The sequence below is a fragment of the Carcharhinus amblyrhynchos genome, chromosome 3 (assembly GCF_965287045.1).
Source record: "Carcharhinus amblyrhynchos chromosome 3, sCarAmb.v2.hapA, whole genome shotgun sequence".
Taxonomy (NCBI): Eukaryota; Metazoa; Chordata; class Chondrichthyes; order Carcharhiniformes; family Carcharhinidae; genus Carcharhinus; species Carcharhinus amblyrhynchos.
The window spans coordinates 73,146,511-73,261,757 of record NC_137326.1 but is presented as its reverse complement, the minus strand read 5'-3'; the positions used below and the strand labels follow the sequence as shown (position 1 = coordinate 73,261,757).

The following is a 115,247-nucleotide window of genomic DNA, read 5'->3' as shown; positions in this document are numbered from 1 at the left end:
CAGGTAAGGATGGCAGATTTCCTTCCCTAGTAAACCAGATGGATTTTTACCGCAAACAGTAATAGTTTCATAGTCAGGAATACTAACATTAGTGCTGAAAACCTCTAACCTCATCCTTGGCTGGGATTCTTTGATGCCTCTGAAGTGACTGAAGTTTTGGCTCCAGTCTCTGCAGCGGCCCTGGAGAATTTTCCATTTTCACTGGCAGTGAAGGCAGGATGAATAAGATTGGAGAATCCCACCCTAGATTTCTATTCCAGATTTAATTAAAAGAATTAACATTCTAACCATTGCTGTGGGATTTGAACCTATGACTTTGTAGCATTAGCTAGACTTCTGGATTACCATTACTGCTCTGGTTTAGTCCGGTGATATTACCACTTCTCCAGCATCAGCTCATGTGAGACATCACAATCAAGACCAGTCCCACCCTCACCCACAGGCGCTTTCTACTGGGTGAGCTTCTTCTCCACAGTAACACGAGATGGCCAAGTGCAGCACACTAGTTTCCACATGAGATGAGATCAGCCAGCCATCCAGATAAGAGAGTTAATCTACAAATGAATATTCATGAGAAAATGTGACTGGGAAAGTACAGGAGTTGCATCCCATTTTTATCGCAGGAATATCACACACAAGTGGCAAGCCTCTCAATGGAATTCCCCTTCTCAGGATTCGCCTTCTCAGAAGAAAGGTTGATACAGTGAGGCTATCGTAAGTAATGAAGGTAAGGAATAGGTCAATTAATCTTGCACTCAGTGATCTCATTGGTGTCCTTTTCACTTAATTGTTTGAGATTTTGAACTCCCCGATGGGCCAATGGTCGGAGAGGATGAAAATCAGCTAAATTACCCATATCTTCAGGGCCAACCAATTGGGCCTCATTGTGGTGCCCTTCGTAGACAAGTAACTTGCATACACTCTCTTTTTCGGCTCACCCGTGTCAAATGCCAGGTGGTTGAGTTACCAGAGAGCTGTCCAGGATAAGTAAGGGAAGGAGGATATGGTAAAAAAGCAAAAAATCACACATGTTGGCTGAAATTTTCCAGCCATTTCTGCCAATGAGTTCTTTTGGTCCTACCTATAGCGACTCTTCGCCACAGATTTTCTAACAGTGAAGGATGCGAACAACACAAAACATTACTGAGAGCAGTGGGACTGGAAGATCCTGCCGCTGACCAATGATGGGCCTTGTCCACTGCCTCAAAACACGCTATCAGAAGGAAGTGTCGGTGGGGGGTGGAATGCTGCTGGATAATCTCACCCATTATCTCCAAGTGAAATTACTCTGAATGTGATTATTGGCTATCAGGGTACTCAAATAGACTGGGATGATGAGATCCTTCATAGGACACAATAGTCCCTGTGATCCTGGGGTCTGCGAAACAGTTGCGAATGAACGTTGGTTGGAATACATCAGGAAAGCTTGGAATGTGAGGCTGGATTAATACAATAGGACTCTTGCTGGGTAGTCTTGGCAAATCATATTTCCACTGGACTTTCCCTGAGGAGATTAGAGTAGAATTTATGAATGAGTAGACTAATCAAAGACAGGGGAAAGAGTGGTCTGAATGGCACTGATTTTCCAAGAGGGAATAGAGTGATGGAACTCTTGCACCAAGGGGTTCCTCCATTCCCCATCTCTAATGGTTTAAAATGATGTGTAGTTTACATAAGTTATGATCATATGGAGTCTAATTTAGTGTCAAGGGTGACAAAGAACATAAGAACATAAGAATTAAGAGCAGGAGTAGGCCATCTGGCCCCTCCAGCCTGTTCCGCCATTCAATAAAATCATAGCAGTTCTTTTTGTGGACTCAGTTCCACTTATCCGATCGCTCACCATGACTCTTAATTCCTTTACTGTTCAAAAGTTTATCTATCCTTGCCTTAAAAACATTCAATGATGTAGCCTCAACTGCTTCACTGGGCAGGGAATTCCACAGATACACAACTCTCTGTGTGAAGAAGTTCCTCCTCAACTCAGTCCTAAATCTGCTTTCCCTTATTTTGAGGCTATGCCCCCTAGTTCTAGTTTCACCTGCCAGTGAAAACAACTTCCCTGGTTCCGTCTTACCTATTCCCTTCATAATTGTATATGTATTGTATAATTGTATAATTGTATAAGACCTCCCCTCATTCTTCTGAATTCCAATGAATATAGCCCCAGTCTACTCAGTCTTTCCTCATAAGCCTGCCCTATCAACTATGGAATCAACCTAGTGAATCTCCTCTGTATCCCCTCCAGTGCCAGTATATCCTTTCCCAAGTAAGGAGACCAAAACTGTACACAGTACTCCAGGTGTGGCCTCACCAGCATCTTATCCGGCTACAATATAATCTCGCTGTTTTTAAACTCCATCCCTGTAGCAATAAAGGACAAAATTCCATTTGCCTTCTTAATTACCTGCTGCACCTGCAAACCAAGTCCTTGAGATTCCTGCGCAAGGACACCCAGGTCCCTCTGCACAGCAACATGCTGCAATTTCTTACCATTTAAATAATAACCCATTTTGCTATTATTCCTACCAAAATGATGACCTCACATTAACCAACATCATACTCCATCTGCCAGACCCTTGCCAACTCATTTAGACTATCTATATCCCTTTGCAGACTTTCAGCATCCTCTGCACACTTTGCCACCCATCTTAGTGTCATCTGTGAATCTTGACACACTTGTCTTGGTCCCCAACTCCATATCATCTATGTAAATTGTAAACAATTGCGATCCCAACACTGATCCCTGAGGCACACCACTAGGCACTGATCGCCAACCAGAAAAACACCCAGTTACCCCCATTCTCTGCTTTCCGTTAGTTAACCAATCTTCTGTCCGTGCTAGTACATTACCCGTAACACTGTGCACCTTTATCTTATGTGGCAGTCTTTGGTGCGGCACCTTATCAAATGCCTTCTGGAAATCCAGATAAACCATATCCGCTGTTCCCCATTGTCCACTGCATATGTAATGTTCTCAAAGAATTCCACCAAATTAGTCAAACATGACCTGCCCTTCATGAACTCATGCTGCATCTTACCAATGGGACAATTTATACCCAGATGTCTTGCTATTTGTTCCTTGATGATAGATTCAAGCATTCTCCCTACTACAGAAGGTAAGCTAACCGGCCTATAGTTACCTGCCTTTTGTCTACCTCCTTTTTTAAACAGTGTCACATTTGCTGTTTTCCAATCTGCGGGAACCACCCCAGAGTCCAGCAAATTTTGGTAAATGACCACTAATGTATTTGCTATTTCACCCACCATCTCTTTTAGTACCCTGGGACGCATTCCCTCAGGACCAGGAGACTTGTCTTCCTTTAGCCCCCATTAACTTGCCCAACCGTACCTCTTCCGTGATAATGATAGTTTCTAGGTTCTCACCTGCCATAGCCATCCTGTCATCAATTTTTGGCATGTTATTTGTGTCTTTCACTATGAAGACCGACACAAAATACCTATTCAATGCCTCAGCCATTTTCTCATTTCTAGTTATTACATCCCCCTTCTCACCCTCTAAAGGACCAATGTTTACTTCCGCCATTCTTTTATATTTTATATAATTGTAGAAACTTTTGCTATCTGTTTTTAAACTCTGAGCGAATTCACTCTCATAATCCATCTTACCTTTCTTTACAGCTTTATTCATGGCTTTCTGCTGACCTTTAAAAAATTCCCAATCCTCTAGGTTCCCAGTAATCATTGCCATTTTGTATGCATTTTCTTTCAATTTGATACTCTCCTCTACTCCCTTAAATATCCATGTCTGATTATCTCTTTTTCTACAGTCCTTCCTTAAGAATGGTATGATCAGGACAGGAAAGTGGGATTACAATACATAGGAGTTTGTTTGTTGACACAGACATGGTGGGCCTAAGGACCTTTTCTGTGCTGTAAAAAATGTCTCTATGACAGGCTTGTGCATGCCAACACAGTGAGTGTTGGGAGGCTATTTTTATGTGAGTGGCCCGGTTCTATTCATAACCAACATACACGTACACATGTTCCATTAGGAGGTTTTGGACGGCAATCAAAAGGCTCTACTTATTTTCCTCTCCTGCAGTGCTGGACCTTAAGTCTATTTTCACATTTCTTATTGTTGCTTTTGATGAATTTGATCTTTCTCTATGCCCTAGTCATGACTGTAACACTACATTCTGCACTCTCTCCTTTTCCCTCTCTATGTACGGTATACTTTGTCAGTATAGCACGCAAAAAAACAATACTTATCACGGCATACGAACAGATGTGACGCGAATAAATCAAATCAAATCAAGTCAGCTACCTCAGCACAGATTGGGAATTGAACCTGTAATGTTCTGGTGTTTATTGCCCAAATTCACACAAGGTAGTGCACCAGGCTTTGGAGGGGCATCACAAATTACTTTCTCAAATCCCATTTTTAACTCATATCCCCAAAATATTATGAGCTACAACTCAGTTGGTGGCATTCTCACTTTTCAGTTAGGAAACTGTGGGTTCAAGCAATTCTGAGACTTGAGCACATAATTTAGGGTGATGTGAGAGTAGGATGCTGTTTCTTTCTCAATGTGATGTTAACCACAGTATGTCCTCTCTTTCAATGATATTATAGATCCCAAGGTACCTTTTCATAGAGGAGCAGAGGAGTTCTTTTCAGTGTCCTGGCAAATATTAGTCCCTCATTCAACTTCACTAAAGATTATCTGGCCATCATTGCATTGCTTATTTTTGTTGGAGTTTGCTGTGTGAAAATTGAGTGCCACATTTCCTGCATTGCAACAGAGAATACACTCCAATTAAGTATTTCGTTGGCTGTAAAGCAATTTGGGGCAGTCTGAGATCATGAAAGGTGCTATACAAATGCAAGTCTATCCAGAACAGCTTTTCAATAAAGCCATTTTTCCCACTCGCCAACCTTGCTGGAGTTGGCACACACTTCCTTTCTGGAAAATAAAAATAACTATCACCATTAATCAATACTTGCACTTCACGACATGACACAGATCTAACTGTGATTCAATTGTCAGCAGTCTCTGAGGGCAATGATCATGGCAGATTATAAACATTGAATAAGCAGAGATCAGGTAACAGGCATTAAATCACATTTGCTACGAAAATAAACACAGAAAATGTTGAAAATCCTCAGCAATTTAGAGGCCTTCTGGAGGTGAAAAGCAAAGTTAATGGAAAACATTAATTGTGTTTCTCTCTCCAGAGATGCCCAACCTGCTGAATGTTCCCAGCATTTTCTGCTTTTATTCCAGATATCTAACATCTGTAGTATTTTGCTCTTGCTTCAGCAGTTACTCTCTGTTTTGGAAAATTTGTGTTCACATAGACCGGGGTTCAATTTGGGCCTTGGGTCACTGTGTCTTGGGGAGTTTGCACATTCTCCCAGTGCCTGTGTGGGTTTCTTCTGGGTACTCTGGCTTCCTCCCACAGTCCAAAAATGTGCAGGTTAGGCTGATTGACCATGCCCAATTGCCCCATAGTGTCAGAGGGTAAGGGATAAGGGCCTGGATGAGATTGTTATCAGTCAGGCTCGATGAATGATCTTGGAATATTTCGTGACATTAAGGGCATTATCTATACCATTTTATAAACTTGAAATTATCCTAGGTCAAATAGAGTACAGAAAAATGGACAATGAATCTTTACCCAATTCTGTGCCATTAACCACCATCCTGGGTCAAAGCTCTGCCCCGATAATCAACATCAGAAAGCTCCCCACCACTCTCCCAGAATGAAATATGGATTTTGGCATTTGTGATAACCCTCTACGAGGTCCATGGAGAATTACTAATTGATCTTCCCGTGCAGATCGTTGAGTTTGAATTCCCCTGGTAACAGGCAGTGACCCGTCCAGCTTGAATTCATTACCTGAGTCTTTTATAAGGCAGGCCGAAGACTTGACCTGCTGAGCTATAATCCCAGGTGGGTACTAGTATGTGTACACCATAGTAGTGGTTTTACTTTGCATTCTGTGATAAATTATGTTCCTTTCCTGTCATTACAGCACTTTGTGGATTCCCTGGGCTTTGCCTATTTTGTAACAATTAGTATGCAGGTAAAGTGATTTGCAAGTACTTGGAAATGTCCTTAAAATGTATTCTGTGTTCTTGTCAGACTCTGGAGTGTGGATTTATGGTGTGACCCTTTAGGTGTTTCCTGGATAGAACTGTAAGGATAAAGAAAATCTTTCCTGTTTGGACCCAATTAAAGACCAGAGTCAAACACTGAAAAGAGGACTGTTTCAATAACCATGCAGACTCCTAACTTAACCCACCCCATTGTAATTTTGGTCAAGGAACCCCTGAAAAATCTGATTATTGCCTGAATTTTTTTATTCTGGTTATTGACAGCCCAGGATGTTTCTATTTAATGTATTGATCCCATTTTTATACAATAATTGTCTGGTATATTGTTTGATGTGAGCCTAATATTTGTCACCACATTCTGCTATCACTCCAGTTAGCCAGTAGCTAAAATTTGAAAAGGGACATGTCACAAAGTTTGGCTGAAGGCAATTTGAAAGACAAATGTGTTCACAGCCAGATCAGGCAACCAGTGAGAGAGTTGAGAAATAACAGTAGTGGAGAAAAGGTTGCAAGAATTCAGAGTAGAACCGTATTAGCTAGTAAACAAGCGTTCAATTCCTGATAATTGCAGAGTAAGGGCTACTAAGAGGGAAACAACACAGGAAGGAGAAAAGTGCAGTGTTGGAAGGTAATAGAAATGAATCCAACATCCCAGAGGAAGATGTGATTCTGAATGTTGCACAGACTCATGAGGGCGAGAGATAATTCCCTGTCACCTTTGTCAAAGTTACTATAGCTGAATAAATTAGACCCATAATAATATCTAATGGAGTTGTGTTCAAGGTCATTAGCTCATCAGACAAGGTATATTGGTCTTGGAGGAGGAGTGACATGGGTTCACCAGAATGACATTGGAGCTAAAGGATCAAACTTTGGAGATCAGGTTGCAGGTGCCTATCTTGTGTACCCTTGAGTATAAGAGTACTGACTGAGGTATTTTAAACTTTTGAAAGGGCTCGAGAATAGCTGCAAAGAAACTGTTTTCTCTGATGGCAGAAGCAAGAATGAGGTGGCATCATCCTAAAACTAAAGATTAGCCTATTGGACACAGAAATCAGGAAGCACGTTGTTAACAGAAAATCTAGAATTTCTGCCCCAAAAGACTGAATTGATTTTAACCTGAATTGAGACTAAATGGATTTTTGTTGGGCAAAGAGGTCAGGGGACATGGAACCAATGCAAGAAAATGCAGTTAAAGTGCAGATATCTGGAATGACAGGTTCATGGAGCTGGATGACCAATTCCTCTTCCTAATTGGGTAATTACAACACCCAACAAATGGTGGATTTGAGTCAGAGGAAGTAAAATGTCACAAATGTCAAACATAACCTCGACACCCCTCCACTTATGATTTTAATGGAGACAGGACAAGAAACCGGTGACCAAACCATTCTGGAGGCAGAATAGTCATTGGAATATTTTAATAGGTTGCACGCCTCCATTTTTACATGGTTTGTATTTTATACACAGTTGTTTCTGTTTCCCCGACTGTGGGAAATGCAGTAGATTGAAGGAGACAAGCAAGGCTAGATCCATACAAAAGTGTATTCCTAGCACTGCTTGGAAAGGAGGAGCATTAATCCTTTAGGCTCAACAAGTTTAATTTGTTCCCCTTGTTGACTCACCCTACAGCAATCATTGAAACCTCCAACCTCACCCCATGCATGTCCTCCCAATCACCAGGAAACTTTCCTGCTCCCATGAGGCTAGTGCCATAACCTTCCTCATCTGATAGACTGTCAATAAAACTTACTGCCAGGTAAAGAACAGGGAAAGAATTCTCACTCGCCCTGAGCTAAAAACCTAACACCATTCAGGGAAACCCCAATTCTGGGATTCTTAGCTCCTTCTATACACCTTGCCATGGTAAGTATTGGGACAATGTCTCTCCTTTTCACCACTAAACTAAATTTACTTGCTAACTTTCTGTCAGTTTTGCAAGTTGAGAGTTTGCAGTCGGTGGAATCCAACTGAACTAATGCACTGACACTGTATTTTTAATTGTACTACTTAATTACATCAAGAACAATAATATCCAGGACTTAAGTGGAGCCCAGTGAGCTACTTTGATAAACTTGAAACACTTATGTAAGCTTAGCTGTTTATGCCATTAATTAATTATCTTAATTGATTTCTACTCTCCATAATTGGCAAGAATGGAGTGGGCAAGTAACTAAATAGAGTGATTCCATTTCGCGGTCAATTTTCACTCATTTCTGATTTTAACACCACTGGTTTTTTTTTCGCACCGATGATGTATCCACTGGAACTGAATAGACCCTTCATGAATAAATGACTATTAGGACCTGACTTGTGACCTCAATTGAACATGGACCATGTCTTAAGCTGGGACTGGGAAACTTAGAAACCCTGCAGTACAGAGAGAGGCCATTTGGCCCATTGAGTCTGCACCGACCACAATCCCACCCAGGCCCTACCCCCACATCCCCACATATTTACCCACTAATCCCTCTAACTACGCATCTCAGGACACTAAGGGATAATTTTATCATGGCCAATCAACCTAACCTACACATTATGGGAGAAAACCGGAGCACCCAGAGGAAACCCGTGCAGACATGAGGAGAATGTGCAAACTTCACACAGACAGTGACCCATGCCAGGAATCAAGGCCAGGTCCCTGGAGCTGTGAAGCAGCAGTGCTAGCTACTGTGCCTCCCCTGCTCCAAGCTCACCCTCCCCTCTAAGAAGCTGTCATGCCTATCAATAAAATTTATTGCTAGGTAAAGAACCTGGGGAATATATTCTCACTCGCCCTGAGCTAAATTCCATTCAGGAAAAAACCCTTATTTCTGGGATCCTTAGCTCCCCCTATGCACCCCACCATGGTAAGTTAAACAACCCCTGCTAAGCCAGTCTTCCCACAGTGTAGCTGGTTCCTTCCAGATGCACAAACAGCCAGTCTCCTGCTTGCACTTACTCAAACTCCAGCAACCCACAACCTACTTGAGAGTTTAAGGCAGTGTCAGATAAAACCTGTACTGTCCAAGGGTAGAAGATTAAAGATGGCAGGTGATCAATATACACCGACGCAAGAGTCGGCATCGAACACGCAGCCACCGACTCTTGAACGCCTATTGTCACTTAACACTTACTTGAGCATTGATTGGCAGTGAGCAGGGTTTCTATCCACCCGTGGAAGGAAGTTCTGCCCAATGCTGATGGTCAATCAGGTTGCCCAACATCTCTTCAACCTGGCACGGCACAACACTGCAGTGAGCGGAAGCGATACTGCGGTGCTCTGCTTGCAACCAAGTCCCTGGGCCTTTGGCCAAGATAAATTGTGGGACTCTCAGGGCGAAAAGTAGGGAATGCCTAGGTGGGGTGTTGGGTGGGGGGGGGGAGGTTGGTTGGAATATGGGGCAATTATGGCCAGAGTAGAGGGTTTCCCAGAGTTCCAAGGTCCTGAGGTGGGGGAGGAGGTGAGGGAGAGGCGATGGCATCCAAACCCTTCCCATCTGAGATGGGGAATAGCATAAATATCAGTTTTTCACCCTTCTCACACCCTCTCTTCAGCCTAAAAATTAAGTCTCGGCAGGATAAGTTCCTTAAGTAGCCACTGCTTGCCCATGCATGAAATTGTGTCTGGAGGTTGGGCAGCTGGTTCCTAGGAGGAGTCCTGTCCACTCAATTTTATGGTACCCCGTTTCAGAACCCACCTTAGGAGGTGTGTAAAATTCTGCCTTAAGTGTTTGACATTAACACATGTTTAATTGTGTTGTCCCAAATACATTTAAGAAATAACTTGCTCTTACAAGATGTTTTGCACAACCACATGATGCTGGAACCCTTTGCAACCAACGAAATACTTTTTGAGTATAGTCACTGTTGTAATGTGGTACATGTCGCCACAAAACCTTTCATCATGAACTCACTGAAAGAAAAATCTGATATTTCCTGGATAATTGTTTTTGTGGTGTCAGTCGCAGGATGGATGCTGGTCAGAATGCCATAGAAACTCTCCCACTCTTCAAAATGGTGTCTGGGGAACTTTTATGTCCAGAAGGTTTGTGTTTTTTTTTGTGGGCAGCACAGTGGCACCGTGGTTCACATTTGCTACCTCACAAAGCCAGGGACCAGGATTCAATTCCAGCCTTGGGTGCCTGTGGGGAACTTGCACGTCCTCCTTGTGTCTGTGTGGGTTTCCTCCGGGTGCTCCAGTTTTCTCCCACAGTCCAAAGCTGTTCAGGTTAGGTGGATTGGCCATGCCAAATTGCCCCTTAGTGTCCCAAGACGTGTTGGTTAGGGGGATTAGTGGGGTAAATAAATGGGATTAAGGGGATTTTTTTAAAGTAAAGTTAAAGTTTATTTATTTATCACAAGTAGATCTACATTAACACTGCAATGAAGCCACTGTGATAATCCACTGGTCACCACATTCCAGCACCTCTTTGGGTACACCAAGGGAGAATTAGCATGCATCTAACCAGCACGTTGTTTGGTCTGTAGGAGGAAACTGGAGCATCCAGAGGAAACCCACGCAAACCTGGGGAGAAGGTGCAGACTCCACACAGACAGTGACCCAAGCCGGGAATTGAACCCAGGTCCCTGGTGCTTTGAGGCAACAAGGCTAACCACACTGTGACTGTGTTGCCGGGGTGGTAGGGCATCTTACCCAGACCCACCCAATCAGAGTCAGTACAGACTCAATGAGCCAAATAGCCCCACTTCACTGTAGGCTTTCTACGATTCTATGAAGGAAATAAAACTGGCACTTGAATAGCACCCCCTCAATCCTGCACCAAGGCATCGCCCAAGATTATGTGCCCATATTTCTGCTGTCCAATTTGGACCCACAACTACTGACTTAGAGGCAAGACTGCTGGTGCAATATAATAGCACAGTCATTCAAGGAATGCAAGTTTATTGTTTTATGGTCTGACTCCCTCTGTGATAACTTTAGAAAAGAGATGAACTCATTCACTTAGCTGTTCATATCAGTCCTAATAGGGCTATTGCAATCTTAACCGGATGCGACAAAACACTTTGGCAAACTAAAATTCAGGTGTATAGTACTTCATTAATCAGGGAGGGTGGAGAGTCAGACTGCACCTTGAAAGGGAATAAAGATGAAGGCCTTGTCTGGTGTCTGTTAATAAATATTTCCAACATGGACAACTTGAATCCTTTGAATGCAAAACTAAAATCACAGGCCTTGTATGCTGTGATGCTGTGCCAATACCAACTATACTGAAGTTGCCTACACTCAGTCCACACTGAACCTATATAAACAGCAGGTCAAGGTCATGTTTTCCTGATTTGACTTCTTACAGTGGTTCCACAGAACATGACTAAATATTTGGTCAATTTTGTGAATGTTTCTGTCTGCCCAGAGCACAAGTGAATCCCTGGTTAGCGCTCACCACCTGAATACAATTAAACACCCAATTCAATTAACACGTCACTCTAGGCGGAGTTTTTTTGGATTTTTTTCCGGGTTTAGTCTCTGACGGGAGGCCAACTGCCTTCTCGGTGTTTTCAGCCGTGTTTTTAAACATTTGGAGAAAAACGAATTGGAAGAGGTGGGTCCCACAATGTCACACTGGGGGGGATAGGTGAACTCTAACTGGGACCACCCCGCCAGCAACCTCAATACCTTTTTAAAGGGCTTTCCTATCAAAAAAATAAATAAAGGCATTCTCTCCCTTCTCTATGGGTTTGAACCATATGTCACCCACTCCCTCCAGGGAACCACACACCACATAACGAATACAGGGAACACCCGCATCCACCCCTCCATGGGAGCCCCACTTCATGGACACAGGATCCCAGAAAATCACAACCCCCAACAGAAACTCCCAAAACCAGCAGTGCCACCTGGCATTAGCCTGTGGCATTGCCCCATGGCAGTGCCTGGCTACTGGCAGTACTAGGGCAGTGCCAGGGTCCTGTCAGGGTAATGCCTGGGCATGACCTTCTTCCCCCTCTGCTTATCTGTAGTTCTGTCTGTTCACCAGGTCTCTGTTTGTCAAAACCTATTGTTCACCTAACCAGTGTGACATCATCCCAGTTTTTTGGGGCAGCACTGTATAGATTTCCCTATGTGGGAGGTGGATGGGGCGGAGTGGGGGGGGGGAGCGGGGTGTGGGGGATGATACAGTGGGGAGGCCAGCCAAGTGGATGTTAATATATGCTAATGGGATCCTGATCTTTCATGGTCGGAACCCATTATGCCATTGATGTGGAGATGGGGTACAATCTCAACTGGAAGTACCTCTAGTGTAAAACCTATTTTGGGACATCAGTGGATCCTCTGCCCCCTCTAAGTCTTCCTGCCCACTGAAAATGGGAGTGGAAAATCCAACTCCCATTGCCCACAGGCGCTGCCATATGCTAGTGTTACCCAAACATTTCCAGTCATGGCACCTCTAGAGACCTCCCAGAAATGTCGGGAACCCCAAACATTCTCATTATGTCAGCGTTCTTTTTTTGCCATGAAGTATATATGAACATAGAAATCAAATGTCTTTTCTAGTTATGTATCGCACACATTCTCTCAAAAACACACACACTCACTTCTCTCCTTCACACACACACACCTCTCTCCCTCGCATACACTCACTTCTCTCTCTCGCTGTCAAATACACACACATTGACCTCTCTCCCTCACACACACACTCACGTCTCTTGCTCAGACATACACACACACTCACCTCTCTCCCTCACACACACACACTCACGTCTCTCTCTTGCTCGCACACTCACATCCCTCTCTCATATATATACACTCAGCTGTCTCCCTCTCATACACTCTCACTTCTCTCCTTCTCTCTCCTTCACACATACACACACATTCACATCTCTCCCTTGCACATACTCACTTTTCTCCCTCTCTCTCACATATGTACACACTCACCACTCTCCCTCACACACATGCACATCTCTCACACACATTCCCACCTCCCTCCTTCTTACACAACATTGAAGAAGGAGTTGCATTTCTTTGGCACATTTCACAACCTCAACAAAGATTGTGAGGGACATTTCTGGCAAAGGAGTTCAGAATTTGATAAGTCCATTACGACACTCACCAATTTTTACAGATTCATCATAGAAAGCATCCTTTCCAGATATATCACAGCTTGGTATGGCTCCTGCTCTGACTAAGACAGCAAAAAGCTATGAAGGATTATGAACGAAGCCCAGTCCATCACTCAAACCAGTCTCCCATCCATTGACTCTGTCTACAGTCCCCGCTGCCTCAGGAAAGCAGCCAGCATAATCAAGAACTCCATGAACCCCAGACATACCTCTCTTCCATCTTCTTTTGTCAGGAAAAAGATGCAAAATTCTGAGCTCACATACCAACCAGCTCAAGAACAGCTTCTTCCCTGCTGCCATCAGACTTTTGAATGGACCTACCTGGTTTAAACTGATCTTTCTCCACACCCTAGCTGTGACTGTAACACTAAAAGCTACACTCTCTCATTTCCTTCTCCCCTATGTACTTAATGAATGGTATGTTTTGTCTATATAGCACAAGAAACAAAACTTTTCACTGTATCCAATACATGTGACAATAAATCAAATCAAATCAAATCAAGATATTAAGATGCTGATTGTTGTCTCCATCCTGTTCCAAGTTATAAGTGTTAACTCTTAAATTAACGTGCGCAGGTTAGAATAATTGGTCATCTAAAGGGTCCAAAGATGTGTGGGTTAGGAAGGTTAGCCATGGTAAATGTGTAGGGTTGCACAGATAGGGCGTAGGGGAGGGCCCCTTTCGGAGATCCAGTGCACACTCCATGGGTCAAATAACCTCCTCCTGCACTGTTGGGATTCTATAGTTCTACAATTCTATCATTTAAGTGTAGTAAATTTAAACTGATCTCGATTAACTATTTTTAACTAAAGATTTGCATGAGGTATATAAGGAGGGCACAAATACACGATGCTTTCTGACTCAAAACTGCAATGTAAATTATTTATTGGCTCTTAAACTTCCAATATCCAAGGATCTTTTGAATCATAACTCAGCAAAGTATAGACCTCCATGCAATAATGTTTGTTTAATTATAGATTCCAATAGGGCACACATCAAAGAACATTAATGTATGCACTACATGCATTGGCTGGGCCATTCATAGAATCCCTACAATGCGAAAGCAGGCCATTTAGCCCAATAATCCTATCCAGGCCTTATCCCAGAAGCCCACCATATTTAGCCCACTGGTCCTACTGACACTAAGAGGCAGTTTAGCAAGAGCAATCCCCTAAATCTGTACATTTTTGGAGTGAGGGAAGAAACCAGAGCACCCAGAGAAAAGCCAGGCTGACAAAAGGAGAACGTAACAAACTCCATGCAAGCGGTGGAGGCCAGAACTGAACCCGGGTTCCTGGCTCTGTGAGGCGGCAGTACTAACCACAGTACCACTGTGCTGATCATTGAAAATAAGACAGTCAGATGTACTTTCTATAAACAATTCCTGAACATCTGGACACTGACTGCTGATACTTAATAACTAGGAATGTAAACATGGATATGACTTTGATCTATCTTGATTGATAGTTCTATAACCAGAGCCACTCAGGCTTGCGCAAATGCAGTAAAGTCCACCATCTTCCTTCACTTAGAGATGAGCAGCAAGGAACAACTCAATAAAACTGATTGCATGTGTCATACTTCATTAGATTCAGTTAAAAAATTAAAGGATTCTCAGCATTCTGAAATGCCGCGTCTTTTGATTTCAAAAAATGATTCAAAGCATTTAATAAAACAGAATTCTTAAAATTCTTTTAATTTTTTTCTTCCATATAATGTTACATTTTGCAATAAACAATGTTTTTGTTTAACCTGAAATAAATGATGTATCAGCATGATACTTTTTACTGATTGGAGAAAGGTGGAGCATACATTCACCAATCCTGTGCTCCAAGATGGAGATATGCCTGAGAGCAAGGGTATGATTTTACAGATGTAAATCAATGGATGTTTCCTTTAAAAAATACTTCCTCTAAGGTTGGCATATTAATCCTTACATTTTTATAAGTTGCAATTTAAGATCAGAAAAATTACTCAAAAGAGCAACACACCGCACCTTCAATAATTGTCTTGTTACTATGAGCACAAAGGAACAGTATTGAGATGAAGCTTGAATCGAACAAGTATCCCATAAATATTGAGCACAAGCCATTGTTTATGTGGCAGGAAAAATCGGAATAATCCTTTGTCAATTTTTATTTTACCCGACGAGTCTGACTGGCGCTCTCAGACAACTGGACTTCAAATGTTGATCTTAATGTCAAATAGCTGGCTCATTATTGGCTAATAAATGTGAAAAAAATTGCTGATATATGACAGGGTTGTTTTACTGTGAAGGATTACTACTTTTATCTGTCCGCATCCTGTAGTGCTTACTGGCTGTTTTTTAGCCTTTATGCGTAAAATATATTTCTTTACAAGCTAATTTACTGGAAAGTGCTAGTGGGTCTCCAGTTTAACTTTGTCAAATTTTCTTGTGTTTGTAGACTTTGTACTTTTTTTTTATCTGAAATGTATCTATACAGAAAAGCACAGAACTCACAACAGAAAACAGAGCCTTCAGCCTGGCCAGTCTAAGTCAGTGCGTATCTATTCTGAGAGTAAGCAGTTCCAACACATTTACCTCCACTGTCCTATGTCCCTTCTACTCCTTTCCTTTATCCTTATGTCCAGTCTATCTTTTAATATTGATTTTCTGCCTAAATCATTAACTCTGGAAGTGATGAAGGGTCATCCTGACTCGAAACGTTGGCTCTATTCCCTCTCCACAGATAGTCAGACTTGCTGAGATTTTCCAGCATTTTCTGTTTTTGTCGAAGTGAATTCCACAGGCTCATAACTCACTCTTTGAAGTTATCCTGCCTCTGTTCCACATCTCACACTTAATCTTGTTGTTCATCCCTCAACTACAACAACAACCTTTATTTATATAGCATGTTTGCATATTATGTTATGTAGCAGGGAGTAAAACATGCCAAGGCACCTCACAGGGGCATCAACAAATTTTACTGCCTTGCTCACCCCAGAATTGGGGTGGGGGATTCCCCTGGAACAGCATTCTAGTTGGCCTCGGACAGGATCTTATGAGCCTCATGAGGGCGAGGTGCTAAAATTCCGGCCACAAGGTCTGGTAACCAAAAATTTGGTAAAAGAGGTAGGTTTTAAGGAGTTTCTTAAAGAAGAAGAGAAAAGTAGAGAGACAGAAGGGTTTAGGAGGAAATTCCAAAGTTTAGGGTCTTTGCAGGCGAAGCCATGACTGACAATGGTGGTGCAATTAGAGTTAAGAATGCTCAAGCAATCAGAATTGGAAGTGTTCCAATATCTTGGAGGGTTGTAAAGCCGTGAGAAGTTAGAGGTAAGGTGGGATGTGGAGAAATTCAAAGACAAGAGGACTGGAATTTTCCAGCCCCTCCCTGCCCACCCCTCTGTTTCTGTGGGTTCCCCACCACGGAAATCTCCACTCACGTCATCAGGACTGGAAAATCCACATGAAGGACTGGAATATTCAGCCAAGGACTTTAAAATTGAACTGTTTCTTAACCAGATGCCAATTGCAGGTCAGCGAGCATAGCGTTTTGAATGACTGCGACTTCATAGCTGGAAGCAGTGCGCTTTTGTCTTTCCTTTCAACATTTTTCATTAAATGTTGAGTCTTCGAGCTAATTTTTCTTTTCCATTTTGTGCAGCTTAGCCAGTTTCAGTAAGTCCCTTGTCAGGCCTCATTTGGAGTACTGTGCGCAGTTCTGGTCGCCTCACTATAGGAAGGACGTAGAAGCTATTGAAAGGGTACAGAGGAGATTTACAAGGATGTTGCCTGGACTGGGAGGCATGCCTTATGAAGTTAGGTTGAGGGAGCTGGGACTCTTTTCCCTGGAGAGACGAAGGTTGAGAGGCGACCTGATAGAAGTTTATAAAATGTTGAGAGGAATAGATAGGGTGGATTCTCAGAGGCTATTTCCCCGGGTTGAAATGGTCACTACGAGAGGACACAAATTTAAGGTGCGGGGAGGCAAGTACAGAAGTGATGTTAGGGGTAAGTTTTTCACTCAGAGGGTGGTGAGTGAATGGAATAGGCTGCCGTCAGTGGTGGTGGAGGCGAACTCGCTGGGGTCTTTTAAAAGACTTCTGGATGAGTATATGGGATTTAATGGGATTGGGGGTTATAGATAGGTCTATAGATTGGTAGGTGTTGATGTGATCGGCGCAACTCGTGGGCCGAAGGGCCTGTTTGTGCAGTAGTGTTCTATGTTCTATGTTCTATGTTCTAAGTCGATAGGGAAAATATCTTTCTCCTCCGCTGTGTTTACTTCTGTGGCTTGACTTGCTGCATCCTTGTCAACATTTCAGTGTGTTTGGTGCAATATTTGTGTGCATATATATTTAACAACATAGAAAGTGAATGAAGAAACTTGCATTTACATAGCACCTTTCTGAATCGCAGGACATCCCAGAGCACTTTAAGCACAATGAGATGCTTTTGAACAGTAGTTACTATTGCACTATAAGCAAGTACAGTAACCCATTTCAGCACAGCAAGTTTCTACCGTGAAATGATCAGATAGTCTGTTTTATTGATGTTGATTGGGGTATAAAAGGTGTCCAATACCCATGATTTTCTTTGTGGAATCTCTGTGAGGGCAGAGAGGGGCTTAGCTTAACATCTCACATGACAGTGCTGCACTGCACTGAAGTGATAAACCTTTTTTGCATTTTACTGACAAGCATCCTGTTGCACTAAAGGGATGTTACAGATGTGTCCAGGTTCCTTCTCCCTTGTGGGCCTGACTTGTTCAGCTCCCAAACTTGATGTACAGTAGACTACAGTGTGATGGCCAAGAAGAGCTGGAGGCACAGGCCCCTCCTGCCTCACTCTTCAGGCAGGGAATCCACAGTAACTCATTGCAACCATGCTCAGCTTTATCTTCATTCTGCCAAAGAAAGATTTGGTTATCTTTGTGTCCAGCTTAATTTTTATTATCAGTCTTTGGTCTGAAATATATTCTCTCGGGTCTAAACTATATTTTCTTGTCAAAGGAGACATCCTCTTGGATCAATCTCTCCTTCAACACATCACACAAACATACTGAGTGGAACCAGTCCCCAAGGGAACTATTGTCTGGCTGTGCTGATGTTAGACTGACGTAACCACTTCCTGGCAGTAATTATTTTCAGCAATGTCGATCAATACTTTGAAAGAAATGAATTTACTTTCTTAAAATGTACAGTGAAGACACTGTGCAGTACAACACTGTCAAAATAAGATATTAAACCACACAGATAGATGTGAAAGATCCTGCAAAGAAAATCAGGGGTTCTGGCCAACTTTTATTTCTCAGCCAACATCAATAAAACAGATTATCTGGACACTGTCACAGTGGGAACTTGCTGCACTGCAATGAGTTACTGCACTTGCTTACAATACAATAGTAACAGTTCCTAGAAAATAAATGTTTTGAAGTTTGAAGATTGAGGTTTAAAGGACCCCAACTCTTCCTGTTATTCAATTTAAAGACCAGCTGAGGTCTCTCATTAAATGGATCATAACCCCAAGGAGTAAGCTGAGTGAGGCCTCATTGGGCAGAACACCCAGAACTTTATCATGGTTCTGTGGCATGAAGCTTCACCACATTGCACCCATCAATGTCCATTCATTGTCGATAGTGGACACAGGTCAGGTCTTGGTGAATTACCAACCAGCAGCCCAATCAGAGTGCTGGAACGTGAACCTTAAATGCTTTATATTAGCACCTAAACCTGTAACCGCCATAACCAACAGGTTTACTTCCATTTAAAAATGAGAGCAGGAGCATTCACATGAAGTAATTTTTTGTGGTGTTTCCTATATTAAAATAGTGACTATACTTCAAAAGTGCTTAATTGACTATAAAGTGCTTTGGGGCATCCAAAGGTTGTGAAAGATGTTACATAAATGCAAGTTCTTTTTTCTTCTACTCCTTAGTTTATCTGTCAATTAAGATGTATGCATCAGATATTTGATTGATTTAAATGTGGACCCCAGTGGGTGATAACTGTTGCATTTGCCAGCATAGACATCTTGAATTAGGGGGCAGAGGGATCCAGAAGGAGACTCCCTTCTTTTCTTGTGTGCCAAATCAGCTCATATATAAGGCTTATGTCATATCCTATTAACTGTCTCATTCCATTACTATAATTAAAGCATGGTTCAGGAAGATATTTTTAGAAAAATTTCTAGGAAGTATGTAGCGGATTTGAACTAATAGCATATATCATGGAGACACAGATATAATGTGTTAACAACATATGCAAATCATATCTGTGTCTTTACAAAATGTAACATTATCAATTACAAATGCTGTACTATATAGTGTCAGGACAAAAACCAGGCTTTAAGTTCATCCTTATCCTACTTCACTTCCCTCTTCTACATAGAAGCATTGAATCTACCATGCCAAAGGAGGCCATTTGGCCCTTCGAGCTGCACTGGCAACAATCCTACCCAGGTCTCGTCCTGTTCCCGTAACCCCACATAATTACCCTTCAAATCCCCCGACGTCAAGGGGCAATTTAACATGACTAATCAACCTAACTCACACATATTTGGACTGTGGGAGGAAATCAGAGCACCCATGCAGACACGGGGAGAATGTGCAAACTCCATACAGTCACCCGAGGCCAGAATTGAACCTGGGTCCCTGGCACTGTGAGGCAGCAGTGCTCACCACAGTGCCATCATGCAGCCCCACTTCTCTCCTCATAGATAATTGGCAAATTCTGCACTATTATCATCTGGGTGGGGGGGAACACATGGGTCACCCATTGCCAGAAACTAAACTGGATCAGCCACATCAATGACATTGGTACTATTGCAGGTCAAAGGTGGGGTATTATGTGGTGAGTGACTCACCTCTTGACTCTGCAGAGTTTACCTGCCAATTAAAAGGTTAGGGCTGTGATGGAATGCTTTCCATTTGCCTTCATCTCCAGCAACATTCAGGAGGATTGGCACTATGCAGGACAAGGCAGTCCTCTTAATCAGCACCTCATTTATCACCTTAAACATCTGCTCCCTTTGCCACACTGGCACATAGTTCCCAAGGTTTGTGCCAACATCAATAACTCACAAAAACGTATTTGGCAGTGCCTCCAAAACCCTAGAAAGGCAAGGGCATCAAGTGCTTGAAAACATCATCACCTCAAGGTTTGCATCTAAGGTTTACACTATTTCCACTTGGACATTAAAGGTAGTCCCTTCATTGTTGTTGGGTCAAAATCCTGGAACTTCTTTCCTAATTATCCCTACACTTCAAGGACCTCAGGAGTTCAAGAATCACTCCCTTCTCAAGGACAATTCGGAATTGGCAATGAATGCTGCTTATGAATTTACAGATACTGTTAAAGCTGCTAAAATGGCTATTACAAATCTTGTGTCCTTTGGCATTTGATTACAGACAGTATCCACTCCAGTAAATCCCTAAGTAAATAAAGACATAGGTTAGGATTCCTCACAGTTATCCATGGAATTCGCACATATCTTTGTTTAAGGATGGGTTCATACTGTCCCGGTGTTTAATGATGCACAAAATGAAAGATTGAAAGTCAATTTGCGGTAGATGGAAATGAATGTGCAGTTATCAACCCCCACTCCTCCTCCTCTTCCCCCCCACCCCCCCCCCACCTCTCCCCACCCCCACCTCTCCCCCCCCCCCACCTCCCCCCTCCCCCCCCCCCCCCACCCCCCCACCCCCCCACCTCCCAATTGAATCACAGTATCTTTCTTACCCTAGACTGGGTCAGCCTCAGATGCGTTAACTCATTCTTTGTGTAGGCATGCATGACACCAAGCGTGTCATATTTCATTGGTCACAGTGTCTGCGTGATTTGTTAACCAAGTTAAAAAGAGGTAGAGAGATGGTGGTAAAGTGCACTAGTAATACAAAAGCCCAGGCCAATGTTCTGGAGACAGGGGTTCAAATCCCACCATGGCAGCTGGTGGAATTTAAATTCACATAATTAATAATTCTGGAATTTCAGGCTGGAATGGTGAGTATGAAACTATCGTTGATTGCCATTAAAAACACATTTGGTTCACGAATGCCTTTGGGGGGAGGAAATCTGCCATCCTTACCTTGTCTGGCATACCTGTGACCCCAGACTCACAGCAATGTGGCTGACTGTTAATGGCCTCTGAACTGGTTTAAAGAGCCACTCAATTATACCATCTGCAATAGAAAAGTAAAAAAAGAATGAAACCAGATGAATCACCAATGTCGACCTGGGTGTAATAATGGCATAGTCATTCCTGCCAAACTCTGCAAAGTCCTCCTTAACAATATGTGGGGCTTTATGCTAAAATTAGGAGAGCTGTCTCATAGACTAGTCAAGAACCATAGTCATATTCACTGAATTATACCTCACAGCCAATGTCCCGGTTGCTACCATCACCATCCCTCGGATATGTCCTGTTGCAAGAATGGATTTTTTTTTAAATATTTTGGGGGAGCATTGTGTTATACTGTAGAGAAATCTATGTGTGAATATATGTGTGTATAAATGATTTAAATTAAACTGGAAGAAGGTTGATGGAGACAGCCTATCTGGGAGAATTGAGAGATGGAAGCAATAGAGGTGTTAAATGCAATCATTTGTAATGAAGCTAAGGTTAAGTGGATTTATAAGCAAATTAGAATGTTTAGAAATTTACATTAGGAGATGGATATGGACTTGTTTCTTCAGCTGTTAAAATTCAAGGACAGAAAGGCATTTCCAGCTTTCAATGGTTTCATAAGTAAACAAAAGGTTATTGCATTTTGTTTGACCCAAAAGGGAAGTCCATAGTTAAATGTGAACAATGTTATATTTTAGAAAAGCTATGTTCAAAGAGATGCTGAGAATGATTAAATCAATGCTAAAATGGAAAAAGGACATTTAATAAGAGATGTTGATCTGAATTGGGGTTGACATTGCGGAGGACGATCTCCTGGGAACAGCTTCATGCTAGAAGACGATGTGCGGTTTGAATCAGCTATTTGGTCAAAACCCAGAAAAACCTTGGGTTTCAGAAAGCAGTCTTGTTTCTGAAGTTTCTTGGATTTCCACAGCAGAGTAGAAGTGAATGACACCAGTTTTGCCTTGGGTAATATTAGAGGATTTTTATAGTTAAACATCTGTAAGGGAGTATTGCCTGGAAGGTTTTTACTCATGGGTCAGACCAAATAGGGTTCTTTGGGGGATGTTTTGGAAGACCTTTTTAACTGTGTAACTGTAATCTTGTATGCTTGTGTTTTCTTTTCTTCTTTTAAACAAAAATTCTAACATTTTAAATCCCAAAAGTAGCCCTGGAATTTTATGCTGCTGAGATCAGAAGGTTTATCCTCATTTTCAGAATACAGAAATAAGGGTAATGATCTGTAAATCAGGCTTCCCACTGGGACTTGGTTTGTTCAGAGATTGACATCTGCTATGGTCATAACACTATCCCACCAACAGACATGGCAGTGCAGCAGTATATAGTCAGGAGCAAGTTTCCTTGGCAGTTGTCACCATTGACTCTGAACCTCATGGAGTCTCATGATATCAAACATGGGCACGAACATTTCCTGTTGATTTCTACCCATTGATCCCCTATCTCCCTGATCTTCACCTTAGCTGATGAATCAGTACTACACATCTAGCCATGAATGGTAGTGGACAATTAAACACCTCAAACACCGACCAGAGAAGAAGGCTCCATAAATATCTTCATCATATCTCCACACAGCAGAGCAAAAGACAAAGTCAAAGTATTTGCAACCATTTGCATTGAATAAACTGGGATTGTTCTTTCTGGAAAGATGGAGGCTGAGGGTCCTGATAGAAGTTTCTAAAATTATGAGGGGCACAGATAAGGTGAACAATTGGAAGCTGTTTCCCAGGACAGAAAAAACAATTACAAGGGGGAACAAGTTCAAGGTAAGAGGGGGGAAAGATTCAGTGAGTGCACTCACCTGATGAAGGAGCAGTGCTCTGAAAGCTCATTCTACCAAATAAACCTTTTGGACTTTAACCTGGCATTGTGAGACTTCTTATTGTTCTTTGTTCCTTTTGTTCGATCTTCAGACAGAAGTGCCAAGTGGATGATCCATCTCATCTTCCTCCTGAGGTCCCCAGCATTCTATCAGATATCTTCAGCCAAATGTGAAAGCAAGAAACATTTGAAGGCACTGGATACTGTTGCAAGGTGATGGATGTAGTTAAATAGCTCTCACTAAGGTGTTACATTGTTAATACAACTCCATCTCATTCATTCAAACATGCTGAGTACAAACATTGAGGCTATCTTGGAAGCCTTAGAATGATTCTGTATCTTGTTCTCAGTGCTGTCAGAGAAGGCTCTGACTCTGTGGGTAAAAATTGTTGAGCTTTATTATTGGGATTAGTATATTCACAGCATTCCTGAAAACGTGGGATAGCTAGGATGTTGGAAAGCTGCATCCATGAGATAGCCTGTTTTCTGGAACAGATGTATTCCTTAGATTTCTGTTTTCCCAGGATTCTTTGATAGCAATATTACCAAACATCAATATTTTAGGAATAGTGGAAATTCATGGAAAAAAAATATCTGGAGAGCTATAATCCTAGGATAACTGTAATTCTCTTCTTGCTATAATCTCAGAATAGCTGGATCCCTTGGGATACCAGTATTTGCTGGATAGCTAAGGATAGCTGTATTTGAGGGCAGTGGGATTCCAGGTTCATAAGATTACTGCGATAGATGTAATTCTGGAATGATGAGATTCCCATGATAGCTAATCCTGTGATAGCCATAATCAGAGGACAGCAAGATTCTCTGGTTAGTTGCAATCTCAAGTAAACTGTAGTCCAGGGAAAGATTTAATCCCAGGATAACTGTAATTCTGGGATAGTTGTTATCCCCAAATCACTGTAATCCTGGAAGAACTTTAATCCCAAGAAAATGTTAATCCCAAGAAAACTGCAATCCCAAAATAGCTGTAATCCTGTGATAGCTTTAATGCCAGAAAACTGTAATCCTAAAATAACTTTAATCCCAGGATAACTGCAAAGTTGGGATAGCTGTAATCTTCGAATAACTGTAATCCTGATTAACTGCAATTCAAAAATTACTGTAATCCCAGGATAACTGTAATAACAGATTAACTGTTATACTGGGATAATTAATTCTGGTTTAGATATAATCTCAGGATTATTGTAATCTTGACAAAACTGTAATCCCAGTACAGTTGTAATCCTGAGATAGTTGTAATCCTGGGTTAATCATAATCCTCAGTTACCTATAATCTTGAGATAACTGTAATCCCAGAATAGCTGTATTCCTGGAATATCTGTAATCATGGGACAACTGTAATATTGGGCTAGTGGTAATCCTGGGTTAACTGTATCCTTGGGATAACTGTAACCTTAGAATAACTTTAATCTCAGGATGACTGTAATCCCAGTGTAGCTGTGATCCCATGATAACTGTCCCAGGATGAGTATAATTTCAGTATAGTAGTAACCTAGGAATCCAGGGTAGCTCTAAATCCAGGATAACTGTCCCTGGATAAGTGTAATCTAAGGATAGCTGTGATCATAGGATAACTTCCCTGGCATGAGTATAATCCTGGGAAAGCTTTAATCATGAGATAATTGTCCCAGGATTGCTGTACCCCTGAGATAGCTGTAATCCCACAATAACTGTCATGAGATGAAAGTAATCCTGGGATAGCTGTAATCCAGCAATAACTGTCCTGGGATAAGTGTAATTCCAGGAAAGGTGTAACCAAGAATCTCCAAAAGCTGTAACACAGGATTACTGTCCCAGGATAGCTGTAATTATTGGATGGCTGTAATGCAAGGATTATTGCCCTGGCATACTCTCTCAGAAAGGTTGAAATCCCAGGATACTGCAATCCCAGGATAATTTCCTTGAATAGTTCTAACCCTGGGATAGCTGTAACCCCAGAATAACTGTAATACCAGGATAACTGTCGTGGAATGTCTGTAATCCTAGGATAACTCTAATCCTGGGATATCTGTCCTTGGATGGCTGTAATCTAGGGCTGAGTTATCCTAGGATTACAGACATTCCACGACAGTTATCCTGGGGTTACAGCTATCCCAGGATTAGAACTATTCAAGGATATCTGTCCTTGGATGGGATTCCTGGGATATCTGTCCTTGGATGGCTGTAATCCAGGGCTATCTGTAATCCCTGTATAACCATCCCAGTATAGCTGTAATCCCAGGATAAATTTCCTGGGATTGCTGTAATTCTGGGAAAATTCTCCTGGAATGACTGTAATCCTAGGCTAGCTGTACTCCCAGAATAACTACCAGGGATGGTTGTAATCCAAGAATTACTATTCCAGGATACTGTCCCAGAAGGGCTAAAAATCCAGTACATTGCAATCCCAGGATAATTGTCCTCTGATGAGTGTAATCCCAGGATATCTGTAATTCCAAGATAACTGTCCCAGATTAGTGTAATTCCAGGAAAGCTGTAATTACAAAATAGGTGTAACCAGGGATAATTGTCCCAGCATAGCTGTGTTCCTGAGCCAACTGTCCCAGGATGACTGTAATCCTGGGATATTTGTAATCCTGGGATAACAGCCCTGGGCTAGCTTTAATCCTGGGGTAATTGACCCACTATAACTGTAATCCCATGATAAGTATTCTGGGATGGCTGTCATTCTGGACTAGCAGTAATCCTTGATAATTGTTTTGGGTGTAATTCTGGGATAGGGAGGAAGGTTGCACAGTGATTAGCATTGCTGCCTCACAGCTCCAGGGTCCGGGGTTTGATTCCCGGCTTGGGTCACTGTCTGTGTGGTGTTTGTACATTCTCCCAGTGCCTGCATGGGTTTCCTCCGGGTGCTCCGATTTCCTCCCACAGTCCAAAAGACATGCTAGTTAGGTGAATTCGTCATGCTGAATTCTGCCTCAGTGTACCCGAACAGTCGACTAGGGATTTCCACAGTAACCTCACTGCGGTGTTAATGTAAGCCTATTTGTGATGCTAATAAATAAACTTTAAACAGTACTCTGGAGCTAGCTCTAGTCGAGGGAAAGCTGAACTCTGGGGATAGCTGTAACCCTGGGATAACTGTAATCCCGGGATAGATGTCATTCTGGGATGGCTGTACTCCCGGGATAACTGCAACCCCCAGATAGCTGTAATCCCAGGATAGATGTCCCTTTGGGATGGCTGTACTCCTGGGATAGCTGTAATCCTGGGATAGATGTCACTCTGGGATGGCTGTACTCCCGGGATAGCTGAATTCCTGGGATAGATGTCACTCTGGGATGGCTGTACTCCCAGGATAGCTGTAATCCTGGGATTGATGTCACTCTGGGATAGCTGTACTCCCGGGATAGCTGTAATCCTGGGATAGAAGTCACTCTGGGATGGCTGTAATCCTGGGATAGCTGTAATCCTGGGATTGATGTCACTCTGGGATGGCTGTAATCCTGGGATTGATGTCACTCTGGGATGGCTGTACTCCCGGGATAGCTGTAATCCTGGGATTGATGTCACTCTGGGATAGCTGTAATCCTGGGATTGATGTCACTCTGGGATGGCTGTACTCCCGGGATAGCTGTAATCCTGGGATAGATGTCACTCTGGGATGGCTGTAATCCCGGGATAGCTGTAATCCTGGGATAGATGTCACTCTGGGATGGCTGTAATCCTGGGATTGATGTCACTCTGGGATGGCTGTACTCCCGGGATAGCTGTAATCCTGGGATTGATGTTACTCTGGGATGGCTGTACTCCCAGGATAGCTGTAATCCCGGGATAGCTGTAATCCTGGGATTGATGTCACTCTGGGATGGCTGTACTCCCGGGATGGCTGTAATTCCGGCACAGCTGTAATCCTGGGATTGATGTCACTCTGGGATGGCTGTAATCCCGGGATAGCTGTAATCCTGGGATTGATGTCACTCTGGGATGGCTGTAATTCCAGGATAGCTGTAATCCTGGGATTGATGTCACTCTGGGATGGCTGTAATCCCGGGATAGCTGTAATTCTGGGATAGATGTCACTCTGGGATGGCTGTAATCCCGGGATAGCTGTAATCCTGGGATTGATGTCACTCTGGGATGGCTGTAATCCCGGGATAGCTGTAATCCTGGGATTGATGTCACTCTGGGATGGCTGTAATCCCGGGATAGCTGTAATCCTGGGATTGATGTCACTTTGGGATGGCTGTAATCCCGGGATAGCTGTAATCCTGGGATAGATGTCGCTCTGGGATGGCTGTAATCCCGGGATAGCTGTAATCCCGGGATAGCTGTAATCCTGGGATAGATGTCACTTTGGGATGGCTGTGCTGGATAGCAGGTTTCTCGCTTGCTGCGCTCTGTATCGATTCGGTTGCCCCGGTAACGTTGCAATTGTTTGCTTTCAATCTCCGGGAGACAGGCGGCTCCGGGTTCTCCGGCCCCGCTGCCGCCGCTGCAGCAGCAGCATGCTTTCCCCGGGACCCCCCAGCTCCCGGAATCAGACCCCCAATGCTTCAAACCAACTCCTGGGACCGCTGGAGCCGCAGGAAGTCATCAGGATGACAGCTAAACCCAGCGGCTTGGATCTCAAAGTTCCGCTTGAAGTGGGAGTTCAGGACTGGCTGAATGGCTGGAAATACGAGGGGGAGTTTGAAGAAAACCTCAAGCACGGCCAGGGGGTCTTCCAGTGGGAGAATGGAGAGGTAAGCGACCACAACCGACAGCAAAATGGGACTGCAGTTAGATTGACAAAAAGTTCCATTTACCAGACCTATTTCCATCTATCGACCTCTCAAATCAAAATTTCAACATTGACGTTTCTGTCTCAATTACTTACTCCTGAAAATGAATGCCACAATTTTAAACACTCGCTGTGCTCTCTGTTCTCAAGCTACACCGTTAAATTTTTATGGTCAACAGTTTCCTTGACTACTGTAAACATACAAGTCTGGCCCATCCCTTTATAAATCTGTGCCGTTCAATTGAGAAGGGGCATCAGGTACAGCCAGGTCTACAAATTAAATAGTTGCTATTGAGTAGAAGCATAGAATCTCTATATTACTGAAGGAGGCCATTCAGACCATTGAGTCTGTGCCACCTTTCCACCTCTGTCTAGCATTCACAGTATTTTGCTTTGATTTGGCATAGTGGCACATTAGTTAGTACTGTGCCTTACAGCGCCAGGGATCCAGGTTTAATTCCAGCCTCAGGTGACTGGGTGGAGTTTGCAGGTCCTCCCTGTGGCTGCATGTGTTTCACCCAGATGTTCCAGTTTCCTTCCACTCTCCAAAGATGTGTGGGTTAGGGGGATTGGCCATGCTAAATTGACCCTTAGTGTGCCAAGATGTGTACATTAGTTGGGTTATGTGTGGGGTTACGGGGATAGAGAGAGGCGGGGCGGGATGGGCCCAGGTGAATTGCTTCTTCAGCAAGTCGGTGCAGACTTGATAAGCTTACTAGCTCCAAAAGCTAGAATTGTGAAACAAGATCAGGACATGCTGGAGTGTGGAAGGTATGGTTAATGTTTCAGATGAATGACTTGCTGAAAAAGCATCCCCCCCTCCCCGTCACCCCACTGTATCACCGTAACCCAATATTGAAGTTTTGATTTGAGAGGCCAATAGATGGAAACAGGATTGGTAAATTGAGCTATTTGTCAGTCTGTGAATCTAATGACCATTCCAGAGACCTGAAATTCTAATGCTCTGTAGATGCTGACAGACCAACTGAGTGTTTCAAGTACTTCTTGTTTTTATTGCGAAAATGTTTATAGATGTGTAGCACCAGCAACCCCAGCAGGGAACAAGGTGGTGTTTTTGAATCAGGAATGAGCCTAAATATTTTCAATATTCATTCTTTTGCTTTTCAAGCTAGCTCTACCACCTATAAGTTACATTCTCAAAAAGCTCCAACAGATTGTTCAACATCATTTCCCTTTCATAAATCTATGTTGACTTTGTCCAATAACACCATTACTTTCTAAGTTTCCTGTTAGCATGCTCTTTATTATAGATTCTAGTATTTTCTCTACAACTGATGTCAGGCTAACAGGTCTGCAGTTCCTCATCTCTCTTCCTCCTTTCTTAAATAGTGGGATTACATTTTCCACTTTCCAAATTGCAAGAACCATGTCAGGATCTACAGAGTTTTGCAAGGTGCATCCACTATCTCTACAGCCACCTCTTTCAGCATTCTGTAATGTACATATTCAGATCCAGCAATTTTATCTACTTTAAATCCTATTAATTTCTCTAGTGTTTCTTTTTCACTAATCTTAATATCTTGCAGCTCCTCATTTATACTCCATTATTTTTAGTTTTTTAGCATTTTCTTCTGCGAAGACAGATGCAATGGGTGGGATTACCTGCACACCCCCATGGCGTCTTTCGACGCAGCCCGCCATTGGCTGGTGGCGTGATCTTCTGATCTCACTGTCAATGAGGTTTCCCATTCTATGCACGCCCCCCCACCCCTACCCTCACCGCCTCTGGGAAACCCGTAGCTCCACTGTCGACAGGAACAGACTGAAAATTCTGGCCAAAGTATTTGCTTAGCTTCTGTGCCATTTCCTTATTTGATGTTCAGGGTTAGTCAGTAAAAGTAATTTCCCAGTTTTGGAGCCACAAACCTATCCACTGGGAACACTCAGTGCAAATTGTTTTCCAGTCCAATTTGTATGAGTGGGAATTCTGCTGTGTGGCAGTTTCTGCATTTGCAGTGTGGAAATTGGAATGAAGATTGAATACATGAAGATCAGGAAAACATACTTAATAAGTGCAACTTTTTGTTATTGCATCTCTTATCCTTTTGTGCTCTTTCATCATCTAAGCAGTTCAAGGATTGACTTCTTTCTTGTGTCGCACTGCCCCATCGTGACCATTTGCATCTTATTATTGCAGTATTACGTAGGGCAGTTCTTCAAAGATCATCGCCATGGAAATGGGACCTATGTCTGGCCAGATGGCAGCAAGTTCACAGGAATGTTTTACTTGGATCGAAAAGATGGATATGGGACCTTGGAAATGAAGGATGGCTCGATATTCCAGGTATTCAAAAAGCTTAACCTATGCAGAGGAAAGAGTGTTAAATATCTTTCTTGAAGGTGAGGTTTTCTTTTCACTCATTATCTAAATGCAGCCATTTGCAGGCAAGGCCAGCAAATCACCCATTGCCCTTGAAAGCAGCCTTCCATCTTGAACAGCTGCAATTCACGTAGTGTAGGCTATGTTGGAACTTCTGAGATTTTGATCTTGTGACAGTGAAGGGACAGCAGTATAGTTCCAAGTCAGGATGGTGAGAGAATTGGAGGGAAACTTGCAGATGGTGGCATTCCCATGCATCTGATACTTTTTCCTTTCTAGGTGGCAGAGGTCAGGTGTTTGGAAAGTGCTGCGTAAGAAGCCTTGGCATATTGCTGAAATGCAACCTGTGGATAGCACACAGGCAGTTATGTTACACTTGTGATGAATGGAATGAACGTTCTGGTGGTCAAAGTAAATTGTGTAGGCAGGAAAGAATTCCCAAATTGGCATTGTTAGCAGAGAACTAGTGCACCAATATGCATTGGGGATTGGTAGGCACGCTGACCACTATTTCCAATCTGGGGCAAAATCACAGATTAGCTAATAGCATGAATTTGAAGAACAGAGTATTCTTCAAATTCATGCCATTTCTCCCACAGTCCCACAATATATTGGGCCTGATTTTACCACCACATTATCAAGTTTTCGTGCCCGAAAACAGACACAAAGTTGGGTGTGAGGCGAGTATCGTGATCAGTGTCCGTCTCCACACCAGTTCCCCCTTTACCAAGGCCCAAAAATGGACATGATCAGGACTGTGCCCGAAACAGGCACGATGGTCATTTAAATGCATTTGAATGCATTTAAATTGAATTAATAGGCTGCACGCCCAACTTTACCAGCATTTACCACTGAGTTTGCCAATCCAGATCAACGCAAAACAGACATGCTCCATAAAAGTCCGATTTGGGTGCTCCATCAGTGAAGGTTAGTGAGGAGGTAAGTGCATAGCTCTTACGGCGCTCTGCTGATATGGGTGCCCTTTCGTTGCAGTCATTTTCTTTCCTGGGTTGGTGGCGGCTCTGAGAGTGTGTGGGGTGGGGGTAAGGGGCTGATGTTCTGCAGGGTTTGCAACGCCTGATTTGCAGCACACTCCTGGGTCTCAGCACTGACCTCGGGTCTTGTGGTGCTGCTGGGTCCTAGCGCACTCAGCTCACTTCCAGCTGAAACTTGTGCACAAAGCCCTTGCAAATTGCACTGCTACAGACTCTCAACTTTTCAAGGAGCTGTGACTGTGGGGAGCATGTGACTGGGGGAATTGGAGGGTCTGTGACTGTGGGGAGTATGTGACTGGGGGAATTGGAGGGTCTGTGACTGTGGGGAGTATGTGTCTGGGGGAATTGGAGGGTCTGTGACTGTGGGGAGTATGTGTCTGGGGGAATGGGGGGTCTGTGACTGTGGGGAGTATGTGACTGGGGGAATTGGAGGGTCTGTGACTGTGGGGAGTATGTGACTGGGGGAATGGGGGGTCTGTGACTGTGGGGAGTATGTGTCTGGGGGAATTGGAGGGTCTGTGACTGTGGGGAGTATGAGTCTGGGGGAATTGGAGGGTCTGTGACTGTGGGGAGTATGCGTCTGGGGGAATTGGAGGGTCTGTGACTGTGGGGAGTATGTGTCTGGGGGAATGGGGGGTGCTGTGAATGTGGGAAGCATGTGACAGGGGGAATTGGAAGGAATGGACAGTGACTGTTACCCCCCACAGAGTAACAAGGAGGCTTTTGCAATGCAGCTAATTGATCTTGCTGTTCTTTTGGTTGCTACTGGAACTGAGGAGGAGGAGCTGGAGGAAGAATTGTGGCACAGGAGGCCTGGGTCTTACTACTACCAGGGCCGGAGGGAGATGACCACCAGAGACAGGGAGTGGCTGCCATTCACTGGGGGGATGAGGGCGTAGGAGAAGGAGGGAGCAGACACCTCCACGGCAGTTTTGTGCACGAGTGTCATTTGAACAGATGTCAGACACCGTGTGCCGCCGACGTCTCCGTCTTTGAAAGGGGACAACACCTATGCAACCTGTTGCAGGACCTGGCACCTAGAGGCAGGGGGAGACACCCACTCTCGGTGGCTGTCAAATTGATGGCTGCTTTGAACTTTCATACACTGGCTTCTTCCAGATCCCTAGTGGAGATGTCTGTGGCATCTCCCAGTCTGCTATGCGTACCTGTGTTAAGCAGGTCACAGAAGCCCTGTATACCCGGGCTGGGCAGTACATCAAATTTAACCTGGACCAGACCCATCAGGAAGCCCGGGTGTAGGGTTCACAGATATTGCGGTGATGCCTAACGTACAGGGGGTCATCGACTGCACCCATGTCACCCTCAAGGCCCCCCTACAGAATTCGCGAAGATTCATCAGCAGAAAGGGGGGGTTCCACTCCCCGAATGTTCAAATAGTGCGTGTGACCACAATATGAACATTATGCAAGTCTGCGCAAGACATCCAGGGAGTGTCCACGACAGCTTCATTTTCAGGAGCTTGGACATCCTGGAGGCATTTGAGGAGAAGCCCAGACTGCGGGGCTGGCTCATGGATAATATGGGTTACCCGCTTCGGACATGCTAATGACGCCAGTGCAGGTGCCTGTGATTGAGATGGAGACCCACTACAATGAGGCCCATGTAGTCACCCACGCAATAATGGAGAGGTGCACTGGGCTCCTCAAGATGTGATTCCGGTGCCTGGACCGATCTGGCAGGGCCCTCCAACACAGCCCTGTGATCTCTTCCCACATCATGGTCGTGAGCTGGGCCTCGCATAATCTGGCACAGCAAGAGAGGTGACATATTGGAGGAGGAGGGCGTGGAAGCTGACCAGCCAGGCGTCGCTGGGGAGGATGACCAGCAGGAGGAGGAGGAAGAATAGAAAGAGCACGCCGAGGAACGCCACCCAGGTGCTGGAGGGCTGGCAGATCAAACGAAGAATGTGAGCGCAGCAAGGGAGGCCCTGGTACCCAGGCAGTTCAATTGCTAAGGGCTTGTGTCTGTGGGTTCCATCCACTACCACCCCCTCCCCCAAAATTCCTTCCCTCTCCTGCATCATTATCACAGAGTGGTGTGCCTGTGTTTGCAATTTTTTTGGCAGGGAGGGTGATGACAACTCGCCAAGCTCCATTATGATGATACAAACTAGTCTGACTCCTACCTGAGCTCCACATGCACGCTGGCACCTGGGCCCACGTAGTGAGTACGGGATCTGAAAACCCCATACAGGGCCTTGGGTGGGTGGGGATCACTCGTGGGTTCTGGGGAACAGTGACTTCCTTTTCTGAGTGACACAGCATTGAGGACTTCTCCAACCGACATCAACATGAAGCATCCCTCCGGCAATCATCAATGGAAGAGGATTCCTATTCGAGACAAATTTGAGACAAATTAGTCGCAGGTGGGTGGTGAAAAAGCTTTCAATTGCAATATAGGTGTTTAAATAAGATGTTCTAACATAAAAAACTTGTGAACAGAAAACTTCAAGGTGTTTAAATATCTTTTTAACTAGTGCAGCCCTTCACCTGTGCCATCTCATTGCAACTAACCAGACATGCCCTACTCTACACCTCAGTGATTTCCCGGAATGTACATAGGAGGTGGAGGGGCCAGCTGCCTATCTTGCCCCGTGGCCTGTTACGTGTGTGGCGGGCACCCTCTGGAAGTCCTGGATCTTGATGGCCTTGGCCTGCTTGCAGATGTTTGGGATGTTTCCATGACACCCTCTTCATCCCGCTGCCCTGGTGTCAGGAAGGGGTCAGTCAGAAGGTGGAGGTAGAGCCACAGCCACAGTATACTGGCTGGAAGGCCCCGGGCGTGTGCTCAAGCCTTCCTCCTCCCTTGGGGTTCCTGTGGGCCCCTGGGTCACTCCATGGAATGGCAGTGCTTCTGTAGTGAGCTCCAGAAGCTCCGACATCACCTTGCACTGTCAATCCTGCATCCTACCCAGGATGGTTGCACCCTCTGCAATGGCCACTTGACTTGTAGGCCACCTCTCAAGGCCGCAGCAAGTATCCTCTGAGACTGGGCCAACACTCTGCAACCCCTCAGCTGTGGCCCTCAAACTCTGTTCTCATCCCATTCACTTGGCTGTAAAGATGTTCCTTAAAGGTCACTATCGTATCTGCGTCTGCGACCTCCCCCGGCGGTGAGTTCCAGGCATCCACTACTCTCTCTGCACAAATAAACATGCTTCATACATCTCCTTTAAACCTTGCCTCTTGCAACTTAAACTCGTGGCCTCAAGAAGTTGCCTCAAAGTGAGTGGGGAATGACAGATGCTCACCTCTTGATGGGAGTCCGACCATGCTGTCACTGACAGCCCGCATCTCGCCTTCTCTTGAGAGCTCCAACGCCCGCTCCTCAAAGTGGGTGAGGACCGAGTGGCTCACCACCCCGTCTGTATTTTCTCACGGGTGTTATGGTCGCTCTTCTCCTGTGGAGATAGAAGGAACCATGGAAGAAATGGTTACGTGACTCCTGCAGAATATCAGGTGGTGGCCCTAAGAGGATAAGCACAATGGGGCTCTTGGTGGTGCGGGGGGTGGGGGGAGAAGATAGGAAGGAGCTGTTTGGGCATTTTGGGGGTCAGGGGGCTGGAAGCATGCAGGATGCTGGGGATGGGAGGATCTGGGGGAAGATGCAGGATGGGGTTCAGCACTCAGCCTTGCTGCATGGATGAGGTCATTGATATTTTTCCTGCACTGCTTCCCCAGTTTGGGGCAGGGGAGTTGGGGGGGGGGGGGGGGGGGGGGGCGTGCCCTGGCACTGACCGAGGCAGCGACTGCCCCCCAGGCTGCATTTCCATCAGAACCCTTGGGGGGAGAGGGTGTCGCACCTCACCTCTGCTGCATCCAGTAGCCTCAGTATTTATCAAATAAATCGGTCGGACTTAAACCTGGTGTTGTCAGACTTTTTACTCCAGTAGCCTCCCCAGGTCACCCTCAGAAAATCGAGGGGCTGGCCGTTGCACATTGTGTGCAGCAATGCCTGCCTGCCTGTCCGTTCTTGAGTTTTTAAAGGAGTTGCCCCTTGTTAGAGCAGATCAGCTGCAGACAGTTTGTCAGAGCATTCCAGCAAGTTCCGTGTAGTTTGTTTGTTAGCATTGAGGGGAAGGCAAGTGAGCACAGTGTGCTGATGGGGAGGAGAGGGGGGTTGGGTGGAGGGCTGTGGATCAATGCCTCAGTGACTGGGTACTCTGCCTGAGATCAGTGGGAGGGGTGGGGGGTGGTCTGCTGCCACTCTACCTGGGATTGGTGGGGAGAAGGGGGAGGGCCTGCAATCAGTTTGGTTAGGGGGGGATAAGGGGATCAGTAATGTTGTGGGCGGTGGGGCAATGTCTATGGGGGTCAGGGGGAGGCATTATCTGGGCCAGGAAGGGTGTGGCAAGAGAGCATTATTCTATCGTTTTTTTCTGTGCACGCGCAGTTGGAGGCGCCGATTGGAGCTGCAGGGCTTCGGGCGTGTTAAGCCCCACCCACAGGCTTCTGCAGTGCGCTTCAGAATTGCTGATATTTTGCAGGCAGAGCGCATGCGGGGGTGCCTCAGAACAGGTCTAAAAGTCAGATCTGAAACACTCCCAGTTTCAAGTCCGCCCAACACTTAAAATCAAAATGGTAAAATCGGACCCAATGTGTCTGTTTCTGTCCGGGATTCAGCATGTTGTTGTTGAGGGCTGTTCAGCTTTAAGAGCAATAAAGGGAGATAAAGGATAAAGAAATCAACATGGAAGGGCTAGATTGAGATAAGGCAAACTAAGAGAAGCTAAGGAAGAGATAGAGACATGAAGATAAATGGATCTATAATATGTAAATTAATTGCAAAAGAGAATAGTGCAAAGGTCTGGCAGCTAATATGATTCATATATATAAAAAGGGCAATGGAACAGGTCAAGAGAACTATAGATCAGTCAACTTAATGCAGAAAAGATAATGGAATCCTTGCTCGCTGATTTCATAGGAGAACATGTCTAAGGCAAAAATGTAATAAAGAGTAATCAGTCACTTCTCAAAAGTGACAATCATGCTTGTCCAACTTTTTTGAATTTTTTGAAGAAATAGCAGGAACATCATAAAATTTAATAGAAACTCAGAGCAGGAGTAGGCTATTCAGCTCTTCAGGCTTTCCCCACCAGCCAATAAGATCATGACTGATCTGATTGTGAACTCAGCCCCATTTTCTTTCCTGCTTACTCCCCCAACCCTTGCCTCTTTTTGTGGATCATCGGTCTGTCTAACTCAAACTTGAATATATTTCATGACCCAGAGCACACTCCCAGTAAGGGAAGAGAATTCCAAAGGCTAAAAATCCTCCTTGTCTTAAGTGGGAGACTAACTATTTTAAACTGTGCCTCCCTAGTTCCAGATTCCCCCTTAAGTGAACCATCCTCTCAGTATTTACCCTGTCAAGTTCTCTCAGAAACTTGTATGTTTTAACAAGATCACCTCTCATTTTTCTAAATGCCAATGAGTGTAGGCCCTAAACTCATTGAGTCCTGCTCAACCTTTTTTCATGAAGCCAACACCCTCATCCTAGGAATCAGCTAATGAATCTTCTATGAACTGCTTTCAATTCAAATATATCCATCCTTATCAGCACGTGAGGTGTGATCTCACCAATAAATGTAGCAAGACTTCCCTACCTTTATGCTCCATCTATCTTACAAAAGAGGCAAGAGTAGACATGAGTAAGGCAGTGGATATGATATACTTAGGCTTTCAGAAGACCTTTGATAGCACCACATAGTGAATTGATGACTAAGGTCAAAGTATGGGGAGTCGGGGAAAGAAACCCAGCTGCAGAAGAGAAACTTGGGCCAGAATTTTACTGGCCTGCGCCAGCGAGGGGCCGAACATGGAAATGTCCGTTGACCTCGGGTGGGATTTTACAGTTTTGGGACGAAGAGGCTTTAAAATCCTGCCCTTGGGTTAAATGCCATTAATCAGATCTGGTGGAAGATAGGACATGGCATTCCATAGTGCTGGGACCCCTGTTGTTCAGCATTTACATTTACAATAATTTGGATTCTATAATCATAGTATGAAATCAAAATTTGTGAAGGCAGCTGCAAAAAAACCCCACGTGTTGGAAGCAGAATGCGGTTAATGTATATTTAAAATACTTTCACTTGTTAACTAGGTTGGCAGTGAGTTAGATAGCAGCCTTGATGCTTTGAAGTCAGATTTTGCTCAGGCTGATGAAAAGTAATTCTCACCTAGCATTGTTGAGGTATCCTTGACTGCATTATTGTAAGATTTTACCCTTAGGGCTCAATCGAGTTCCTATTGAGTAAGGATCAACAACACAAAACTGCCCTCACTTATTCACATTCATGTTAAAAATAAAAGACATCCTACACCCATAGAATAAGTGCCAACTGAATATTAAACAACATTAAACCTTTGCCAATTCAGGTACCAAAGCATATGTTATGTCACAGGATTTGTAATCCAGATGCCGGGATTAATGATCTGGAGGACAAAGTTCACAACCCATCATGCAATGGTAAAATTTAAATTCAATTAATTAAACCAGGTTAAAATTCCGATGCCCACAAAAATACCAGATTGTTGTAAAAATCCATATGCTTTACCGATGCCCTTTGGGAAGGAAATTTTTACATAATAGCGGAAGAATGTTCTTGGCACATTTTTCTTCTTTTAATCCATAGCAGGCAGTATGAGGCTTATATTGTGCAACTTGTTTGAATGTCCCTGTGTGGGATGGTGGGAAGACAACACCAGTGGATCATCTTAGGGTGACTACCAAAAAACATAGATCTCAAGCCACTAAAGCCTGGGCACCCCTGGTGTGGAGTACTGGTCTCCTGACTTAAGGAAGGAACATTGGAACCAGTTCATAGAAGGTTTATTAGGGGAATACCTAGAATGGGTGGATTGTCTTATGAGGAAAAATTGGACAGCTAGACTGATATTTGCTCGAGTTTAGAATGGTAAGAGGTGACTTGATTGAAACATATCCTAAGGGGTTTTAACAGGGTAGATACGAAGATGACGTTTCCTCTTGTGGGAGAATCTAGAACTAGGTGTCACTGTTTTAAAATAAATTTAAGGCAGAGATGGGAGTATTCTTCTCTCAGCGGGCACTGAGTCTTTGAAGTTCTCACTCAAAAGACGGTGGAAGCAGAGACTTTGATTATTTTTAAGGCAATACTAGAGAGATTAGCAAGGGGGTGAAAGGTTGTTGGGAGTAGATGGGAGGTTACAATCAGATCAGCCGTGAACTTATTGAATGGCAGAGAAGGGTCAAGGTACCGAGTGGCCTAGGCCTGCTCTTAATTCATATGTTAGGAGGGTTGTAAGGAATTTAGGATAAATTTCCATACTCAGCATGGTGAGAATGTGAAACTCATTGGCTGGAATTTTACCGCACACCCACTCTGGAATCAGGGCGGGTGAGGATCGCAGAATGGCATTCTCCATTGGCCTCAGGAGAGATCTTATGGGTCTTGGGTGGACGTGCTGGTAAAAATTAGGCAATTGTCATGTGGAATAAGCTGAGGCGAATAGTATAGATTTGTTCAAAGGGAAGCTAGGTAAGCATATGGGGGAAGAAGGAATTGAAGTAGTTCCCATAAGCCATCCCTCTTCCTACCATTATTTCCATGTGTGGTCCCTTGGAGGCCTCATCGTCCCTCAGCTATACATTCCCTGGGTCAATTTGGAACTGATGCATTGTTATATACTGTTCGGTTCAGTTGGCTGGATAGCTGGTTTGTGATGCAGAGCAATGGCAACAGCGCGGGTTCAATTCCTGTACAGGCTGAGGTTATTTATGAAGACCCCATCTTCTCAATCTTCCCCTCACCTGAAGTGTGGTGACCCTCAGGTTAAAATCACCACCAATCAGCGCTCTTCGTCAATGGGGGAGGCAGCGAATGGTCATTTGGGATTCTGGTAACTTTCCCTTTTACTGTTCCATCACTAATCTTCCTGTGCAGTAGTATAGTCATCAAGAGTCTAATGGAGGATGAGCTGTAGGTCACATGTACCCCACATAACCTGGCGATCCAGCAGTGTTTTTCTAATACCCTGTTCATTACTTGTTTCTTCAATTTGATTATTATGGGGGATGACAGGGCTGTCTCTCACAGTCTGGTACATTCTAAATTGGAACTCTGAGGTGAGTAATTTGAGATATATTCAAACTAATGGAAACGTGGCTTAAAATTTACACTGATAGGGTTTGGCAGTGATTATATTAGGTAATGAATCCCATTAGACAAGTTGTGAAATTGAAATCAATAGATCTGGTCACCATCGCCCCAACTACTGGCTAAGTAAATACATAGTGGCATACGAATTGTTCGTTGTGGTTATTGGCCCACTCTTGTCTTCAACTGAGTTGCATGATCCAGCAGGATAATCCGGGTGCTACATTTGGCAAAGGTGTCCCAGGATTAGGGAAGTGGACAGTTACTATCCAGAGGACCCTCTTTGCACCAAGCTCCCAGAAAAGTCAGGAATGGGGAACAGCAGCAGCTGCATGGATGTTCCCAGCCAAAATTATGAAGCACTTTGCGACCTAATGAGATATATGATCATGCTGTAGCCTCTGATCTCCTGGTTTGATGAAATTTCTTTTATAACAAATGAAAATGCGTTACCCTGGACCATTCCGCCTCAAATTGCATTTCTATAATCTGGAGTTTTTCTTTTTCTTCTTCGTTTAGGGACTTTATAAAGCCGATGAGCGTTTTGGCCCTGGAGTGTTGACCTACCCCAGTGGCCGCCAAGATGTGGGCCTGTGGTACCGGAATCACCTCATCAGGCTCTGTTCCAAAATTCCAGGAGCCTTCACAGTGAAGCATCACCCACTTTATCATTCTGACATCAAAGAGCTTGACATCCCAGTCAAAACCTACAAGGAGAAGTACTTCTGGAGAAATGATCCTGAAGACGACCCCTTCTTCTACCCTTACAAAAAGCTCCTCTTTGATGACAAGTACACTCTGCCTGCCGAGATTGCGACTTACTCCACGGATGCTGACCATTTGCCTCTTACTCGGTCTTACACGAGAGACGGTGACAGACATTTCTTTCAAGAAGAAGAAGAACTGGAAGATGAGGACAAAACAGATAAAGTCATCATCACAAACCAAACTCCTTTGATGGTTAAAATGCAGCTGCACATCCATAGGCATAGGTATACCACTCTAGATTATTCTGGAATGTTAGCCAAGTACTAGTCGTATATGATGTACATACTTTGTCCATGTGCTCCTTGATCGTGCAAGTTCTATCTCCTTTCCTCCAGGCAACAGGAGGACGGGAAAAGTCCTCCTCCCAGGCCTCTTCACTGTAGCATGAATGGAGAAGAGACTAGGAACTGAGTTGCCTTAGCAACTATCCCCTCCCTTAAACAGCCTCAAAAAAAATCAAGAGATGGGAGTAGTTGGGGAAATTGAGGCTGGCCCGGGCATGTTTGGGGGGCTAGTGATCAGTACAAAGGAGGGCAGCAGGGTGGGGCTCGTAAGGCCAGCGGGACTGGCCAGCACTTGAGCTGGCCAGCAGTTGGGAGGTTGGCAGACAGGGCCCACTGCACATGTGCTGACCTTGGCGATAACAGATCTGCACTCGTGCAGTGGCCCATTCAGTGCTATGTTGCCAGCCTCTCCAGCGGCAATAGGCCCTGACCCTTCCTTTCACCAGAGTGTGGCAGTTTCGTTTTGAAACTCCAGCTGAAAAAGCAGTGGGATTTACTCCAGTTTTTACGTGAATTCGACACTCAGAATTTTTGGGGGAGAATTGCCCCCATCTTCTCTATGCTTACCCTTTCATAATCTATGAGACCTCTGTTAGGTTACCTGTCAGGTCTTTCTCTCCAGAGAAAAGAGACCCCGCCTGTTCAATTTCCCCTGATTTGCAGAACCTCCCAGTTTTGGCACCATCCCAGTAGCACTCTCTCCCCTAATTCCATAATACTTCTATAACGTTGAGAACTTTGCACAGTATTCCAAGTGTTGTAGCACCAGATAAGTTTACCATGAGGGGCTGAGTTTTCACTTTGGGGTTGGAAAACAGGAATGCTTACTCTGCCTGTGAGGGGAAACAGTCACTCATTGAAATTTTTGCCAGGGTACCGGGAAGGCAAAGAACAGCTGGGACCTTATTCTTAACTCTCCATTTTACTAGTGTTCCATTTTAAAATGTATAAGACCAATTCAGACCAGTATTGTTATTTCCCCATTTTATTGGTTTTTTTCTTCTGGGAACCTTTTGATTGGCACAGAGACTGATTCCCTGCCCAGGCTGGCAGATGGGTTCCCAAAGCTGGAGGGCCAATCAGAGGCATTGAATGGTAAGTAACTGAGTGGGTAGTTCGGCATGAAGGTGACCTCTCAACAACTTTTTAAAATTAAATTCAAAATGGAGAAAGCAGCCAGTCCACAGCAGTTTGGTGGGGGCAAGTGGGGGGAAAAGGTAACCCCTCTACAGAGATAGGCTACACCTGCACATCTTGCCTCCCAATGGCCCTCCTTAACTTGCTTTCAACAAGGCTCTCAATGAGCCCGTTTGGCTAGCTGCCGTGTCCTGTCAGCCCGGAATTAACCTCAGACAAAATGGGTCAGGAAACTAGCATGTCAACCTGTTTTGATACTTCCGAGCCCTGTCCACCTACCCCTCTTCCGAATCTGAGCCGGTCCACAATATCTCTGTTTTCAAATTCTATGCCCTGAGCAATAAATCCCACCTTTGCTTTTGGTGGCGTTGTTAACTTGCATTGTTGCAATGGGTTGATTTGTTAGGCAGTGCCTGGTGCACGCAGAGACACAGGGCACACGGAGAATTGGAGCACATAGTGTACATGTGGCTGCTAATAGTTGGCAGTGGGATGGGAGTGGGGGGAAGAGAGGGTTGGGGGTGGGTGGGGTTAGTTGTTGCAGAAAAGGAACAGTAGTTAAGAGGAGCCCAACAGCAAAATGCCCTTTCTTGCAGAGACTGGAAAGGGGGAAGATGGCACAGAGGGGGCAATGTTTGGGGGAATGGAATAAGAAAGGCATGACATTGGAGGATGGAGTGGAACATGTAGTTAACATCAGAGCAATTTGTGAGATGAGGATGTTACGAGGAATGAATGGAATATGATGGATATAGAATGAAAGGGTTGGTCTGGGAAGGATAGCATAGGAATTTAAAGCAGCAACGGTTGCAATAAAGATACCAATATCACTGCAAATATTTTGTAGGTCTCTTGTAGTAATAAACTGAAAACAAAATATTTTGGATGTAGGAAAGGAAAACAGAAAATGATAGAATTAGTCAGCAGAAAACCAGCAAAGACAACAGGATGAATTTTCCAATTATGTCCACCTCGGGAATTCTAGCGGGCAGGACAGACAGTTCGATGGATCGTTGAAAGGTCCATTGATCCCTGACAGGAATTTCTGTTCTAGGGGTGGGGAGGACAGGAAATTCCCACCAATGCTTCAGAGTGATTATTGATGATTGATCCGCAGTGTTAACTTTGTTTCTCTCTCCACCAGTGCTGTTTGAACTGCTGACTATTTCCAGAAATTTCTGTAAAATATTGAAGATGGTGGGGGGTGGGGTGGGGGTGGGGTAGAAACTTAGGGTAGCAGTGAAGGGGTTTTGGATTGCCTTTGGAGCACTTCCAGGGGCCTCCATGTTCTGTCTCTGTACCGGGGAACCCGATGATATAATGCCCTGTCCCACTCCCCAGTGACACCATGCCCCACCCACACCCCTCAGTGACGTGGTTTCTTTACCTTCCTCAGCCTTAGTCTGGAGGTTGAGAGTTGTCCCACTGTTCCCCTTTACAGCCATTGACTAACTTCACCTTCTCGGTCCTGATGCAAAATCGATGATCTCACTATTGCCTCAGGCTGCCTGCCTGAATGTCAAAAGCTGCTGTTTACAAACAGAGAAAAGTTCACAAACTTCAGAGCAGACAATCATGTCTGAAGTGCTCTCAAAGCACCACCACCTCTTAACTGGGTCTCATAGTCTTTTCCTGTTTTAAGTGGACTCCACCAGTCAGATCCCAATGTTGTTCTCCATTGTCAGCTGATAGGGTCTTTTGAATTTTGTGAGCCCAGACTCTGATGCTTCCACAGCCACCTCTCAGTTTGGGACCCTCCCATTGACTGGGCCCTACGCTGTAGCACTGTCTGTTTCATTGTAAGTCTATCTCTGCTTTGGAGCATTTGAAGGTGGTTGATCACATGATGTAACGTCCAATTAGAAACACATCCAATCAGAGTTGACAACCCCAAATTTGATGCACACTCCATTAACACAGTGCCAAATTCACTTTCCTGTAGGCACTTTCAGGCAAAGCAAACGTGGAATGTGGCAGCTGTAATAGAAGGAAATCGAGAGGACTTCGGTCCGAAAGGACCTATTGAATGCAGTTCCGAAGAACTGATCATTGCAGCCGGAGAAGGGGACCGTGAGAGAGTGCACAAGATTCTCAAAACTAACTTAGTGAGTGCCGATGTTGCTGATATCGATGGCCATGCATCACTGATTGGTGCCTCAGTAAGTACCACTCCTGTGTGCGTATAAGGAACTTTCATAACAAGTGGCATTGTTACCAAACTGTCAGAAATGACCCAACACACTGAAAAATCTTCCCACTCTGCTGGGGGCTTCTGATCTCAATTAGAGTCAGCGTTCCTTCTTTGCCCTTGTTGGTGAATTGGTACTGACTCAGCACTGGGAGTGTTTTGCTGTGGGCTATATAGCATCCCACCTCCATAACAGTAAGAAGTCTCATAACACCAGGTTAAAATCCAACAAGTTTATTTGGTAGCATGAGTTTTCGGAGCGCTGCTGCTTCATCAGGTGAATGGGACAGTGGGTCAGACACTGTCCTTTTACACACTGGAACTGGACGGGATAGTGGATCCTACATTGCCATCCACAGACACTGCTGTGGAGCTCCACCACAGTGGAGAGTGGTGCGGGGCTGGGGGTATCAGGTGGCCCATGCAAGGAGGGGGGTGGAGTTGGTCCAAGTGGGTTGTTTGGGGGGTGGGGGAAGGATCAGCTGCAGAGGGCAACCATAGCATGGTGGGTGATTAGCCATGGAGGCCAGCAGTAGCTGGGGGAGGCAATGACAGACAGATCTCTGTGTTCAATCTGCCGGCTTTCAGTGAGTTTAGGCTTCGATCCACTCCCCCTGTTGATGGGAAACTCTTGCACTTGTACTTTTTTTCACAGAGTGAGGTAAGATTTGATTTTTTAGTTCCCCAGCAATACAGCACAATTCTATCCCATTTTCATGCATTTATCATTTCTTTGGTAAAATGCTCCCAAAGGATTACAAAGCTGTGGTGAAGAAGGACACATGAAGCTTGCCTGTTGGAAGAAAAAGCAAACTAAGATTAAAAATGATAAGAAGAGCAAACCAAAACAGCATGTAAACAGAATTTAAAAAATGGGTCGAGAAACATGTAATGACTCATAAAAACATAAGAAATAGGAGCAGGAGTAGGCCATCTAGCCCTTCGAGCCTGCCCCGCCATTCAATAAGATCATGGCTGATCTGTCGTGTCTCAGTTCCACATTCCCACCCTCTCCCCATAACCCTTAATCCCCTTGCCTATCAAAAACCCATCAACCCGCGTCTTAAATATATTTAACGAGGCAGCCTCTACCACTTCAATGGGCAGAGAATTCCAGAGATTCACCACCCTTTGAGTGAAGAAGTTCCTCCTCAACTCTGTTCTAAACCGCCCCCCCTTTATCTTGAGGCTGTGCCCTCCAGTCCTACTGTCCTTTCTGAGCGGGAAGAGCCTCTCCATCTCTATCCTATCCATCCCATTCATCATCTTATATGTCTCAATGAGATCTCCCCTCATTCTTCTAAACTCTAACAAGTACAAGCCTAGTTTATTCAGCCTCTCCTCATAGTTCAACCCCCTCAACTCTGGCATCAGCCTAGTAAACCTCCTCTGCACTCCCTCCAAGGCCAAAATATCCTTGCGTAAGTGCGGCAACCAAAACTGCACACAGTACTCCAGCTGCGGCCTCACCAGTGCCCTGTACAGCTGCAGCAAGACCTCCCTACTTTTATATTCAATCCCCCTCACTATGAAGGCCAGCATCCCATTTGCCTTCCTGACCACCTGCTGCACCGTCGCATGCTGCAGTTTTTTGCCATGTAAGTAATAGTCCTTCCTACCATTATTCCTACCAAAGTGGACAACCTTACATTTGCCAACATTAAATTCCATTTGCCAGTTCCTGGCCCATTCGCCCAGCCTATCTAGATCCTTCTGCAGACTCTCCACACCCTCCGCACAATTTGCTGTTCCACCAATCTTGGTGTCATCAGCAAATTTCGACACCATACACTCGGTTCCCTCCTCCAGATCATCTATATAAATGGTAAATAGCTGAGGCCCCAGCACTGACCCCTGGGGCACTCCACTAGTCACCAACCGCCAATCCGAATGGCACCCATTGACCCCCACTCTCTGCCTCCTATTTGACAGCCAATCCTCTATCCACGCTAACACCCTACCCCCAACTCCATGACCCCTGACCTTCTGTAATAACCTCTTGTGAGGCTCCTTATCAAACACCTTCTGAAAATCAAGAAAGACCACATCCACTGGCTCTCCTCTACCCACCACCCTAGACACATCCTCATAGAACTCCAATAAATTTGTCAGACAAGACTTCCCCTTAACGAAACCGTGCTGCGTCTGCTCTATCAAACAGTTCTCCTCAAGATGCCTCGCTATTTTCTCCTTGATCACGGATTCTAACATTTTACCTACAACAGACATTAAACTAACCGGCCTCAGTCTGTGGAGGAATTATCACTGAATGTGCTGTCCATTGCTGGTACTTTGCATAGGTACTGGGCCACTCCACTGCTGATGGGTCACCAGTAAGGATGGAAGTTGACACTGCGGGATCAGTCTCACTGGTGCCAGGAAAATTTCAGACACATTCCCTTGAAGCTTTCATGGATAATGCTGAAGACATACACAGGTGAAATGATTCCACTGAAGGGCCACTTTGAAGTAGCTGTGCAACTCAATAGGCAAACAGCAGATTTGCCTCTACACATAGTAAAGGGCAACTATCCAGCATTGGTGGGTCATACAGAGCTGGAGAGATTCAGCTGAACTGGGCTGAAGTCAACTTGATGACCAATGTGAATCAGGCCTCACACATATTCTAAAGAAGCACACTGTTGTGTTTGATGGAGAGGATGAAAGACATCACAGTTAAATTGAAGATAATAAAAGGAAGGCAAACAAAATATTTGAAGGCAAGGTGAGTACTCTATGCTATCCGGCTGACTTGGAATGACTTATGAAGCATCAGGGAACAAAGTTTGCTGATCAAACATCTTAACAAATTCCTGCAAGTATATAAGAATACCGCATATACCACAACCAAGACCCCTCCTGCATTATTAATGATGAAGAGACGGCTATGACTGGCATTTGATCTTTTGAAACCTCTGAAAGCTAAAGAGACCATACAACAGCAACAATAAGGACAGGTGGAATGGCAGGGAAGCAAATCAAAGTATTCCACCTAGGACAAGGAATTTTGGCTAGGAATTACTCACAGGAGAGAAGTGGGTTCCTGCCAAGATCCTTGCAAAGACTGGATCCATCTCTTATATTGTCCAAACCAGAGGTGACATTATCTAGAGGAGACATGCAGACCAGATGTGGCTGGAAGAAATGATCCTGGAAGGAATTGGAACTTCCTGAGAATACAGATTCAACCGTACAAAGTCCTGCCACCCTGACACTAACAAACACTGTTGAGGGAAACAACACCTCACCTTCAGATCAAATACAAAGTCAACCTGAAGTGGCTACGTCAACGCCAGTCAAATCAATTATTGATAATGTTCGTGCAAAGACAAAAACACCAGAGATTACAACCAATGCGAAGATGTCAGAAATTTGCTGTAAGCCATTCCAAGAGTAACCCCCAGACCATCTGACTTATTGATTATTGTTCATGTTGCACTTGTTTTGAATTTTTTGGGGACATTCAGTTTAAGAGGGAGGAAACGTTCTGTATTTCTATTGATTCTTATTGACCACACAGATGACTGCTGTGTTAATATATTCGTGTATTCACCAAGGGTGACATTACAGGTCACTTGCGCGGGGAAACTGAAGAGGAAGCAATCATTTAAGTGAACACAACACTGTAAATAAAGCTCCGTTATTTGTAACCCTCCATGCTTTCTAGTGTCAATTCTTCAAGACACAACAATAGACAGACTGGTAAAATTGGCAAACACTTATCAGGTGACATTTTTGGAAGGAAGAATGAAGAGAGACCAAGTGAATAAATGGTCCCATTTTAAATGTTGTTGACTGACCGTGAGAGCTGGGAGTGCAGGGACACAAACTCTTGAAGATGGCAGGTCAAGTTGAGACAGCTCTTAAAAAAGTATGTGGAATTTTTTGCTTTATTAATGGACCCTCGAATATAAAAATAAGGACATTATGTTACTTGTTCCTAAACCACAGGTTAGGACTCAGCTGGAGTATTGTGTTTAATGTTGAGTAACAGGTCACCCATTTCAGGCAGAGATGAGGAATAATTTCTTTTTTAAAAGGGAAGTGAATCTCTGAAATTTTTTACCACAGAGAACTGTTTAGTCTGAGCTGACAAGGACTCCAGTACACCAGATGATGGAACAATCCAGAGGCTAAAATTACAGAATTGCACAGATATAATTTCAGATTCAATTATAAGTAATTAATATATACCAATCAGAGTTGTACATTTGTATAGGACTTATCTATGCCCAGTCACAGCCATTGATTCAGATTACATCATGCATAGGATATAATTGTTAAGAACCAATTGCAATATGAGCACATTTACTTAATTATGATAACCAATCAGTGTAAATGTTTGAATATGCTAGTTGATCTAATCTGTCACCAGCTACAAGTTGTCCTTAACATCCCAACTTGTGTCTATTGTAGATATCAGTTATCTCTATCATGTTCAAGTGTCTGAGTTGATGAATTCTCTCAGATTATGAGGCTTCAATCAATAAATGACCCCATACTCTGATGTTGCCTAAGTGATCTGTAGATCACTTAGTTGCCAGAACAGGGTCCTCATTGTTTTATAGTCTGTCAGACTTCGCATCTAGTGTATATTTCTCTACTAGACTGCATTGTTTAACCCTTTCACTGAGTATGATTATTTGTATAGTTACTTATCCCCTTCATTGAGAGACCAGAGAAGCTAAAATTGTTGTCGTCAGAATAGTGATGTTTAAAAAGATATTTCACAGAGGTGTTCAAGATCATGAAGGGTTTTGATCAAGTAAATAAGGAAAAACTGTTTCTCATCACAGAATGGTCAGTACCCAAAGGATGCCGATTTAATGTGAATGGCAAAAGAACCAGTGGCGCCATGAGGAAATATATTTTCACATGGCAGGTGAGTTGAGATCTGGAATGCACTGAAAGGGCAGTGGAAGCAGATTCAACAGCAATTTTTAGAAGAGAATTGGAAAAAATATTTGAAGGGAACAAAAAAAAGACAGGATCTCAGGGAACAAGCAAGGCAGTTGTCTCGCAAAGAGCCAGTATACACCTAATTGGTCAAATGGCCTCTTTCTATTCTATACATTCTTTGATGGTGTGATTGCATGTTGGTCTGACTTTTGTCATCTCACACAGCTTCATCTGAGCAATTTCTTACAGGTTGCTTGCAACAGATTTATCGTCAACATGCTGCTAGATAGTGGAGCAAATGTGAACAAGCTGAACAATGAGGGTGTCTCTGCACTCAACTGCGTCATGACACTTTACTATCCCACTGGCTCCTTTCTACACAGAGATATCTACAGAATTGCAAACAAGAAAGAGGTTTGTTTCACTTGAAGCTAACACCAACTGGTGAGAATTTTCCCTACGTCCATTTTCTTTATTTCACAGGACAACCAGATTCTGCTTCACTTCATTGATAAAGTTATTCAGAATGAGCATGACCCAGAATGCAGTGAGAATGTGGCGATCAAGGCAGTGGTGGAGTAAGTAGTTCAAATGTGTTTAAGGGGCAAGGAGACAAGCAATTTTTTTTATTTGTTCGTGGGATGTGGGTGTCATTAGCTGGGCCAGCATTTATTCTCCAGCCCTAATTGCCCTTGAGGGGGCACATTGCATTGGATCTAGAGTCACATCTATGCTAGACCAGCTAAGGACAGCAGATCTCCTTTCTGAAAGCAACATTAATGAACCAGATGATATTTTACAATGGTTTTATTATTAGACTTCTAATTCCTGATTTTTACTGAATTCAAATATCACCATCTGCCTTGATGGGATTTGAATCCAGGTCCCCAGAATATTACCCTGGGTCTTTGGATTATTAGTCCAGTGACAATTCCACTACGCCATCTTGTTCCCTTAAATGAGGGAATAGATAATTACAATGGTAGAATTAGATGAGAAAGGATGGAAAGCAAGGGGAGGGGGCAACCTTACTCTTATTTTTTATTTATTCTTTCCTGGGATTTGGGCATCTGTGGCAAGGCCAGCATTTGTTGCCCTTGAATTGAACAGCTTGCTATACTATTTTAGAGGGTGATTAAGAAACAAACACACTGCTGTGGATCTGGAGGCCAGACTAGGTAAAGCTGACAGATTTCCTTAGTGAACCAAATGGATTTATAATGGCAACTGTTTCATGGTCACCATTTTGGAAACTAGCTTTTAATTCCAGATTTATTCATTAAATTTAAAAATCCACCGACTGCTATTCTGGGGTTTGAATCCATGCTCCTAGAACATTAGCCTGGGCCTCGGGATTACTAGCCCAGTGACATTAACACCACCCCACCATCCCCCACTTGTGAGATAGAAGAGATTGTGAAGGTAGAAGGCAGGAGGGGTTCAAAGTGGGCTGTGAGAAAAAGAATTCATGTGAGGGCACTGTCATTTCCAATGATTCCAGCACTGCCACAGATTGCGGCTTCAGTCATAGCCACACAAAAATAAACACCACCTTCACCAGCAGGGCAAGAACATAGAGCCATACCTCCCACTGCCAAATCAGTGCTGTTGCCACTGGTTGTCCTTCACATTGTCCTGCACAAGAGACAGAAGTATATTAGTGAGTCTGGTATGATTTGTTTATGTGGCGCACCTGTCTTGGTTAAAGAGCTGAGAGTCTGTGTGAACTGTGGTTTTGTTTCCCTCAGTCATGGGATGTGGGCATCGCTGGCATTTATTGCCCATCCCTAATTGCCCTTGACAAGGCGGTGTTGAGCTGCCTCCTTGAACTGCTGCAGTCCATGTGGTGTAGGTACACCCACAGTGTTGTTAGGGAGGAAATTCCAGGATGTTGACCCAGTGAAAGTGAAAGAACAGCAACATATTTCCAAGCCAGGATGGTGAGTGACTCAGAGAGGAACCTCCAGGTCGTGATGTTCCCAGGTGCCTGCTGCCCTTATCCTTCTGGATGGTAATGGATGTGGGTATGGAAGGTGCTGCCTAGGAACCCTGGTGAGTTCTTGTAGATGGTACACACGGCTGCCATTGTTTATCGATGGTGGATGGAATGCCGAACAAGCGGGCTGCTTTATCTTGGACAATGTCAAGCTTTGTGAGTATTTTTGCAGCTGCTGTCATCCAGGAAAGTGAGGAGTATTCTATTACGCTCCTGTAGATGGTAGACTGGCTTTGGGGAGTCAGGAGGTGAGTTACTCACCACATGTGCGTGTGAAGCTTGCAACAGTGCTAGGTGTGTGAGAATGAGGTGAAGAATAGTGATAAGTATATTGAGCAATATATGAAGCTGGTGGCACAGGTGAAGAGAGATCTAAAGGCATTTGAAGGTGCGTTCACTGACCTTGACAACTTTTGTGAGGTCATTGAACTTCCTGCAGACCCAATCTGGCATTTATTGGGCCATCAATCTGGTGCAGTGTGTCTGGAGACTGCCCTGGACCATGTGAGTGGGTGACTCTCCTCCTCTGCATCTTCTCCACTAAGGCATCTAGTGCAATGTAGGAGTAGCTTGGAGCCCACCACGTGATGTGCCATCATTCAATATTCTTTTTGCTCATTGGCTGCTCTGCAATCAGTTCCGGCACTTGATACAGCCACAATGCAAAAGATACAATGAAAAGATACTAGCCAGCATTTAAATTGTTCTAGACTCTCATGGTTATCTACCTCTTAAGTAAGAAGTCTCACAACACCAGGTTAAAGTCCAACAGATTTGTTTGGTAGCAAAAGCCACTAGTTTTCTGAGCGATGCCCCTTTGTCAGATAAGTGGAAGTTCTGTTCACAAACAGGGCATGTAAAGACACAAACTCAATTTATAAAATAATGATTGGAATGCAAGTCTTTACAGGTAATCAAGTCTTTAGGTTCAAACAATGTAAGTGGAGAGAGCGTTAAACACAGGTTAAAGTACCTCCTATGTACCTCCTACTCAGGCACTCAGTCACTCAACAGTATTGTCAGGACTGGCCATACATAGTAATCATTTAAATGAGGTGGCAGCACATTGTCTTGGAAGGCAGTATGTGTGCACAGCAATCCCCGCACCCATCTTTGGGCCTCGGTGGAGTTTGCAGCCTTTACCCTTAGTTAGACCAGCCTTTTTTTGACAGCACTACATTGCATTCAGTACAAATAAAAACCATTGGGACAGAGCTTGAATCGTAAACTTTGACACCCAGATTTTGAAGTGTGTTGCAACATGCTCATGCTCTCTTTGGTTAGCTTATGTTGCCATATGTGTCAGTCGAACTAATCTTTAAGATGTAGGAGCAGAAGTAGGCCATTTGGCCCATCAAGGCTGCTCCACCAATGAGATATTGACTGATTTGAAATGATAATCCTCAACTCCACTTCTCCCCCTTATCCCCATAACTCTTGATTCTCTGACTGAGTAAATGTTCCTCAACCGGAATACAGGGAATTCTGATGCTGGGCTAAGTTTACTGCACCTTGACGCCCCCTGCGCTATTCTAATAGGTTTGGGTGGCACGGTAGCACAGTGGTTAGCACTGCTGCTTCACAGCTCCAGGGACGTGGGTTTGATTCCCGGCTTGGGCCAGTCAGTGTGGAGTTTGCACACTCTTCTCGTGTCTGCATGGGTTTCCTCCGGGTGCTCTGGTTTCCTCCCACAATCCAAAGATGTGCAGGTTAGGTTGATTGGCCATGCTAAATTGCCCCTTAGTGTCCTGAGATGCCTAGATTAGAGGGGTGAGTGGGTAAAATATGTAGGGATATGGGGATAGAGCCTGGGTAGGATTGTGGTTGGTGCAGACTCAATGGACCAAATGGCCTCTTCCTGTGCTGTAGGGTTTCTATGATTCTATGTTTGAATCAGTCTGAGCAATGAATTGAATAAGCTGCTTTCTGCGCTATGTATGCCAACCTGGGACTGAAAATGGCAAATCACTAAATGTAACCTCATATTTTACTTCCAACTTGACCACACTCTTTCTCCAAGGCCCAAAACAGAAGTGTCTCCATTTAACCTGTTTGGATACTTTGCGCTGAGGTATTTCCACTGCAGAGTTTCTGATTGTACCACATGCCCTATGGTGAGTTCATGTTGAATTCCTTTCCCTCCAGGCACCAATGAAGAAGGGGATTCAGTTGGGATCAGATGAGGAGCTGACCACCCAGGTGAAGATGGCCAAACGAATCTCAGTTTACAGCCACAAGATCCGATTGGGCAGCATAAGCTCCCAGAAGATTGCGCCTGTTTCACTGTTGCCGGGAAGCTCAAGTGAGCTAAAGCAGGCGGGGGAGCAGGTGGAGGAGCAGGTGGAGGAGGAGGAGACTCTGGATTTGGAGGACTTTCTGGAGCAGGAAGACGCTGAGTTGGGAGGTGATGATTTGGAGGGCGTACTGTCTCCATCAGCAGGGCCTCCCTCAGTAGCTCACTTTGAATCGTTACAGAGCTTGCATCACTATCAATTCGATGTCACTGACCGACATTTGGAGCGTGCAGCTCAAGTCTTAAGTAAGAACCATCACTTTAGGAGGTTGACTGAGAAAGACATGATTTCACCTGATTTCAAGCACAATGAGAGACTATGGAGAATAGCAGCGATGAAATCTCAGTAGGTGCAACGAGACCATTTCTCTCACTTGTATTGCTGGGGGCCTCGTAATAATGGCAAACAGTTGAACACAACCCACACACATTACCCGCCAACCTGCTCGACCCTGCTCACTGTAAACTGATGACCATGCAAGCTACTTTCCCTCATTCTCTATTCTCCACTCCCCTCCCCCTCACCCTCCACCCACCACCCACCCAACCTCCATTTTCTCATCATCTAGTGAGAGCATTAACTTGAGCTAATTTCAGTCCAAATTCATGGCGGGCGACTCCTGAGCACTTTACTTGTGTGCCTCGTAATGAGTGGCGACCATGGAGAATGACATCAACCACACACCGAATGCCGTCACCTGACCACTATCTGCAGTGCAACCCCAAGACTGCTGGGTCCTGAGGCCCACTGGAGTACCATTATGGTTAATAAGTTAACTCAACATTGGGATCGAATGTGCAGCTTCCCTGCATAGGCCTTGCAGTCAGATTCCTACTCTTCCTCCAATACTAAATACAATGTGCAGGATCCTCTGGCCTCCCCTCAGCATTCTTCCTGGCAGTGGGATTTTTGGCTCCTGCTGTTGTCACAGTAGGAATTCCCATTGAAGCCACCTCATGCTGTTCAGAAACGCATGGCAGAGGGTGCGCTGCCAGTAGGACCAGAAAATACCGCCGGTGCGAATGGCCAGAGAATACTGGGCAGCTTCAAAGCTCAGTTATCCCCAAGTTCTCCCCTGTCTCTTTATTAATTGCATTCACCTCGCTGTAGTCAAATTAACTCTCCTTTGCCCCACTACCTGTCCAGTGTAACTCCATACAGTTTGTTCCAATGCTCCTGCTTGATTCAAAACTATTAATAAAAACAGGAAATGTTGGAAAAGCTCAACATCTATAGAGAGAGAAACAGAGTTAATGGACTGTAGTTTCTGAGCTCCTGAGTACTGGATTTTTTTGAGGGGGGGGAGGTGCGGGGGGGGGCGGGGGGAGGCAGGAGGGGAGTGGGTATCCCTCTCAAAACTCCATGGGTAATGGTTTGAACAACAATTCAGAGCCATGGTGGCATCGAGTGCCACTCCAAGGAAGGCACAGCCCAACGCTTTGCGTCTGTCTGACCCTTCTTAGAGTGGACTCAAAACAACTCTGCTTCTCACTTCACACAGTGGTGCTGGGCTGGCATTTCCTGTTCTATTTCAGATTTCCAGCATCTCCAGTATTTTCCTCTGAAAAATTCCTAATCCTTGATTCATCATGGGCTAAATTAATGCGTAATTCTTTGATTTCCATGTGTGTTGCTATTCCCAGGCACAGGAGGAGAAGAGAGATCATTACCTTGCTTCTCCGCAGAGGGGCAGATCCCAACATTTCCACAAAACCAATCCCGCCGCTCTTTTTCGCCATATTGACAGGGGACCTCAACGCAGTCGATTTCCTACTGGGGAACAAAGCCGACCCAAACATTCGACTTAAATCACAGGTAATGCACCTAACTGTACCAGCAACACAAAAAGGCAAAAGAAAAACACCATTGACATGACTGGATGCTGTGACGTATTAACCATACACAGGCAACAGTATGACTTGGACTTAGGCTCTGTGTTGTGATGCAGTCTTGAAACTCAACAAAAACTTACATTTAGACCAGTGCTTCCCCATATTTTTCCTACTGTGGCCCCATACTGAATGGTTCTCAGAATGTGAGATTTCAATTAGAGGATTGACTGGATAGACTGTTCTCCTTGGAAAGAAGGTTAAGAGGAGATTTGGTCTGCATTTGGCCCCCCAATGCAGAGCAGATGACCTACAGTTGTCAACACCTAAAATCTACAGTGAATGCAGGACGCTAAACCAGAAGAGGGATAATTGAATCACTGTTTCATCTGGAAGGAGTGTTTGGGCCCCTGGACGGTAGGAAGGGTGGAGGTAAAAGGGCAGCTTTAGCATCCCAGACATGTGCATTGCAAGGTGCTGGGAGAAGGAGGGCATTCAGCAGGCTATTGAAAGTGGAGCAGGATATCATGGAATGGTTGGTACTTTTGAAGTATAGTCATTGTTGTGTTTCAGAAAATCTTCCACACAGGAAGGCTCCAAAATATCAGCGAAATAAGGGCCAGGAACTTTTTTAACTAGGGCACTGGCACTGGAGAAATCATTCTGCTCTTCTTTGAATAATACTGTAGGAATTTTTAGATCCAGTGAGTGTATTGCCTTGATTGAAGGTCTCTTCTGACAGTGCAGCAGGTTGAGATTGTGTGTTTTAGGCTCTGACATGGGAACTTAAATGAATGACTTTCTAATTCAGAGGAAAGCATGAGCAACAGAGGAGAGAGAAGTGGCAAGGGTAGGGGCTTATGGTCCCTGGGTTGACCCCAGCAGACAAGTGAACAACTTTAGTTGAGGAGAGTGCGACCCAATCGTGTCTAATGCGACAATGGATGGCTCATCCACGTGTGTTTCCTCAGAGGATCATGAAGTACGCGTGACAAGTAATAAATCAAACCAAAAATCGTTGGAATCCTCTAGCCCAAAGGGTCACTCAGCAGCTAGGTATATTCCAGACTGAGATCAGTAGATCGTGGACTCTCTCTGCTCCAAAGGAAATGGGGATCTAATGGGAAAGTGAAGTTGGGGTTAAAGGTCAGTTATGATCTGAATGAATGGCAGAACTAGCCCGAGGGGTCAGAAGATAAGAAATAGAGGCAGGAGTTTGCCATTCAGCCCATCAAGCTTATTCTGTCACCAGGACGAATGACAGGGATGGTAGACAACAAATATTTGCTGGGGCCAGTGGCAGAAATGAGGGAATGACTGAGCAAACCCATGGAGCAATGGAAAGCCAATAACTAGGTCATGGGGAATTGCAAGGACTGTTGGAAATGGCTTGAAGGGGAATTTTTTTCCCAAAGTGAAACTGAGCAAGTGGGATTGGAATGGGATAGGGTGCGGGAGGGATACAGCAGCTTAAATAGAGATAGCTTCATTAGTCGTCACAGGAAATGATATGCCCAAGATTGAACCAGAGGTGCTTGTTTAGAGGGAGAGATTTTGGAGGTATGCGAGAGGATGGGCGGTTTAAGGGGAGTTTGGACGAGGATCGACTTTTCTGGGGCTGCAGAAACATGAGGGAGGAATGTGGGCGTAACTGGTTTGAAATGGTTGTGGTGAGCTGGCAACCCCCAGGATGTTGTCAGTGGGAATCAAAACCTATGCCTCACCATACTGCACCGTCCCCTTATTACCTTTCCCCAATCTCCTTCGATACTGTTCTTTGTCAGTCCTATTGAGTGTTAGAGTCCTAGTCCAAGGTTGGTATGGTTTTGTTGAACATAAAGTTGAAGCACAAGATCAGCCATGATCATACTGATGATCGTTGTTAATAAGGGTGGTTAGGGGTTCAGGAGAAAAGGGAGGAGAGTGGGGATGAGGAAAATATCGGCCATGATTGAATGGAGGAGCAGTCTCGATGGGCCGAGTGGCCTAATTCTGCTCCTATATCTTATGGTACTGAATGATGAAGCAGGCTCGGTGGGCTGAGTGGTCTATTCCTGCACCCATATCTTATGTTCTGATGTTCTTACCCCCACTTCATTGCTCTGTCTTGTTGAATTCATACTTCACCCTGTTTCCCAATCTGAACCATGATGAACAGAAATGTTAGATTCATTTCTCACTATCTCCAAGTAAGGATGAAGACTTAGCTTTCTTTCTAAGAGCAGAGAACTTCTACTGGGTGGTTTCTGCCACCCAGTTGGCTCCTCAAGGAGGCAATGGCAGCACTTTTGCAAAGTGCCAATGGCCTTCCCTAGGGGTCCTCGTACCCCCCACTCCCCTCACCCCTGCATGCCACTGTGTCCTCCCATTTCCCGTAATCCCGCATGCTACCGTGCCCGTCCCACCCACTCCCCGCAAACCTACAGAACCAACCTACAGAATCCATAAGATTCCAAGGCATAGGAGCAGAAGTAGCTCATTGGACCAATCAAGACTGCCCTGCTATTTAACAAAATCACGACTGTTGTGATGTGATAATCCTCAGTTACACTTTCCCAATTTATCCACACAACCCGATTCCCAAACTGATTAGAAATCTGTCAATCTCAGCCTTGAATACTTAACAACCCAACCTCTGCAGCCCCCTGTGGTAAAGAATTCCATGGATTCTCTACCCTCTGAGAGAAGAAATTCCTCCTCACCTCTATCTTAAATGAGACTTGGAGATGATGCCCTCTTATCCTAGACGCTCCCACACAACCTCTCAGCACCTGCTCTGGCAAGCCCCCCGAGTATCCTAAGGGTGGGATTTTCCACACCCCATCCCCCCATGGGGCAATGGAGGTAACTCCTCCATTGGCTCGCGGTATCTTCGAATCCACCACAGTCAACTCGTCTTCTCATTGTTTGTACCCCCCACCACTGGTGAACCTGCAGCATGCTGGACGTTGCTGTCGGCAGGATTAGAATACCCTGCTGGCTGGAAAGGCTGGCACGTTTCAATGTTTATGTCTGAACAAGGTCGCCCCTCATTCTTCTAAACTCCAATGATCCAGATCCAATCCATTCAACCTGTCATCAGAAGAAAATCCCTCCACACCAGGGATCAACTGAGTGAATCTTCTGTGGACTGCCTCTAATGCCAATATATCATGCCTTGCAATATTCCAGATGTGGTCTAACTAGCGCCTTGTATAAATTTAGCAAGACGTCCCAATTTTTATAGAAACCATAGAAACCCTACAGTACAGAAAGAGGCCATTTGGCCCATCAAGTCCACACTGACCACAATCCCATCCAGGCCCTACCCCCTTATCCCTATATATTTTACCCACTCATCCCTCTAACCTATACATCTCAGACACTAAGGGGCAATTTTAGCATGACCAATCAACCTAACCCGCACATCTTCGGACTATGGGAGGAAACCGGAGCACCCGGAGCTAACCCACTCATTCCCTTTGAAATAAAGGCCACCCTTCCACTTGCCTTCCCTATTACCTGCCGAACCTGCACGCTAGCTTTTAGTGATTTCTGCACAAGGACTCCCAAATCCCTCTGTGCTGCAGTTTTTCTCCATTTAAATAATATTCAGCTCCTTCATTTTTCCTACCAAAGTGCATAACTTCACATATTTCTACATTACTTTCCATCTGCCAACTTTTTGCCCAATCACCTAATCCATCTGTATTCCTTTGGAGACTCTTTGAGGGCAATATTACCATTGCGTTGCACCCATTTTCAGGTGTGATGCGGTGATAAAGTCAGGCATAAAGCAGTTGGCACGATTGAGGCCGGTTTTCGTGACTGGCAGCATTTTACAAGTGCTGGATTTTGGGTGTGGTCAGCCTCTCACTGGAAGTGGGTGGGAGACAAGTTAATATGTGGAAATTTATTATAATACTATTTTAAATCTGTTTAGTGAGCCTGGTGCCCAATCGTCCAGGCCCACCTCCCCTTTATAACCTGTCCGGAAAGGTTCACCCCAGTGAGGAATAGACATGATCCCCATGAACGAGCAGCAGTCGAATTAGCTTTGCCAGTGGAACCAGGGGCCATTGAAGCCCCCGGGGAGGCTAAAGGCAAGGGGGTGTGGTGCCCCTTGGGCAGTGTCAGGCTGGCAGTGCCACCCTGGTTCCTGGGCAATGCCGGTCTGGCACCTGGGCAGTGCTAACGGGGAAGAGGGGTTAATGGGGGGAGGCGACCTGCTGCCACTGTGCAGTGATTAGTGGGGAAAGGGAAGGAGAGGGGGCCCACTGCCATCTGCAGGGATCGGTAAGGGGGGAGAGGAGGGAAAGGGGGCCCACTGTCGCTATTGGTGGGGAGGGGAAAGGGAGGGAGGGAGGAAGGGAAGGGGGCTCGCTGCCACTCTACAGCGACTGGTGGGGAGAGGGAGGGGGACGGCAGGTCCACAATCAGTGGGGGAGGGGAGTCCGCGATTGGTCTGGGCAACATGGGGGATGGTGATCGGCAGGGGCTATATCTTGGGCTGTGGGCCCTCGCGATTGCAGGGGGTGGAGAGCTGCGTTAGGCCGTCAGGGGCCTGACAGCTCTCTCTTTTCTGTCACAACCCTGGTACTACCAATGCACATGTGTAGCATCAGAGGCCTGCACATGCTCACTACTGCCCTCTGCAGGGTTTTAGGTGCATAAACCCTGCCCACAGGCTTCTGCAGCAAGTAACAGGCTTGCTGATATATTTTGCAGGCAGAGTATGTATGGGGGGGCTTGAAAACATGACCAAAAAACAGATCTGAAACTCTCCCAGTTTCAAGACCACCCAGCATTTACCAAAGAAAATGCTAAAATAGCCCCCTTTGTGTCATCCTCACCTATCTATTAGCCTTCCTATCTATTCTTGTATCATCCACAAATGTGACAACAGTACATTAACTTCTCTCATTTAAGTCAGTAATTTATATTGTAAATAATTGTGGCCCCATCACTGAAAATGGCCCTCATCCCAACTCTGTATTCTATCAGTTAGCCAATCCTCAATCCATGTTAATATACTATCCCCAACAACAGGGGCTCTTATTAAGTCCAATATCTTATCAAATGCTTTTTGAAAATCCAAGTGTATTACATCAACTGGTTCCCCTTTATCTATCCTGTTCATTACCACTTCAAAGAATTCCAATAAATTTGTCAGGCATGATTTCCCCTTCATGAAGCCATGCTGACTCGATTTGATTGCATTATGTATTTCTAAATGTTCTGCCACTACATCCTTTATAATGGACTCTAACTTTTTTCCGATGACAAATGTTAAACTGGGCTGTTTTTAATCATAGAAATCATATCATAGAAACCCTACAGTACAGAAAGAGGTCATTCAGCCCATCAAGGCTGCACCGACCACAATCCCACCCAGGCCCTACCCCCACATATTTCTACATATTTATCCACTAATTCCTCTAACCTACACATCCCAGGACACTAAGGGCAATTTTTTAGCAGGGCCAAACAACCTAACCAGCACATCTTTGGACTGTGGGAGGAAACCGGAGCACCCGGAGGAAACCCACGTGGACACGAGGAAAATGTGCAAACTCCACACAGACAGTGACCCACATCGGGAATCAAACCCAGGTCCCCGGAGCTGTGAAGCAGCAGTGCTAACCACTGTGCTACCATGCTGCCCACTGTGTTGTTTTCGTCTCCGTCCTTTTTGAATAAAGGTTAAATTGGCAGTTTTCCAATCCTCCAGGACTTTTCCAGGATTTAAGGATTCTTGGAAGATTACGACCAGTGCATCCATTATCTCTGTAGTTACTCCCTTTAATATCCTAAGGTACAATCATCAGGTCCAGGGGATTTAACAGCCTTTTGCTTACCCTGGTACTTTTTCTCTAGTGATAGCTATTTTATTTTCTCCGCCCCCGCAACACCCTCTCCTGCGTTTGTCCCTTGATTGATTAGTATTTTTGGAAAGCTATTAATGTCTTCCACCTTGCCATTTCCTGTTTACCATTATTTCCCCAGTCTCTTTCTCCAAGTGACTTATGTTCACTTTGACCTCTCTCTTCCTTGTTATATATTTGAAGAAGCTCATACAGTCCTGTTTTATGTAAGTTGCTATTTTACCCTCATGGGCATTGTTTTGGTGATCTTTTATTTTTTAAAACTTTTCTAATCCTCTGTCCTACTACTAATCTTCGCCACATGGTATGTTTTTTCTTTCAGTTTAATACATCTTTTTAATACCCCTCCCTGGATTTATTCCCTTCCAAGAATCCTTCTTCCTCATTGGGATAGATCTTTGTTGTTAATGATTGACTATTTTCATAAACGTCTGCTGTAGCTGATCAACTGTTTTTTTTGCTGAACTCCTTTGCCAGTCCATTCCAGCCAACTCTGACCTCATTCCTTTATAATTACCCTTATTTAAGTGCAGCACAGTTGTTTTTGACTCAAGTTTCTCACTCTCAAACTGAATGCTAAATTCTGCCATGTTATGGTCACTGTTTCCTAGGGGATCTTTTTACTCTGTGATTGTTTATAAACCCTCCTCATTACACGTTACCAGATCCAAAATAACCTGATCCTTGTTTGGATCCATAACATGATCCACTATGATGGAGCTATCCCAAATACAATCTGTGAATTCTTCCTCATGGCCACTGCTACCAACTTGATTTTCCGAATCTACATGAAGATTAAAGTCACCCATGATTAAAATACTGCCTTTTTCACATTCCCCCATTATCTCCAAATTTATTCTCCATCCCACAGAATAGCTACCATTAAAGTGCCTCTAGACGACTCCCACCAGTGCCTTCTTCCTCTTGTTATTTCTTACCTCTACCCAAAAGGATTCTACATTTTCCAATCCAAGATCATTTTTATCTCGTACTAACAAAGCTACCCCACCTCCATTTCCTTCCTGCCTGTCCTTGCAAAAAGTCAAATTTCTTGAAAATTTAGTTCTCAGCTTTGATCTTTCGACCATCTCCAAAACAGAAACAAAAGACCTGATGGGATGTGCAAGATGAAAACCAAATGGCCATGAACATGAGCGCTGTGCTTTGCTGTTTGCTTGCAGATAAAGGAACTGGACGGACTGGTGCCACTCCACGTCGCAGTGGCTATCCCTGGCAAGAAAGGAGTGGCCATTACGCAGCTGCTTCTTAATGCTGCAGCCAACCCTGATGAAGGGGCAAATGATGCTGATGTGATCTATCAGCCTGATCAGGTATGGTGCTAAATGGGTGATCCCACATACTTGTTCTGCGGAACTCCTTAAACGTATTTGGATAAGGTGGACAGTAACTTTACTATCTGTCATTCTAGGACAGCACAGTAAGAAATCTCACAACACCTGGTTAAAGTCCAACAGATTTATTTGGCAACACAAGCTTTCAGAGCACTGCCCCTTCATTAGATGAGTGAGGACTTGTGTTCACAAACAGGGCATATACAGATACAAACTCAATTTACAGGATAATGGTCAGAATGCGAGTCTTTAAAGGTAATCAAGTCTTAAAGGTACAGACAGTGTGAGTGGAGGGAGGGCCAAGCACAAGTTAAAGAGGTGTTTATTGTCTCCAGACAGGACGGTTATTAAGATTTTGCAAGCCCAGGCAAATGGTGGCAGTTACATATAGTGTGACATGAACCCAAGATTCCGATTGAGGCCATCCTCATGTGTGCGAAACTGTTCATGTCGCACTATCTGTAATCCCCACGACTTGCAAAATCTCACTAACTGTCCTGTCTGGAGACAATACACATCTCTTTAACCTGTGCTTAACCCTCTCTCCACTCACATTGTCTGTACCTTTAAGGCTTGATTACCTGTAAAGACTTGCATTCCAGTCATTACCTTGTAAGTTGAGTTTGTGTCTGTATTTGCCTTGTTTGTGAAAAGAACTCGCACTCACCTGATGAAGAAGCAGTGCTTTAAATATTGTGCTGCCAAATAAATCTGTTGGACTTTAACCTGACACTGTGAGACTTTTTACTGTGCTAACCGCAGTCCAACACTAGCATCTTCACATCATTCCAAGACAGGGCAGACAAGCAAATGAGCAAAAGGTCTAAAACTAAAACAAAATGCAAAACTAAAACTATTTAGTTTTGCATTTTGAGAACTGCCAATGTTTTGTGGTGCATGAAGAACCCTGGCTGGCTGATTTAAAAGAAAACTGGGAACTTGAGACAGTCCAAAGCAAGTCACTATTTGTGGGATAAAAGTTACTGGTTACAGCCGCACAACACCTGTATTTCTGCTGCTACAGGTGACATTTTGGCTCTGAAATGGAGTCCACAGCATTTGGGTTGCAATAGGAGTAAGTGTCCATCTGGCAGTGTCAGAGTAGACCAAAGCACTGCAACCATTACCCACCGCTTACAGATTCCTGTACAGCCTGCTGTAGGGCTCAGACCTACTGCCCAGACTCAAATGTGGGAGCGATTCGTTAGGTGGGTAGCACAGTGGGACATAATGTAACAATATAATGCCATGTCAGAAATGGCACAGTAGTTAGCACTGCTTCCTCACAGTGCCAGGGTCCCAGGTTCATTCCTGGCTCGGGTCACTGACCGTGTGGAGTTTGCGCTGTTTGAAAAAGGAGGTAGACAAAAGGCGGGTAACTATAGGCTGGTTAGCTTAACTTCTGTAGCAAGGAAAATGCTTGAATCTGTCATAAAGGAAGAAATAGCGAGACATCTGGACATAAATTATCCCATTGGTAAGACACAGCATGAGTTCATGAAGGGCAAGTCATGTTTGACTAATTTGGTGGAATTCTTTAAAAACATTACATGGGCAGTGGAAAATGGGGAACCTGTGGATGTGGTGTATCTGGATTTCCAAAAAGCATTTGACAAGATGCCATACCAAAGACTGCTACATAAGATAAAGGTGCATGGCATTACGGGGAATGTATTACCATGGGGAGAGGATTGGTTAACTAACAGAAAGCAAAAAGTGGGGGTAAATGGGTGTTTTTCTTGTTGGCGATTAGTGACTAGTGGTGTGCCTCAGGGATCAGTGTCGGGACCACACTTGTTTACGATTTACATCGATTTGGAGTTGGGGACCAAGTGTAGTGTGTCAAAATTCGCAGATGACCCTAAGGTGGGTGGTAGAACAAAGTGTGCAGAGGACAATGAAAGTCTGCGAAGGGATACAGATAGTCTAAATGAGTGGTTGAGAGTCTGGAAGATGGAGTACAATTTGGTAAATGTGAGGTCATCCATTTTGGTAGGAATGACAGCAAAATGGGCTATTATTTAAATGGTAAAAGATTGCTGCATGCTGCTGTGCAGAGGGACCTGGGTGTCCTTGTGCAGGAATCTCAAGGAGTTGGTTTGCAGGTGCAGCAGGTAGTTAAGAAAGCAAATGGAATTTTGTTCTTCATTGCCAGAGGGACGGAGTTCAAAACCAGCGAGGTTATATTGCAGTTGTGTAAGGTGCTGGTGAGGCCACATCTAGAGTACTGTGTACAGTTTTGGTCTCCTTATCTGAGAAGGGATATATTGGCACTGGAGGGAGTGCAGAGGAGATTCACTAGATTAATTCCGGAGTTGTGAGGGTTGTCTTATGAGGAGAGATTGAATAGACTGGGGCTATACTCATTGGAATTCAGAACAATGAGGAGAATATGAAGGTAAATAGATAAGATATAAGCAGGGAAGTTGTTTCCACTGGCAAGTGGAGCTAGAACTAGGGAGCATAGCTCAAAATAAGGGGAAGCAGATTTAGGACTGAGTTGAGGAGGAACTTCTTCACACAGAGGATTGTGAATCTGTGGAAATCCCTGCCCAGTGAAGCAGTTGAGGCTACCTCATTGAACGTTTTTAAAGCAAGGATAGATAAATTTTTGAACAATAAAGGAATTAAAGGTTATGGTGAGCGAACGAGTAAGTGGAGCTGAGTCCACGAAAAGATCAGCTATGATCTTATTGAATGGCAGAGCAGACTGGAGGGGCCACATGGCCTACTCCTGCTCCTCGTTCTTATGTTGTTATGCACGTTCTCCCTGTGTCTGCATGAGTTTCCTCAGGATGCTCCAGTTTCCTCCCACAGTCCAAAGATGTGTGGTTTAGGTAGATTGGCCATGCTCAATTGCCCATTAGCGTCAGGGGGACTAGCTAGGGTAAATGCATGGGGTTGTGGGGATAGGGCCTGGGTGGGATTGTGGATGGTGCCAACTCGATTGGCTGAATGGAGTCCTTCTGCAGTGTAGGGATTCTGTGATTCAATGATGAGGCGCTCCTCAAAGTTACAGCCAACTCTGATTTTTGATGGTACTGGCTCGAAAATTATTAGCCAGCGTGCAGCCTGAGTCACCCCACTAATAATGAAGAGACTCTAGGGGCTGAATGGCTTCCTGCTGCTCCTCCTAGAAATAAAGGGCATTTTGAGATACCCTGACAGTGTGACAAGAGCAGTGCACCAACGTAACTTCTCTCCTTAACAGCTCACCGAGCCAGTGATGCCAACAGGGTTCGTCATGAAGAGTCCCAATTTGTTGGGAGTCCCATCACATTATCATTCTCCCTCGGATATAATTGCTGTGGAAAATGGACAAACTCCACTGCATATAGCTTGCCAACGTGAGGACAGCTACAAGGTAAGCACATGCAATATCATCCATTGGCAGCCAACTCCCTGGGCAGGGGTTCTGCTGAAATCTATAAAGGCATCAATGTTGGAATGATTGAGGTGGGGGGTTTGGGGGACCGGGGGCAACGGGAAGGGGAGTGGCTGTGGTGTGTTTTGAATAAAAGCTAGATGCTGGGTGAATGGATGCAGAACGTTCGTGATGTCCAGCCAATTTCAAGAAGTGATGGCTGGAAGAATCTCTCAATAAAATGAGCGGCACGGTGGCACAGCGGTTAGCACTGCTGCCTCACAGAGCCAGGGACCCAGGTTCAATTCCAGCCTTGAGTTTGTGTGTGTGTGAGTGTGGAGTTTGCACGTTCTCCCTGTGTCTGTATGAGTTTCCTCCGAGTGCTTCAGTTTCCTCCCACAGTCCAAAGATGTGTTGGATAGGTGGTTTGGCCATGCCAAATTGACTCTAGTGGCAGGGGAATTAGCAGAGTAAACATGTGTGGTTACGGGAATAGGGCCTGGGTGGGATTGGGATCAGTACAGACTCGTTGGGCTGAATGGCCTCCTTCTGTACTGTAGGGATTCTATGAGGATAATTCCTCTTTTCCTTTTCTTGAGTGGCCTCCCATTGGTAAGATTATTGATCACTGGGTGCACAGCTGCACTGGGTGAGCTTTGTGCCTTCTGCACAGTGGAAACACATCATTACCACACTGGAGCTTGATTGGCAGTGGATGATAAGGTGCCCCCTGTATGCAACAATGTGGTGGTGCAGCAAAGCAGAGAGGCCATGCAATGGCATGGGGGCCCCCATCTTAGAAACACTGATCTTATCTACAATGCTAATATTGAGCTGAATTTTCTTAGCCCCATGGAGATTGGGTTGGGGGCAATGGGGGCCTCAACATCAGGCAACATTTCCCTCAGGGTGGACTGTCACTAGAACTGGCAATTCACTCAAATGGAGTTGGGGCAAGGAAACCAATTGAGGCCCTGACCAAGAGGCGTTTTACCCAGCGCTGCTACTTTCCTGATGTCCCTCACTGTGTCGGGAGCATGGCAGTGGTGCAGGTCAACATCTGGCTGGAGGGTCAGCAGCCCACAAATAACAGAATAAATTGGCAACCTCAGGAGACCACAATGATCACAGAAGCCCTGGAGTAGCCACAGGCTATCTCTTCTCATAAGAAAAAGTAAAGTAATTGGATGGCAAATGCGGAATCAGCCAATTAGTAAGCTACTTTACATAAAGTTAACCCAGCAATCACACTGTGGCTCTGTGTGGGCTTAGGAGCTGTAGATAGTGCCAACCTTGGGGATCCAATGCCCACAGAAGATGTCAGATCAGTGGGAGTCATGCATTCCATTAGAGGGTGGCACAGTGGTTAGCACTGCTGTCTCAAAGCGCCAGGTTCCTGGGTTCGATTTCTGGCTAGGGTCACTGTGTGGAGTCTGAACATCCTCCCCACGTCTGTGTGGGTTTCCTCCGGGTGCCCCAGGTCCCCCTCTGTCTGAAAGACGTGCTGGTTAGGTGCATTGATCATGCAAAATTCTCCCTCAGTGTACCCGAACAGGTGCCGGAGTGTGGTGACTACGGGATTTTCACAGTAATTTCATTGCAATATTAATGTAAGCTTACTTGCGACAAAAAACTTTTGACAGTTGGATCTTTGACAGGTTTGGTGTAGAAATTCAGCCAAACGCCTGTTTCCTGTCACCAACACCTTTTATTGTGCACCAAGAGAAAGGGCCACCCATACCTGTGGCTTATCATCAGGTTGTCTTCACCTCGGGACCTATAACTCTGGTCCGGGGAGAGTAATGGGTTAACACCCCCGGCGAACCTCCACTCACTCCATAAAGCAAATTGTACTCCATAAAGCCCACGGGAAGATATATTGATGATTCCCTGTGGCCTTTGTGGCCATCATAACAGTTAGGCTACATTCAAGGAGATGTGGAGGGAACATAGTGTCTGCTGGAAATCCCAAAAGTTTGTATTTTCCCATTTGCGGTGAAGTTTTGATACTTGGGAGTATGTAGTTTTATGTTAACATATTCCCTTCCCGGAGGGCAGAATATTAATGAAGAACCACCTTTCACTGGGATTGGAAGCACTAAAGATAAGTTTAATAGTTCTATAAAAATGGGTTGGAAGCACTCTAGAGGAGGCAGTTGCCCTAGGTAGGGAGCTTGCATCAGCCAATGGGAGCGTGGAAGGACAGCCTGACCCATGACTTGGAGGTGACCGACCTTGGGAAGGGTGGAGGAGGAGGTTTATTGATTAAATCAAAGACTGTCTTTAAAATATTACAAACACCGATCACCTACTCTCAGCAAACTGGCAGTTCAACACTTGTTGGGTCTCCATTGAAGTCAGGAGCCATAAATACTTGACATTTCCTATCAACAAAATTCACCTGTTTTAAAAAGTTACAGTTCAGTGGTGTGATTATCATCAGAGGAATCTGCAATGTGAAAATATATACACTATCAAAGGATTGCACGTGAAGTGTTTGTGCTTGCATGTGGATAGTTTGCGTGTAGATGTTTTGATGTGGATGGTTTGCGTGATGATGATTTGCACGTAGATGGCCTATGTGCAGGTGGTTTCCATGTAGCTAGTTTGCAAGTTGATGATTTATATGTGGACAATTTGTATGTGAATGGTTTGCATGTAGTTGGTTTCACATAGATGATTTGCATGAGATAATGGGCCAAATGGCAGCCTTCAGCACTGCAGGGATTCTGTGGTTCTATTCTATGTGGATGGTTTGTATCCAGATGGTTTGCATGTTAATGGCCTGTGTATGGATGGTGGACTGTTAGATGGTTTGTGTATGGATGGTTTGCATGTGGGTGTGTTGGCTGTGGGTGGTTTGTGTGTGGAGAAGGCTTGCATGACTCGGTCAATGAATGGCCACCTCCTGCACTGCAGGGATTCTACAATTCTATCCTATGTGGATGTTTTGCAGGTGGATAGTTTGTGTATAGATTGCATGTTGATGGTTTGTGTGTATAATTTGTATGTGAATGGTATGTGTGTAGTTGGTTTGCGCAAGGATGTTTTTTGTGATTCAATGGACCAAATGGCCTCCTCTGGCACTGTAGGGATTCTATGCTTCTACTCGTTGGATGGTCCGCGGGTGAGGGGTGTGGGTGCGCGAGTGGTATGCGTTGAGTAATTTGCGTCTGAGGGGTTGCTGTTAGTCAGTTTGCATTGAATGTACACTGATGAACGTGATATCTAATTACAGTACGCACACGAGATTGTCCGTTTGCTCCTGAAGCACAAAGCAACTCCCAACGTGTTGTGGAGTGGTCACTCACCCCTTTCAATGTCCATCGCCAGTGGTAATGACCTGGTAAGTGCTAAATGATTTGAAACTGTTCATCATTATTAAACTGCCTTCCCCTTTTAATAGTATAGAGATGAACTTTTCCCCACTACTTACCAGGATTAACTTCCTGCAGACCCTGCTGTACATTGTGCACTTGTCAGACGAAGATTAAATTGTGTTTGGTGTAATGCCATCCAACTTAAATAACCTCCAACTTATGCAAGACTGTGGTACATGTATATGGCCAGATGGGCACCTGCAGCGTTTGTTGGGGCTTTGAATGGCACTACCCTTAAAAGAATTTTTCAATTGCCATCTAATTTCTGCAGTACTGAGTATCTGCCACACGATGGTGCTAGTGTACCATACACGAGTACTGGGACTGCTATTCCCCTCTAGTGGCAGCACCCAGTACTGCACCTGACAGAAATAAAACCAAAGTGCCCGAAAAACTCAGCAGGTCTGGCAACGTCTCTAGAGAAACAGAGTTAACGTCTCGAGTCCAGTTTGATTCTCCTTTTAGAACAGCAGGGCCTTTAGACAATTCGAATGGATTACCGTACAGACAGTTTGATAAATAGTAGAGATGTTGTAAAGTGTAACTTTGGGAACTGGTCCAGCTTTAAAAAAGGATTAGAGGAGAGAGTGTGTGGAGTAGAGTTATCAAAATGATTACATTTCATTTCTGCTGAGGGAAACCAAGAGAAGCTGGGGTTGTCCTTTCCAGAGTCGATGGGCCAAAGGTTCTCTTCTGCACTGCAGTAATCTTTGATTTGAAAGAGATTTTCACGGCTTGATCAATAACTTCATCTGTGCTGTAAGGTTCTAAGATTATATGAAAAACAGAATGTCAATACATCTCAATATCCATCCTGTTTGGCAAATGTGAATAAATTAACACAAACTGTGCTGGAGGGACAATATCGTTATCCTCTCCCCAGATCCATCAATGGCATCAACACCAGTTAAACCACTGGTCCGACAATTCACCTTCCCCCGTCACGGACCTTCCTCTGGTCCGACAATTCACCTTCCCCCGTCACGGACCTTCCTCTGGTCCGACAATTCACCTTCCCCCTTCACAGACCTTCTTCTGGTCCGACAATTCACCTTCCCCCGTCACAGACCTTCCTCTGGTCCGACAATTCACCTTCCCCCGTCACAGACCTTCCTCTGGTCCGACAATTCACCTTCCCCCATCACGGACCTTCCTCTGGTCCGACAATTCACCTTCCCCTGTCACGGACCTTCCTCTGGTCCGACAATTCACCTTCCCCCATCGCGGACCTTCCTCTGGTCCGACAATTCACCTTCCCCCATCACGGACCTTCCTCTGGTCCGACAATTCACCTTCCCCCGTCACGGACCTTCCTCTGGTCCAACAGTGTCAATAGGGTTTCCTGTTGAACACGCCCCTCGCCGTGGGGAAACCCATGGTGGGACGCGCCCCACACTGTGGGGAAACCCATGGTGGGACGCGCCCCACACTGTGGGGAAACCCATGGTGGGACGCGCCCCTCGCCGTGGGGAAACCCATGGTGGGACGCGCCCCTCGCCGTGGGGAAACACATGGTGGGACGCGCCCCTCGCCGTGGGGAAACCCATGATGGGACACGCCTCTCACAGTGGGGAAACCCATGGTGGGACGCGCCCCTCGCCGTGGGGAAACCCATGGTGGGACGCACTCCTCGCCGTGGGGAAACCCATGGTGGGACGCGCCCCTCACTGTGGGGAAACCCATGGTGGGACGCGCCCCTCACTGTGGGGAAACCCATGGTGGGACGCGCCTCTCGCTGTGGGGAAACCCATGGTGGGACGCGCCCCTCGCCGTGGGGAAACCCATGGTGGGACGCGCCCCTCGCCGTGGGGAAACCCATGGTGGGACGCGCCCCTCGCCGTGGGGAAACCCATGGTGGGACGCGCCCCTCGCCGTGGGGAAACCCATGGTGGGACGCGCCCCTCGCCGTGGGGAAACCCATGGTGGGACGCGCCCCTCGCCGTGGGGAAACCCATGGTGGGACGCGCCCCTCACTGTGGGGAAACCCATGGTGGGACGCACCCCTCGCTGTGGGGAAACCCATGGTGGGACGCGCCCCTCGCTGTGGGGAAACACATGGTGGGACGCGCCATCAGCAGGATCAGATGATTCTCCGGGTGTGAATTTCACATTTGGAAATCCCATCTGTATACATCACATTCTGCAGGATTTCCCAGTTCTGATCTTGCATCCCAAAAATGGGAGCAGAAATTCCCCACTCAGAGTTCAGCTCTTTTGTCCATGTTTGAACCAATGAGGTCATGAGCTGAGTGACCCTGGCAAAACCCAAACTGAGTAGGTTATTGTTGAGCAGGTGTAGCTTGAGAACCCTTCAGTCATTTTACTAATGATCAAGAGTAGACTGACTGGGTGGTAGTTGGTCAGGTTGGATTTATCCTGATTCTTGTGTACAGGACATACCTGGAAAACTTTCCACATTGCCAGGTAGATGCCAGTGTTGTGGCTGTACTGGAACAGGCTCGGGGCAAGTTCTAGAGCACAAGTCTTCAGTGCAAAGCTGGAATATTGTCAGGGCCCAAACCCTTTTGCAGTATCCAGTGCCTTCAGCCATTTCCTGATATCAAGTGGAGTGAATCGAATTGGCTGAAGACTGGCATCTGCGATGCTAGGATCTCCGGAGGACACCAAGATGAATCATCCATTCCACACTTTTGGTCAAAGTTTGTTGCAGATGCTTCAGCTTAATCTTTTGCACTGATTGACTTTTGCACTTGGACAAAGAGTTGGTTGATTGACCAGAATCAGAGAGTAGTAATAGATTCAGATTGGAGGAAGGTTTGTGATGGAGTTCCGCAGTAATCAGTATTGTGACGTTTGTGCATTCTGATATATTAATGACCTAGAGTGTGGTGTTCGGGGCATTATTTCAAAATTTGCAGATGATACGAAGATTGGAAACATTGTAAACCATGATAAGGTTAGTTTTGAACTTCAAAAGGACGTGGTTATGTTATTGGATTGGGCAGACTAGTAGCAGATAAAGTTCAATGCAGAGGTGATTCATTTTGGCAGGAAGAATATGGAGAGACAGTAAAAAAAAGAGCAACTCTCGAGGAGGGGCAGGAACAGAGGGATCTCAGTATATACGTGCACAAGCTATTGAAGGTGGCAGGACATGTTAAGAGAGTGGTTAATAAAGCACATGGTATCTTAGGCTTTATTAATAAGGACACTGAGTGCAAGAGTAAGGAGGTGATGTTGAACTAGTTGTATAAGACACTAGTTAGGCCTCATCTGGCGTACTGCATTCAGTTCTGGGCGCCATATGTGAGGATCATAGATCATAGAACCCTACAGTGCAGAAAGAGGCCCTTCGGCCCATTGAGTCTGCACTGACCACAATCCCACCCAGGCCCTACCCCCATACCCCTACATATTTTACCCACTAATACCCACCCCAGGATACTAAGTGGCAATTTTAGCATGGCCAATCAACCTAACCTGCACATCTTTGGACTGTGGGAGGAAACCCACGCAGACACGAGGGGTATGTGCAAACTCCACACAGACAGTGACCCGAGCTGGGAATCAAACCCACGTCCCTGGAGCTGTGAATCAGCAGTGCTACCGTGCCGCCCTGTGGCACGGTGAAGGCATGTGGATGTGAAGGCATTAGAAACAGTACAGAGGAGATTCACAAGAATGATTCCAGGCATAAGGTGAAAAATTGATTAGGTTGGGGCTGTTTTCCTTGGAGAAAAGACAGAGAGGAGACTTGATAGAACCAACTTATTGGAGTTTTTTGAGGAATTAGGATGTGCTGTAGATTAAGGGGAACCAGTGGATGTGATATACTTAAATTTGCAGAAGGCATTGAGTAAATTGCCTCATCAAAGGTCGTTGTAGAAATTAAAAGCTCATTGTGTGGGGTTAACATATTGGCATGGATAGAAGATTGACCAGCTGATAGGAAGCAAAGAGTAGACATAAATGGGTCTTTTTCGGATTGACAAGATGTGACAAGTGGTGTGCCACAAGGATCAGTGCTGGGGCCTCAACCGTTTACAGTTTATATAAATGACTTGGATAAAAGGATTGATGGGATGGTTATCAGATTTGCTGTAACTACAAAGATAGGTGGGTAAGTAAATTGTGAAGAGGACATAGAGACTACAAAAAGATACAAATAGTATAAGTGACTGGGCAAAGACCTGAGAGTACAATGTGGAAAAATGTGAAATTGTACATCTGCGCAGTAAGAATATAAAAGAAGCACATTACCTAAATGGTGAACAATTGCAGAAATTAGAATGGCTCAGTGGCACTGTGGTTAGCACTGCTGTCTCACAGCACCAGGAACCTGGGTTCGATTCCCACCTTGGGTCACTGTCTGTGGAGTCTGCATGTTCTCCCCATGTCTGCATGGATTTCCTCCAGGTGTTCTGGTTTCCTCCCACAGTGCAAAAGATGTGCTGATGAAGTGGATTGGCCATGCTAAATTCCCCCTCACTGTATCCCACCCAAACAAACACTGGAGTGTGGCAACCAGGGGATTGTCACAGTAACTTCATTGCAGTGTTAATGTAAGCCCACTTGTGACATTAATAAATAAACTAAACTAAAGCTGAGATGGACGGGGATCTGACTGTCTTAGTGCAGGAATCGCAAAAGCTCGTACGCAGGTACAGCGTGTATTTAAGAAAGTGAGGCATAGAGTATAAGATCAGGGAGGTTATGATGGAACTGTATAAAATATTCATTGGGCCACGGCTAGAATATTGTGTGCAGTTCTGATCATCATGCTTTCAGGAGGAAGAGATTGCACTAGGGAGGGTATAGGGGAGATTTACCAGGATGTTGCCTGGACTGGAGTGTTTCAGCTATGAGGAGAGGCTGGATGGGCTGGGGTTGTTTTTCTTGGAGCAGAGAAGGCTGAGGGGGGAAATCTGATTAAGGCGTACAAAGTTATATAAGGGACATAGCTTCGATAGGAAGAAACTTTTCCCCCGAGTAGAGGGGCCAATAACCAGAGGACATAGAGTTAAGGTCAGGGGCAGAAAATTTAGTGGGGATTTGATGAAAAGCTTTTTCACCCAGAGGGTAGTGGGAATCTGGAACTTACTGCCTGAAAGAGGTAGAGTCAGGAACCCTCATAACATTTGAGAAACTTTAAGATGAGCATTTGAACCAACGTGGCATACAAGGCTACGGACCAAGTGCTGGAATTTGGGATTAGAATTGATAGTTGGTGCAGACATGATAGCCAAAGTGTCTCTTTCAGTGTGGTGAAGTTCTGTGATCCAAGACTGTGACTCTATTATTCACTGTCCTTTAACTGTACACAGGCAGTGAATGAGCTGCTGGCCAATGGGGCTGACCCAAATCTGCCACTTACTCGAGGAGTGGGGAGTGCATTGTGTGCAGCTCTGAACACCACGTATGAGCACAAGAGAAGCCTGGCCAAGAGACTGGCGCTGGTGAGTTTCAAAGAAATGGGGGCATGTCATGGCGAGATTGCCTGTGGTCACGCTGTAAAACAGAAAGGTCCCCTCTGTCGATAATTAAGAGAAGTGCTGCCCAGACTAAGCCAGTGCACCTGGATAATTTCCAGCAGGTTTAGTGGTGCACACTTTATAGCTGTGTGTCAGGAATGATTCCCTGAAGATTGCTGGATCAACGCTCTTTGGCTCCCAAATATTGTGTCCCTGTGCTGATATTCATGGCAGTCAGCAAGTGGAAGCAAGATAATCCACCCCTCCCCCAGACAAGGGGGCACAATTGTTTCCATTCCAGTGACTGCCATTCAGCCCCTGTATAACATTGGCAAAAAACAGTTGGGACAACCTGGATATACTGAAGAGAGACCTGTTGTCAAAACTTGTCCTCTTTCACTCATCAGGACAGATGCGAGGGTTCTAAATTTCCAGCCGTCGTGACAATTTATAGTGCACGTGAAAAGAATGCTGATTGGTTGGCAAATTGCATCCATTTGGCTGAGGTGTTACCATGGCGAAGGTAAAAAGCTTTGGGAACGTGACTCTCCTGTCAGCAATGCTGAAGTCAGCCTGACTACCTGTCAAGATCCTATTCCCGATTTCGTTGGAAACCTGTTCACAGGATGTGTCTGCTAGCTTCAACGTGCCTTCAAAAAGCAGCCTCTCTCCTATTCTGCTGGGGAAGCAAAGGGATGGAGAACGGATAGCCCCAAATATTGACCTTTGCTAGGTCAGAATGGGTCCCTCAGGCACTGCCCAGTAAGGCTGTAGCCCCCTGGTGGACATAAATTGTCAGGAGTCAACCTGAGGTTAGAGACAGCAAAGTTCCTCCCCCACCACCCACATGCCCCTGGGGACAGAGAATGAAGGGGCAACAGAAAATGGCTGCCTGAATTTTCCATTTGTAACACTGTCCTGTTTCTCCTAGGTCATCAAGTTACTCGAAGCTGATGCCAATATTTTGATGCCTGTTGAACTTATGTCTACGGATGGTCAAGTTATAGGAACAGCTCTGGATTACGGATATTACAAATACTACCAGGTAATCATTATCAGTTTCATACGCTTTCTTCATTTGTTAAAACTTCTCAGGGTCCATTTCTTTGGAGTTTTCATTAAACATCACCCTAACCACCACACCTTTCCCCAATTCCCACCTTCCTGGTCTAGCTTCCAACAGCCTGGGATGTCTCAGCGATGTCAATCTCATATCTGACTTGGAAGGTCATGAGTTCAAATCCCTCCAGAAATTTGGGTGTACACCCTAGCCAATGATCCAGTGCAGCTCTGAGGATGAACTCAGAGGTGCCATCTTTCTGATAAGATATTAAATGGAGATCCTGTCTGCCCTCTCTGGCAGATTAAAAAATCTGCTGGTTCTCTCTGGTTTCCTCACCAATATTTGTAATGGTGATCTGCCCAAGGATACATTCAAGACCACTTTGGTCTTATTGACATCTCCCAGCAAGATATTTTTAAAGGCAGTCATGTTATCATATCAGAATCTTTGTTCCCTGCTATTCTTCAAAAACTTCATCACACCTGGACACAGACTGGAAAAGAAATTTCAAGAGAAAGACAGTATGTTGGTCAGTTATGAACAATGACGTTGAGGTCATTGTCAAGAAGTGAGAGGCATATCAAGGGCGTTTGTCAAGTCAGCACAACACACTATTGATTCCATATGAGATTTCTACCCATCCTTGGTCCAAACCCACATCCAACATCTTTCTTATCCAAGGCATTAACTTCACTGTCAACTATTTTACCAAGTACCTCATTATTAAACAATTGCAAAATGTGTCACTTTAAGAATTTCAGTTTTTCAATGTGCCTGTGGAGATTATTATGGATAATGCTCCTCAATTTATTGATCAACCATTTCAGGCTATGTGTGAGAAGTGGATTATCTGTCATACACTTCTTTTCTTCATTGCCCTAAACATAATAGCCTAGCTGAGCACAATGAAATCCCTGCTTCTCAAACGTAGACAGACCAAGCAAGATCTACACATTGCGAAGTTACATTTGAGAATGAAACTAGTCCATCACTGACAGAGCTCACACTTGGCAAACCATTGTCAAATCCATTCTACTCTCTCAGAAACTATGGAGCAACATTGAAAACTGCAAGAGAGGATGACTAGCGTGTGCCATGTTTACAAGTTCTCCTAAACATCACGTTCTCATTAAACATCAAGGATGCTACAGAAGGTACGTGGCAACCAGCCCAGATGATGAGGATTTGTTTATGACCAAGTTCTTATGAAATCGTTACATACAGGGCACAATGTCGAAGTGTGACCAAGGACAAATCAGATCGATTCCAGCTCCTCAATCACCGTGCAGTCTTATTGCTTCTAGAACAAGATCCTGAATGAAAGCAGGAACAACATCCAAGAGTAACTGTGGATTTGATTTATTTGGACTTTCAGAAGGCTATCGACAAAGTCCCATTGAAGAGATTAGTGTGTAAAATTAAAGCTCACAGGAATGGAGTTAATGTGTTGAGATGGATTAAAAAAATGGGTTGGCAGACAGGAAACAAACAGTAGGAATTAACAGGTCATTTGCCAATTGGCAGGCAGTGACTAGTGGAGTAGGGATCAGTGCTGGGGCCCCCAGCTGTTTAATAATTTAGCTGAGGAAACTAAATGTAATTTCCAAATTTGGAAATGACGCAAAACTGAGTGGGAGGGTGAGCTTTGAGGAGAATGCAGAGATGTTTCAGGATGATTTAGATAAGCTGAGTGAGTGGGCCAATGCATGGCAGATACAGTACAATATGGATAAATGTGAGGTTATCCACTTAGATAGCAAAAACAGGAAGGCAGATTATGATCTAAATGGCTATAGATTGAGAGAGGGGAATCTGCAATGAGACCTGGGTGTCCTTGTACACCAGTCACTGGAGGTAAGCATGCAGTAAAGGCGGCAAATGGTATGTTCACCTTCATAGTGAGAAGATTCGAGTACAGGAGCAGGGGGATGTCAATTATACATGGCCTTGTGGAGGCTATACCTCATATTATATGCAGATTTGTTTAGGATTATATATGCTGGAGTTCAGAAGAATGAGGGGGATCTTATAGAAATCTATAAAATTCTAATAAGAGTAGATAGGGTAGATACAGGAAGGATGTTCCCAGTAGTAGGGGTGTCCAGAACCAGAGGTCATATTTAAGGATAGGGGGTAAAACTTTTATAAGTGAGATGAGGAGAAATTTCTTCACCAAGAGAGAGTGGTAAGCCTGTGGAATTCTCTACCACAGAAAGCATTTAAAGTCAAAATGATTTTATGTTTTCAAGAAGGAGTTGCCCTTGGGGCAAAGGAGGTCAAAGAATATTGTGGGCGAGGTGGGGAGGGGGAAGGTGGGACCAGGTTATTGACAAAGAACAAAGAACAGTACAGCACAGGAACAAGGCCTTTGGCCTACCAAGTCTATGCTGACACAGATGTCTCTCTAATCTAATATTTTCTTGCCTCTACGTGGTCCATATCCATTGCAGGTGCAATGGATCACAAAATGTTGGTTTGCAGTGCAGCAGGTAATTAAGAAGGCGAGTGGAATTTTGTGCTTCATTGCTACAGGGATGGAGTTTTAAAACAGCAAGTTTACGTTGCAGCTGGATAAGGTGCTGGCGAGGCCATACCTGGAGTACTGTGCACAGTTTTGGTCTCCTTACTTGAGAAGGAATATACTGGCACTGAAAGGGGTACAGAGGAGATTCATGAGGTCGATTCAGGAGTTAAGAGAGTTAAGGCTTATGAGGTGAGACTGAGTAGGCTGCGGCTATACTCATTGGAATTCAGAAGAATGAGAGGAGATTTTATAGAAACGTGAGATTATGAAGAGAATAGATAAGAAAGAAGCAGGGAAGTTGTTTCCACTCGCGGGTGAAACTAGAACAAGGGACACGGCCTCAAAATAAGGGGAAGCAGATTTAGGACTAAGTTGAGGAGGACCTTCTTCACACAAAGGGTTGTGAATCTGTGGAATTCCCTGCCCAATAAAGCAGCTGAATGTTTTTAAGGCAAGGATAGATACATTTCTGAACACCAAAGGAATTAAGGATCATGATGAGCAGGCAGGTAAAAGGGGCTGAGTCCAAGAAAAGATGAACCATGATCTTACTGGATAATGGAGCAGGCTCGAAGGGCCTGATGGCCTACTCCTGCTTCCAATTCTTATGTTCTTAGTCCTTACCCATTCATCGATTGATCCAGATGCCTCCTGAACATTGTTATAGAATCTGCTTCCACCACCTCCTCCTGCAGCATGTTGCAGGCATTCACTATCCTGTATGAGAAAAACATGCTCCTTAAATCCCTTTCCAACTTCCTCCCTCACAGTTTCAACCTATGCTCTCGAGTAATTGACCCTTCGACCCTGGGAAAAAGACTGATAATCCATCCTATCCAAACCTGTCATAATCTTGAAAACCTCTATCAGGTCCCTTCAAATCCTGTGACATTTCAATGAAAACTATGCACGGTTGTTCAACCTTTCTTCATAGTCCATTTCCTCCAAACCAGGCAACATTCTGTTATCCCTTACTATACATCAACATCCTTCTGGTAGTGTAGCAATGTACACTGCAAACGTGTTCAAAACAAAGTCTTATACAGCTGCGTCATGATTTTCCAGTATTGAGTTGGATGATTTGCCAAGATCATAGCGCATGGTGGAGCAGACTGAAGGGCCAAATGGCCTACTCCTGCTCCTATTTCCTCTGTTTCTATGACCTCACAGTTCACTGTGAGCAATTATAGACACCTCCAGACAAGGTTACCATTATAAGATCTAGACGTCCCAGCAGATTACCTCTATGCTTTAGGTACTCATAGTTTCATTGGTTGTAACTAAACAGAAACATGTAACCACATACTTCTTTGGAAGGAGAGGGGAAGAGTACTTTTAAAAGAAAGGGGGATGTTGAAATACGTCTTTAAGAGATAACACTAGAGAAAAGATGTGCCAGGCAACCTGGCCCAAGGCAGATTGTGCGTGGCTCGACTGGCTGTGTGACAGTAAACATCTCAATCTCGTTTTATGCACAGGATTCAAAAATAGCGCGGACACCTTACCATGCCCTGAAACCTGAAGAACGGGAAATCTATAACGCCCGGCGTGAACTTCTCAGCTTTCTGAGCCAACCATTTCGCAAGTCTTCCATCAGCAAGGAACGGAAGAGGTTTGATGACATCGTACAAAGCAAACTAAGTAAGGAGAGGCATGGTAACAGCTTCCTTTTTGACATGGTAACTCGTTTCGGCTCTGATTTTTCTCACCCAGACTTGTCTCCCAGACAGTTCCAGTTGGCACCAGTGACTGCCCAGGCTGAGGCTCCTCAGATAAACCACCAGGGGGCCCTTAGGGTGAATGAGTGTCTGACTCCAGGGGGCGGTGACAGAGTTGGTATCCCTCACTGCATTGCTTAGGTAAATCAGATAACAGCTAGAGATGGAATTCCCATTTTTTTGCCTAACCACCCCCCCCATTCCCCCCCTCCCCTCCCTTCCACTGGGAAAATGGAGGATTCAGGTTATGAGCCTACTGCTAACCTCAAGCAGATTGACAGATAGAATGGATATAAATCGTGGGCTGGTATTCATGTTGAATTTCTTGAAAGAGTAATGGTCTTAGACATCAGCAGCTGATTACCCATCCTCTGTTTGGGGGTGGGACCAGTCTATTTCTCAGTGTCTCAGGTTGAAGCTCTGACTCCAACTCTCAGACAAGAGCATCCTTCCCTAATGTTTCCAACTGCTTATTCATGACAGCTCTTTAGGGACCCAAGTTCAGGAATTGGCATAGTAGATGCATCAGGCAGTCCAAGACACAATCAAAAATAGAGTAGGCAGGTACGGCCGCTTGTAAGGATGCATAAAGGAGATTATGGCTTTTTACAGGATCAGGAACGTATGAACATGCAGAATAGAAACAGAAATAGGCCATTCCCCTCCCCCTGCCACCCCCAACCCATTTGAAAAGATAATGATGGATCTGTTTCAGTTTCCAATTCAAAATTTCCATCAAACCGTGACACCTTAAAAGTTCCTTGCCTAGCAAGAATGGGTTTCAAAAGAAGGGCCTCGCACTCTTGAAACATTAAAACTGTTTCTCTCTCCACAGACACTGCCAGACCCACTGATATTTTTCCCCAGCATTTTCTGTTTTACTTTAATAGTTTATCCTCCTCTGCCTTAAAAATATACAGTGACACTGCCTCCATTGTCTTCTGACACAGAGCTCCATTGTCACACATCGCTCAGAGAAAAGCATTCTCCTCATCTCTGACTTAAAAAAGACAACACCTCATTTTAAAACAGTGCCCCTTAGTCCTGTATTCATGCACAAGAGGAAACATTAACCCATTGATGAGACCCATTTCATCGATTTCATAATGTCTTTCAAACTTGTGCTGGAATCTGAGAGACTGTAAGGATGAGTTTTGGGTTTTATTGCAATGTATCACACAGCTCCATGATTCAGAGCGACCCCACCCACCTATTGATACTATCCCTCAAAATGCGGGACTGGGGGAAAGGCAGGGTGGCTCATTACATTTCAGACTCTTTTTGTAATTGTTCTGTTGCTGACATTGTAAAGGGGCAATTTTGTGATATTTGATTCAGGTCTTTCAGAAAGAGCTGCAGAATATCAGTGGGACGTGCTGGAGATAAATCCCCCTCCTGCAGGTATACCAAAGCTGCTTATTGGATGAAACAAGAGCTATCAGCTCACTTGACATTCTAGCATCATAGGAGGCCATTTGACCCATTCAGCCCTTGCTAGCTCTTTGGAAGATCTATTCAATCAGCCCCACTCTCTTACGCCTTCTTCATTATCCAGAAATTATTCTTTTCAAACATACGTCCAATTTCCTTTTGAAGTGCATTTCAGATGCCCAGTGGCCAGTGCCAGCTGGCACTGCCCAAGAGGCATCCTCCTGTCCTGACCTCCCAGCGAGCCTCAAGTCCCACCAGTGAGGCTATCATGCCTGGTCCTCATTATTGGGGGCCATACATGATTCCCACTGATGTGGACCTCCACCGGTGGGGTCAGAAATATTCGCGCACCCAGATGATTGGTCCCAGGCTCGCTTAATAGATGTAAATTATGATTTCCATGTTATAATCAGCCTCAATTTGTTCCCCAGCGTGAGGCTGATTATATGGAAAAGAAATGGCCCAGGAAGTTCACAGCCAGTGTACATTTTTGTCTATCTGCTGACATTTCCTGGCCTGTTTGCCATCTTTTGGTTCCATTTGATTCTGTAAGATCCTCTTTTCACATAAGCAAAATATGTAAGATTTGATATGAACAATTTATGATCTCAGAGTCATGACATACCTATTAAATCGCCTCTTAACCTTGTCTGCTCCAAGAATAACAAGGGTGGGATTTTCCAGCCATTCTTGCCCCTTGTCTGAGGTCAATGAACCTTTCCATGCTCAGCCCCTCACCCGCTCCAATTCCCGGATAGGCAGAATGGAAAAATTCTAATCTTTCCAGATAACTAAAGTCCCTCTTCCCTGCTGCTATTCTTGTAAAACTCTTCTATGCCCATGTCAAATCCTTTACATCCTTCTGAAAATGTAGTACCTAGAGTGTGCATAGTACTCTGCTGTGGAACTGAACTATGATTAATAATGCTTGAGCATGGTTAGTATTTGATTGTCCTTTGAGAATGCTGGTTACAACTGGTCCTCAGTTCTTTGGGATGGTGCTGAGGAGGAAGGAAAAACTGCTTTCCCCCATGGCAGGTTTGTTGGCGGAGCGAGAAGGGGGCATTTAATGATGGCCAGGGATCCTCCTGCCTCCACTCCGATTAAGTCCATGGCGGAAACAATGGCTCTCCCACCCAGCTGCTAATCGAGGCCCTAAAGCTAGCAATGAGTGTCCACTTAAGGGTCTTATTTTGCTGTCGCTGGTGTTAACGCAGCAGTGGGCAGATGGCTCACCATGTGGGAGCATGACAAGCCAAGCCTGGCAGTTTACATGAAAGCTTGCCAAGTGTCTTCCTCATTCAAACACACTCGGTACCTGATCAAGGGAGCTGGCATTTGGGAGGAGGAGGTCCCATTGAGAGCCACCACTCTACCCTTGCTGCTTGTGATGCCCCACTCTCACCATCACTCCCCTGTGGCCCGCCTGGGTGTGAGGCCTCTGGTGGGTGTAGTACCAACAGCAGCCATCACCTCCTTGGTGGGACCGCTGAGTACAGAAGAATTTCAGGCTCCTGGTTGGCTGACAGCTGTTGGCAAATAGGATCTCTGTCCCCGGGGTCCTTGATTCTGAGGAAGGCCCGCCACCTGCCCAAGTGGGACTTCCTCCCAAAAAGAGTACATTTGGAGTGCTGCATCCAGTTCTGGTCACCGTACTACCGGAAGGATGTGGAGACCCTGGAGAGAGTGCAGAGGAGGTTTACCAGGATGCTGCCTGGTATGGAAGGACTTAGCTATGAGGAGAGATTGGGCAAATTGGGGCTGTTCTCCTTAGAAAGACGGAGAATGAGGGGAGATCTAATAGAGGTGTATAAGATTATGAAGGGTATAGATAGAGTGAACAGTGGTAAGCTTTTTCCTGGGTTGGATACAAAAATCACGAGGGGCCACGGGCTTAGGGTGAGGGGGGTGAGGTATAATTTGGATGTTAGAGGGAGGTTTTTCACACTGAGGGTTGTGGAGGCCTGGAATGCACTGCCAAGTAGGGTGGTGGAGGCAGGCACGCTGGAGTTGGTTAAGAGTTACTTAGATAGGCACATGAGCAGACTAGAGATGGAGGGATACAAAAGATTGTTCTAAATAAGGATCAAGAGCCTCAGGACGTTCCTGGGAATCAATAGATTCCTATGGGCCGTCCAACATATTTTATGGCTCACTTGTCTTACGTTTGAGCTTCTGGGGATCTTCCGTGAACGTCTGTGCAAGTTATGTATGTTGATTGATGTCTTTTCTTTTAATCCACAGGGGCTTCGGTCCGCCTTGTTGTCCAACAAGGGGCATACACGCGGTGGGTCGTGCGAGGGCTGCTCTTGGATGTTGCTTTGAGAGTTGCCTAGTGCTTCACATCGTTAGTGTACGCTTAAACCGGACCAGCTGACGGGCAACACGACAGCTCAGTGACTCTCACTGTTTGCTGTGCAGATACATGGATTTGGGCCGGTGTCTGTGGGAGTTTGCACATTCTCCCCATGCTTGCGTGGGTTTTCTCCGGGTTCTCCGGTTTCCTCCCACAACCCAAAAATGTGCTCTTAGGCTGATTGGTGTTAACAAATTGTCCCTAAATTAGGTGTCCCTCAATCTGGTTATAATTCTCTAAATTTGCACACCTTTATTTGAGTCCAATAGGCGTAGACAAAGATCATAGGTAGAAGAGGGCACTCACTGAATGTTAAAATGGCGGCGCGGGCTTGTAGGGCCGAAGGGCCTGTTTCCTGTGCTGTGTTGTTCTTTGTTCTTTGAGATGTTATATAGGTCTCACTGGCTCTATATCACCTCCACAAATGCATGTGTGGTCAGATTGTGTGGCTCCTTGATTGAACGCCCTACGTACACAAAGACGGAGCTTCCTCCAGTGCAGGCATGAGCTTCAGACCGTAAGATCATCAGAACCAGAGCGGATCATTCAGCTCCTCAAGTCCGTTTTGTCATTCAGTGTAGAGCTGTATCTGAACTCCAACCACCTGGGTTGCTTCCATATCCGCACACCAACCTCAGATGTTTAAGATTATTAATTAAGAAGTTGGCAGGTTGGGGAGGTGGGTAGAGCTTGGGGATGGTAAGGGTTCCAATAATGAGCATCCTTTGTGGATGAGGTGGATTACTTCAGGAAGGGTGATAGATGCAGATAGTGATACTGAGACCTATCATCCAGTTTTCTCACTCAGTCACATTGTGATGAGGGAGAGAGGCTTTAGACACACTGATTTTCCACTTTCTGGCTGTGTCTCAGCATTTGTTCCTTAGCTTCTCCTTGATGTCTGTATCTCTCACTCGCTCTACCTCTATCTTCACCTCTAGTCTCTGACAGTATATGGATTATATATAAGCAAATTGGTTAGGGATGCAGAACAATGTCCATTGCATGGGTTCAATTCCCGTACCAGCTGAGATTATTCATGGTCACTCCACCTTCTCAATCTTGTCCCTCGCATGAGGTGTGATCCCCAGGTTAAAATCACCATCTATCAACTCCCCCTTAACAGAGAGAGCAGCCTATGGTCATCTGTGAATATGGTGACATTACCTTTATTAATTATATTTATCTATTTATTTCTTCCTATCTACTTCAGTTAGCCACAGAAGTCAACTGAGTGTAAACTGCCAGTGAATTAATAGGCTGTCCCGCCGCCTCTTGATCTCTGCCCCATCCCCCCAGGGCCTCCCCTACCCTCCTTTCCCTGGGTCTCTGATACTTACCAGCACTGCAGTTCCTGAGTCTCATGCACCGTGCTTCCACCCACTTCAGCACAATGCCTGAGTGGGCTGGAGGGTGGTTGGCCAACCGAACTGGCCGACAGCCCTTCAAGGTGGAACTGCCCTCCAATCACCACCTACTGCTAATCAACACTCACGAGAGTATGAAATAACAGAGGGTCTGTCAACATTGTCTTGCTGCCAACTCTCCAGATGATTGGCATCAGGCACCAGTGAACTGATGGGCTGCATGTCCGTGCGCTTTCAGGTAAACCTGAGCCTCCTACTTTTCTGCCCTCTATAATGCACAACCGATCCATGTGTAACACGCCTTGGATTGTTTTCTTTTCACACAGGGATTGGGCTCACGATGCATTTTGCGAGCACAGTAGAGTGTGTGAGGACTTTGGCTGGGGAGGCAGATCAGTTAGCAGGCCCACCTGGGTTCTCCAACACAGCAGCCCAGAAGTTTAAAGGTCCCCTAAACCTTAACCCTCACCCACATCCCCATACCAACATGTCCCATCAGATCATCAATGCCACTCCATGTCCCCACAGACTTCTCCGTGATACCTCCGTTCCTCCTGTGTATGCTCCACAGCCACTCACACAGCATGCACGCACTATGAACAATCCTCACAAACTATGTAATAGCTGCAGTAAAAATGCATCCATGTTACAAGACAGAATCCACTACATATTTGGAGGTGTGAACACCTTTCACACTTACCTATTTTAGCTATCTGGCTTCCCCCCCCATGGTCACAACTCTTCAAAGAGACATTTTTGGACTTTCAAAACCCTGCACCACCACAGGAAAATTGTGAGTGGGAGAAACAACAATTTTCCATTGGCCCTCACAATGGAGACCCAGCGCTGGGAGGAATGTGTGCACATTCTGCAAACTAGCCTTTCCCAACCCACTAGAAAGGCCACATTAAAATGGTGCCGGTCCAGAAGGGGAGAGAAGAATTGTTTTTCCTCCAAAAGGAAACTAAAGGGCATCCTTTTTGCACCACAATTCCTACCCTCCTCTTGGAGTCAAAAAACAGTTGGACACGTCCAAATTTAAGAAGGCACAAATCTAATTGGCAGTTTCCTTTCTTCCACTGATCAATTGGATATATTTAAAAAGGGAACATTTTTGGAGCTGCTGGGGCAGTGGAATGGGACTAATTAGATATCTCATCCAGATGAACTGATTCAGGCACCATAAACCAAATGGCCTCCTTCTGTGCGATAGGACCCAATGGTCTCTAGATTCTCCTGTTTAAGTCCCCAAGTTTAAAAGCAAGACTTTATGCAAGGCTCAATCCCTCAGAACAGGGCTTAGTGTAGAACACCACAAAACTCCAGAAGTTTGGAGAGGCAGAGAGCTTGGGCTTTGAAAGCATTGCAGCCTATTGGAGTGAAGGAAGATATTGAGAGACCTGCCTTTGCTAGAGGCAATTATTTTATCCCTGTTTTTTCCTCAAAATATCCACTGATGTCTCTCTGTGCTCCATATAGCCACTGCTTCATTAAAGGGTAAGCACAAGGGATTTGGTGCATTGCTGACTACAAGACGTCTATTTTTGCAATGCAAGGTTTTTATTGTTAGTCCATTAGGCAGGAGATTGTTTTTCTATTAGGGTCTTCTCATTCATCAGTGTCTTAATCATGGAAAGGCTGTAGTTTCTGATTGCCTGCTCACAATTACAAGCAGATAGACTCAGCTCCTGACAGCTAGTATTATTCTCTTACTCAGCTGGGATGCTTCTCTCTTATAATTGATCGGAGCATTTTAAATCCCCAGTTTAGCTTTGCAGCAGATCTGTCTGTATGTCTGTGTTCTTTCCCTTTTACCGCAATCCATAAATTTCAGTGTGGAAATGTTAGAATTCCCTGTCACTGTGTGGCAGAAGGGGCAAATTCTGGGACTCGTTACTTCATATTCTCTTGAAATAATGGGTCTCTCTTCATGGGTACAATCGAAGGGGTGGTGGGGTGGAAAATTGTCCCATTCTTCCTGCAAACATCTGTATATAAAAACATCATGGAAAATTTACTCAGTGAATGCTCCCAATTGGTCACTATACTGCAGTCTTCCACCATCCAGCCGTTCCTTCACGGTTGAGGGGTCAAAATCCTGGCACTCCCTCCCTAACAGCACAAAGGGTGCACTTACACTACATGGACTGCAGCAGTTCAAGAAGGCAGTTCATTGCCACCTTCTCAAGGAGTAGTTAGTGATGGGTAATAACTGCTGGCTTAGCCAGCAATCACATCCCCATGAAAGTATAATTGTTACACGGATCTTGTTACACGGATGTTCTCAATCATTGAAGCCATCAAACCACAGGAGATTGAGGGAGACCAAGAGGCTATTCAGCCCATCATGCCAGAGCAATCCAAACCAAGACCCTTGGCATAATCCTCTTTACTCACAATCCGTTTTCTTTTGTGCTTCCAATAATTTATCCAATTTTTCCTTAAATGATCCAATAGTTTCCATTCCTAACACAAACATCCCACAGATTAACAATAGGCTAAGGAAAATTTTGTAATTCACATCTCACACGTTCAGTAACAATTGTAAATTGATGACCAGCAATATTTACTAGGTCACACCATCAAGACTTCATTTTTTTTTTAATCTAGTAAATCCTTCCCTCCTTCTCAAAGCTATCTCTAATATCACAAGCCTCATCTCATGACTATTTCTCACCCCATGGTATTATTCTGGTAAAATCTATTGTCTCCAAAGGTAATGTCCTTTCTAATAACAGAACACACAAAACTCAAGGTGGTCTAACAATGACGATTGCTTTGTAATAAGTCACTTGCCGGGATTCTCTGATCTCGTTCACCCCACCCCCACTGCCAGTGAGAATGGAGATTTTGGTGCTCAGCAAAACCTCCATTCACAGCAATAGGACCAGAGAATTCCAGCTGTGGGGTAAGTCGGAGAATTCCAGCCATTATTACTATTATTCACTATTTAGAAAACCCAAAACGTCATTGGCTATTTTGCATTGTTTCATCCATCTGAACCTTCAGAGAATCATATATCTAAACTGCTGAGCTCAGCAATGGTGTTTTCTACTGCACGCACACTCCCAATCTTTGATTTTCCTTCCTCACGCTTTCCCACATTAAAATGGATGTTCCACCCATTCCATCCACCCTCCAGTTTTTTCCTGTCTTCCTCACTGGTTGATGAATCTCCAAGGAGGGAGACATGTGCTGAGGTCAGAAGGAAGTGTTTCAAGCTGGGCTCTGGGAGCTGGCCTGCACTCACAGAGTGGCAGATAGTAACAAATTTGTATAAGAATCAGAAGCCTCTGAGCATCACTCATATAAGCTGGTGTCCAACACAAGCATTTGAAAGATGTGCAGTTGCAACATCAAAAATTACTTACTTTACACACAAGTGCCTCTTTAGGATTGCTTTTAGTTGAGTACAATGATTTGCCTCTCCATTTGTAACAAGAATCTCCTTCAGTTCCCTGCGAGAAACCAGGTTGAACAGCGCCACGGCCTCCACCATGGGCACAACAAGGAGAAACATCCCAAATCCATCGGGATCTAACCCCATCCCGCTGACACTAATCAAATCCACAATGGTTGTCCAGCCAATTGACCCCACTTCCTGCCTTCTCTACTCTTCCCCCCCTTGCTCACAAACCCCAGCAATGTGTCCAAGTTGGTGTGGCAATATGCACTTTTGCATACATGTTGTAGCCCCAGCACTATGGATAGTAGTGGTAGCAGCTCAAATTTCCTTTCCATCACATGGCTGTCCAGGAATCTCTTGCCATCTGCTATGGTGAGTGTTGGAAAAACTTACTGGTCGATATTCAATCTGCTTGGCTATTTTATGAACACAACTTCCTTGCCATCAAGTCCTAGAGCCAGACTTGAACCTAGGGCTTGGAGCAACCCACTGCCCTTCAAGGTAAGGAAAATAACTCTGTTTTGTGCATGCTTTCCTCACCTGTATCCAGAAGCCTTCAAAAATCTAAATGTTAAAAGGGCACACAGTTAGAATGGGCCCACTCTTCCTTGCTCCCAGATGTGTGTCGGTCTGCCTCATTCACGCAGGTCCCTGATACATATTTTGTGGCACGTTAGGGCCAAGCACCATGCTCCTGAGGTAGTTAGCAGTTGTTAATTGGCACTCAGGGTTTCAACTTCCAAGAAGAGCCAGGCAGAGAAAGGTAGAACTGAAGCTTTTGGTTATCCACTTAGAATCCCTACAGTGCAGGAGGCCATTCTGTCCATCAAGTCTGCACTGACTCACCAAAAGAGCATCTTACCCAAGTCCTATTCTCCACACTATCCCTGTAACCCCACACATTTAGCATGGCTAATCCACCTAACCTGCACATCTTCGGACTGTGGGAGGAAACTGGTGCACCCAGAGAAAACCCACACAGATATGGAGGAGGAAGGTGCAACTCCACACAACAGTCACCCAATTTGATTGCTCATTGTCGAATGTATTAGTATACAGTGAAAAGTATTGTTTATTGCACGCTATACAGTATATAGAGAAGGAAAGGAGAGGGTGCAGAATATAATGGTACAGTCATAGCTAGAGTGTAGAGAAAGATCAACTTAATGCGAGGTAGTCCATTCAAAAGTCTGGTGGCAGTGGGGAAGAAGCTGTTTTCGAGTTGGTTGGCACATGACCTCAGATTTTCATATCTTTTTCCTGGTAAGAAGTTGGAAGAGAGTACAAGGTCACTTTCCAGCCTTAACTCCGCAACCCTTGATTCCCTTCAGATTAAAAATCAGTCTGTCTCAGCCTTGAATGTAGTTAATGACCCAGCCTCCACAGCTCCCTGTAAAGAATTCCACAGATTTGAGAAGAAATTCCTCCTCGCTTCTGTCATAAATGGACGTCCCTTATTCGAAGATTGTGCCCTCTGGTCTGAGTCTCTCCCACCAGGGGAAACGATCTCTCAACGTCTGGCCTGTCAATACCCCTGACAGCCTCCCATTATTAACCACCATCTGGTTACAATTCAAACCCATTTGATAGACAATTAACTCTATGAAGTTTCCTGGTGATAGTGATCAAAAGGGTATGGCATTTCTTAACCATTATTCCTAACTGTTTGCCTAGCTTATTTTACCTCCATGATGACAGAAGGATTCTTCTGTTGTAGATTATTTTTCTACCTGCTGACACCAGTGGATTTTCCATTGGAAATCCCCGTATCTGACATGTTTGTAGGTACGGCACATGGCAGAATGCCAGCTAGATGAGAGATGATATGTCCTTTTGTTCTTATCTGTGACCACCCACGGTCTTGGCTCTCTTGGCAGCATTCTTGCCTTTGAGTTTTAATCATTTTAGGTTTCAGGTTCATTCTAGAGATTTGAGAACAACATCTAAGCTGGCACAATGTTACAGCACTGAAGGGGTGACTCACTCTTACAAAGTGCTGCCTTTTAAACCAGATTTTAAACCACCACCCTGTCTTTCCCCTCAGGCAAGAGTAAAAGATCCCTCAGCACCAAGGGAGCCAGGGCAATATTCATCCTTCAGCGGCCAACCTCCCGAGTAAACAGCTTATCTTTTCATTTATCTTGTTGCTGTTTTTGGAGCCTCGTTGTCTGCTATGCTTCCTACATCACAGCAGTGATCAAACTTCAAAAAGTACTTCACTGATCGTGAATCGATATGGGATGTACAGAGATTGTGAAAGGTGCTATATAAATGCACGGTCTATTGTTTCTAAAGGAAGTGTATCAAAAGGCCTCCCCCTCCCCACCACCCTCCCCCCCTCCCCTCTGCTCCCAGTGGTGCCACTCAATTAAGTGAGAGCCTGTTGGAATGTAATACTGGGGTGTCTTCGTCAGACTCCTGCCAATCACCAAGCGTCTTTACTTCCATGGCACTGCACTGGGAGGTGGCACAGCAGGGTGGCTGCACCAATATCTGCAGCTTTGACATGATCACTTGACCATGACAGAGGGCACCTCTTGCACTGGGGTTAAATTAGACAAGGAAGCTGATGTAAAGTTGTGCTGTTTGCGGCATGAATTACACAGTCACCACATGCAGTGGCAGCAATGATCTGGACTGACTGGACTAGAATCATAAAAACATACACAGTAAAGAAGGAGGCCATTCAACCCATCATACCCGTGCTGGCTGTTTTAAAGGGCTATCCAATTCACCTCACTTTCCTGCACTTTTTCGCTGCCCCACATATTTTTCCAATTCCCTTCAGAGATCTCTTAAATTGCTTCCACCAGCCATTCAGGCAATGCTTTCCAGATCTTTATAAGCAGCAGTCTGGACCTGCGGGGATAGTACACAGGGGAGCACTCTTCATGAGCAATTGCTTTTAAAATCTTGGCTCTCTACCAGCCTCCCAAATGCTATACTCATTCTCCAGCTGAAACAGTGCATCTACATTGCTTTTCTCCCCGAGCCTCAGCTCTCTCCATTTTGACCCCTCAGGTTCCCTCTCCTATGAGTTCACTGCTCTTTTATCTGTATAAACTCATCAACCCGCAGTCACCTTTTTGATCCTGACATCCTATGTGGCCTCCCAGTGTGTCAACCACAGGTAAGGCTGTCTCTTCCCTAGATCAATTTGATTTGGATGAAAACTTAGGAGGCATGGTTAGTAAGTTTGCAGATGACACCAAGATTGGTGGCATAGCGTACAGTGAAGAAGGTTATCGAGGCTTGCAAAAGGATCTTGATCAATTGGACCAGTGGACTAATGAATGACAAATGGAATTTAATTTAGATAAGTGTGAGTTGATGCATTTTAGTGGATTAAATCAGGGTAGGACCTATTCAGTTAATGGTAAGCATTGGGGAGAGTTATAGAATGAAGAGATCTAGGGTTCAGGTTCATAGTTCCTTGAAAATATAGTCACAGGTGAAGGCAACATTTGGCATACTTGGTTTCATTAGTCAGAACATTGCACACAGGAGTTGGGGTGTCTTGAAGTTGTACATGACATTAGTAAGGCCACACCTGGAATACTGTGTACCTTATTATAGAAGGGATATTATTAAACTAGAAAAAGTGCAGAAAAGATTTACTAGGATGCTACTTCAGAGTTTGAGTTATAAGGAGAGGCTGGATAGACTGGGACTTTTTTCCCTGGAGTGTAGGAGGCTCAGGGGTCATATAAGATTTTATAGAAGTCTATAAAACAATGAGGAGCATAGATAAGGTAGATAGTCAACATCTTTCCCCGAAGATAGGGAAGTCTAAAACTAGAGGGCATAGGTTTAAGGTGAGAGGGGAAAGATACAAAAGGGTTCTCTGCACAGAAAAACTGAAAAACATCAGCGGAATTTATTCCAGTTTTTACAAAAATTTAGCACTTTGAATTTTTTTGGAAGAATCCCACCCCTGTTTTTAAAAATTCAGTTTTGGATTAAAAACCATTATTTAGCATGAATTTTGTTTTCATGAAAAACTCAAGCTGAGCTTTCAACCACTTCCCGGTGTCATCACTAAGACCACCTCTGTAATATTGCCTGATTCCTGGTAATTTAAATTAATGTGTTGCTGAAACTCTCACCCACCCCTTTTGTCACCTCTAGACATTGTTATGGTTCAGGTTAGAAACTCCAAAATGTTCAGTGCAGGCCACTTGAATCATAAGTTTTGCATTTTGAGTTTGGCTAGGATAAGCATCATACGTTTCACTTCAGGTATGATTCAAGTGACCCATTAGGGAGCTTTAATCACACAAAGTTTATTTAAGAATATAGTTAACATGTATCATAAGAAAATTAGCAAAATCTTATCAATTACATACAAGAAACAATGATAATGTATATCCCTTAACAAAGATCTCTACAATGTTCCAATCAAACCAATTCCATAAACAAAATCTTTTCATAGATTTAACACAGCACAGACAAATGCTCACATAGCACTGGGATTGAGGCCATTAGTTGAATTCTGCAGTTAAATGCTCGAGACTTAGAACAGTTTGAAGACAAGACAACTTCCTAAAACACCAGAGACTCTAGTCCAGCCCCCAACAACAGCAGGTTTTCACCCTTCAGGAAAACAAGTTCTTGTTTTCAGCTAACCAACAGAATTTTCAAAACAGAGAGAGGGAAAGCACTTCTTTTTAAACTTACTGCCCCTTCTAAAACTAAAATCTCAAACCTACAGCTCCAAACTGAAACTGAAAATGAAATCCCTGTCACCTGAGTTACACAGTTTTTTCTCCTCCCATCAATGACATCACCCAAGGCTGTGAGCATGAATTTTAAAAAAACTCTTAAAAAGATACACTAACATCAAGGATTATTTTTACAGTCCTGCCAAGCTTCCATTTTGTACGATGACCTCATGTTGAGGTCAGCGTACAAAGCACCAGCTCCCTTTGCTTGATGACCTGCACTGGCTCCCAGTTATGCAATGCCTTTATTTTTAAATTCTCATCCTTGATTTTAAATCCCCTCCACGGCCTCACGCACACCCTACATATATAATCTCCTCTAGCCCCACCACCTTCCAGGATGTCTGTGCGCCTTTAATTCTATCCTCCTAATTAGACCCTGATTTTAATAGTTCCAGCCTTGGTGCCTGTGCCTTTAGTTGTCTTGACCCCAAACTCAGGACTTCCCTTCCTAAGCTACTCTGGCTCTCTGCCTCACAATCCCCCTTTAAGATTCTCCTGAAAACCCACCTCTTTGATCAAATGTTTGATTATTTGCACTTACAGCTCCTCAGATAACATCTCCTTATAGTTCATTTTGTTCTATAATTATTATGTTATGGCTGTTATGGCATCATCAATAGATTTTAGACTTTGTTAGGAACAGAAGATGTTTGTTGAATATAGAAACTTAGGAGGTTTATGCAGCATAAAGGCTGCCCTGGGGCACAGCCCCAGTTCTACATCCTTACAATATGGCTCCAGAAGCAAAATACCCAAAAGAAGACTTAACCCTCTGGTGTGATCATTCACGCTCGGTTCCCATTGGCCCCTCAGAGCAGGTGATTCACTTCTGCTGTGCTGCCTTAAAGAGACAGGCGCCACATCCACAACAATAATGCTCCTGTGAAGCATCTTGGAACTTTGTCTGAAGATAAGGATGCTGTGTAAATGCAGGTTGTTGCTGTCCCCTACCTTGTGAAGTTGGTCTGCTCCATCACATGTCCACAGTCTCAAGCCTGCACCTTTCCCTTTACTTTCATCTGTCATTTATTGTTAATCTCTTTCTCCAGCCTCAGGAATGGTTGAGTGGATTGAAATTCCCAATGGAGCCCAAGGGCTTCTTGTATCTTTACTTTCCTGCACCATGACACTCACCTTTAACCCTTCCTGCCTCTTGGACATGTTTTCCTCTCCCACCACCAGTCTGCTGTGTAGATCCTTCCACGCACTTTAACTGCTTCCAATGAGCCAATGTAGGAATGTAAGAATTAGAAGTAGGGGTAGACCATTTGGCCCCTCAAACCTGCTCTGCCATTTAATATCATGGTTGATCTTTTCGTGGACTCAGTTCCACTCAGCATAACCGTTAATTCCTTTAATGTGCAAAAATTTATTTATCCTTGCCTTAAAAATATTCAACGAGGTGGCCTCAACTGCTTCATTGGGCACAGAATTCCATAGATCACAACGCTTTGGGTGGTGAAGTTACTCCTCAACTCAGACCTAAATCTGTTCCTCAACTCTGGTTTCACCCATGTTGGAAATAACCTCTCTGCTTCTCTTATCTATTCCCTTCATGATTTTATATGTTTCTATAAGATCCCCCCTCATTCTTCTAAAATCCAATGAATATAGTCTCAGTCCACTAGTCAGTCCTCATAAGAACAGTGGGTTAAAGAGCATCCTTCTCATCGTAGTCTGGCTATAGCCCTTCAGGACCAAAATGACACAAACAGGCAGATTACCCTCAGCCTTTGGCCCAGAGGTCATCAGTTAAATCAATAAGAATACAGGTGAAATAATGGGGATGCAGAGGAGGCAATGGTATAATGGCATTGTCTCTGGACTAGCAATCCAGAGATCTGGGTAATGGTCTGGGAACTTGGGTTCAAATCCTGCCACCACAAATGGTGAAACCTGGATCCAATAAAAATCTGGAATTAAAAGCCAGATGACCATGAAACCATTGTTAATTATCATAAAACCCCATCTAGTTCACTACTATACTTTAAGGGCAGAAAATCTTCCATCCTTACCTACATGTGACTCACACCAATGTGGTTGATTCTTAACTGCCCTTCAAGGGCAGTTAAGGATGGGCAATAAATGCTGGCCCAGCCAGTGACACCTACATCCTATGTATAAATTTTAAAAAGTTGTTGATTTAATTGTGTACATATGAAGAGTCACTTACTGAAATTAGTGGGCAGTTGAGTTACGGAGGTGTAAGCTAGTAATATGTTGCACTCTGTTAATGAATGTGAGGCTGAGTAAAGATTAGCTCCAGGATCATCCTTCATGGATTTCCAGACTAAGGCAGTAACGGATAGACAAAACAGGAGAGCATGAGGAGGGTCTCAGCTCTGGACAAGAGAAAGAGATTGTGCAATGGATTCCTGAAACAGGAAATGCACAACTTAAATGGGATAAGAGCAGGAACACTCAACTCCTGATCAAAAGGGAAGGCTGGGAGAGAGAAGTGTTAGAGACTGGTGCTTAATGAAGGACCACCCATCAAATGGCAAGATGTGGTGTGTCAAATCCAGCTGAGAAAGGCTTGGATTTAGTTGCAAATTGTGAAAGGAAAATGCCAGAGCCTGCCTCTGATAGTTCAATCTTTAGAAAACTGGAATACTGCAGGTTTATATTTCCCTTATTTTCGAATGCCTTACAGAAAAATATTTGTGCTTTTATAGGTCAGGAATCCAGTGAAACACATTCAGAACTTGGTGAATCTGAGGCACTTAATTTAGCTGACATCAGTCACACAGCAATATCTATCTTCGAGCGACATGCCGAAGGGACTTTGTCATCTCCTCCAGCCTCTGAAAAGAAGAGCAAGATCCAAGATACAGCTCCCAAGTAAGTAATGTGTGGCAGAAAGTGTGAAATGTTTGCATGCCCAACTCTCCAAATGGCTAAGATTTCCAATAGCTTCAAGTGTGCCCTAACCTCAAGATCCAGAACTCATAAGAAACAGTAGGCCAGACTTCCGGTATAAAGATGCAATATTGAGCACTTTACTGGATAAGCCGAGGAGGGACACAGCGTGTGAACCACATGGCACAGATACTCACTGAATGGACTCACAGAATGGAGTGAGACAAATTATACCAAAAGTCAAATATATTTCTGTGGAACAGAAATTTGAAGGTTCCTCGGGTTTTCAGCAAGTTCTATAGTTAACTCCAACTTAAAAAATACATGTGGGTTCAGTGTTTGAGTGTGCTCAGAATTTCTACCATCAGTACGTATTTGTTTTTTGACAAACATGTGTCTTTGAAAATAAGTTTTGTCCTGCCTTGACACAGCAGATCCTGTGGACCAGAGCTCAACACACACATATAGTTTAGTTTCACAGATTGCTCCTGTTCATTTATTTTTTTGGCAGGAAGTCGACTAACTGGTTGGAAAAGGATGAAGGGGTTTGCTACAACAGATTGATATAGACTGAATTCTCTTGTTTCTGGTTAAACACTGGCATTGTGCGTGTGTACCAGTTTGCAGCTCTCACTGCTTGGCTGCAAACACCATCTAGCCATTTTTACTTGGTACCATAGAACATAGAACATTACAGTGCAGAACAGGCCCTTCGGCCCACAATGTTGCGCCGACCAGTTAAAAAACAATGACCCTCTAACCTAAACCAATCCCTTTCCATCCATAAACCTATCCACGGATCTCTTAAACGCCCCCAAACTAGGCACATTTACAACTGCAGCAGGCAGGGCATTCCAATCCCTCACCACCCTCTGGGTAAAGAACCTACCCCTGACATCAGTCCTATAACTACCACGCCTTAATTTAAAGCCATGCCACCTCGTGCTAGCTTTCTCCATCCGAGGAAAAAGGCTATCACTGTCCACCCTATCTAAACCTCTAATCATCTTATATGTTTCAATAAGATCCCCTTTTAGCCGCCTTCTTTCTAACGAAAACAACCCCAAATCCCTCAGTCTCTCCTCATAGGACCTCCCCTCCATACCAGGCAACATCCTGGTAAACCTCCTCTGCACCCTCTCCAAAGCCTCCACATCCTTCCTATAATGTGGGGATCAGAACTGCACACAATACTCCAAGTGCGGCCGCACCAGAGTTTTGTACAGTTGCAACATGACGCTGCGACTCCTAAATTCAATCCCCCTACCAATAAACGCCAAGACGCCGTATGCCTTCTTAACAACCTTATCTACTTGATTCCCAACTTTCAGGGATCTATGTACACGTACACCTAGATCCCTCTGTTCATCCACACTATTCAGAGTCCTCCCGTTAGCCCTATACTCGACACATCTGTTATTCCTGCCATTTCACTTAAAATTGCTGCTGTTTGAAACAGTTCTACTCATGAGAATGTTGAATGGGCAGCAGCTGGGAGCCACTGTAGACCCTGAGAAAGGGGCAGAAATGGCACAGGTTAGGTGCCATAATGGGCAGGAACCCACTGGTGTCTCTGAGGCTGGCATGGAAGAAGCAGTTAAGTTCTGTCCCTTTGAAATATAAATCCTAATCTTCAATCACTTGTCTCTCTACTGACAATAAGTTAAAAAAAATCAATATCCTTTTCTCCTTCCCCACTTGCACCAAGCGATTATCATCCTTTACACCAACCCCTGATTCCATTAGGTAGACATTTTAACAAAATGCTTTCCAAATGAGGTGGTCTGTTTCTCCCATACTGATTTTCGATGACATTAACAAATTCATATTGCAAAGTATATCGGACTCCTCATGTCTCTCCTTCAGCTCACCTAGTCCCTTCCATCTCTTATATAAGGGTATGAGAAATAGGAGTAAGCCATTGAATATATTCAAGGTTAAATGAGACAATGAGCCAGTCCCTACTGCTCTCTAAGGAAGAGTATTCCAAAGATTAACAACTGTCCGAGAGAAATAATTCCTCATCTCCATCTTAAATGGGAGACTCCTTATTCTGAAACTATATCCCGTAATATGAGATTCCCCCAGATGAGGAAACAATCTTTCAGCTCTACCTTGTTGAGTCCCCTCAGAATCTGATATGTTTCAATAAGATCACCTCTCATTCTTCTAAATTCTAGTGAGTATAAGGCTAGCCTGTTCAATCTTTCCTCAGAAGACGACCCCTTCATAACATGAATCAATCTAGTGAACCGTCTCAGTAACTCACAGATGTTTTGTTAAATGATCTGGTTTGTTCTCTCGCTCTCTCTGAATTCCTTAATCTTGGTGGCTTCATTGATGTTTGTCAGCCGTGGTTCTGCTTCAGCCTTTGCTGAGAAGGCCAGCACAAATGTAGAGTCGTGCTTGATTTTGCAGATCCTTTTGTCATATTAAGAGGTGAGTTCAGAAACCTGCTGCAATGTTACTGAGCAAACCACTTAGGTGGAGTTAGCTTCTCAAACTGGAGTGCACACCCTGTACTTGCAAAGGCCAATTTCGCTTCTGAAATTCAGGAGTGTTTAGGTGCAGATTGTTGGAATCAAGGTTTGGGGATATCCAAGGGTGAGCACCAGTAAATTTCCTGATGCATTTCCTCACCTTGACCATTCGGCTGTTGTGCAGCATGGTTTTCTGGGATGCCATTAGAGCTGGATCTCCTGATTCCATCAATGATCCAGTATACCTTACAGAGGCTGTCTGGGATGATTTGACCCTGAAACGGAGCATTCCTTGGTTTTGAACATTCCACTTTAAACATTGGAGGCAGTCTTGAAGACTGCCCACACAAACCAAAATTTTCAACTTAAATAAGGCTGTTAAAGGAATGAGATGTAAGCTGAAAACTTTCAACCGAGTGGGGCTGTTGAAAGATAAAGATTAAAAAAACAGTGGTAATGTATTCAAAGTATTTTGATCAAGGCAGAAGGTTCAATGGGAGACTCAATCCTTACAAAGAACAGATTCTGCTTACGGCACTTGGTATCCTAATTGATCTGAACATTTCCCAGAAACAGTCTTATTGCCATTGCTGCCAAATCCCACCTTCTGGTAAACAGCACCAACTACAGGCTTTCTAACCTCTCCAGCGCTTTCTGGTCCCTTACCAAAGCTTGGAACATCTTCCATTCCATGGCTATTCCCTCCACCTTACTGCTGCATCTGATCAGAAAATGACTTGTTTCTCCCTCAACTCTCAGCTTATTCATCTTGATGAGAGAAATGGGTGGCATGGTAGCACAGTGGGTAGCACTGTTGCTTCACAGCTCCAGGGTCCTGGGTTCAATTCCTGGCTTGGGTCACTGTCTGTGTGGAGTTTGCACATTCTCCTTGTGTCTGCATGGGTTTCCTCTGGTTTCCTCCCACAGTCTAAAGATATGCGGGTTAGTTGATTGGCCATGCTAAAATTGCCCCTTAGTGTCCTGAGATGCATAGTTTAGAGAGATCAATGGGTAAATATGTAGGGATAAGGGAGTGGGGCCTAGGTTGGTGCAGACTTGATGGGTGGAATAGCCTCTTTCTGCAATGTAGGATTTTTATGATTCCATGAAGCTTCTCTCCATCAATCCTTTCTGTTTGACTTTGGCACCCGACGTTAGGCTTTACCCACAGCGGAGCTCTCACATCTGCAAAACATGTCCCCTGAATTAATCAATGTTCCTTGCTATCCCTCAGACTTCGAAATGTGTTCATGTTCATCCTGCCACTGAGGTACTTGCCCCCTCTAATCCTTACAACAATTCTACAGCCTGAGGATAGAGGCTAGATCATTTAGGACAGAGTGAGGAGAAATTTTTTCACCTAGAGAATGGTCAGGCTGTGGAATTCGCTACCACAGAAAGTAGTTAAGGCAAAAAATTGAATGTTTTCAAGAAGCAGTTAGCTATAGCACTTGAGGCAAAGGGGATCAGAGGATATGGGGGAAGGCAGGATCAGGCTATTGAATTGAATGATCAGCCATGATCATAATGAATGGCAGAGCAAGCTCAAAGGGCCAAAAGGCCTCCTCCTGCTCATATATTCAATGGTTCTATAACCAGCCCTACCTACTTCCATAGAAATTACCCATTTAGGAATAATAAGATTTTGCAAGTTGATACTAGCTCTTGGAAGCTTTATTGGCCATATAGTTTACAGCCGGACTGGTATTCATATTAGAAGGAGATCATTCAGCCCATCAAGTCTGCTCCAACACTCCAAAAAAGCATCTTATCCCAGCCTATGTCCCCTCTCTATCCTGGGCATTTACCATTACTTATCCACATAACCTACACACCTTTTGACTATGGGAGGGAACCAGAGCACCCGGATGAAACCTATACAGATACAGGGAGAACGTACAAACTCCACACAGTCACTCAAGAGCAGAATCGAACCTGGGTCCCTAGCGCTGTGAGATAGCAGTGCTAACCACTGTATCACTGTGCCACCTGGACTGCACCATTCAAACTCCACAATCAAATGCTTTGACAAATTATCTACAATTACTTTTAATAATTTCAAACTGCCTTACCTGAACATCTGACCACCACCCAAATCCTTACTGATGGGTATCTTTCTTTTCAATCCCTAGTTTTGAAGTCGTGACTATGGCTCCATCTCAGACTCTTATGCTGATAATTTCACTCTATGTTGGGTTAATTGGGGGAGAGGTGCCACTGTCAGCAGGATCCTGCTAACATGGGATGGATTCTGCCACCGTAACATCCACTGAGGTCAGTTTCCAGAGCCCAGAATTGAACTTGAGGAGGCCTCCCGGTTGCAGGGCAGGGCAGGGTTCCATCAATACTCTCTCCATCAGCCCAGCACAGATCCCCTAGGGTATGGAGGGGCTTCATTTCAACACCAATGGCCTGACAGCAGAGACCATGAAAGACTTTTTTTAAACTTTGTAATGTTGCTGACAGTGTTTCCATTCTGAAGCATCCTCACAGCCAGCCCAACATCACAGCGGGCCCTCCTAAACTGGTCTATCTGCCATCTTTAATTGGACAGGGTTCCCAAAGGTGGCTATTATGCATGCCACTGCGGACTAAGGGAGCATAAAGAATCACAAGATAGGCTAGAATACTTCAAAACTAGGAGCTCCTTATTAAGGTGTGCACTGGAGTGGACTATGGGAAGGTGGAGCATGGGAAAGCCCCTTGACCGCAGGTGGTTTTTTTTGGTTTTGGGATGAACAAGGTCGTAAAATCCCAGCCATAGAATCATACAGCGCATAAGAACATAAGAACATAAGAAATAGGAGGAGGAGTAGGCCATCTAGCCCTTCGAGCCTGCCCTGCCATTCAATAAGATCATGGCTGTTCTGAAGTGGATCAGTTCCACTTTCCCACTTTCTCCCCATAACCCTTAATCCCCTTGCCTTTCAAAACCCTATCTACCCGCGTCTTAAATATATTTAGGGAGGTAGCCTCAACCACTTCAACGGGCAGAGAATTCCAGAGATTCACCACCCTTTGAGTGAAGAAGTTCCTCCTCAACTCTGTTCTAAACTGCACCCCCCCTTATCTTGAGGCTGTGCCCTCTAGTGCTGCTGTCCTTTCTGAGCGGGAAGAACCTCTCCACCTCTACCCTATTCATCCCATTCATCATCTTATACGTCTCAATGAGATCTCCCATCATCCTTCTAAACTCTAACGAGTACAAGCCCAGTCTATTCAGCCTCTCCTCATAGCTCAACCCCCTCAACTCCGGTATCAGCCTAGTGAACCTCCTCTGCACTCCCTCCAAGGCCAAAATATCCTTGCGCAAGTGCAGCGACCAAAACTGCACACAGTACTCCAGCTGCGACCTCACCAGTGCCCTGTACAGTTGCAGCAAGACCTCCCTACTTTTATATTCAATCCCCCTCGCTATGAAGGCCAGCATCCCATTTGCCTTACTGACCACCTGCTGCACCTGTAGGCTGGGTTTTTGCGACTCATGCACAAGGACCCCCACGTCCCTCTGCACCGTAGCATGCTGCAGCTTTTCACCATGTAAGTAGTAGTCCTTCCTACCATTATTCCTACCAAAGTGGATAACCTCACACTTGCCAACATTGTATTCCATCTGCCAGGTCCTCGCCCACTCGCTCAGCCTATCTAGATCCCTCTGCAGACTTTCCACTACCTCCGCACAATTTGCTGTTCCACTTATCTTTGTGTCATCAGCAAATTTCAACACCTTACACTCGGCTCCCTCCTCCAGATCATCTGTATAAATTGTAAATAGCTGAGGCCCCAGCACCGATCCCTGGGGCACTCCACTAGTCACCAACCGCCAATCCGAATAGCACCCATTGACACCCACTCTCTGCCTCCTATTTGACAGCCAATCCCCTATCCACGCAAACACCCTACTCCCAACTCCATGCCCCCTAACCTTCTGTAACAACCTTTTGTGCGGCACCTTATCAAACGCCTTCTGAAAATTGAGAAACACCACATCCACCTGTTCCCCTCTATCCACCGCACTAGACACATCCTCATAGAATTCCAATAAATTTGTCAGACACGACTTCCCCTTAACGAAACCGTGCTGCGTCTGCTCTATCAAACAATTCTTCTCAAGATGCCTCGCTATTTTCTCCTTGATTACAGATTCAAGCATTTTTCCTACAACAGACGTTAAATTAACCGGCCTATAATTCCCTGCCTTTTGCCTGCTACCCTTTTTAAACAGCGGCGTAACATCAGCCGTTTTCCAATCTTCCGGCACTTCCCCGGAATCCAGCAAGGTTTGGAAAATAATCACCAAGGCATCCACTATCACCTCTGCCATTTCCTTCAGAACCCTTGGATGCATTCCATCTGGTCCTGGGGACTTGTCCACCATCAGTCCCTCTAGTCTGTCGAGCACTGCCTCTCTAGTAACATAAGAACATAAGAAATAGGAGCAGGAGTAGGCCATCTAGCTGTTCGAGCCTGCCCCGCCATTCAATAAGATCATGGCTGATCTGTCGTGGCTCAGTTCCACATTCCTGCCCTCTCCCCATAACCCTTAATCCCCTCGTTTATCAAAAACCCATCAACCCGCGTCTTAAAAATATTTAGCGAGGCAGCCTTGACCACTTCGGGCAGAGAATTCCAGAGATTCACCACCCGTTGAGTGAAGAAGTTCCTCCTCAACTCCGTTCTAAACCGCCCCCCATTTATCTTGAGGCTGTGCCCCCTAGTCCTACAACCCTTTCTGAGCGGGAAGAGTCTCTCCACCTCTATCCTATCCATCCCATTCATCATCTTATACGTCTCAATGAGATCTCCCCTCATTCTTCTAAACTCTAACGAGTACAAGCCTAGTTTATTCAGCCTCTCCTCATAGCTCAACCCCCTCAACTCCGGCATCAGCCTAGTAAACCTCCTCTGCACTCCCTCCAAGGCCAAAATATCCTTGAGTAAGTGCGGCGACCAAAAACAATGATCTCATTGTTACTAGAGAGGCAGAAAATGCCCTTCAGCCCATTGAGTCTACACCGTCAATAACTACCACTAAAGGTGCACTAATCCCATTTTCCTGCATTCTGTGGGAAAGACAAAGGCAAGTAAACATAGAATCAGATTTGACTTTGGAGGCTCACATAGCTGAATAACTTGTAGACACTTATACACAGGTAAATGTTTCATGGGAAGAGTGGCAACATGGGCAAGGTAACAAAGGAACTCATACATTGATAACACTGGCAACACTAATCTTCAGGAGAGAGGATCCTCGCAGGTCCAGTATCTGGGTGTATCTTTGAACCATTTAAGGTTGGATCTTTCTCCTGTTTGAGCACATGACTTTTACCAGTGCTGCCAGTGGAGAGAGGTGGGGGCAGAGAAAGTGCCCTGTTTTCTGGCTTCACAACTGAAGTATCCCAGGACAAGACATGCAGATTTTTATAAGACAGCTTGCCAATAGCCCTTCTGGAGGGAGAAGGCTTTCCAGTGAGCATTGTTCTCCTTCCCAGCTGCCCCATCCTCTCACCATCCCTGGTCTGGAACATCCTGTTTTCTGGTTACCTCTTTGAATTTTGAATGCTACCTGTTGCTCTCCTCGGTGTCACATGTGCACCTGGCTGAGCTAGTCACCCTCTCATTGGCAGAGATATCTGTTTACAAACGCTGGTTCAGGAAATTGGGTACAGGTCCTGCCCTGACACTGGGTGGAGAGTCTGGCCCCATTGGCAGCTCCTGATTGCACACCCTCTACCTTGACTAATCAGATGTCTGTCCTTCCACCTGATTTAACAGGAGACAACTGTTCAAGTTCAAGTTCTGTTATTACTGTGGCCGCTCAGTGAGTGTTCGGCTGATCCCTTGCAGCCGGTGTAAGGAGGTGTACTACTGTAGCAAGGCCTGCAAGATGGCAGCTTGGAATGAGTTCCACAAGGATGAGTGCCATTTGTCAAGAGGTAAGTGCATGTGTTTGCTGCATAGTGGTTTTGACAACCCTCCCAGATTTACAGTGTGAACCCAGTAACTTGCCAATACTTTGACAACAAAACCTTATCACCAAGAGAAAGCATGTCCTTTATAATTAGAGAACTTTAGAAAACTTACCGGTCAAACCATAAAGATCTGAGAGAGACTAGGGAGAGTGTGGCTGACATTGTGGAGGAATGACTTATCATTGCTATATCAAAGCCTATCGGACTAAGAGCATGTATGTTATTAAATAAAGAATGGAACATTCCTTCCAATCCCTTTGCATTGACTATGAGTTGAATTAATTGGTCCCTGTCTCTTGTGTGATGCAGTCAGTACCCCACCAAGATTGTCCTCAGTGCACTAGCAATAAACTACAATAAAAGATTAGAATTCTCAAAATTTACAGTCTAGAAAAAGGATAGTTAATGGGTTGAAGTTCACATGTCTAAGTATATGGATGATTTTACCTTATTTCAACACTCTTATTTTAAATAAGGGTCATTAGCTTTGGGGCGTCCGTGGTAAGGCAAACGGATATGGTACAACAATAATTTTTTTTTTCTCTTTTCATTCACAGGTTTTAAGTCGGTCCGCCTTGCGTCTAACGAGGGGCACACACGCGATGGGTCGTACTTGGGCTGCTCTTGGTTGTTCGAGATTGGCCTAGTGCTTCATGTCGTTAGTGTGTGCCTAAACTGGACCAGATACTGGGCAAGACGACAGCTCAGTGACTATCGCTGATTGCTGTGCAGACACATGGATTTGGGCCGGTGTCTGTGGGAGTTTGCACATTCTCCCCGTGCTTGCGTGGGTTTTCTCCGGGTGCTCCGGTTTCCTCCCACACCCCAAAGATGTGCTGTTAGGCTGATTGGCAGTAACAAATTGTCCCTAAATTAGTTTCCCTCAATGTGGATGGCCATAAAACATTAGACAAGGTCATGGGCGGGGTGGGGGGGGGAGACTGGTGGTGTTAAGATGGCGGCGCGGGCTCATTGGGCCGAAGGGCCTGTTTCCTGGGCTGTTTTTGTTCTTTGTTCTTTGTTCACTCATAATGTTCCCTCTGATCCCATTAACTTAGCCTAATGCTCACTTATTTCAGGCATACACACCCTGGCATATACAGGTGGTTACATCACTGTTCAATAACTGCACACAGACTAAACATTCCCCATCTTCTCATGCAAAGCTGTCACCAGCGCTGCAGGCATTCCAGACTTGGAGAATTCTAATGCAGCACATCAATTGCAATCATCTGCTGTATTAGATTATTGAAAGGCCTCAGGACAATTGCTACACTGCTGGCCTGTAATCAAATGTTCAACTCAAAACTGCTCAGATTCCTGCCTCTTTAAACTTCCAACGAGCTAAATTGTTCTTCACATCCTATTCATTGAAAGTGTGAGGTGCGTTCCTCTGTCCCTCTCTCCTCATCTGGCAGAGGGATAAACCTGTTCAAAAAAGTTAGTAATTCCACTTTTGACAGACAATGCTGCCTTTCATCTTTTCTAACAGAGTGTTTCAATGAGGTTGCAGAGTGAAGCTGTCTTCTCAATAGTGAATTGAGGGCTCTCATGAATAACATGAACAATTTACCTTGCAGACATTCCTGAAAGCCAGTGTAAGAGTACCTTATCCGGCTACTTTTATAAGAAACATTGACTTCATTTCAAACAGGACTGTTTTGTATGACTGTTTGTACAAAATAAAAGAACACCTGGTTTCATACCATTAGCACCACAGACATCCACACCTACTGGAGTATTATCCACCATAACTGAAGTCAATGGCAGATTGGACAAAGGCCCAGAACCACAGTTTGAAAGCAATTAGGGATGGGCAACAAATGTTGTCTTGCCAGACAACGCCCACATTCTCAGATCAAGTGTCAAAATTGCACAGTGCACAGCCAATTATCAGCTGGCACTAAGACGTGCTTTTAACGGCGCACAATGCCAGAAAATTAATTTGTACATTACTGAAATAAATGAAAAATAAATTTGAAACAGGTATTGGAAAGTATGAGGAGGTTTTGTGGCACAGTGGGTAGTGTCCATACCTCTGTGCCAGAAGTCCCACTCCAGAGCTTGATGGCCAAGGAAAGTGAGTTCATAACATAGCTGAACAGATGGATTCTCAGCCTGTAAATCCTTCAAATACACCTGATGGCGAATGGGAGAGTTTCCTGGTCAGCTATATTGTAGAAGGCCATGGCAAACCACTGCAATACTTTGCCAAGCATGATCATGGGCCAATCCAATGGAAGTCATTGGTCACCAATGCCCTCTTAAGGCATGGTACTTGAAGGAGGAAGATTTGAAAGTGCAGAATAATCTAAAGGCGTGAGTAGAAAAGAAGAATGCAGGGGACACTCAAAATGTGGATGGTTTGGATTATGAGGGAAATGGGTTTTTATGGGAAAGCTGGCATATTAGAAGAATGAGTTTTGATAGGAGAGCTCAGCTACCAGAGAAATGGGCTTTGATTCGAGAATTGAGTACATGAGAAATTGGCTTTGATGAGAACTGATTTGTCAGAGATTTGCTGGGAGAATGAGGGTGACAGAGGGACCAGGAGAATTATTGACATTGGGAATAAAATGCAAAATACTATAGATTTCGAGTCAACTTTGACTTCTGAAAAATAATCCTTTTAATAGAATCATAGAATCATAGAACCCTACAGTGCAGAAAGATGCCATTCAGCCCATCGAGTCTGCACCGACCACAATCCCACCCAGGCCCTACCCCCGTACCTCTACACATTTTACCCACTTATCCCTCTAACCCATGCATCTCAGGACATTAAGGGGCAATTTTTAGCATGGCCAATCAACCTAACCCTCACATCTTTGGACTGTGGGAGGAAACCAGAGCACCCGTAGGGTACCCACACAGACACGAGGAGAATGTGCAAACTCCACACAATTGTATTGGACACAGTATTGGACTTGAACTCTTGTTTCTCTCCCCTGATACGGCCAGACCTGCTGAGTTTTCCAGTGTTTTCTGGTTTTATCTTATTATAGAATCATAGATTGATAGAGTCACAGAGGTTTACAGCATGGAAACAAGCCCTCCAGCCCAACCTGTCCATGCCGCCCTTTTTTTTTAAACCCCTAAACTAATTCGAATTGCCCGCATTTGGTCCATATCCCTTGATACCCATCATACCCATTTAACTATCTAAATGCTTTTTAAAAGATAAAATTGTACCCGCCTTTACCACTACTTCTGACAGATTGTTCCAGACACTCATCATCCTCTGTGTGAGAAAAATATTGATGAGGTTTAACAGATGATTTAGAATTGAAAAGGATAGGTTTTGATGAGAGAGTTGGAGCGCTATAAAAGAGGTGGAAATATTAGGGTACGAGAGAGATGATTGAGTTCAATAGGAAAGTTATGGCCTTGGATGAAGGGGCTTCAATGGGAAAGTTGGAATGCTGCAGGAATGGTCTCTGATGAGAGAGTTGGGATACTGGAGGGTTAATCTTTAATGAGCCAAAATGGTTATTTTTTATCCTAATCTTGTGATATTTGTTGACAAAATCTCTCTTGGTTTCTAGGTCGTAGCGCAACCAGAAAGGGCAAAGATGATATGTCGTTATTTGGGGAAGATGGACTGAATTGGAGCCGATCAACATCACCATCGGCAGAATTGGACAACTACAGCTATAATTAAAGGGATTTGTATCTACTCTTTTCTCGCTGTTCTCATACATTTTTATGGGGATAATTGAGTGTTGAAACATTTTTATGGTGATGGATGTCAAAATGAAATTAAATAAATTTTTGGACAAGTGCCAATATTAAGCAGTACAAGGGCAGAACTTACATTGATGAAAACTCCCTTTACATTGTCACATAAAGTTCTTCCAGGAATTTCTGGGACTAGATGGGTGCAAAATAGAGTTCACTCTATATGGTCTCATCAAGAACTCTCGTAGAATGGTGTTATGTTTCAGGCCATTTTACTATAGAAAGATTTTAGTGTAATATATTAAAGTTTCTACTATTGAGGTAAACCATGCTTAAGATATTCAGTTACACAAAGGTAGGTAGGGCTTGCTGGTGTAAATCAGCTGCTTCCAGACACAAAATCTGAACTTGTGTGCTAGAGAAAAGACAGCGTAGTTTGACATTTCAGTGATCATTCACACTCATTGCTGCTGTTCATTTGAATTCAACAGAGGTTGTTGCCAATTTTGTCTTGTAACTCTCACTCTGAGAAGAGTATAAGTTTGATGCAAAGCTGACACTGCAGTCAACTTTTTAGCAAGCAAGGCAAGGTGCTAAAGCATGGGGGGAGGGTGACTACAAAACTCTGCCAGGAGGTGAAGAAATAAAGGTGCAAGATAAACTCAAAGTCAATCACAATGACTCATTGAGTGGCGTGGTGTCCTATGTTTGTTATTTTTGTATCACTCTAAGATAAGATGGAAATAAATGAATTTGATTATAATTGTTGCTCTGTATTTTCATGTCACTGTGAAATAAAGCAATGTTTTGTAATGAGTCTTGCCTCATCTCATGATAGCTACTCTTGGAGAGATTAAAGGAACACACCAATGAAAGACACAAACATTCAATGCAAGGAAGTTATACTCTTACACTACTGAACTATGATATGTTACAAGTACAGTGGTCTGAGTTAACTTAGATAAATCATTCAGCCTTATAGATACCCAGTTCAATATAACAATATGTATAATCTCCAATCAACTCAACTGCCCTGGTTCCTATTCTTCATCTACGTCCTGTCCCCTCACTTAAGGCAGGAATTGCAACAAGAAAGCTCCAAGAGAAGGTTTACATCAATCTGAACCTGCTGCTACAAATGGCCTGACCACTGAACCTGCTGCCTGCCTTCCATCATGCCAGTCTGTACGGCTATGACCACCATACCAAGGAATAACAGCAGAGGCGCTGTAACATCAGGAATGGAACCAACGTGCCACCATTAAAAATGAGTTCCTCAACACAAATCTCACAACCCGCCCATGCACTCAACCGTGCCAATATTGGGCACTCGTCACCCAGTTCCCTACTAGCTAAAACCTTTGTGCAGCAAATTGGCACAAGTGGACCTTTGCAGTTAGCCCAGATTGCAGTTATGATGCCCTCCAATCAATGACTCATGTCACTGAAGACTGTCCCCTGACAAAATATAGTGGAGGACTCAGAAAACTCAGTTTAGCCACTGCAGAAGCTATTGCCTGGTTTGGTTATTACTATGCGCAGTTAAAAAAATCAGGCTGCTTAAAGAAACAAATGACCCCAGTGAATCTTAGAAAGTATCCATGATAGACTTCAATTAATAGCCAATAAACTAAAATCCCGATATGTTCCTCCATCAATCATTTGCTGGTCAGCTATTACAGGATCAGGGAAAGAGAGAGGAAAAGACTAAAGTTCGCTCCACACTGGGCAATTAAGCACTAGGTCAGCTTTCAAAAGCAGTTGGACATAGATTGCATCATTCAAAATGCAGTTATGCCTAGAATTCCCAGATCAGATACAGTGCTGGTTAGATGCAGTACAAAGCTCTCTCAAAACTTTCCCATAGACCATTCTGAGGCAGGTTAGATATATGGTACAACTTCCTCTTCATTGCCCTGTCAGAGGTCAGGTCCAATACAAACTAGATCCAGAAGCATGCTTCCTCTACACTGCTCCATGAAACACATCCAAGTCAAGTAAGATATAGAGTAATACCCCTTTTACACTGTTCATTAAACACTTACAGGGTGGATACAGCACCGGTTACATACAGAGTACAACTTCCACTCCCTTGCCCTACCAAACAATTCCAGAACAAGCACAGCATGGGTTAAATACAGAGTAAAGGTGTTTCAATGCCATGCCATCATATTTTCCACAATAAATCAACAGTCAGGTACACAATAAAGCTTCATTAAAGGTGAGGTGCAAAGGGAATTCGAGATCCTTCTATAATAAGCTTATTGTTTAGGTTCAGATATGGGATGCTGGCCCATTGCTTCTTTATTATTGCCATTGAATTGGTATTTGGATGGTAATGAGCTATCATTTTCCGGATGACAGTATAACTCCATGCCACATCCATCTGAATTAATAGCTCTGACAAACCAAACAGGTTGAACCATTAATGTTAAAACTTCAGCATTTCTACAACTGCCCACTGAACCCAATTTATATTAGTGAAGACATTACAAACACAATAGTGTACATACAGCTCAAAGGGAAGAAGATGCCACCATGTGAGGTCCTACTGGAGATAAAATACAAGGGACAAGAAAATTAAATGGCTATCATTGGCTGGCACTACACCTGCTGGGAGTCCTTTTCTATTTGGATGAACTCGCTGTCCGATTGTGCAAAGCTAGCAAAGGACTCCCAACATCTGAGCAAAGAGACGCCATCTGGTCCCTCAAACCTGCCTATCCCAAACATTATGCTGCCTCATGCATCACCAGTCCACAAGGCTTCCTCCACAATTCATGCATTCTCCAGAGACAGGCCAAAAGAGCTCAGAGGTAAACTTTGGGCCAATTTCAGAAAGGGTTATGGATACTTCTCTCATTCCCTAAGTCAACTAGCTCCGAAAGGACATGTTAATTTATCAGACTCACTATTCTTCTGACTGTCTAATATTCCCAGCTACTCCACAAGTTCTCTTTGATCACTTGATTTATCCTCCTGTTTCAGGAATTCATCTACCTCTTTTTCAAATAACTCATTTCTTTTAATTCAATCATGCAATATGGGCGTCGCTAGCTGGTCAGCATTTATTGCCCATCCCTAGTTACCCTTGAGAAGATGGTGTTGAGCTGCCTTGTTGAAATGCTGCAGTCCACATGCTATGAGTTGACCCACAATGCTGTTAGGGAGGGAATTCCAGGATATTGACCCAACGAATGCAAAGGAACGGCAATATATTTTGAAGTCAGGATAGTGAGTGGCTTGGAGGGAAACCTGCAGGTGGTGGTACTCCCATGTATCTGCTTCCTCCATGCACCCCTGCTGGCACACAACAATTAAGTTCTTTGAAAAAGACTGCTTCCTAATGTCCAACATGTTCATCCATTGTCAACATTTTATCTTTACTCCACCCTCCACTCCAATCTAAAAACTGTACAAGATTTCCCTATGCTTGATTCTCAATTTAAATCAAATTAATTTAACTCCCATACAAATTATTTCGACTGAGTAGCATTCAGAAATTGTACAACGACAGGGAGCTTTTCAAGATTGAACAAGCCCTTAAAAGCATCTGTTCCATTCAGCTCAACTAATTCCTGTTGTAGCAAATTCCACATTCTCACCACTCTCTGGGTAGAGAAGTTATAAAGGTTAACTGGCCTGCATGTCAGATATGAGGTTCAAACATGTGTCTCAAAGACAAGACTGCAAATTGAAGACAGCATCAAAGCTTAGACAACTGGACCACTCTGATTTCTACATGTGAACATTGAAATCTCCTGAAATCCAGAATTAACCTGTGACTTGAATCTTGAATAATTGCTTGCATCCAAATACAGCTTCACTGCTCACCATTGTTGAACTTATACAAACCCATCTCATTGAATTCTACAATCAATACTGAGGAAGATCTGCTGTCAGAATAATTGATGCTACAAAAGCAATTTTGGAATCACCATGCACAAACATCGCACATGGAAGTCTCTTCCTGTGTTGAGGTGTCTCTGAATCCTCGCTCCATGCAAACAGAATGAAGCCAGATCTCAGGCAACCAAACCAGGAAGATATAAAAGAAGCACTTGCAAAACAACAGCCCAATGGCATAATGGTTTGCACCGCTGCCTCACAGTGCCGGAGCCCGGGTTCAATTCCTGGCTTGGGTCACTGCCTGTGCGGTGTCTGCACATTCTCCCTGTGGCTGCATGGGTTTCCTCTGGGTTTTCCAGTTCCCTCCCACAATCGAAAAATATGCTGGTTAGGTGCATTAGCCATGCTAAAGTCTTCGTCAGTGTACCCAAACAGGTGCTGAAGTGTGGCGACTAGGGGATTTTCACAGTAACTTCATTGCAGTGTTAATGTAATAGAACATAGAACATTACAGCGCGGAACAGGCCCTTCGGCCCACGATGTTGCGCCGACCAGTTTTTCAAAAAAAAAACACTGACCCACTAATCTAAACCAATCCCTTTTCGTCCATAAACCTATCCATAGATCTCTTAAACGCCCCCAAACTAGGCGCATTTACAACTGCAGCAGGCAGGGCATTCCAATCCCTCACCACCCTCTGGGTAAAGAACCTACCCCTGACATCCGTCCTATAACTACCCCCCCTTAATTTAAAGCCATGCCCCCTCGTGCTAGCATTCTCCATCCGAGGAAAAAGGCTATCACTATCCACCCTATCTAAACCTCTAATCATCTTATATGTTTCAATAAGATCCCCTCTTAGCCGCCTTCTTTCCAGCGAAAACAACCCCAAATCCCTCAGTCTCTCCTCATAGGACCTCCCCTCCATACCAGGCAACATCCTGGTAAACCTCCTCTGCACCCTCTCCAAAGCCTCAACGTCCTTCCTGTAATGTGGGGACCAGAACTGCACACAGTACTCCAAGTGCGGCCGCACCAGAGTTGTGTACAGTTGCAACATGACACTGCGACTCCTAAATTCAATCCCCCTACCAATAAACGCCAAGACACCGTATGCCTTCTTAACTACCTTATCTACTTGATTCCCAACCTTCAGGGATCTATGTACACATACACCTAGATCCCTCTGCTCCTCCACACTATTCAAAGTCCTCCCGTTAGCCCTATACTGAACACATCTGTTACTCCTACCGAAATGAATTACCTCACACTTCTCCACATTAAACTCCATCCGCCACCTTGCGGCCCAGCTCTGCAACCTGTCTAAGTCACCCTGCAAACTATGACACCCTTCCTCACAATCTACCACACCACCGACTTTGGTGTCATCAGCAAACTTACTAATCCACCCAACTATACCCTCATCCAGATCATTAATAAAAATTACAAACAGCAGTGGCCCCAAAACAGATCCCTGAGGCACACCGCTCGTAACCGAACTCCATGACGAATATTCACCATCAACCACCACCCTCTGTCTCCTATCTGCCAGCCAATTCCTGATCCAAGTACCTAGATTACCCCCAATCCCATACATCTGCATTTTCTGCAGAAGCCCACCATGGTGAACCTTATCAAACGCCTTACTAAAATCCATATATACCACGTCAACTGTGGTATATATATAATCTTATATATATATAATCTTATATAATCTTACTTGTGACACTATTAATTAAACTCAGGAGACCTCAATACATCTCAAAGTGCTTCAAGAGCCACTGAAGTACTTTTTGAAATGTAGTCACTGTTGTAATGTATGAAGCACAACAACTAATTTTCATACAGTTAGATAAACCTCAAAGAGATAAATTATTTTTCTTCATTCGTCTTGGAATGTGAGCTCCATGGGCAAGTACGTATCGCCCATCCCAAATCACTCTTGAGAAAGTGGTGATGAGCTCCCTTCTTGAACTGTGCAGTACATAGTGTAGGAGAATGTACAGTGTTATATTAGGAAGGAAGTTCCAGTTTTGGGCCCAATGACAGTAAGGGAACAAGCAATATAGTTGGAAGTCAGGATGATATGTGATTTGGAGAAGAACTTGTTGATATGGAAGTTGTGGGAGTGTAGGAACTAATAGTTGGAAGAGCCTAGCTGTACTAACAATTCTTGTATAAGGTTAAAAACATATATTATATCATATGAGACATGGGGTGGAAGTTATTTGGGAGGTAGGAGATTGAGGATCACAACGTGAATGTGCTCTGATTAGTAGGATATTGCAAATGATGTTTTCCAGAGATCTATACTGGGACCTCAGTATGTGTTTAATGGACAGTATAAAAGGAGTTTTACTCAACATCTTACTTGACTTGGGAGTGTTTCATGGAGCAGTGTAGAGGAAACATGCTTCTGGATCTAACTTGTATTGGACCTGACCTTTGACAGGGCAATGAAGAGGAAGTTGTACCCTATATCTCCATATATTAATGACTGAGGAGTAAAGAGTTTCCTCCGTGCTCCAGTTTCTTTCCACAATCCAAAGATGTGTGGGTTAGCTTGATTGGCCGTGTTAAAATTGCCCCTTAATGTCCTGAGGTGTGTAGGTTAGAGGGATTAGTGGATAAAATATGTAGAGATATGGGGGTAGGATCTGGGTGGGATTGTGGTCAGTGTGGATTCGATGGGCCGAAAGGCCTCTTTCTGTAGTGTAGGTTTCTATGATTTCTAGTTGTATATCCAAGTTTGCAGATAATACTAAGTAAAGAAGCACAGTGAATGTATGGGTAGGAGTAGGATGTTATGAAGAAACGTCAGAAAATTCAGTGGGTGAAGCTATGACAGTTCAGTGTGGAAAGTTTGAGGTCAAATTTGGATCTGAGAGGAAATCAGATCAGAATTTTATCTAAATGTTGAGAGATTAGGGGCTGCCAAGGAGCAAATCATTAAAAACTGGTGAGCATGGGGCTACAATCTTTCTGCTGTTTCGAGTCGAGATCGGAAACAACCTTGGGTACTGTGCTTAATTTAGGGCAGAAAAGGGGTTATGGGGTAGGCGGGGGGTGGGGGGGTCTTCATTCGGAGAGTCGTTGCAGATTCGATGGCCTCCTTCTGCACTGTAGGGTTTCTATGGGATTCTATGTACTGACTTTCCCCAAGCACCATGACCCAAGCATGTCAGTAAATGGGAACAAAGGAGAAATAAGTCAAAATGAAAAAGCATTGGGAGCCACTTTAACCCAATGGAAAACCAAGCAGGTGGGCTGTTAAAACCTAAGCAAGGCACTTATCTGCTCAGATACTTTGTGCCAGTTCGAACCTTGACCTGCAAGGTTTCACAAACAGATGAAATGCCTCCATAAATTCATACATTTATGCATTTCAGAAGCTGCGCTACATCATGAAGATCTGATAGCAATTGAACAGGGGCCTGAACAGAGAAGCCACCCAGGTTTTACCATCAAGATGAACCAGTCTGCAGACAGAGGTGGCTTGTCTGAGGTCGTCCAAATATTTTTTCATTAGATTCTTACTGGTGGACATAAAAGATTTTGCAGCATTAATCAGAGAATGGGGAAATTTTCCCCCAATGTGCTGACTAATAATTATTCCTCAACTGACCTCACTACAAGGGATGATCTGCTAGTTACCATATTGCTGCCTGTGACATCTTGCTGTGCAGAAATTGGCAGCTGTGGTTTTTGCAATACAACTTTAAAAATA

General features: G+C 44.5%; 1 protein-coding gene across 1 annotated transcript; it reads left to right on the top strand.

Moving 5' to 3' along the window:
- The first annotated feature begins 27,390 nt into the window (after positions 1 to 27,390).
- ankmy1 (ankyrin repeat and MYND domain containing 1) lies at positions 27,391 to 108,457 on the top strand. The gene is made up of 16 exons (XM_080186125.1): positions 27,391 to 27,774; positions 29,971 to 30,117; positions 39,826 to 40,298; positions 43,438 to 43,654; positions 48,832 to 48,996; positions 52,724 to 53,217; positions 54,516 to 54,687; positions 61,747 to 61,896; positions 65,129 to 65,281; positions 68,520 to 68,627; positions 73,947 to 74,078; positions 75,025 to 75,138; positions 79,159 to 79,321; positions 95,358 to 95,523; positions 103,797 to 103,957; positions 107,539 to 108,457. The coding sequence occupies exons 1-16, from the start codon at positions 27,391 to 27,393 to the stop codon at positions 107,652 to 107,654; spliced, it is 3,315 nt and encodes a 1,104-aa protein (XP_080042251.1). The 3' UTR covers positions 107,655 to 108,457.
- The last annotated feature ends 6,790 nt before the right edge of the window (positions 108,458 to 115,247 follow it).

Coding starts and splice junctions, on each gene's coding strand:
- ankmy1 (XM_080186125.1), top strand. CDS start 27,391: ATGGCTGTGCTGGATAGCAGGTTTCTCGCTTGCTGCGCTCTGTATCGA. Junction 53,218..54,515: donor ATAGCAGCGATGAAATCTCA/GTAGGTGCAACG, acceptor TGCTATTCCCAG/GCACAGGAGGAGAAGAGAGA. Junction 95,524..103,796: donor ATCCAAGATACAGCTCCCAA/GTAAGTAATGTG, acceptor CTGATTTAACAG/GAGACAACTGTTCAAGTTCA.